This window comes from Chiloscyllium plagiosum, chromosome 31 (genome assembly GCF_004010195.1).
Source record: "Chiloscyllium plagiosum isolate BGI_BamShark_2017 chromosome 31, ASM401019v2, whole genome shotgun sequence".
Taxonomy (NCBI): domain Eukaryota; kingdom Metazoa; phylum Chordata; class Chondrichthyes; order Orectolobiformes; family Hemiscylliidae; genus Chiloscyllium; species Chiloscyllium plagiosum.
The window spans coordinates 19,315,882-19,460,060 of NC_057740.1; the positions used below are offsets into that span (position 1 = coordinate 19,315,882).

A 144,179-nucleotide genomic window follows, 5' to 3' on the forward strand; every position below is an offset into this window, starting at 1 on the left:
CTTAAGGCCATTGATGACTTGTATTTTTCACTTGTGAAATTTGTAGATAAGTTTGAGCTCATGGTAAATTGATATTTCTCAAATTTGCTTTTCACTGAGCACTGTTTTTGAGAGGCTGAGAGAAGGTGCAGGAAAGACAGAGCTAGACTAAAGTTCTGCTTTTACAAATCTAACATTCTTCTTTCTCTGCTCCACTCAAAAACCTGAAATATAATTGTTTATGTATTCTTGTAACTACCTTCATTGTTAACTCATTTTCTGATTTCTTGAAGTCCATCCATCATTTGAAGGTGCATTCAGGAGTGTGATGGAATACTCATCACTTACTTTGATGAATGAAGCATGAAAAACATTGATGATGCTCAAGAACAAGTTAGCACTAAATGTACTCGCCATTTACACCATACTTAGGTCCTCCCTTTCTCATATTACAACAGAGAACAGCCTTTTGCAGGGCAAAAAGAGGCAGGATGGGTGGTGAGATGTTGGATGTTCAGCTCCTCACCCACTCGAAAAGAGAAGATTGGGACTGCTTCTGTAGACATGCTGAAATTCCCATGTCCCATCAATCAGTTTTATTTCCACTGAACTCTCATGTTAAACCTGCTGCCCATTGATTGCATACCACTTCCAACCATTGGCAGTGACGCCTTTTCTCTTGTGATTTGTAGGCGTTAGCGGGTTGGTCATTACCATGACAGAGAAATAGTCTGATCTGCCAGGAATGACCCTCTCAACATCCAAAGATGGGAGTTCTGAGGCTTCAGAGGACGTATGGGCAAGGCTGCCTCCTGCACCCCCTGCCAGCTCAGATCCTGACACTTTGGTGGGAACTCCAGACATAGACTTTTTGGGAAAGCAAGCTGGTGAGCACCTCACTGCAACAGCTCTGAAGCCGACCAAGATAGAAATTCCTCAGGTCGCTGGCACATGAGGAATGCTAGAGACCACATATCTGCTCAGCTCCAGGCAGGAGGGGATCTGCAATCAGAGGCTTAGTAAAATGCACAAGGAGGCACAAGAGCAGCAGGCAGGCATGTGGGAGTCGATGGCTCTCATAATCCAGAGGCTGCAGTAGTGCAGCTATACTATGGGGATGGAGTTGCCTCAAGCATGCATTCTTCTGGCTACCTCTAATTATAGGTTGGTGGCTGCTGTGGAAAGCCAGGTCTATCTGAGTCTGCTATAAAAGTACACAGACCTATGCTTCCCCACTCTAGCCATTGTCCCTCATGGCCAAAGGCAAGGTGGCTGGAGGATGGGAAATCTGAGCCCACTCCAGGTTCCCCTTTCTCACATGGAGACAGGGTGGTAGCAGGAGGCACCCAGCCTAAGGAGGAACCATAACCAGCACTCCCCCCACCCATCCCCATTTCCATTGAGGAGACCTGACACCTCCACCCTGCTGCCCAACTCTGACTTGGAAGTTCAAACCTAGGACAGCCCACATGTTTTGGCCAGGAGACACTCAGCATGTCTGTGCTATTTAGACACTGATACCACTGGTGTCATCCAATCAAACCTCCAGGGATAATAAGATCCACAGTAAAGCAGGCTCCCTTCTGCCCAGGAAGGGAACCTGGCACTGCACTGATCCGAGGTGGGACAGATGGAAAAAAAGATAACCTTTTGAGGGCACAGTAGTGGCACAATGACATTCCTCTGTATATCAATGCCCACATCTCAAAAAACATTAATACTTTTTCACTATATCTATCTGTTGGAGTATCTGTCTATTCCTGAATATAACTGTGCCAACATGATGCCTAATGTGATGCCCTTACATGGATTGATGTTTATGTTTATCCAGGGGTGACAGAGTGGCTCAGTGGTTAGCAGTGCCAGGGTCCCAGGTTCAATTTCACCCTTGGGAGACTGTCTTTGTGGAGTTTGCACATTCTCCCTGTGTCTGTATGGGTTTTTTTCAGATGCTCCGGTTTCCTCCCACTGTCCAAAGATATGCAGGTTGGGTGGAGTGGCCATGCTAAATTGGCTCTAGTGTCCAGGGATGTGCAGGCTAAGTGAATTAGCCCTGGGAAATGGAGGGCGAGAGGGATATGGTAGGTGGGTGGGTTGGCTGCTCTTCAGAAGGTTGATGTGGAATTGATGGGCCGAATGGGCTGGTTTCACACAGTAGGGATTCCATGATAATCCCAGCAAATGAGGTGAGTGTGCAGCAGGCTTTCAAAGGCAATTGCCAGAGCATGGAGCAGTGTGGGGCTCTCAACTTCCTCAGCATCCCGCGAATAGATCAACGAGTTACCTTCGGCTCCTGAGGGATTGGCAATTATTAAGTGCCAATGTCGTTGAATAAGGGATACATGTGCTTTGTGCTGACAGGTCATGCTCTGAAACTATGCTGCATGGTGATGAACATGGAACATCTGCAGTTCTAAGAATTGGTCACTGGACTTGAAATAGATTAGAGTAGTATTGGAAAAGCACAGCAGGTCAGGCAGCATCCGAGGAGCAGGAAAATCAACATTTCGGACAAAAGCCCTTCATCAGGAATGGAGTCAGGGAGCCTCCAGAGTGAAGAGATAAATGGGGGCGGGGAGCTTGGGGGGGGGTAGCAAAGTGTACAATAGGTAAATGGGCGTGGGGGTGGAGGTGGTTGGCCAGAGAGGGGGGGGGGGGCTTTTCCAGCACCACTCTAATCTAAACTCTGGTTTCCAGCATCTGCAGTCCTCACTTTTGCCTACTGGACCTGAAATGTCAACTCTGATTTGTCTTCATAGATGCTGCCAGACCTGCTGATCTTCTCCAGCAATTTCTACTTTTGTTTATGATTTACAATATCCACAGTTCTTTCAGTTTTTCTGGAACCTCCGCAGTAGTGCCCAGCTGTAGTTGCCACATACCTGCTCTGACATCCAAGTCGAGAATTCTTAGCATCTTAGTTGCTCATAGCAGATAATGCAATCGACAGCTTCATACTGATGAGGTGAGATTTGCAGTTAATGAGGTGGTTAACAAGCAGTAAGCCCCTTAATAGGCAATTTACCACAGTCTAGCCCGAATCCTACCTCAAGGTCTGGAATGGTGCGGTAAGTTGTCCCTGGCATGAGATAGGCCTCACTGGGCTTCTCCCTCGATTCTACCACATGTTTTGCCATTGTCCATGTCGATAAAATGTGGAGCTGGAAAAAGCACAGCAGATCAAACAGCATCAGAGGAGCAGGAGAGTTGACATTTCAGGCAGGACCCAGGGGAGGGGGAAGGAGGCTGAGAAATAAATAGAAGGAGGAATGGGGGGCTTGTGGGGGAGCGTGGTGCGATGATGATAGGTGGATTCAAGTAGGAGGTGATTGAGACTGACCAATGGGAAGGGTAGAGTGAATAGGTGGGAAGGAAGATGGACAGGTAAGGTCAGGTCAAGGGAGCAGGGTGGAGAGGGAAGACTGGGACTGGGATGAGGTGGGGGATTGGGAGATTTGGAAGCTGGTGTATTCTATGTGGAAGCCATAACGTTTTAAGCTCCCAAGGTCGAAGACGAGGTGTCCTTCCCCCAGTTTGCGTGTAGCCTTATTTTGATGGTGGAGGAGGCCCAGGAAGGACACATCATTGGGGGAGTGGGAATGTGAGGGGAAGTTGAAGTGGCTGGAGGTGGGGAGATGGGGTTGATTGGAGCATGCAGACCACAGATGTTCCCTGAACCAGTTCCTGAGTTTGCACTCAGTCTCTCCAATATAAAGGAGATTACTTTGGGAGCAACAGATGCAATAAATCAGTTTGGAGGAAATGCAGATGAATCTCTGCTGGACGTGAAATGATTCTTTGGGGCAATTGGATGGAAGTGAAGGGGGAGGTGATGGGGCAGGTGTTGCACCTTCTGCTGCTGCAGGGAAAGGTGCCAGGTGTGGAGGAGGGGTTAGTGGGGAGTGTGGACTTAACGAGGGAGTTGTGGAGGGAATGATCTCTATGGAAAGCAGATAGGGGTGGGGAAGGAAGTGTGTTTTTGGTGGTGGGGTCAGCCTGCAGGTGGCGAAAATGGTGGCGGATGATGAGTTGGATTTGGAGATTAGTGCGGTGGAACGTGAGGATCAGGGGAAGTCTGTCCTTGAGATGGTTGGTGGGAAGGGTTTGAGGGCAGAGGTGTGGGAGACGGAGATGTGATTGAGGGCATTGTTGATCACTTGGGAGGGGAAATTACAGTCCTTGGTGCACTCTGACCTTTCTGAGGCCAGAGACCAATTTGCTGACACCTCCTCCTACTGCCCCCTCGATCACGACCCCACTTGCCATCTCCAAGACCATTGACATCCTCATCACTTTGGGAGATTTCCCATCCACCTTATTGTTCCCCAAACCTGCACAGTCTGTTTCTACCATCCTTCTCAACCTTTCCTATTCATGTACCTGCCCAAATATCTTTTAAATGTTGCAATTGCACCTGCCTCTACCACATCCCACTGACAGTTCATTCCACATACGAACCACCCTGTGTGACAAAGTTGCCCCTCAGGTCCCTGTTAAATCTTTTCCCTCTCACCTTGAAATTATGCCCTCGAGTTTTGAATTCTCCAACCCTGGGGAATACACCTTTACTGTTCACCTTATCGAGGCTCCTCCTAATTTTATAAATCTCTATAAGGTCACCTCACTAGCTCCTACACTCCAGTGAGAAAAGTCTCAGCTTATCCAGCCTCTCCTTGTAATGTAACCCCTCCAGTCTCAGTAATATCTTTGTGAATCTTTTCTGAACCCTCTCCAATGTAATAATATTCTTCTTAAAGCAGTGGAAGGCACCAGTGTCGTAAGCAACCTCCAGACCATCACAGAACAACAGAAATCTGTTCTTCGATGGATCTGTTCCCAAAAAACCCTATACAGGTTTGGATTTCTGTACTAGAATTCTTCTATTTCTTTGCCTGCTTCTGGTAATGTGTTACGCTTAATATATTGCAATCACAGTAAGAAAACAAAAACCCATTAACTTGAAGGCAACTGATGATCCCTTCAAATAGCAATAGGTGGGGTGTCTAGAGTATGAACTTGAGAACAGAGCTTCAAAATGGCAGTATTGGTTGACATCACAATCTGCCTCCTTTACATATGGCTCTCAGACCCTGCACCAATGCTGACACTCTCACAGGCATTATAATTGGCACAACTGACACCAAAAGCATGCAGATGAACTGAAAATGCAATTTTGGAAACAAACTGTAACGTGTAATGCCAAGGAAGTGAGTACGACTGATCCCAATTTTATACCCACAAAATTTAGTGTATTCTGGCACAGAATGTACAAAAGCTGAGTTTACAGTAATAAAATATACAGTAATAGATTATTCAATGCTATGCAAAATACATATCAGTAATGCAGATTACACAGATCCATTGTGAGAAGATTAACGTGGGACATTTATGGTATGCTTGCTGTCCACCTGTATTGTCTTAGATATGGTTAAAATGTAATTGCATCCTGAATTCCCACTCAAATCTCAGACTAGCATTGGAGAAAAGCAATGGATCTCAATAGGAGGGAGCTGAAAATGTGTTGCTGGAAAAGCGCAGCAGGTCAGGCAGCATCCAAGGAGCAGGAGAATCGACGTTTCAGGCATGAGCCCTTCTTCAGGAACCTGAAGAAGGGCTCATGCCCGAAATATCGATTCTCCTGCTCCTTGGATACTGCCTGACCTGCTGCACTTTTCCAGCAACACATTTTCAGCTCTGATCTCCAGCATCTGCAGTCCTCACTTTCTCCTCTCAATAGGAGGGACTCTCACTCTATTTTGCTTCAGGAGTTTGGTTTACATCTGTTTTACAGAAATGGTGCAAGTTGAAACCACTGCACAGGTGCTAAATTTTGAGCAGAAATACAGTCCATCCTGAGAAAAATCAATACCATCAATAAACGTGCAAAGAAAATTATAACCTTTTGGACACATTAAATAATAAACATCATGTTTAGTACTTTTGATAGTACTGCAGCAAGGAAGTAGGTCACAGTTCCGAGAAATAGATACTCCTTGAATCTGCCTACAAGTTCCGTCACGTAACCTCTGTACTTGCATATTAAAAGTTTGATCTTGCTGATTATGTCTGAATAAAGCTGCTTTAGTTGACAAATGCTTTTATTTGTCACAGTTGAAGGAATACTTTTCACAATACTTACAGGTTTTGGAAAGATTATCATTCCTTTGATTAAGAGACAAAGTGAGTGATGTACAGAGAAAATACTTCAAAGTTATAAATGACGTAGGATCTAACCGATTCAGGAGGTAAGCTTTATTGTATATTCAGATACATTGTGTATTTATATGTCCAGTACTTCTGATGATTTAAAAATTTATCTTTTTATGTGTTTTTAATGCCAGAAATATATTGTATGCCTGTTTTGAAATTATGATTTTCAATTATTTCCAAAGCAGCAACTATTGCTACTTAGCTAATATTATTTTCAGATTACAATGTTATTATTGCAAAGTTGAATCATTTGATATTTGCAATGTATTAAAACAGCAATAGTACACAGCTAGAAAAATCCTTAACATAAAATGTAATCCCTTTAAAATTATTCAATGGTAGGCAAAAATGTAACCTATAATTTGAAACGAGCTTAACTTTAAATTTCTGAGTATAGTAAAATTCCATGATTAAATCATAAAATTATTTTCATGAAAACCAAATATACAAGAAGACCTGACAACAATTTTTGGAATGGTTGATTTTGACATTTTGTTCAATAAAAAATAATGCTTTTCATAAGGGATGATCATATCATTCATGATGTTTTAAGAAAGTTGTGTCTCAGATCCATTTGAACATTGTATAACATGTCTGTCTGCCTTTCACCAATCATCAGAGTTATTTTTGTTTGCTTTGTTTTATTGCACAGAAATTCTAAAATTGGAGATCATCATTTTTGAAGTATTTTTACGAGATTTCAAAAGTAATATTGCAGAACTGTATCAGTTAAGTTGGTAAGATGAACATTCAAATAAGTATGAAACATCATTTTCTTTCTCCGGAGAATAGGCTAGTCACATTAACAATACTGTAATATAACACATGAATACATGTAATAAATTGAAGATGAATTATAACAACATTTAGCACACAACAATATATTTTTTTGAATACATATATGTAAGTACAAGTATCCTTTTCTTGGAATCTTTGATCTGAAACAAAGGCTTAAATGGCTTTACAAACAGCAACAGTCAGTGCAGCTGCCATGTTCTACACTCTCACACTCAGAGGTTGTACTTATGATGTGTTGTTCGGCACTTGTAAGAAATGTCATATTAATATATAACCAGCATGTAATATAGGAACAAAATAAATAAAGTTACTGGATATTAATTTACTTATTCTTGAACATAATGATGACAAAAAATAATTAGTGTGACACCGTTTGGAATTGATGCGAATATATGTAAAACAGCAGTCTAATTTAAAGCCAACCTTTCAGTCTTAAGAATTTGTGTGAATTGGATACGCTCTCCTTTTTAATAGTTAGTAGCAAGTTCAATCTTGCTGCTTGCTCTCTCAAATTATTAATAATGTTTCACCCAGGATTGGTTGTGCAAAGTATTTCATGCACATCATTATAATTGACAGTAAAATTTAGGCTTCTGGCTCCACCTCATACTATCAAAGTCCAAGGTTTATAACAAAGCAATATATTAAAACTATCGGTCCTGAAATTTGATGCAGATTGTCTCAAATTCCTCATGTAACTTCAGAGGGAGATAAGCTGAGGGCCTGAAGAAATGGCTGTTTCAACTGTAGGCATATTTTTTTCTTGATCTTGTGCCAAGGTTACCGTGAAAAAACTGTGAAATCCCGTGCAGTAACTGTTTGAAATTAGATTTCAGTGGTGAGTTACAATAGTTGACTGTTAGGTCTTAAACCTAAATTTTTAATGTCGTGTAAAAGTCCACACCTCACTAGGAGCATTCAGTCCAAATATCACACAATTTGGTACTGATTAGTATCAACAATTTGAAAGCAGTTACCAAATTTGAATGAAATAAACATAATTTTTATCTCTCGGTGTTTAAATATGTACTAATTGAATATAATCTTTGGAAGCCACCTTCAGAAACCAGAAGGCAGAAATCTATTTTATAAATAGGAAGAAAACAAGTCAGAAATAATTAATTTAAAGCAAAGAACTGATGAGGCTAGAAATCTGAAACCAAAACAGAAATTACTGCCAGATCTGTGGAGTTTCTCCTTTAAATTCAAGTTAAATAGTTCTATAACCAAGCGCTTTCTTCCATGACCTTTATCCACCCCACACTCCAGGTCTTGCCATGACATGGGCTACTTTTAGCACAGTCAACCCATTTCCAACTTAGAATGGTTCCCAAAATTAACGTTTCTTACTCCTGAGCATATTATTGTCCATCCCTTTGTCTCTCTAATTGTTGTCCTCTCTCTCTCTCTTTCTCTCTCTGGGCTCCATCTTTGCTATCTTGCAATCCTCCCCCATTCCATGGCCTACAATCCCTCCCTGTCTTCAGCATAAAAAATGCCTTTTCCTGGCTGCTATGGTTGTGAAGAAGGGTTACCAGATTCAAATGTTAACTGCTTTCTCACCACAAATGCTGCCAGACCTACAGAGTTTCGCTAGCAATTTCAGTTTTTGTTACAGAAATAATTAATTTGCAAGATATATCATCTTTTATTCCTTAAGGATAACTCAAAGTCATTCATAATCAATCATCTATGTCGAAATACAATTGCTTTGTATTTGTGGGTAAGCTTGGTAGCCACTACATATACTTCAAGTTGTATTTATAGCAAATGAAGTAAATAGCCATTTAGTTATTTTCTAGGCATTAATGGAGGTATAAATGTTGCTTAGGACTCTAGCTGAGATGTTAATTGAACAGTGTCATGCATTTTTCTTTACCTCACCTCGAACAGTGGACTGGCTTGGCCTAATGCCTCATCCAAAAGGTAACATTTTCAGGAAGCTAAGTCTTCCTCCGTCATGCATTGAAGCGTTAGCTTAGATTATGGATTCAATTTTTAGTTCTGGAAGTGAGTAGATTTGCATGAGTTAAAAATTTCACTTCATGCGTTTAAGTTCTGTCATGATAGGACTTTTTTAAATAAATTAAACTAGATTTAATTTCGTACAGAATTTCAATCGCTCTCCTGTATTCTGCTTATTGCATCTTGTGCAGTAATCAATTTCTATTATTAAATTTTACATCTTCCAGAAAGCCTTACAAATCCAGTGGAGCTCCATGCAAAATCACAGGGTCAATATATTGGAGAAAAGCAATGGATCTCAATAGGAGGGAGCTGAAAATGTGTTGCTGGAAAAGCGCAGCAGGTCAGGCAGCATCCAAGGAGCAGGAGAATCGACGTTTCAGGCATGAGCCCTTCTTCAGGAACCTGAAGAAGGGCTCATGCCCGAAATATCGATTCTCCTGCTCCTTGGATACTGCCTGACCTGCTGCACTTTTCCAGCAACACATTTTCAGCTCTGATCTCCAGCATCTGCAGTCCTCACTTTCTCCTCTCAATAGGAGGGACTCTCACTCTATTTTGCTTCAGGAGTTTGGTTTACATCTGTTTTACAGAAATGGTGCAAGTTGAAACCACTGCACAGGTGCTAAATTTTGAGCAGAAATACAGTCCATCCTGAGAAAAATCAATACCATCAATAAACGTGCAAAGAAAATTATAACCTTTTGGACACATTAAATAATAAACATCATGTTTAGTACTTTTGATAGTACTGCAGCAAGGAAGTAGGTCACAGTTCCGAGAAATAGATACTCCTTGAATCTGCCTACAAGTTCCGTCACGTAACCTCTGTACTTGCATATTAAAAGTTTGATCTTGCTGATTATGTCTGAATAAAGCTGCTTTAGTTGACAAATGCTTTTATTTGTCACAGTTGAAGGAATACTTTTCACAATACTTACAGGTTTTGGAAAGATTATCATTCCTTTGATTAAGAGACAAAGTGAGTGATGTACAGAGAAAATACTTCAAAGTTATAAATGACGTAGGATCTAACCGATTCAGGAGGTAAGCTTTATTGTATATTCAGATACATTGTGTATTTATATGTCCAGTACTTCTGATGATTTAAAAATTTATCTTTTTATGTGTTTTTAATGCCAGAAATATATTGTATGCCTGTTTTGAAATTATGATTTTCAATTATTTCCAAAGCAGCAACTATTGCTACTTAGCTAATATTATTTTCAGATTACAATGTTATTATTGCAAAGTTGAATCATTTGATATTTGCAATGTATTAAAACAGCAATAGTACACAGCTAGAAAAATCCTTAACATAAAATGTAATCCCTTTAAAATTATTCAATGGTAGGCAAAAATGTAACCTATAATTTGAAACGAGCTTAACTTTAAATTTCTGAGTATAGTAAAATTCCATGATTAAATCATAAAATTATTTTCATGAAAACCAAATATACAAGAAGACCTGACAACAATTTTTGGAATGGTTGATTTTGACATTTTGTTCAATAAAAAATAATGCTTTTCATAAGGGATGATCATATCATTCATGATGTTTTAAGAAAGTTGTGTCTCAGATCCATTTGAACATTGTATAACATGTCTGTCTGCCTTTCACCAATCATCAGAGTTATTTTTGTTTGCTTTGTTTTATTGCACAGAAATTCTAAAATTGGAGATCATCATTTTTGAAGTATTTTTACGAGATTTCAAAAGTAATATTGCAGAACTGTATCAGTTAAGTTGGTAAGATGAACATTCAAATAAGTATGAAACATCATTTTCTTTCTCCGGAGAATAGGCTAGTCACATTAACAATACTGTAATATAACACATGAATACATGTAATAAATTGAAGATGAATTATAACAACATTTAGCACACAACAATATATTTTTTTGAATACATATATGTAAGTACAAGTATCCTTTTCTTGGAATCTTTGATCTGAAACAAAGGCTTAAATGGCTTTACAAACAGCAACAGTCAGTGCAGCTGCCATGTTCTACACTCTCACACTCAGAGGTTGTACTTATGATGTGTTGTTCGGCACTTGTAAGAAATGTCATATTAATATATAACCAGCATGTAATATAGGAACAAAATAAATAAAGTTACTGGATATTAATTTACTTATTCTTGAACATAATGATGACAAAAAATAATTAGTGTGACACCGTTTGGAATTGATGCGAATATATGTAAAACAGCAGTCTAATTTAAAGCCAACCTTTCAGTCTTAAGAATTTGTGTGAATTGGATACGCTCTCCTTTTTAATAGTTAGTAGCAAGTTCAATCTTGCTGCTTGCTCTCTCAAATTATTAATAATGTTTCACCCAGGATTGGTTGTGCAAAGTATTTCATGCACATCATTATAATTGACAGTAAAATTTAGGCTTCTGGCTCCACCTCATACTATCAAAGTCCAAGGTTTATAACAAAGCAATATATTAAAACTATCGGTCCTGAAATTTGATGCAGATTGTCTCAAATTCCTCATGTAACTTCAGAGGGAGATAAGCTGAGGGCCTGAAGAAATGGCTGTTTCAACTGTAGGCATATTTTTTTCTTGATCTTGTGCCAAGGTTACCGTGAAAAAACTGTGAAATCCCGTGCAGTAACTGTTTGAAATTAGATTTCAGTGGTGAGTTACAATAGTTGACTGTTAGGTCTTAAACCTAAATTTTTAATGTCGTGTAAAAGTCCACACCTCACTAGGAGCATTCAGTCCAAATATCACACAATTTGGTACTGATTAGTATCAACAATTTGAAAGCAGTTACCAAATTTGAATGAAATAAACATAATTTTTATCTCTCGGTGTTTAAATATGTACTAATTGAATATAATCTTTGGAAGCCACCTTCAGAAACCAGAAGGCAGAAATCTATTTTATAAATAGGAAGAAAACAAGTCAGAAATAATTAATTTAAAGCAAAGAACTGATGAGGCTAGAAATCTGAAACCAAAACAGAAATTACTGCCAGATCTGTGGAGTTTCTCCTTTAAATTCAAGTTAAATAGTTCTATAACCAAGCGCTTTCTTCCATGACCTTTATCCACCCCACACTCCAGGTCTTGCCATGACATGGGCTACTTTTAGCACAGTCAACCCATTTCCAACTTAGAATGGTTCCCAAAATTAACGTTTCTTACTCCTGAGCATATTATTGTCCATCCCTTTGTCTCTCTAATTGTTGTCCTCTCTCTCTCTCTTTCTCTCTCTGGGCTCCATCTTTGCTATCTTGCAATCCTCCCCCATTCCATGGCCTACAATCCCTCCCTGTCTTCAGCATAAAAAATGCCTTTTCCTGGCTGCTATGGTTGTGAAGAAGGGTTACCAGATTCAAATGTTAACTGCTTTCTCACCACAAATGCTGCCAGACCTACAGAGTTTCGCTAGCAATTTCAGTTTTTGTTACAGAAATAATTAATTTGCAAGATATATCATCTTTTATTCCTTAAGGATAACTCAAAGTCATTCATAATCAATCATCTATGTCGAAATACAATTGCTTTGTATTTGTGGGTAAGCTTGGTAGCCACTACATATACTTCAAGTTGTATTTATAGCAAATGAAGTAAATAGCCATTTAGTTATTTTCTAGGCATTAATGGAGGTATAAATGTTGCTTAGGACTCTAGCTGAGATGTTAATTGAACAGTGTCATGCATTTTTCTTTACCTCACCTCGAACAGTGGACTGGCTTGGCCTAATGCCTCATCCAAAAGGTAACATTTTCAGGAAGCTAAGTCTTCCTCCGTCATGCATTGAAGCGTTAGCTTAGATTATGGATTCAATTTTTAGTTCTGGAAGTGAGTAGATTTGCATGAGTTAAAAATTTCACTTCATGCGTTTAAGTTCTGTCATGATAGGACTTTTTTAAATAAATTAAACTAGATTTAATTTCGTACAGAATTTCAATCGCTCTCCTGTATTCTGCTTATTGCATCTTGTGCAGTAATCAATTTCTATTATTAAATTTTACATCTTCCAGAAAGCCTTACAAATCCAGTGGAGCTCCATGCAAAATCACAGGGTCAATATATTTTAGTTTATGTTGATATGAGTGCTAGGAAGGAAAAAAAGTCACTAATCTGCTCGCTTTACACACTTGATGGGGTAGATTTTGAAATGGGCAAATGTTTAGTGCGAGAATATTGTGCAGCACATGCCCAGGTCAAGGACTCGAGGAGTGCACAGTCTTGGTCCTGACATTTACCTGAGCTGCTGGTCGGTAATTCACTTCCAGAGGGGGATTGCTTCATGATAAAAATCAACCTGGCACAATGAATTGGGCAGAGTCAAGAAGTGTGATGTTGGAAAAGCGCAAGGGGTCAGGCAGCATCTGAGGAGCAGAAGAGTCAACGTTTTGGGCATAAAGCCTTCAAGCGTCTGCAGTCTTCACTTTCACCACAATAAATTGGGCAGGCAATTGCCTTCAGGTAATTTATCCTAACCAGACTTCTAAAATTAATGGTTGAAGCAAATCACAAGAGTACATGTTTAGAAGGAACTTGACACAGTTTCTCTCATGTCCTTGCTCCAACTCCCACACACCAGGCCTTGTTATCATTCCTGTTGAAGGGCTGTTGCCCGAAACGTCGAGTTTCCTGTTCCTTGGATGCTGCCTGACCTGCTGTGCTTTTCCAGCACCACTCTAATCTAGACTTGTTATCACATGGTCTGCTATTACACACCACCCATTGTTAGCCCCTAACAGTCCCTATTAACAGCTATTCCCCACCTTCCCACCCCCCCAGCCTCAGCCAGATAGTTATCCATTCCTTTGTCTTTTGAATTGTCTTCTCTCTATTTGGCTTGTATCCCGACCTATCATTTACTCCTTATCTCCTCACACCTATCTTATCCTATCTTCTGCATAAAAAGCAACTTTTTCCTTGCTGCCATCAGTTTTGAGGGTCACCGGACCCAAACATTAATTCTGATTTCTTTCCAAAGATGCGGCCTAACCTGCTGAACTTTTCCAGCAATTTCTGTTTTTGTTTAGAGAAACTGTTGACCCAGGGGAGCACTTGTGTTCCTTATAGTTTCTCATTGAGGTTATTGTGTAAAAAGCAAATATTTCTTTGCTCTAGTTAGCGCAGACCCAGCCGCAGAACTGTGAATGAAGTAGGCCAGAAGATGATTGCTCCAGGAACAAATGTTACACAGGCATCCTTTATCTCTTTTGCAACTCTTTAATAGTTAAAAGTGGATAAAATCTGTTTAATTTTTTGCTGTGAATTTCTGAGGGCTAAAAGCCTGTCCATCAATACTCTGCACTCCCACCATTGTCACCTTACCAGGCACTATAAAGAGCTAGACAGAATGCAAAAACTATAATTCAGTGAAAAACAAGTGTTGACTTTCAATGACATCATTGCCCAGAAAGTAAAATCAGTTATTTGCAAATGTCAGATTCTGTTCTGGCAGGTATTTCTGCTTTAAAATGCAGCTCCAGTGCACCCAATTTGTTCACATTCAAGTATATCTGTTTTCCCCCTAGAAATAGAAAGTTTCACAGGTTAAATTGCAATTGCCTCAGAACCACTATACATACAGTATCTGGGTTCAATAATAAATGTATCAGGGATATTATGAGAATAGAAAGGGGAGATGGGGGAAGACAAAAAAGTAAAAACAAACAAACGCCCAGAAGAAATAGCATGAGGAGGCCACAAACATCTAGGAAACAGAAGGGCAAGAGGATGACCAGGAGGGATTTGATAAAAATGTGATGCAAGTCACCATTTAGAGATCAGCATTAACCAAGATAAATAACAGAATAATTTTAAAATCAAATGAATATTAGACAGCAGGGGAGAAATCGATCGAATTATGCTACAGTTGCTGAACTACTATTACTCCACTAAGGATAAGAGTGTGAATTTTCTGGATGAAGAAAAGGCAACATAAATAACAAGAGCTTGTATTTCTAATTTCTGTTTGCTTCTAAAAAAGAGATTGGAGCATTGCCTATCCTTGCAGGTGGGAGTCATGTTACATATTATTATGTAGTGTAAAAGCATAACATTGTGAATGCCAGAATTAGAAATAGGAGGGACTCAGTTACTTAGTCTAACTGCATCTGGATAGAGAGATAGAGCGAGAGAGAGAGAGAGTTCTTCAGTTGAAGGTTCACATTTGACTCAAACAGTTAACTCTGTTTCTCTCTCTGAAGATGTTCGAAACCTAATGAGTATTTTCAACCCTTTCTGTAATGTCTGATTCGTGAATATGCTACAACGTTTGATTTGGACATTATTGTTGTATCTTCATGGCATACCCCCTCAGAGTAAATCCAGAAGATGTTGAATCTGCTCAATCAGACTACTCTCAAATATCAGCAAATTCATAGCAGGTGCCATTGCTAATGCTATCAAGTAGCACTTACCCACCATTAAGTGTTCACCAATGTTCAATTTATTTTGCAAGAGTCATTCAGTCTGATTCTCATTACAACCTTTATCCAAACATTGACAAGACAATTGAATTCTAAAGGGGAGATAAGTGACTGATCTTGATATCATGGCAGCATTTGACCATGTGTGACATCAAGGAGGTGTAGCAAAATTGATGTCAGTAGGGATGAGTAAAACTCTGTGTGACTCCATATCAGGTATAACGGAAGATGACTCTGACTATTGGAGTCTAGGATATTGTTGCAAGAGGTCTTGCAGGGAGTTTTCTCAGCCCAACTATCTCCAGTTATATCCTCAATGACCAGCCCTCTAATCATTAGATGAGAAACTGGGATGATCACTGATGATTCCGTTGTGTTCAGTACCATTCACAATGCATCAACTACTGAAGGAGTTTGTACCTGCTTGCAGCATGACCAGGACAATAGTTAAGCTTGGACTACTCAGTGGCAAATAACATCTCCAACAAGAGAGAATCTAACCATTACCCCTTGATATCTAATAGTACTAACATTGTTGAATCTACACCACTCCTCCTAGCACCAATTTTGGGGCAGTATCATTGATCCGTATCAATGCTGTAACTACAACAGCAGGTCAGAGGCTGGAACTCTCTAGTGACAAACTCATCTCCTGATTCCTCAAAGCCTGTCCACCATCTACAAGGCACAAGCCTGGAATGTGATGGACTATGTTGCTGTTGCCTGATGCATACATCTCCAATAACATTCAAGGAGCCCAACACCACTTAGGACAAAGCAGCCCACTTGACTGGCACCCCACCCTTAAACATTCACTTCCTCCATTACTGAACACATAGTGGAATCTACAAGATATACTGTAGCCGCTTTGCAATGCCCCTTTGACAGCACATTCCACACCTATGAGCTCTACATAAGAGCAGTAGATACTTGAGAAACTGCAAGTTCCCTTCCAGGGCACACTGCATCCTAATTTGGAACTATATTGCTGTCCTTTTCCTGTCACTATATCAACATTTATTTGATTTCACAATGGGGAGCACTGCTCAATTGTCCTAAGTATGGTGTAATGGCTTTTTGGACAATACCTAAGAATCATGGGTGGTGCAGTGGATCTGTGGTTAGCACTGCTGTCTTATAGCTCCAGGGATTCGGGTTCGATTCCAGCTTCGGGCAACTGTCAGTGTGGAGTTTGCAGATTCTCCCTGTGTCTGCATGGGTTTCCTCCGAGTGCTCTGGCTTTCTCCACTGTCCAAAGATGTCCAGGTTAAGTGGACTGTCCATGGGGAATACAAGGTTACAGGGCAGGGGTGTGGGGTTCTCTTTGGAGTGTGAGTGTGAACTTGATGGGCTGAATGGCCTGTTTCCACATTGGAGGGATTCTGTGAAGTATGCTTCATATGGTAGGCTTATAGTGTGCTCAAGTAAGTATGAAATTACATAAAACAACTTTTCTGTCAGCCCTCAGCACAACCCATAATTTAATTTGAACATTTAAGTGAAACGCTTCAATTTGGGTTATTCTCAGTTCAAAAGTGAAATCAAAATGTAGGATCAAAGCACTGAATATTGCATACACTGCAGCTTGAGACTTCAGACAGAACCTTCCCAGCTCCGTAATGGTGTGTACTTTGATGGGACAGTCACACGAGATTGGCTGTGAGAAGTTTCCCACTATCACGAGCAAGTAGCGCCATTCTGCAACCAAGTGTTGAATGGTAAGACAAGATCCTCATTGAAGAGTGGCAAAAGACTGTTTTCATGTATGAGTATGTATGTTATTATATCATTGATATGCAGTTTCCCATTTTCCCATGCAAGAAACTTGGCAGCAACTATTCCCGAGAGTTGAGGCAGTAACCTGCTGACTCCAGCTCACTGCAAGTTCCTCGGGAACTTCTTCAGTCAGCAATATCTCAGGATATACTCCATGGGTAACAACTGCATGCCAACACTGCACCCCCACCATCCTGCAGATCCCCACTGGCAAAGTGGAGTGAAAATTACCTTCTGTTTGACCTATCCTGGGCAAATAAAGCAAATTGTTCAGGATAGCTGCAGACTGCCATCACTTGACTGGGTGCAAGGTAATGAGGCAGGTTTAGGAAGGTAGCGTGACAAAGCTTACTGATGAAGTGCCTGTACTTTACCTCCTCAGAACTGTATTATTCAAATATGTTCAAATTCTTAAACAAAACTTAACAGCTTTCATTTCTATTGATATATGGAACTGTGTTCTTACTTTTACTAATCATAGTCATAGAATCCCTGAAAGGTAATACATTTTAATTAATATTGTTGTGTTTTCTAGTTTTACAGGACAAATTATATTTCTTGCCATGCTTTACATAGTTTTAACTTTAAACAGGTGCTATGCCCTTGAACTATTTCAGTTGGGGAAAATATATTTTCCATTCAGCAACATCCTCCTTGTGACCACAACATTTCAAAAGTAGATATCTGTAAACCATTGGCACACATTTTGTGACATTTCCCTTAGATTATGCAATTTTATGTTATTTATTCAGCATTTCCTGGTATTTAGGTTGCCAGTTTAACCCACTAAATTGCACATTTCTTTATGGCTCATTATTGCATGAAAATATATTCCTTAGAGCTCCACGTCTTACTTATATTTCGCATGTCACTGCATCTCTAAAACCATTCAAATCTAATATCATTGAAGGATAATTGGTTTTAAGAAACCAGATTAAAAATTAAGGACAAATTTCCCCCCTTCTCTTTTTCATCACCCAGTGTTTCTCTGAAGGTCGGCACATGGGCCTTTATAAAGCTAGCCTGATGGTGATTTTAACTTGTTTTTGTCTCTCTCTGGATAATGGTACATTCCAGTGCCCTTCTTTTGTGAAAGAACTGAATTTTTAATTGGAAGCTTCCACTTAATGTCATGTGGGGAAAAATATTATTGTGTGGGTGCAGAAGATATGAAGCTGGTGTGATGTAATTGAGATAATCTCAGCTTTCCAACATGTGGCTGAAAGCTGATCTCAGTAAAATTAAATGTCACTTAAGATGTCCTTAAAGAAAACACAATTGCAATTCATTTACATAATTCCACTCGTAATGCTGTGCAATGTCTTGCTGATACAGTGAACCATATTGACATGTGGAACAGAGATGGGCAGAGGCTGAAAATTCGTGTGGCAACCCACTAGCAGATTTCCCACTCAACTGCAGTCATTTTTTGCGGAGCAAGTTTATGTCCAGCAGGTCCACCCAAACCCACAAGGATGGTGCTAATTAGCTTTGCAAAAAGCCTTGCTAAGCAGGCTGCAAAATCTTATTCAACATCCAGTTTCTCAATGCACTAGGAGCTAGGTGCGCAGTGAAGACATGCAGAAAATCATGAGGCTTAGCAATCCTCTCTATTAGAGGCAAAATATAGTGGAAATCTGAAATAAAAACAGAAAATGCTGGAGAGACTCGGCAGGTCTGGCAGGGTTAGTGGAGACAGAAACCAAGTTAACATTTCAAGTCTGATATGACTCTCTTTCAGAATTTATTTACCAAGAAATGCTAACTCTGTTCCTCCCCTGACAGATGCTGCCACAATCCTGTTGAGTTTTTCCAGCATGTTTTGTTTTCATATATTTCGTAGTCCTTTTCTGGGAGTGGCTGCATTATCCCCACCCTCCACTTCTACCCATTGTAGTGTTTCTGTTTTCAACTTCAACTTTCTAAAAGGTTGTTGAGAGGGTGCTGTCTTGTTGAAGCATTGTTTTTATGACTTATCCTCTACTGCAGCCTGCTACTCCTGTAATGGAGGCGTCTCTGGTTGGTTTTGCAACTACAAGAATGCACCTGATACTACCATTTTGACAGGGAGCCTATTGTGATGCAAAGTGATGGGAATGCCTTGGTGAAACTTCCAATGAGTAAGTCTCCCCCCAAAAATTGGTAGTCTCAATTCCACTTCCTATCCTAAATGAGAAAATCCAGCCCTGATTTCTCTAATTGTAAGATATTATGATCACAGTTGGTTTAATTCCCAGACAAGTCAGATCCTACACTGGAACATAGCTTGACAGATTATATTATGCTTTGTTGCTGCAGATTTTGCTTCAACTACAAGACAGAAGTGAAATAACCCTGCAGCAGTGGGTATCCCGTCACCAACTCACCCTTTATTTACAGTCGTTTACACTGATCCAGCTCCCTCAGAGCTAGCTCTCAGAGTGAACAGAATGCCTGACCGTCCTGTTTATATCTGTCAGCCAGGGCTCCCTGATTGAGCCAGATTAACAGTCCCAATCAGGGAACTCATATTCTATGAGGTCCACCTGGCTTATCTCACTACAATCACTACACAAACTTTATTACAAATGAAATAAAGATAAAATAGAATAATGCAAACTACATACCTTTAATATGAATTTAAAGGTTGTTAAACACATAGTAGAAATATAATCTCATTCAGCCGAAAAAACTCCTTTATAAATTGAAAGGAAACAAAACAGGTTTGTATAGCACCCAAAACATAATTCTGATATAGTACCCGAAACATCACTCTAATGTTCATACTAGACTTCCTGATTGTAGCACCTCAGTAGGTTTAAGTTCCTTGTGACTTCAACTTATAGATTTGAATAGTAGACAGCTCCTCCCTGGAGCCATCATACAACTGAGCTTCAATGTACTCAGCTTTAAGTAGCCTTTTCAGGTTTTATCCTAATATTTCTAGTATGGGACTAACACTAACTCCTAACTTGAAGGTAACTTAGTTCACTATATTTCCTTCCCTTCAATTACTAGGGGTCACGAGTTCAAAGTGAGAGGGGAAATGTTTAGGGGAGATATGCATGGAAAGTTCTTTCCACAGAGGGTGGTGGGTGCCAAGAACATGTTGCTAGTGGAGGTGGTAGAGGAGGGCATAATTGCATCATTTAAGATGTATCTAGACAGATACATGAATGGGCAGGGTGCAGAGGACACAGATCCTTAGAAAATAGGCCACAGATTTAAATAGAGGATCTAGGCTTGGAGGGCTGAAGGGCCTGCTCCTATGCTGTAATTTTCATTGTTCTTTGTTCTCAGGGGCACTCCTCTACACAGCCATCCTATGGCCACACGGGAGCTTGTGTGTCTTGTTCAGCACAAAACTCTACCAATCTACACAAGAACCCATTCATTCTGAAGCTATGCCTCAAATATGGAAATTAATCACCATATTTACAGAAATTCTAACAAGTTAAATATTAATTTCAGACATGCAGGAAACATACTTTAATAATTAATTCAAAAACCAGAAATCCAAACTTAAAATAAATGATATCAAAATAATTATACATCTCACAGCTTACTACCTTGAAAGCAGAAAAAGAGAGCAATCCACATTAAATTTAGTTATTCATGCAAGTGAAATAACTGAGCATCCACAGTATTCCCAGTAGAACTCATACTATATAACTCATGCTACATAAATATACCTGGATAGGATATTCTAGAGTTTTTATATTGTTAGTGAAATTGAACTATAATTACTATGTACTACTCTGGCACATTAACTTTGAAGTTCATGAACACAAGTTGTTGTTATATCTTTAATATTTGGGATCTGCACAATAAAATTACTCACCCAGTTGTGTGATTAGATTATCTACAGTGTGGAAACAGGCCATTCAGCCCAATAAGTCCACACCGACCCTCTTACGAGTAACCCACCCAGACCCATTTCCCTCTGACAAATGCATTTAACACTATGGGCAATTTAGCATGGCCAATTCCCCTGAACAGGATTGTGGGAGGAAACTCAAACACCCAGAGGAAACCCACACAGATATGGGGAGAATGTGCAAATGCCACACAGACAGTCACCTGAGGTGGGAATTGAGTCAGGGTTTTTGGCAGTGTGAGGCAGCAGTGCTAACCACTGAGCCATCGTGCTGTCCCTAGGATTGCCATGGTTGGAGTGTGATACAAACCAAAAGAACTATGGTTGCTGTAAATCAGAAACAAAAACAGAAATTAGTGGAAAAGCTCAGCAAGTCTGGCAGTATCTGTTGAGAGAAATAGAGTTAATGTTTCAGGTTGAGTGGGAAACCTACTGTGCTGCCTGACACAGCATTATATCTGCACAGTTACTGCCTTTGCTATTTGAGTCCAAGTATCTCAGGACATCAGAGCATGTCAAGGAAAAATTAACAAACAGCGAAATTCACAGCTGACCTTAGAGGAACCTGTGTGGGAGAGCTCACAGCACAGGAACAGATAAGTGCATAGTTTTTAAGTGTAACCTTGCTGTAAGTCTACAATAGTGAGCAAAATGGGTTCATTCTTGAATATATGTTTTATTGAGATTTGTCTCTTGATTAGATTTTAAAAATATAAACCATAAGTATTAAGTTAGGCTGGAGCAGTTTTTTAAAGAGTAATAAGTTGGTGTAATTTTCTGGGTCTGTAGATTGTGAAGGAGCAAAGATGGCCTTGAGCAGAGTGATGTGTTCTTCCTGTTGGATGTGGGAGTTTTGGGAGGGTTAGAAGAGAGTGAGATTCTGGAATCCTGATGAAGGGCTTATGTTCGAAAAATCGATTATCCTGCTCCTCAGATGCTGCCTGACCTGCTGTGCTTTTCCAGCAGCACACTCTTGACTTTCGGGAGGGTTTCCATGTTATTGATGATTATGTCCGCAGAAAGTGCCTTTGGTTGTGAATCCTATCAGATCGCATGGATCGGTTGGAGTGGCAGTTAGAGGCGCTAAGGAATTTACAGGAGCTAGGTGTTGTATTGGATGGCAGTTATAGGATGGGAGAAAAGCTGTAGATACAGTCAGGTAAATGGGTTAACTCCAGGAAAGGTAGGAGGGGTAGGCAGGTAGTGCAGAAGTCTTCTGTGGCTATCCTCATTTCAAACAAGTATGCTGTTTTGGAAAATGTAGGGGGTGATGGATTGTCAGGGGAATGTAGCACGAACAGCCAAGTTTCTGGTACCGAGAACTGCTCTAACGTAATGGGGGGGGTACGTTGGGTTCCAAGCGATCAATTGTGATAGGTGACTCTCTAGTTAGAGGCACAGACAGACATTTCTGTGGCCGACAGTGGAAAATCAGAATGGTAAGTTGCCTCGCTGGTGCCAGGATCAGAGAGGGTGTAGAATGTTCTCAAAGAGCAGAGGGACCAGCAGTAGGTTGCTGTATATATTAGAATGAATGACATAGGAAAGAAAAAAACATGAGACTCTGAAGGGAGAATATAGAAAGTTAGGCAGGAATTTAAAAAGGAGCTCCTCAAGGGGAGTAATATCTGGATTATTCCTGGTAGTACGAGCTAGTGAGGGTAGAAATAAGAGCACAGAGCAGATGAAAGCATAGCTGAGGAGCTGGTGCAGGGGAAAACATTCATATTTTTGGATAACTGGAATCTCTTCTGGGGGAGAAGTGACCTGTACAAGAAGGACAGATTGCGCCTAAATTGGCAAGGGACTAATATATTGGCAGGGAGATTTGTTGGATCTGCTTGGGAGGATTTAAACTAATAAGGTGGGGAGGCCCAGGGAAATGGTGACGAAAGAGATCAATCTGAAATTGGTACAGGTGGGAAACGGAGCAAGTCAAACAGTCAGGGCCGGCAGGAACTAAGTAAAGAACAAGGTAGGACTGATGAATTAAACTGCATTCATTTCAATGCAAGAGGCCTAACAGGTAAGGCAGATGAACTCAGAGCATGTTTACGAACATAGGACTAGGATATTACAGCAGTTACAGAAACGTGGCTCAGGGATGGACAGGACTGTCAGCTCAATGTTGCAGGATACAAATGCTACGGGAAGGATAGAAAGGGGAGCAAGAGTGGAGGGGGAGTGGCGTTTTTGATAAGGGATAGCATTATGTCTGTGCTGAGGGAGGATATTCCTGGGAATACATCCAGAGACATTATTTGGGTAGAACTGAGAAATAAGAAAGGGATGATCAACTTATTGGGATTATATTATAGACTCCCTAATAGTCAGCAGGAAAGTGAGAAACAAATTTGTAAGGAGATCTGAGTTATTTGTAAGAATAATAGGGTGGTTATGAAAGGGAATTTTCACTTTCCAAAAATAGACTGGGACTGCCATAGTGTTAAGGGTTTAGATTGAGGGAAATTGTTAGGTCAGTACAAGAAAAATTTCTGATTCAGTATGTTGATGTACCTACTAGAGACCTTCTCTTGGGAAATAAGGCAGGGCAAGCGACTGAGGTGCCAGTGGGGGAGCATTTTGGGGCCAGCAACCATAATTCTATTAGTCTTAAAATAGTGATGGAAAAGGATAGACCAGATCTAAAAGATGATGTTCTAAATTGGTGCAAGGCTAATTTTGATGGTGTTAGGCAAGAACTTTCGAAAGCTGATTGGGGGCAGATGATCGCAGGTAAAGGGATGGCTGGAAAATAAGAAGCCTTCAAAATTAGATAACGAGAGTCCAGCGACAGCTTATTCCTGTTAGGGTGAAAGACAAGGCTGGTAGGTGTAGTGAATGTTGGATGACTAGAGAAATTGAGGATTTGATTAAGACAGAGAAGGAAGCATGTCAGGTATAGACAGCAGGGATCGAGTGAATCCTTGGAAGCATATAAAGGCAGTAGGAGTATACTTAAGAGGGAAATCAGGAGGGCAAAAACGGGACATGAGATAGCTTTGACAAATAAGGTTAAGGAGAATCCAAAGGGACTTTATAAAGACATTAAGGATAAAAGGGTAACTCGGGAGAGAATAGGGCCTCTCAAAAATCAGCAAGGCAGCCTATGTGTGGAGTCACAGGAGATGGGGATGGGTATACCAAACGAGTACTTTACAGCAGTGTTTGCTGTAGAGAAGGACATAGAAAATATAGAATGTGGGGAAATAAATGGTGACATCTTAAAAAAATGTCCATATTACAGACAGAGAGGTGCTGGATGTCGTAAAACACCGAAAAGTGGATAAATCCCCAGGACCTGATCAGGTATACACTACAATTCTGTGAAAAGGTAGGGAAGTGATTGCTGGGCCCCTTGCTGAGATATTTGTATCATTGATAGTCACAGGTGAGGTGCCGGAAGATAGGAGGTAGGCCAACGTGGTGCCACGGTTTAAGAAATTTGTTAAGGAAAAGCCAGGGAACTATCGACCGATGAGACTGACGTTAATGGTGGTTAAGTTATTTTTAATCCATTTTTGGGACTTGGGCGTCGCTGGTTGGCCAGCATTGATAGCCTATCCCTATTTGTCCCTGAGAAGGAGATGGTGAGCTGCCTTCTTGAATTGATGAAGTCCACTTGCTGTGGGCTGACCTACAATGCCGGTGGGGAGGAAATTTCAGGATTTTGACCCAATGACTGTGAAGGAACGGCGGTATATTTCCAAGTCAGGGCGGTGAGTGGCTTGGAGGGGAACTTGCAGATGGTGGTATTCCCAAATACCTGCTGCCCTTGTCCTTCTAAATGGAAGTGGTTGTGGGTTTCGAAAGTGCTGTCCAACTATCTTTGGTGAATTTTTGCAGTGCATCTTGTAGATAGTACACACTGCTGCTACTAAGTGCCGATGTTGATGGGGTTATACATTTGTAGATGTGGTGTAATCAAGTGGGTTGATTTGTCCTGGATGGTGTCAAGCTTATTGAGTGTTGTTGGAGCTGTACCCATCCAGGCAAGTACGGAGTATTCCATCACACTCCTGACTTGTGCCTTGTAGCTGATGGATAGACTTTGGGGTGTTAGGAGGTGAATTACTCATCGCAGTATCCCCAGTCTCTGGCCTGCTCTTGTAGCCACTGTGTTTATGTGGAGAGTCCAGGTGAGTTTCTGGCCAATTGTAACCTCAAGGATGTTGACAGTGGGGGATTCAGTGATGGTAATACTGTTGAATGTCAAGGGGCGATGGTTAGAGTGTCTCTTATTGGTGATGATCATTGTTTGGCATTTGTACGGCACGAATGTTACTTGCCACTTGTCAGCCTAAGCCTGGATATTGTCCAGATCTTGTTTCATTTGAGCACGGACTACTTCAGAATCTGAGGAGTTGCGAATGGTGCTGAACACTGTGCAATTATTGGTGAATGTCCCCACTTCTGACCTTATAACAGAGTTGTTGGAGGGAATCCTGAGGTACAGGATTTACATGCATTTGGAAAGGCATGGACTGTTTAGGGATAATCAAAAGGGCTTTGTGCGTGGAAAATCATGTCTCATGAACTTGATTGAGTTTTTTGAAGAAGTAATGAAGAGGATTGATGAGGGCAGAGTGGTGGATGTGATCTTTATGGACTTAAGTAAGGCATTTGACAAGTTTCCTCATGGTAAACCGATTAACAAGGTTAGACCTCATGGAATACAGGGAGAACTAACCATTTGGATATAGAACTGGCTTGAAGCTTGAAGATGGTGGTGGAAGGTTGTTTTTCAGTCTGGAGACCTGTGACCATTGGAGTGCCACAAGGATCAGTACTGGGTCCACTGCTTTTCATCATTTATATAAGTGATTTGGATGTGAACATAGGAGGTATATTTAGTAAATTTGCAGATGGCACCAAAATTGGAGGTGTAGTGGACAGCGAAGAGGGTTACCACAGAGTACAACAGGCTCTTGATCATATGGGCCAATGGGCTGAGGTGTGGCAGATAGAGTTTAATTTAGATAAATGCGAGTTGCTGCATTTTGGAAAGACAATTCAGAGCAGGACTTATACACTTAATGGTGAAGTCCTGGGGAGTGTCGCTGAACAAAATGACCTTGGAATGAAGGTTCATAGTTCCTTGAAAGTGGAGTCGCAGGTAGACAGGATAGTGAAAAAGGCGTTTGGTATGCTTTCCATTATTGGTAAGAACATAGAGTACAGGAGTTGGGAGGTCATGTTGTGTCTGTACAGGACATTGGTTAGGTCACTTTTGGAATATTGCATGCAATTCTGGTCTCCTTCATATTGGTAGGATGTTGTAAAACTTGAAAGAGTCCAGAAAATATTTAGAAGGATGTTGCCAGGGTTGGAAGATTTGAGTGATAAGGAGGGGCTGAATAGGCTGGGGCTGTTTTCCCTAGAGCATCAGAGGCTGAGGGGTGACCTTATAGAAGTTTATGAAATCATGAGGGGCATGGATAGGGTAAACAGACAAGGTCTTTTCCCTGGAACAGGAGAGTTCAGACAAGAGGGCATAGGTTTAGGGTGAGGGGGGAAAATTTTAAAAGGGACCTAAGGAGAAACTTTTGCATGCAAAGAGTGGTATGTGTATGGAATGAGTTGCCAGAGGAAGTGGTGGAGGCTGGTATAGTTGTAACAGTTAAAAGGCACCTGGATGGATATATGAATAGGAAGGGTTTAGAATGATATGGGCCAAGTGCTGTCAAGTGGTACTAGGTTAGGTTAGGATACCTCGTCGGCATGGATGAGTTAGAGGGTCTGTTTCTGTGTTGTATATATATATGACCCTATGACCGTTCCTCAGAAGGTGTTCTGTGTATGTGTGTGCACGCGTGCGTGTCTGCATATGTGTGTCAGAGTGCGATACAGTTAGGATTAGGGTTACCTCTTAGTTTATTGAATGAGAAATAAAAGGCAATATTCCCAAGAAATAGAAATGATCAGCATGTGGATCTACAATCAGACAGGCAGCGCTTTGATTAAGCATAGTGGTGCACAAAAATTTGAAAAAAACGCTATGGAAATCACAAGTAACATTGATATTGGTGGACCTGGAGTCACCATGCAACTGCATTTTAGTGTGTAACTCTACGGCATGCATTAAGTGAAAAATTCTATTTAAGCTGGTCTTTTCTCATGGAGCTGGAGTAATGTATTTGAACAGGAAACTTATCTAAAAGGTCAGTCATATCCCAAAAGTGGTGTTGATGGTTGAGCGACGGTTGAAGAAATGTGCATGTAACAATTTTTTTTTGTGTAAAACGGCTGTTAGTTAATTATGTGTAAATATCCTTGGAAGAAATAACTTAATGCAACTCCTATCCTGGTTACACCAAAATTTTCCAGGAAAGGTACACTTCCTGTCACACTACTTGCTGTGTCTGTCAGCAATAATGTTTGAATAGCCAAGATAAGATTAGTGGAGTTATGGTAAATTCAATTGTAATAATAATAATGAAGCTACCACTCTAGGAGTAAGGGTTCAATCTCCCTGTACTGGTGGAATTTAAATTCAACTGAAATACCAAGTAGTAATTGTGGACACCTGAGCTATAAAAATTGACTTTCAGCTTTGGTATGACTGATGATATTTTGATATAAATACAACTTTCATGCTGCCATACACCAAAGCTAGGGAGAGATATCATTAGCTCTTGTGCTTTTCCTGTTACTCAAGTCCCCTGTACACTCTCCCTCCAACCCCATCCTTTGGACACCCAGAATTGACGTTGAAATGTTGTACACAGATTTTGTAAAAGTCCTTGTCTTTTGAAATCAAAGCCTCTTTGTAAAGTCCGAAGCAGCTCAGGTTTCATTATGATACTCATTAAAACCACTGCTTTGTCAGACAATTACAAACAACTTGGCAGTTCATATTATGCAACCATTTCCTCTTCTTTGAACCTGGTCATTTGCAATATGTGGACAGCAACACCCAAAAGACTTTGGCTCAATACATCATGTTTCTATTGGAGCAAAAATAACCAATTTTGCCAGCCCTCCGAAAAGCAGTCAGACTTTCTTATCGTCCCCCATTCACTTTCAGCAAGAAATCCAGCCTGATATTTGGCTTGGCGCAAAAATAAACATGAATTTCAGAAAAAGCGAGTGTTTGGGAAACAAATCAGCTCAGCAAGAGAAAAGTCAGTGTTAAAGCAATAAATTGATGTGGAGGATGTCTAGGGAGGTGGAGGGAGAGGTGTGGAGGAGAAGGGAAAAGGTGGAAGATAGAAAACAGGAACAACAGTAGGCCATTCAGCCATGGCTGATCATCTAACTCAGTACCCTCTTTCTGATTTCACCCCATTCCCTTTGATCTTGACAACAATATTTATCTCTGTCTTGAAAACATTCATTGTTTTAACCTCACAGAAATAGCAGAGAGTTGCATAGGCTCACCACTCTATGGGTGAAGATATTTCTCCTTATCTTGGCCTAAATGGTCTACTTTTTATCCTTAGACTGTAACCCTGGATCCCCAGTTCTCTACTTCCTAGTTATGTGAACACCCTTCCTGAATTTACGTGTTTAGTCCTGTTAGAATTTTATAGGTTTCTGAGAGAGCCTCCCCTCATTCTTCTAAACTCCAGTGAATATAGTCCTAAGCAATCCAGTCTTTCTTCATATGTCAGTCCTGCCATCCCAACAATCAATCTGGTAGACATTTGTAGCACTCCCTCCATAGCCCAAATATCCTTCCTCAAATAAGGAGATCAAAACTCTACCCTGGGTGTGGTCTCACCAAGGCCCTGTACAAGAGCAGCAAGACATACCTGCTCCTGTATTTAAATTCTCTTTTGCTATGAAGGCCAACATACCATTTGTCTTCTTCACTGCCTGCTGCATGTTTATTTTCAGTAACTGGTGGACAAAGACACCCTGATCTCATGTATCTGCTCCTTTCCCAATCTATTGCTATTCTCTGCCTTTCTGTTTTTGGTATCAATGAGGACAGCCTCATACTTATCCACATTATATTGCATTTGCCATATATTTTCCAATTCACTCATTTTATCCAAATCACACTGAAACATCTTCTCATTTTCCATACAGTTCACCCTCCTACCCAGCTTTTTGTTGTCTGCAAACTTGGAGATATTACACTTTGAATTTTTATTTAAATCATGAATATATATTATAACTAACTGGGGCCCAAGCACCGATTCTTGTCTTAACTGCACTAGTCACTGGCAGCCACTTATAAAATAACCTCTTCACTCCCACTCTTTATTTTCTGTCTTACAGCCAATTCTCTATCCATATTAGTACACTACCTCCAATCCCATGCGCTTTCATTTTACAGACTAATTGCTTATGTGGGACATTGTTGAAAGTCTTCTGAAAGTTCAAATAAATTACACCCACTGGTTCCCCTTTTCAACTGAAAAAATTCCAGTTTATTTGTCATTTCCCTTTCGTAAATCCATGCTGACTCTTTCTGATCCTGCCACTGTTTTCCAAGTGCTAAAGGTGAAGTGACAAAACAGAATAGCTTTATGAAGCTGGGAGAAGACAACTGATACATTCCCAATTCTGGATAGGCCATCTGCTATCACTTTATTGAACCATGGCCCCACTGGACAAAACTATAACTGTCCGGTCAGCAATCTAAATGCACCTTATCTCCTCTCTGTCACAGACCATCACAATGTCTTCTTGGTGACAATGCTAAAACAAAGACGATCACAAAATAATAGTTTCAAGTCAAATTTTCAAGCAATATTCAATATTCTGTAGAAAAACCATCAAATTACTCTTGTGCAATTCCCTAGCGCTTGACTTAAGGTGCTTTTCTGGCTTGTAGCTGTCATGTAGCGTTACTCAGTCAGTGTAGCAGATGTACTTGTTATGCTGTCAGCTAGAGAGATTGCAACTAGGTTTGCTTGCAACATGCCCACAAGCAATTCTGGGCTGAGTTGGCCTGGCTTTGAGCAGTGACACCAGTTGATTTGACTGAGAAGCTATGATGGTTGGTTGGTGTCTGGTTTACTAGTTTTGGACGAGATAGTATTCATGTTACATTGGCTCCACATATCTGATTGTCGTCACACACACTGCATTGGTGAAGACAAGGACTGCTACCCTAGCTTTTAGAGGGAGCAAATGAATCTGTCCATCCCTAAATGTGACCAAATGTACTTATTGATAACATGAAATAAACCTACTTGTTATTTCTCAACAATGCTTCTTCTGTAGATATTCAATGATGGAATATCTCTACTGCTATTCATAAGAGGGGCCCAAAGCAAAGTAAATAAAAAGAATGATTAGTGGCAGTGAATGATCTCGAACAACCCTTACCCTGTACCTTATACTGATAGAGGTAACAAATACCATCACATGCCAACAATGATCATTTGGGAAAATACCACAATTATAAGATGAATACAGTTATCCAGAAGCAGGTTTGTGCTCCAAAGAGCCACTAGTTTCCCAGCATGGCGCTTCTGCAATCCTAGCCATTGGGGGAAGACAGGTTACTACTGAGAAAACTGTAAACTTTATTTGCTTAGTGGTAACTGCAGCCATGATGGTAACAATCTGAGTCTGTCTGGAGCACATTGACCTTTCACAACAAGCTGAAATTGCATTACCTCTGCCTCTACTCCAACATTCAGACATTAGGTGGCTTCTGTTTATGCTGCAATGGAGTCATTGGAAACTGAACATTGTGTATTCCATGAAATTGGCTGACAATTCAAGAATAGAAAGGAGGGTCTTCACTTCTTGACAATAGCAACAATCTTTCTGAAAGGCCTCACGATACAGGATACAACAAAAATTTTGTGATGTGTGCTCATCAACTATTTTCTGCATGCTACTCTATCAGACTTCACCCGAGATCTCTGCTGCAGCACTCTTATGCATCCTCATTCTGGCTGGCACCTGCATGACCCTTGACCTCTAGCCTTACTGAGGCCCTCGCTTACCAGATGAAGGTCCTGCTTAATACTGCCCACAAAAATATGCCTGATGCCCATATTTAAGCAGACCTTTGGATCCAAGGACAGAGTTTCATCATCATCAATATCCTTTTCAGTTCATGGAAAGTGCAATGTTAGAAGATGGTTCAGGTGGGAGCACATTGTCATGTTGCATAATCTCACCTCGCCATTGGTCACAGCCTCTGTCATAGTCAAGTCCAATGGTGACCAGCACCATTTACTCCCTGGAGGTAAGGACATCTTTAGTTAGGATTTAGCTGTCTATTGTTATGTAGGCAGAGGTGAGTACTGACTAGTGAAGGGCTTTTGCCCAAAACCTCGATTTTCCTGCTCCTCGGATGCTGCCTGACCTGCTGTGCTTTTCCAGCACCACTCTAACCCTATCTATGGTTATGTGCCTACTTAACCTTCTCTTCTTCTGTCCAGACAGAAACATGTTGGTGAACATAGTGTAACTTGCTTCAGTGAAGTACAGATCATAGTTGAATAACTAGCAGGGTACAAGCTGAGAGGCATAGGTCAAGCCCTGCAGTAATTCTAGTTATGGTGTGGGTATGGTGAAGTTACAGGTACTAGGAATGTATTAAGGCAAATTACTGCAGATGTTGGAATCAAGAAGACATTGCGATGGTCTGTGACAGAGAGGAGATAAGGTGTATGTATATTGCTGACTGGACAGTTATGGCTTTGTTCAGTGGTGCCATGGTTCAATAAGGTGATAAAGCCTATTGGCCTATCCAGAATTGGGAATGTATCAGTTGTCTTCTCCCAGGAATGTATTATGCTGGTAGATATTGTTAGTAGTTGCAATTAACACTATATCATGAATAGAGGAGTGTGTGAGGTTAATGGCTCCATAGTGAAAATATGGTTTGTGAAAATACATTCACTGTTCTTGACCATTTGTATAATGTCATTTAGCATATTCATGTTCTCCATCTTGTTCCTTGGAGCTAGACTTTATGTACTAGCAGCAATGGCTGTCTACTTCCATTGGCTGTCTACTTTCACTGTTATGTCTGTGACTAGTTAGAAGGTCTCCTGCCAGGAAGGAAAGTCCCTTGTCTATCGTCTGCATTAGATCTCCAGGACTGTGTCAGTGAACCACTGCTCTACTTTCTATCTTCACTGTGCTTCCTGAAAATGTGACAGTTTTGTCCAAAAATAGAATGCAAGAATAAGGCTACTGTAGACCAATCAGTTTTATATCAGTGATTGGGAAATTTCTGGAGACAATAAGTTGAAACAAAATTAATATGCAAGTGAAAAATGTGAGTTACACATAGAAATCCAGTATGAATTTCTTATTAAAAAATTATGTTTACTTAACTTGGGATTTTTTGAAGGGGTAACTGAAAGGGTTGATCAGGACAATGTTGTTGATCCGGTACATGAACCTCCAGAAGGCCTATGATACAGTGCCACATAGCAGACTTCTGAGCAAAATTAGAGCTCAGAATAAGAAAGGCAGTTGCAACATCAATACAAAATTGGCTGAGTGACAGGAAAAGAATAATGATTAATGGATGTTCTTTGGACTTTGGGAAAATTGCTTTTCCTGATACAAATTACAGGTCTATATCTTCAATTTCAAGATGTGTAGATGATTTGGAAAAGTGAAAACAGCAGCATTGAACTTCAAGAAGATAAAGAGAAGTTGGTAGTATGAGTGTATAGTCAGATGAAGTTCAACTTGAAGTGTGGTGTGATAGCTTTTGGTAGGAAGAACATGGAGAAACAATATAAAGTTAATTGTATAATTTTAAAGCCACTCATGAACAGAGGAACCTGAGCATATATAAGCCATGTGTATTAAAATGTATCCATAAAGCATTCATAACTCTTTGCTTTATGAATACAGCAATAAGTGCAAGAACATGGAGGCTATGCTGAACTCATATATAATGCACTCATTCAGTCTGAGCTGGAGTATTGTATCCAGATTTTCATACTACTCTCCAAGAAGGAAGTATTTGCATCCAAGGGAGTGCAGAAGAGGTTTATGAGAAAGGTTTCAGGGATGATGAATTTTAATTATGGAAATAAAGGAGTTGGGACCCTTTCCCCGGAGAAGAGAAAGCTAAGATGAAATATAGTTGAAATATTTAAAATCCTGAAAGGTCTGGACAGAGGAAAAAGAGAGAACATTTTCCATCTTGGGAAAGGATTGAGAATGAGATGCACAGAATTAAAATAATTAACAAAGGAAGCAAAAGTGATACAAGCATTCATGCAGGTTCAATAAGGGTATTCAAAAGGGAACTAGATGACGAAGAAAGTGCAGCGTCTGGGGGAGAATGCTGGAGAATGTATTAGGTGCAATGCTCATTTGAAGAAGTGGTGCAGACACAATGGTTCAAAAGACCTCCCTCTGTGCTATTATAACGTTGTGATTCTATGAAAGTTCTTGCGTTGAAATAGAAAGTTCCAGATTGGACAACTGTGATGAAAATTCAGATGTGAGTCTAAGTTAGTTTGTCTTTTGGGATGAAAGAACTTTCAATCTTTCAACACCTTTTTATCTAACGATATCGGGCTATTTTGTTCCGAGCTGCCCTTTCTAGGACGAAGATTAAAGTGGTGAGTGGAAAATTCACAGCAAATATTAAGAAGAACATTTGCACATTGAAAATTATCAAAACTTCCAGCATTAATTGCTGAAATTGTCCTTTCTGATATCAGTTCGAAATTGTCCTGTCACTAGTCTATTCCTTCTTACTCTATTGTGTGGAAGCAGCCCCCTTTCTTGTATTTCCAGGGTAACATTCATTGGGTGTAATGGAAAGATGGAAATGTTAAAAGATTCCGCCTTGGTTCATGAAATGCATATCAGAAATGAAAAGACTGCTGTGAACTCACAATTTGGTATATGGTTGCATTCCATTTTTGTTAGGTCTCACCACATTTTTTGCCATATTTTCAATCTTCAGACCTTCAATTTCAACACATGCACACAGACACGCATGCACACGCACAAACACACATCCCAATTAAATTCCTCGATGGCTATTTAATTAAAACTTGTTTGTGAAACAGATTGGGATATTCTTTAATTTTAAAGATGTTATATAAATTAAAGTTATTTTTAGGAATTAAATTCTGTTGCATTACTATTTGAAGACAGATGTGAAGTCTTATAATGGACAAAGAAACATTCAAAGAGATTGAGGGACGTAGTGAGATTAGATTAGATTACAGTGTGGAAACAGGCCCTTCGGCCCAACAAGTCCACACCGACCCGCCGAAGCACAACCCACCCATACCCCTACATTTACCCCTTACCCAACACTACGGGCAATTTAGCATGGCCAATTCACCTGACCTGCACATCTTTGGACTGTGGGAGGAAACCGGAGCACCCGGAGGAAACCCACGCAGACACGGGGAGAACGTGCAAACTCCACACAGTCAGTCGCCTGAGGCGGGAATTGAACTCGGGTCTCTGACGCTGTGAGGCAGCAGTGCTAACTGCTGTGCCACCGTGCCGCCCATGGTGTTGATATTGATCCTTGAATAAAGAACAGATTTGTTGGACTGTGTTTCCTTCCTATGTTTCTACATGCGTATGAAGTATTATATGAAACTTGATATGTATTTTAACATAGATTCCTTACAGTGTGGAAACAGGTCCTTCGGCCCAACCAGTCCACACCGACCCTCCGAAGAGTAACCCACCCAGACCCATTTCCCTCTAACAAATGCACCTAACACTATGGGCAATTTAGCATGGCCAATTCACCTGACTTACACACCTTTGGACTGTGGGAGGAAACCGGAGCACCCGGAGGAAACCCACGCAGACACAGGGAAAATGTGCAAACTCCACACAGTCGCCCAAGATTGGAATCGAACCTGGGATCCTGGTGCTGTGAGGCAGCAGTGCTAACCACTGAGCCACCGTGTTGCCCCTAAAAATACACCTATATATTTAAATGCAGAATCCTTACAGTGTGCAAACAGGCCATTTGGCCCAACAAGTCCAGACTGGCCCTCCAAAGAGTATCCCACACAGCCCCATTCCCCCTGACTAATGCACCTAACCTACTCACCATGGGCAATTTAGCTTGGCCAATTCACCTAACCTGCACATCTTTGGACTGTGGGAAGTAACCAGACCAAACCCACACTGACACAGGGAAAATATGCAAACACCACATAGACAGTCACCCAAGGCTGGAATCGAACCTGGTCCCTAGTGCTGCAAAGCATCAGTGCTAACCACCAAGCCACTGTGCCACCCCAAAGGTTTTCTAGCTGTTAATAGTTTGCTAAACTTCCTCTTTTATCAGGAAGAATTATCGAAGTGAGGCAGACCTTGATCCAGTTAAGGTTCCTTGATGACCCCAAAATTCATTTCACTGTCCCGACCTTTTCTTACAGCCCTGAATCTTCTAAGCCGTGAATTATTTGCCTTTCCTTAAGATGCAATTGAAATCCAGGTCTTTGTGCTTCTTCACCTAATTCAGGATCTTTCCATTGAATTCGCATTCCCATTCTTTACCACCTGCTTCAGGTAGTGGAATGCTTTTGAGATAGTTAGGATGCCAATTGCAATTATTAATGAGTGGGGTGTGATATTCTTCAGGTGCCTGTGATGGTACAATATCCTCCAACAAACCATACATTTCATGTTTCCCTCTTTAAAATCTTTGTAGACCATTATTAATGGCAACACTTTCAGTCACCATCCAAATCTATGTCTGATGCAGTGACTATGTTCGTGCATATTTGTCCCATTTATGAAGCATCTTGTATTTTTACTGCAAAAATATCCTATGCAAACAGAAGTTATTAAAACCTTGAATATAGTTCATTTACTACAACAAAAGGAATATTTTGCCATTAATATATATGTATTATTATATTTAATTATGGTGTGTTGAGTTTAAAACTTAGTTTTAATTAGATGAAACCAAGCTTTTAAACATAGAATCGCTACAGTTTGGAAGTGGACAGACAGACCATTGAGTTCTCACCAACCCTCCGAAGAACCAACCCTCTCCTCTATCCCTGTAACCCTGCATTTCCCATGGCTAAGACACCTCGCCATCACATCCCTGGACACTATACGCAATTTAGCATGGCTAATTCACTTACCCCATACATCTTTGGACTGCGGGAGGAAGCTGGAACACCCAGAATAAACCCACACAGACATTCAAAGAACGTAAAAACTCCACACAGCCAGTCACCTGAGGCTAGAATTCAACCGAGGTCCCTGGTGTTGAGAAGCAGCAGTGCTAACCACTGATCCACATAATCAGGTTGATAATCAGGTGATTGGCAATAAAAATTAACTGCACACCTTCTTGTCACAGCCAATGGAATAATTTTCAGAGATGGACAATTTATTATCTGTTCATTTGTTGCATTTCAGAGGATGAGGTATAGTCCCTAAAGTGCTTACAGTTTAAATGGTAGTTTCAATGAGCAGTCTTAACAAAAACATACAAGTGAAATCTTGAAGTAGCTCTAGTTCTACCAGTAGAAAATAGTGCATTGTCATTTCCTGAATGGAGTGAAGTTCGAATGCTACTTTTTCAGGAACAGGTCTTTTGTTCCCAGATGTTGAGAAAAATGGAATAAAATGCGATTTAAAAACCTCTTTTTCATTCATTTGGGGGGCATGAGCATTACTGGTAGCCAGTACTGATAGCCCATTCCTAGGTGCCCTTGAGAAGGCGCTGGTGAGCTGCCTTCTGGAACTGCTGCAGTCCATGTGCTGTAGGTAGACCCACCATGCCATCAGGCAGTGAGTTCTAAAATTTGATCCAATGACAGTGAAGGAATGACGATATATTTTCAAGTCAGGATGGTGAATGGCTGGGAGCAGACCCTGCAGTTGGTGGTAACTTGCTGCCCTTCCCTGTAGTAATTCTAATGAGGTCAGCCAGGTGGATTCATAGAATAAGACTTGTTAATCTGGTCCAATCAGGGAACCCTGGCTAACAGATAAAAAAAGGAGTGTTTTCCCCCTCCAATTATATTTTGATTTAATCCCTGCACTCCACTTCACTGTTTGATCACACAGCATTGCCCTTTGATGTGAAGGGCACTGCTTGTCACTGGCCACTCGGGTGTCTTCCTATCTTCCTGGTGGTGGAAATTTGAATAAAGATTCGTGCAACTTGTGTTTTTCACTGTGTCTCACACCTGCACACACACAACATGGGTGCTGGGGAAAAAAATAAGCACTACTGCAGTTATGCGGTAGTGTGGGGGGATAAAAACAAAAAAAAGTTAAAAAAAACAAAAAAAACAAAAAAATGAGTAATAAAAACCAAAAAAAAACCAGGAGTAAAAAAAAAACAGAAGATTCAAAGCTTTTGTTCACTCTGAGAGCTGGCTAAAAAAAAATAAAAAAAATAAATAAACTGTTCACTCTGAGAACTGGCTATAAGGGAGCTGGATCAGTGTCAAGGAATCTCCATGTGAAAATGAATGTTGACTTGTGACAGGATATCGGCCTCTGTGAAATTATTATATAAAAAAGGAGTGTCGAACATCCTGTTCACTCTGAGAGCTGGCTCGGAAGGAGCTGGGTCAGTGTCAAGGGCTCTGCACATGCAAATAATGAGTGGCTTGATGATGAAATACTGGACTCTGTGGAGTGATTTTGGGTGTGCAGCTCCAACAACACTCAAGAAGCTTGACTCCATAAAAGAATAAACAGGAGTGTCAGAGGTTCTGCTCACTCTGAGAGCCGGCTCTGAGGAAGCTGGATTCAGTGTGTGAAGGACTTTCTATTAAACAAAAAAACGAAAAAAAAACAGGAGTGTCGAACACCCTGTTCACTCTGAGAGCTGGCTCTGAGGGAGCTGTGTCAATGTCAAGGGCTCTCCACATGTAAATAAAAGGTGACTTGGTGATGGAATACCAGCCTCTATGGTATTATTTCATTGCACTTCTCGATGGAAGTGGTTATGTGTTTGGAAGGTGATGTCTGAGTATCTTTGTTAAATTTCTGCAGGGAATTTTGTAGCTAGCTCACGCTGCTGCTACTGAGTGTTAGTGGTAGGAGTGGTTGTCTGTGGATCAATCAAGTGGCTGCTTTATCCTGTGTATTGCCAAACGTCTTGAGTATTTTTGGAGCTGCACTCATCCAGGCATTTGGGAAGTACTTCTTCAGACTCCTGACTTATGCCTTGTAGATGTTGAACAGGTTCTGGGGAGTCAGAAGGTGAGTTACTCACCACAGCACGTCTAGCCTCTGACCTGATCTTGTAGTCACTGTATTTATGTGGCGAGTCCACTTGGTTTTGGTCAATGGTAACCACAAACATGTTGATTGTATGTATTATAGCAAAGTTACATTGTACAGCTGGTTGTGTTGGCAGCAAATAGTTCTGCATTGCTGTTGAAGTAAAATATAAGGCAATTTGGATATGAAGTGATCTGACTTGTAGTTAGGAATGAAGCACAAAGGACATTTGCAGAGTTTATTGTTGTGAATGTGGGCTTTGATGTTCAAAATCTTAAAATATTGTATCATGGTGCTCGGATTGCTTCTTTCTACGTAGTTTCCTTCTCTTTCTTGGACTTCATACATCATGTAAACATACAAAATAGGAGCAGGAGTAGCCCATTCAGCCCTTCAAGCCTGGTCTGCCATTGAATATGAGCATAGCTGACCATCCAACTCAGTACCCTGTTCCAGCTTTCTCTCCATACCCTTTGACCTCTTTAGCTCTAACAACTATATCTAACTCCATCTTGAAAACATTCACTGTTCTATCCTTCACCGATTTTTGAGGTGGAGAATTTCACAGGTTCACCACACTGAGGGTGAAGGAATTTCTCTTCTCCTTTTCCCTAAATAGCCTAACCCATATCTGGAGACTGTGACCCTTGGTTCTTGATCTGCCAGTCTTTGTGAATATCCTTCCATTAGCTGAATTAATCAATGCTTTAAGCCTTTGTCGGTGCCTCTGTGAACAGCCTGGCATTAGGGGTTATGCAACAGATAGTTGAAAATGATTTTTTTGCATATGTTTCTGACTGGTTACTCAGTACTTTGTAGGCAAAACCTGTCTTGCTTCATGATACCTTTGGTGAAGATGTAATATAAAAAATTTGCAAGCAGGCCGACCTTACTTTCACTAAAGTATCATGTATGACCAGAAAACAGAAAATATTGGATGCCAATTCTTCAGTCTCTGGGATGGAGATGATAAACAGCCAGATTTGCCCATCGCCCTTCACGAATATAGAGAAGAACATTGTTGTACTTGTTATCTGGCATCCTATTCCTAGCTCATCTCAACTAACCCTCACCAGCATCCCAGTCCCTGCAAGAACACATGAGTAGCGTTCACTGTAATTTGCATTGAGAAATCAGTATTCTTTGCATATTAACTGTAAAAGGAACCATTTAACTTCCAAGCAAGATCATTGTTTTCTACTCAAATTGATTACGTTAATCTAATAAAGGTATGGAGCTTTTCTGAAAGACTTAAAGGGACTCAGACATACTGTGAATTGTTTTGTGTTTCATTTGTGCCTTTTAATAGCCTGGAGATGGCAATTCCCTGGGAACCCTCAGGAACTTACCCAACAAATCTACTTAATGTAAGGGATAGACTTAATATTAATCTGTGCCCCCACCAGAATTTAAAGGGCCCAAGACAGCTCCCGGAAAGAGAAAGCGCACTATTTCAGCCTCAGGAATTTCAGTGTCTCTCCACTGCTGAGGAACACTCTGATGTTTGACCAAGCACGATCAAAATTAAAATGTAAATAAATGTTGGAACTTCTCCAATTTTGCTGAAATCCATGTTTGAAGAATTTGATCTGAGTCATGGGACATATTAGTTGACCGCAATGATTCTGCCTAAGAAATCCATCAATTATAATATATTATCCTTGCTGTCTCATTATGAATGGAATTGATTTATAGACTGATTTTCTGGTGTTAATTGTCCCTATTTCAATGTGTAATAACATGTTACAATGTTTTTAAAGGCTGCTAGATATAGTTCTCATGGCTAAGTGGAAAAGGCAAGGAGTTAAACAATTAGCCATCATCAAGTTGATTGGTGGAGCAGGCTTAAAGGACCGAATGACCTGCTCCTGTTCACATCTGCTACGTTTCTCTGTTTCTACTTCTGAAATGTGCACAGTTTTAATCAGAATGACCAGAGAAGCAGTACCTAACTCAATTCAAGTTCCATAATGTTTTGGTCAATATATTGAATATGTGGTAAAACTATATTACGGAAATATTGCTCTGCGTTAATAGACTGAGTGCAACTAAAATAAACTCAAATGTATTTTGTAGTGAAGCATGATATATCAGAAAAACAAGCTGTCTTTTGGCAACCTGCAGGAAACCAAAACACAGGAAGTAGCAAGAGGCTTCCCCGTCTCAGAAACGTGTGGTTGATCTAATGTGATGTGTGAAATGCAGGTGCAACACTTGTTACTGGGTTTTAACAGAAACATTCCATTTGTAAGCAAAATGTTTGCATTTCTTAGTAGAACACTGAAGGAACTTAGCTTGAAGAAAAGTTTTGATGCTGTAATATTTGTTAAGAACAAAAAGCAAAACATTCAATTGCCCTTGTAATCCTATACAAGGGTTGCAATATGTGATTAATTTATACCAAGCACAAACTTGGCCAGCTGACTATAATCATAGTGGTGCACAGCCAAAAGTGGAGGTACTGTTCTATGGTTACATGCTTCTTCTGAGGGCTCGGTAGGCTAGCACTAATTAAAACTAGTGTGCCCTATTTATGCATGATGAATTCTGGCTTCTGAAGGAGATGTAAGTGATGGGATAATGCAGAAACAAGCTTAAAGAATGGCGTCAGTGAACAGAGAATGCTCTCTAATATCTTCAATTCAGAACTGAAGAATATATTTTTTTCTTCAGGGAGCGAGGATCTCTTCCACTTGCTGGGAAGATATTGACAGCAAATAGTCCTCATAGTCAGTGGGGAAGTAATGAGAGCAGGTATCTCTCATAACCAATGAGAAGGTAGCTGTCATAACCAATGAGAAGCTAATGAAAGCAGATAGCCCTCATAGTCAGTGGGACGTTAATGAGAGCAGGTATCTCTCATAATCAATGAGAAGATAATGAGAGCAGGTAGCTCTCATAGTCAGTGGGGCGTTAATGAGAGTAGGTAGACCTCATAGTCAGTGGGGTGTTAATGAAAGCAGATAGCCCTCATAGTCAGTGGGGTGTTAATGAGAGCAGGTAGGCCTCATAGTCAGTGGGCCGTTAATGAGAGCAGGTAGGCCTCATAGTCAATGCCAGCTGTTGCACTGCAGGGATGCATAAGGTTCAATGGTTTCCCATGACAAGTCAAAATCTGTAATTACATTTTTAAATTCCTCAACAACTCTACTATATACCTGACACAAAGCTGGATTTTCTCAGCTGCCAACAATTTCTATCTAACACCATTTATACCCCAGATTCATAACATCATCTCATGCTCAGACATTTCACATGACTGCAAACTGTACCCTCATATCTCACAGCTAGCACACCCTGCCAGCTACTAAACTGTGACAGGCACATCATCCAAATACAATGCATCATACTCACTGGCAACCTTGCCCACTCATGTTGGAAATGGTAATCCATAATTTAAAGCAGCAGCATCTAACCAACAGGGCCAGGCATTGCTGCGTATGCTCCTTTACATAGAAACAATTCTAGAGTCATCAGTAAGGCCATTACTTATGGAAGGGGTGAAACTATTGGGAATGGTGGCACATTCCCACCTTCTTCTCTTTCTGGCTATCCAAAAGGCAGGCTGGAGGCTGGAAGAACACAACAAGCAAGGCAGCATCAGGAGGTGGAGCAGTCAATGTTTTGGGTGTAATTCTTCCTATCCAAAAGACAGGCCATCTATCCTCAATGGCATCCTGTAAGATTATAAGCAGTCTCTTTCACTGAAAGTCACCAGTCATACTGCAGTCCCAGGAGTAAAACACGAGGCCAATGAAAAAAACAGCTACTAAGAGAAGGGAAATTAGTTGAGTTTTGTAAGCATTAGGAGAGATGATGGTTCATGGTTAGCACTGCTGCCTCTTAGCACCAGGGACTCAAGCTCGATTCCATCCTCAGGTGATCGGCTGTGTAGAGTTTGCAGCATGGGTTTCTTTTGTGTGCTCCCATTTCCTTCCATAGACCAAAGATGTTTGGTGTCGGTGCATTGGCCATGCTAAATTCCCCATAATGTCCAGGGATGTGCAGGCTAAGTAGGTTAGTCAAGGGAAATGCAGTGTTACAGGGATGGGAGTGGTGGAGTCTGGGTGGAATGCTCTTCACAGGATCAGTGTGGACTTGATGGGCCAAATGGCCTGCTTCCACACTGTAGGGATTCTAAGATTTTCTTATTCCATTCTTCCAATGGTCACAGCAAAGTTTGAATTTGAACAGGGTGGTGATATTGCAATTATATATCTAAATGATTCTGGCTTAGTATCAGAAACAAATTGGCCAGCTTCCTTTGATCAACAAGTAATGTGAGTACCGGCGACCTCCGTATCCATGGAATAGTTTTCCATGGTTTCTGGCGGTTTCCCGCAGCCCAAACATATTACAGGGAACATCCCAGAACTGGGGATGAGGGGGTTACCAAGAAGCTAAATTTCCCATTTAAGTGAATGGGTTCGCTCCTATCTGCGGTTTCAGGCTTCTCTGGTAGGTCTTGGAAAGTATCTCCCATGGGTACGGGGGAAATAACTGTAATCCTGAAAAAAAATCACATTTTATCGAAGCTTTTCATCGAGAACTTAATATGAAAATTCAAATGAAATACTAAAGTTAAAGGAAAACCACATTTATACTGCTTGAAAAGAAAGTGCTATTGGCAAGTGGACTGTGATTGGAAGAGGCATTGCCATAAAGAATGCACCAGTCAATGATGACTGACAGTTAGCTGCTAAGCTTTGTTGATATTTTAAACCTGACATGACTGGACCATATCAAATACCATCCGGTCCTGCTCTCCACTGACCAAACTGCTCACTATTCCAGAAGTTTTTTGGAATCCAACAGTAACTCTTAGCTTCTCCTCTCCACTGAAATTCATTTCAATGATTTTTTTTCTCCCTATCTCCTCCACCCTTCCCTCCAACAACAAGTGTGAGAATCTCATGGATTTCTTTCTCACTAAGATTGAGACCATCTATTCACCTGTTTCTGCTGCATCCCTCCCTTCCTCTAACCCCAAGGTAAACTGCCTCAAAGGTTGTTGGCTGCCTGAGCAGTTAATATATATATCTCCCTTCAGTTGCTCTCCTAACCCAATAATGTCCTCTCCTTCCATGTTCAATTCCATCACATTATACAGGGGAACCTCACTTATCCGAACGTGATGGGCGGGCACTGCTTTGTTCGGATAATTGATTACTCGGTTAATCGATTAAATGCTTTTCCTCTGGGGCTCGGAGGTTCTTAAGTCTGCTCCTTGTTCAGGAGACTGCAGCAGCACACAGCGCACGAGGCCCCACCCCCAACACTACCTCCCCGCCCTCGACCCTGTCCGTATCCTCCCCCCGCACCACACACCACCCCTGCTCCAACCCGTGTAGCACCTCGCCCGCCCCCAACACCTCCGCTGCCCCACCGCTCTCCGGGGTAGCCCAACTGGACACTAACAATAAGACTGCTGCCTTCGTGGGTTAAGTCTCCAAATAGCACACACACACAGACAGCTTTTTACTGCAGCTTTTTGACAGGTTCTACGTTTGCCCTGTACAGGACAATGTGTTGGAGAGTTTATCTGGGGAACGGGTGTGTGGTGGGGGGGGGGGCGCATTGTTAGGATGCACTCCTCTGTAGATCTTCAGGGAAAGTGTGAGGAGAGAGAAAGGGCGGGAGGTCAGTCATTTGGAGACGGTGCCTGTTTAATCACTGTAAACAAAAGACGCAATCACTGCTGGAAAGACGTCTTTCTTGTAATGTTTCTCAGGGGACCTCAAGATCACCGTCAGATAATCCGATTTTCGGATAATTGGTATTTGGATAATTGAGGTTCCTCTGTAGATCTCTACGTACCTGTTACAGTCCAATTTCTGATGTTTACCTCATCCAAATCTTTGTTACTCTCTATGTGACTATTCCAAATCTCCCCTGGCTAACCTCCAATTATTCCACCCTGCATAAACTTGAACTCATCCAAACCTCTGCTGCTTGTATCCTAGCCCACACCAATTCTTGTTTACCTATCGTTTTTGGACTCACTGATATGCATTGGCTTCCAGTCCAAAAACAATTAAATTTTAATATTTTCATAATTGCTTTCAAATCAATCCATATTTTCATTCTTTCCTTTTCTCTATAGTTACCTCCATCCTCGGGACCCTTCAAGATCTATTCTAATGTTCTGTCCACAAAAGTGACCCTGATCTTCTGTGTTCTTCTGACTCTGGCATCTTGTATATCCACAACTTAAATCACTCCATCTTTGACAACTCTGGAATTCACATGCCTAAAGAGACACACCTCTATCTCTCTTTCTTCCTCTGAGCACTTCTTAAAACTTAGCCCCTTGGCAAAGCTTTTGAACATCTGCTTCCATATCTCCTGTGCTCAGTACTATTGTAAGCAGTAAGGTCAGCTGAATTTCTTCCTGTCTTTTGAACCTCCTTCATTGGCTGCAACAAAACGTTTTGTCCTGTTTAGAATGAGGCTACACTTCTCTCCAATTAAAATGAGGTTAACTAATTTCTACCATGTCAGCAGGAAGCCAACTACAGCATTTTGTGAGTGAAGGAAAGGCCAGAGTTATTAGCTGTTGACCCTGCAAAGAATATTACGAGAAAAAGATAAGATAGCAAGCTTTTGGGTTTTCATGTTCTCAGGTACAAAAGGAAGATGAAAGGAATAGACAGTCTAAAGTCCTTCGAGTGTCCCTGAGATATAGGGTTTTAACCTGAGACCACGGTTGTTTAGTTTGTGCTGTTGGAGTGGTCTAAGTCTACGAGGTAAGAAGACTCTGAGAGCACCGGGAATTCAGCAGGAACTGTGGTTTATTCAATGAACAATCAATTGCAGTAATGAGAGGAATTCAAGATCATCACACAGGACAATTGAGTTCACTCTGCAGAATACCCATGCAACATTACCTTTATACACTTTTACATGGAAATCACATGAGTCTACAAGCTAACCATTAACTATGTGGCTAATTACATCAAATCTATTGTACAGTTAATTTCATCAAATCGCTGTACATTACACACTTACTAATCAGTTTCCAGCACGTGGTGTCTGTTCGCTTATGTGGTCACCCGTTCATGTGTTATCCTTTGTTCCCAAACACTCTCTGGTCTGCTGCTGTTCTGCTCTGTTTACTCATATCAGTTGGAAACTCACTATGCTACTGTGGTTTGGATAGGGTGTCTTTATCAAGGCAGCGAGCTAATCACCCCTAACATCTCATTCCAATTCCCCGACACCTGAAGCAACACCACTCAGCCGGAACATCCGCACAACACACCATACGGACCTCTGCTTAGCCAGGAACTGAAAAGACCATCCCATTCCCTGTCCTCTCTCTTCACTCCACTGTCCTCCTATCCCTGCTTCAGTGGAGGACCACTGTCCCACATCTGAGACGATCCCAGCAACCACCGAATACCCTAATTCCCCTACTTCAGTGCCCTGGAACATCAGCAATAGTGAATATTGCAATTATCCTTCTATTTCTCAGTACTCTAATTGTTTTAAAATCCACATAGTCTCCAGAAACCGTTTCTTCTTGGACGATAGAGTGAGTGAGAGAGAGAGGCATCTCCACTTAGTTCAGTCAAAAAGATCCTCTCCCTTCTGTTGCAAGCGAATTGAAATAGAAGCAATTGAAATGGTGTTTCCATCTAAATTCATTGCCTCAAAACTTGATAATTTTTGAAACAAAAACAGAAATTACATGATAAACTTAGCAAGTCTGCCATCATCTGTGGACAGAAAACAGAGGTAACAGTTTGAGTCCACTGACTGTCAATTCTGATTTTTTCAGAACTGATTATAGCGAGGAAAAGGTTGGTATATATGCTGAAGACAGAGCTGTGGGTGGTAAAAGAGTGAACAGATATATGGAGATGGGACCCTGACCGAGAGAATGGTGGTTAGGTAGACAAAGGGATGGATGTTAGAATGTCAGGATAAAGGAACGTTCATAATAGAGATCATTTGTAGGTGCAAAAGTGTTGACTGTTCTGAAAGCAGTCCATGTTGTGACAGGGCCTGTGGTGTGGCGTTGGGTATAGGACGTGGAAGAACGTGTCCAGGCTCTAAAATTATTAAACTTAATATTAAGTCTTGAAGGCTGCAGGGTGCCCAAGAGGAAAGTGAGATGCTGTTCTTCCAACTTGCACTGACCCTCACTGGAGTACTGAAGCAGGGCTGATACAGAAATGTTGACCAGGGAACAGGGTGGTGTGTTAAAGTGAGAAACAGGGTAATTTTTGCAGACAGAACATAAGTGTCCTGCAAAGTGTTTTGTCCCTAGTCGTGTTTTGTCACCCCAATTTAGACAGACCATTTCGTGAGCAACAAATACAATAGACTAGATTGAGTGAAGTGCAGGTAAATTGCTGGTCACCTGGAAAGTGTGCTGGGGCCTTGGATAGTTAGGAGGGAGGAGGCAAATGGGTAAATGGTGACTGCATAGAAAAGTGCCGTGAGGCTGCAGGGAGACTTTGGAAGTGGAAGAGGCGTGGACCAGGGTGCCCTGAAGGGAATGGTCCCTGTAGAATGTTGTCAAGGAAGGGAAGGGAAATATGTGTCTGGTGGTGGCATCCCTGATATCTGTCCTAAATCTATCACCCCTCAATTTAAAGCTATGTCCCCTCCCGTTAGCCTTCATCATCCAAGGAAAAAGACTCTCACTGTATACCCTATCTAACCTTCTGATTATCTTATACGTATCAATTAAGTCACCTATCAGTCTTCTTCTCTTCAATGAAAACAGCCTCAGTTCCCTCAGTCTTTCCTTGTAAGACCTTCCTTCCATACCAGACAACATCCTAGTAAATCTCTGAACCTTTTCCAAAGCTTCCACTTCCTTCATATAATACAATGACCAGAACTGTACGCAGTACTCCAGGTGCGGCCTTACCAGTGTCTTGTACAGCTGAAACATGACCTCATGGCTCCGAAGCTTAATCCCCCTACAATTAACACCAACACACTATACGCCTTCTTAACACCCTCTCAACCTGGGTGGCAACTTTTAGGGATTTATATACCTGGACACCGAGATCTCTCTGTTCATCTACTTTGCCAAGAATTTTACTATTAGCCCAGTACTCTGCATTCCTGTTACTTCTTCCGAAGTGAACTATCTCACACATTACCGCATTAAACTCCATTTGCCACTTCTCAGCCCAGCTCTGCATCTTATCTATGTCCCTCTGTAACTCATGACATCCTTTGGCACTATCCACAACTCTGCCTACCTTAGTGTCATCCGCAAATTTCCTAATCCATCCTTCTACGCCCACATCCAGATCATTTATAAAAATGACAAACACCAGTGTCCCCAAAACAGATCCTTGCGGCACACCACTGGCAACTAAGCTCCAAGATGAACATTTCCCATCAACCACCACACTCTGTCTTCTTTCAGTTAGCTAATTTCTGATCCAAACCGCTAAATCACATTAAATCCCGAAACTCTGTATTTTGTGTAATAGTCTACCGTGTGGAACCTTATCAACTGCCTTACTGAAATCCACATACACCACATCAACCACTTTTCCTTCATCCACCTGTTTTGTCACCTTCTTGAAGGTTAATAAGGTAATTGAGGCATGACATACCCTTCACAAAACCATGTTGACTATCCCCAATCAAATTATTCCTTTCCAGATGATTATAAATCCTATCTCTTATAACCTTTTCCAACACTTTACCCATAACCGAAGTAAGGCTCACTGGCCTATAATTACCAGGTTGTCCCAACTCCCCTTCATGAACAAGGGAACATTTGCTATCCTCCAGTCTTCTGGCACTAATCCTGTCAACAATGATGACATAAAGATCAAAACCAAAGGCTCTGCATCTCCTCCTTGGCTTCCCAGAGAATCTGAGGATAAATCCAATCTGGCCCAGGGGTCTTATCTATTTTCAGATATTCCAAAATTGCTAACACCTCCTCTTTGTCAACCGCAATCCCCTTTAATCCACTAGCCTGTATCTCTGTATTCTCACTAACATTGCCCTTTTCCAATGTGAATATTGATGAACAGTATTCATTAAGCGCTTCTCCTATGTCCTCGGATTCCACACACAACTTCCTACTACTATCTTTGATTGGCCTTAATCTTACTCTAGTCATTCTTTTGTTCCTGATATACCTATAGAAGGCCTTAGGGTTTTCATGATCCTATCTGCCAACAACTTCTCATGTCCACTCCTGGCTCTTCTTAGCCCTCCCTTTAGATCTTTTTTGGCTAATGTATAACTCTCAAGCCCCCTAACTGCACCTTCATGCCTCATCCTCACATAAGACTTCTTAATCCTCTTGATAAGAGCTTCCACTTTTTTAGTAAACCATGGCTCCCTCTCTCAACAACTGCCTCCCTGCCTGATCGGCATTCACTTAACAAAGACCCACAGTACCTGTTCTTTGAATAAGCTCCACATTTCAAGTGTGTCCATCACCTGCAGTTTCTTTCCCCATTCTATCCATCCTAAATCTTGCCTAATTGCACCATAATTGCCTTTCCCCCAGTTATGCCTCTTCCCCTGCATTATATACCTATCTTTGTCTATTGCTATTATAAGCATAACTGAATTGTGCTCACTATCACCAAAGTGCTCACCTACCTCCAAATCTAATACCTGGCAGGGTTAATTCCCCAGTACCAAATCCAATATGGCATTGCCTCTTGTTAGCCTGCCTACATACTGTATCAGAAAACCCTCCTGCACACATTGAACAAAAACTGACCCATCTAAACTACTTGAAATATAGTATTCCCAGTCAATACTGGGGAAGTTAAAGTCCCCCATAACAACTACCCTGTTACTCTCGCTCTTATCGAGAATCATCTTTGCTATCCTTTTCTCTACATCCCTGGAGAATTTGGAGGCCTATAGAAAACTCTCAACAGAGTGACCGCTCCTTTCCTGTTTCTAACCTCAGTGGATGAGTCCTTAAATGTTATCTCAACTGCTGTAATACTATACTTGATTAACAATGCCACCCACCCCTCCTTTTTTACCATCTTCTCTGTTCTTACTGAAACATCTAAATCCTGGAATCTGCAACAACCATTCCTGTCCCTCCTCTAGTTTTAGTAGACAGTCACACCTAAATTAATGCATATCAGGCATAGTATATTTGATCCTAATTTGTCTGTCTGCGGCAAAGGATTTTGGAGCAGGAGTAGACCATTCAATGCCCTGAGTCTGCACTGCTACTCAAATAGGACATAACTTTTTTTACCTCAACTCCTTTATCCTTGGATATCTCTAAATATGCTGATGTAATAAAAGTCTATCATGACTGGTGTTAAAAAATTTCAAGAGTCCACAGCACTTCAGAGAAATTAGTTCCAATATTCCATTACCCTTTTTGTGAAAACAATGCTTCTGTTTTCACTGCAAAATAGTTTAGCTGTAATTTTAAAATTCTGTTCTCCTCTTCGAGATCTCCCATCAGAGGAAATAGTTCCGCTTTATTAATTGTGTAAAATCCTTTAACACCTTGGTTAAATTATGCTTTTACATTTCTAAATTTAAGAGATAACAAAGCAACATCAGGTGAACTGTACTCATAATTTAAAGTTTTGAGTCCTTCTATGGTATTGGTGAATTAATGTAAATCAAAGACATTTATCTTTTCTGGGATTTGTTGCTTGAAACTTGGTGTATATCATCTTTCAGATAAGACCTGATCAAGTCACTGTCATGAACTGAAAACTTTTCTGACCTTTGAGTTCAAGGTTATTGAGATAAAGGCTGACGTTTTCATCAATTATTTTGATTACCTGTGTCTGATCACCGGCTTTTAGTGGTTTGTGTATATGGACACCTAAATTCCTCTGCTCCTTTCACAGCTCCTAATTTCATATAACTGAAGACAAAATATAATTGGTTGTTCTCAAATCCAAAGTGGTTGAGGTCACACTTCTTCACATTGAACTTCAACTCTCAGAGTTCTGTCTATTCATTGAGTCTATGTTCTTTTGTTTCAATCTACACAATTTACTATTCCTTTTAACTGATCATTATCAGCAAATAAGCACATAATCACTCCCTATTTCTTTGTCTAAGCTTCTCAGTATCTAAGTATTCCCGCACTGTCTGAGGTTACTGTGAAGGACTCTCCTTCTCAATGTTTCCTCTCACCTCAGTTGTGGTGACTCTCAGGTTAATGAGAGAGCAGCCCTATGTTCTGGTAGGATCATGGCAACTTTAACTTTTCATTTAAGTCATTGCTGAGGTTCCAGTACAGACCTCTCAGGAAACCAATTGTCACATTCTAACTATCAAAGATCAGTTCTTTTCTTGGTTTCCTGCTGACACGTGGTAATGTTATCCCCACTTATAAGCACTTTCACATGTGCTGATAAGCTCTAATGAAGAACCTTCTGATTTGGAAATACGTTAATTAAAAAGTATGTTTGTCCCAATGAAGATTGCATGATTGCTGAAAGTCACCACTTTGTGCAGCTATCAGGATACTGTTACACATGACGACATCAAATCGACCTACCACGCTAGTTCGTACTTTCTCTTCATCTTAAAAAGATCAATTAATGGAATTATTTATTCTTGTAAATACCAGGAATAGTAAGAAAGAATCTAATAAATAATCTTCCAAAGGTAAAGGTGTTTCATTTCTTTGCATATATATCCTTGACACTAAATTGTGAGACACATTAATGGTAATCATTGACAAATCATCTCAATCCTCCAAACTGAAAGTGTGGATATAAACATTTACTACAATTTTGAGAAGAAATATAAGGTACAGAAAATAATTATGTCCAGAAAACAACACTTGTAAAAGGGGAGGATTAATAGAAATAAAACAGAAAATGCTGAACACATTTAACAGGTCAGGCATCTTCTGTGGAGAGAGAAAAACAGAGAAACATTTCAGTTTTGATGAAAGATCAATGAAAGCTGTCTGACCTGCTAAACATTTTCAGCATTTTCTGTTTTTTTTTTTCAGATTTCCAGCAGCTGCAATATTCTGCTTTTTGATTAAAGAACAGAGGTTGTAATGACTGTTCATATTAGTAATGTGTATTTTGGAAAAAGTAAGGATGACATTTTCCTTTGTCCTTCCGACCTTGGTTGATACAGAGCTAGATTATTTAGAGAGAACCATCATCAAAACAGAAGTGATTACTTTTGGATGTAGGTTTGCTCACTGAGCTGGAAGGTTCATTTCCAGACATTTCGTTACCCTACTTGGTAACAATGCTGAAAATGCCTGCTTTCTATTTATACTATGATTACTTCATTGGTGCCCTGGAGGCTAGTTAATGGCAATTTAAATTGTACATGTGAATACAAATTCATTTAAGAGTACATTACATTACAAATGTAATTACAACTGGAGTGTCAATGCAAAGAGGTTCACTTTGTAACATAATTACAGTGGTTTTGGCAGTCAGTTAGCTCATTTGGCTGGATGGCTGGTTTATGATGCAAGCTGACATCAACAGTCCAGGTTCATTTCCTGTCACTGAGAAAGTCCCACCTCTCAACTTTGCTCCTTGCCTGAGTTGTGGTGACCCTCAGTTTCAATTTGCCTCCAGCTGTATTTTTTCAATGAGTGAGCAGACAACAGCTGCTTTCACTTTTTTCTGTAGTCTAACTACAATCTGAATCCCATGTTTTTGTTTCCGAGATTCCAGCCCATTTCCCAAGGTCAGGGACAATTAAATATTTTAACTGCACACTGACACCATTAGTATTGTAGTTCAACTACTTGTCTAACTTGGAGAAATGGAAGATATAAATATGAGACTGACCTCGGAGGTGAATTTAGTTCAGTTGCAATGTGATGGTCCAAATGTTTCTGAGTAAATGAGCAGGCTATGTGAATGAGCATGTGTTCAGGCATGCTGTCATACCTATTTCTGCCAAATGGTAGTCTTGGCAAAGTGAAATGTCCTTATGTCAGTTGGATCAAGGCTTTCTGTGTACCTTTCCCAATGCTGTTTAAGAGAGTTTGGAGTCTATTGGTAATGTCACAGGAGTAATAATCCTGAGTCTCAGGTTAATGCTGTGATGATATGGGTTCAAATCTCACACATGACAGCTGGTAGAATTTAAATTAAAGAAAAAACATTTGGAACTGAAACATTGCATTAAAACTGATGATCATGAATCAATTATTCTTAAAAAGAAACCCATCTGGTTCACTGATATCCTTCTAGGAAGAAAATCTACTGTTCTCACCTGGCCTACATGTAACAGCAGATCCACAGAAATGTAGTTGATTATCTGCCCTTCCCATTTAATGCAATTAAGATTAGACTGTAACAATTGCTGTCTTTACCAGCAACGTCCTACATTGCATAAACGAGAAAGAAAGAGGATCCACCTGTTATATTCCAGTCTTCAGGATTTGGTGGAAGGGTCTACAGTGACTCAATATTAAAACATAGAGTTCCCTCAAAGCATGGACTGGAGCACCAGACAAAACATATCTCAAAAAATACAAATATTCTGCAGGAAGTTAAGTGACTGCCTTCCTCCCTCTGTCTTAGCTTCTATTCATTTTCCAACAGCTGACACAGTCCAGTTGCAAGCTTGCTCTGGTGCAGTTGGATTTGGAAGTTGGATGTTAAGTTTTAGGCCCAGCTCAGATTGGAGCATCTGAGTAGAGCGGAAATCAAGGCGCAGCGGCTCTGAAAAAGTTTGACTTATGCCTTTCAGGCCTTCAACCAAGGTTTGGGGCTGGAGTTGTTATTGTCAAAGACCTTCAGGTGGAGTTGGATTTCTGTCCTTGATTCTGCGCGTGTCTGGGGAACTTATAGAGTCATTTAACATGGAAACAGACCCTTCAGACCAACTCACCCATTCCAACCAGACATCCTAATCTGAACTAGTGCCATTTGCCAGCATTTGGCCCATAACCCTCTAACCCTTCCTCTTCATATACACATCCAGATGCCTTTTAAACATTGTAATTATACAGTTGACTTTGGATAACTGCATTTGTATGTCTGGTACTGTGATATCATTGTTGTGGCCAACCATGAGGGGGAACTAATTCAACTCTCTTCACTTTATAACAAAGTAAAATCACAACAGATGGAAATATATCTTGAACAATAAAATTTTGAAAAAAAGTGTTCCATTTTATGAGCACAACAGACCGAAATGCCAACTAAACAAATGTACATTTCTGAAGGAAAATACTAAACAAGGCCCAGCTAGTTCCCTGAAGAGATTGTCAAAATCAGAAATTCATGACTCACTTGGTCAGGGTTGTATGACCTAAGTAGAGATTATTCATTATCTCAACCGAATTCATCAGGGGTAGACGAAGATTTAAAGTAATGTACTTCTCTCTGAACAAAAACAAATAAATTTAAGCAAGTTATTTATAAAACTGAAGTGGCATAATTGGTTCAAACACAATTTAATTCACTTTCTGGATATCACAACATATCGATACACTCTTCATACGAAAATGTTTAATCTCAGTAATCTGTCCATTATTTGTCAAGTCTACCCAAAAACTGAGCCGACACAATAATTATCTTGGGTTCCCTCCCTTGATTATCAATTCATGACCCTAGCAGTGTGAGTACAAGCTTGGAAGTGATCAGCCCCTTGTCAAACAGCCCACAGAGCTCTCAATGTTTAAACTCATTGACGTAAAATGGCTGGTTACTTGTATCAAGAACCCAATGGTTGTCAGATTTCAACACAAGTTTTTAATAGATTTGAAATGAAGGATCTGAAAGAGCAAAGCGCATGGGTAATGTCAAAAAATTGAAACTTGCAAGGAAGCCACCGTTTACTCAGCATAATGATCGCCCCAGAGTGATGGCCTGAACCACAGTAATTTAGGCAATCTTGTAAGGTGAAGCTTACTTCAGCAACGTCTGGCTAATATTAGTCAAGAAAGGATTCAGGCAGAGGGTGAGGTTGAAAAGAGGAAATGATCTCTTTATTATGTTAAAATGATGGCAGTCAATGGCCACTTCCAAAAGTTTTGAAATCTACTTTTGCTTTTTAATTACCTTAAAATGGTTCTCATTCTTGCATTGTTTATAATGTTATTCGAAATTCAGATGTCGAAATCTATCTAAAATAAATCTAAATTGTGTTCTGCTGAACTTTTCCTTTGCATACTGATCCTATTTTTTTTCAGGTACAAGAGGTCCAGAGACAGAGAAGCGCTGAACTAAAGCAAGAAAACCTCGTGACCATGCGTGACGTTGCTTGCAACCTGCCATTTTTTTATGGCAGCATATCCCGTTCTGAAGCTGATGAATACCTAAAGATGGGAGGGATGTCTAATGGTCTCTTCCTGTTGCGCCTATGCCTGCGAAATCTTGGAGGTTATGTTTTATCAGTTGTCTATGAAATGAAGGTCTTTCATTACTCAATTGAACGTCAGCTAAATGGAACTTATGCCATTGCTGGTGGTAAATCTCACTGTGGCCCTGAAGAGCTCTGTGCATATTACTCTCGAGATGCGGATGGACTTTGCTGTGTACTTCTGAAACCCTGCCTTCGACCAACTGGTGTTGAGCCTAAGCCTGGAGTTTTTGACAGCATTAGAGAACACATGCTTCGAGAGTATGCTCGCCAGACTTGGAATCTTGAGGTAATTATTGAAGTAGAATTTACAGATTCTATTAGGTTTGAACTGTTCTCACTTTCAGGCTATAACTTGGATTAAGAATGACTAATGGAAAGAATGTGCAATGCAATAAATAAGTTAAATGCGCAGCAAGTAAACACAAGAAATGAAAGCCAGAACTTGAAAATCCACAAATTATGCAAAATGATAATCAGATTCTGGTTGTAAGCTACCGTTAAGACTGACCCGGAAGCTAGTCAGGACAACATCCACAACATTGATCAAATTTCAAAGTGCCTGATACAAAAGGTGAGAAGTTGATGCAGTGTTCAAGCCTTGTGTGTTCATGTAACAAACTAACTGTCAGAGCGTGAGAACATAAGAATGAGGAACAGGAGTAGGCCGTCTTGCCTCTTGAGCCTTCTCCATCATTCAATAAGATCATGACTGATCTTTCCGTGGCCTCAGCTCCACTTATCCGCCCATTCACTGTGACCCTTAATTCCTTTACTGTTCAAAACATTATCTCTCTTAACTTTAAAACCAATTACTGAAGTAGCGTCAACTACTTCATTGGGCAGGGAATTCCAGAGAACCCTCTGGTGAAGAGGTTCCTTCTCAATTCAGTCCTAAATCTGCTCCCCCTAATTTTGAGGCTATGCCCTCTTGTCCTAGTTTCACCTGCCAGTGGAAACAGCTTCCCAGCATCTATCTTATCTATTCCCTTCATAATTTTATATGTTTTTATAAGATCACCCCTCATTTTTCTTAAATCCAATGAATATAATCCCAGTCTACTCAGTCTCTCCTCATCTCCGGAATCAATCTAATGAACCTCCTCTGTACCCCCTCTCATGCCAGTACATCACTTCTTAAGTAAGGAGACCAAAACTGCAAGTTGTACTCCAGGTGTGACCTCACCAGCATCCTATACAGCTGCAACATAACGTCTCTGCTTTTAAACTCAAACCCTTTAGCAATTCTATTTGCCACCCCAATTACCTGTTGTACCTGCAAACCAACCTTCTGCGATTCATACACAAAGACACTCAGGTCCCTCTGCATAACAGCATGCTGCCAATTTTTGCCATTCAAATAATAGTCCTTTTTACTGTTAATGCGACCAAAATAGCTGACTTCACATTCATTAACATTGTATTCCATCTGCCAGACCTTTGCCCACTCACTTAAAGTATCTATGTTCCTCTGCAAAGTTTTACAGTCCTCTGCACACTTTGCTCTGTCACTTATCTAAGCGTTATGTGCAAACTTTGACATACTACACGTGATCCCCAGCTCCAAATCCTCCATGTAAATTGTGAATAATATTGTTCCTGAGGCACACCACTAGTTACTGAGTGTTAGCCAGAATAACACTCATCTAGCCCCATTCTTTGCTTCCTGTTAGTCAACCAATCTGCTATCCATGCTAATACTTTACCTGTAACACCATGCAACTTCATCTTATGCAGCAGCCTCTTGTGCAGCACCTTGTCGAAGGCCTTTTGGAAATCTAGGTGTACCACATCTACTAGGTGCCTGTTGTCCACCTCACTCATAATGTCTTCAGAGAATTCCAAAAGATCAGTTAAGCATTACCTGCCCTTCGTGAACCCACACTGCATCTGCCCAGTGGGCCAATTTCTAGCTATATACCTTGCTATTTCTTCCTTGATAATACACTCAAGCATCTTCCCCACTATAGAAGTTGAGCTAACTGGTCTATAATTTCCCCATCTTTTGTCTGCTGCCCTTTTTAAACAATGGCATCACATTTGCTGTTTTCCAATCTGCTAGAACTGCCCCAAAGTCCAGTGAATAGTGAAAAATTACCACAAGTCCATTTGCTATTTCTCCCGCCATCTCTTTTAGGATCCTGGGATGCAATCCATCTGGGTCCAGAAACTTGACTATCCTTAGCTCCATTACCTTGCCCAACACTACCTCTTCCGTAATGATGATTGTTTCCAGGTCCTCACCTACCTTCAGCTCTTTATTAATTACTGACATGTTATTAGTGTCCTCCACTGTGAAGACTTACACAAAATACCTATTCAATGTCTTGGCTATTTCATCATATCCCATGACCAAATGCCCCTCCTCATGCTCTAAAGAATCAATTTTTACTTTAGCCATGTTTTTTTGTTTCATATATTTACAGAAACTTTTGCTACCTGTCTTTATATTCTGTACTAGTGTTTTCTCATGTTTTATCTTATTTCTCTTTTGTGGCTTTCTGTTGACCTTTAAAGCTTTTCCAGTCTTTTAGATTCCTGCTGATCTTGGCCACTTTGTATGCCTTCTCTTCCAATTTAATTGTCTCTCTTATTTCCTGAGACACCCATGGCAGATTACCCCTTTACTTAAAGTTCTTCCTTTTCACTGGAATATACTTTTGATGAGCACTTTGAAAAATTGATTTGAAAGTCCTCCACTGTTTGTCAACTGTTCCACCATAAAGTCTTTGTTTCCAGTCTACTTTAGCCAAGTCCTCCCTCATCCTATTGTAGTTTTCTTGTTTAAGCAGAGGACCCTATTATTGGATTTTATCTTCACACTCTCCTTCTGTATTCTGAATTCAACCATATTGCTATCGCTCCTTCCAAGAGGAACCCTAACAATGAGGTCATTACTTATTCCTGTCTCATTCCACAGGACCAGATCTAGGATAGCTAGCTCTCTCCCTCGTTGGTTCCATTTCATACTGTTCAAGAAAACTATTGCAGATACACTCAATGAACTCCTCCTCAAGGCTACTTTAAGTGAGCAGGTTTGACCAATTGACATGTAGATTAAAATCCCCCTATGTTAATTGCCATACCATATTTAAAGGCATTAGTTATTTCTTTGTTTATTGTCCACCCCGATGTTATGTTATTATTTGGTGGCCAATAGTCTATGCCTATCAGTGACATTTCTTCTTAGAATTTCTAATTTCCACCCAACAGATGCTCTATCCAACTTGCATCATCTCTTAGCAACCCACCCCCCAAATGTCATCCTTGAATATCAGAGCTACACCACCTCCCTTTCCTTCCTGTCTGTCCTTCTGAATAGTCTGATACCACTGGATATTTAACTCCAGTCATGACCTCCTGTAACCATGTCTCCGTAACGGCTACTAAAGCATATTTGTTCGTGATGATTTGTGCCATTAACTGATCGACCTTGTTACGAATGCTACGAGCATTCAGGTAAAGTGCCCTTATGCTAGCTTTCATATCTTCATGATTTCCAACATCTCTATTAATATCTTCTGAGTTATCTTTCCTTTTTACTTCTTTCACAGTCTGCCTTGTAGTCAAACCTCCTGCACACATGCTAACCTACTACTTACCCTTTTATTTACTATCATACTTCCCGTTGTTTTCTCCTTCCCTTTCCCCTGACTCACTAGTTTAAAGTCCTAGTGGCCACCTTATTTATCCTTTTCTTTATAACATTGGTTCCAGATTGCTCAAGTGGAGACCATCCCATCAGTACAGATCCCTCCTGTTGCAAAACTGATGCCAATGCCCCACACCACTCCCTAAGCCACGTGTTTAATTCCCTAATTTTCTTATCCCTAAATCACTTCACATGTGGCTCGGGTAGTAATCCAGCGATTATAACCCTTGAGGACCTGCTCCTTAATTTCATTCCTAGTGCTTGATAATCCTCAAACAGGTCCTCCTTCATAGTTCAACTTGGACCACAACATCTGTATCCTTCCCCTCCTGCTCCAATATTCTTTCAAGCCGGTCAGAGATGTCCTGTACCCTGGCACCGGGCAGGCAACACGCCATGCAGGGCTCCCGATCCGGCTTGCAAAGGATACTATCTATCCCCCTAATTAGAGAATTACCACTTGTCTTTTTACTCCCCATTCTTGAATGGCTTCCTGCACCATGGTGCCGTGGTGAGCTGGTTCATCCTCCCCACAGCCTTTTCCTCATCCACACAGGGAGCAAGTGTCTCATATCTGTTGGACAAGATCAAGAGCTGAGACTCATCCATTCCTGAACTCAGGATATCCCTACTTGCCTCACTTGCAATCACACCCTGCTGTCCCTGATGACTGACTGAAGCAAACACAGAGTTGTGCAATTTGAAATTTCAAAAATAGGATTTTAAAGTAAATGATAGCTCAGTTTTAAGACCCAATTTTAATAGTGTGTTAAGTGTGTAAGTGCACCAAGGAAGGAGGTGAAGCAAGAACTAAATTATCCAGCTGCACGGAGGGATTATTCATTTATGGGATGTGCGCATCACAGCTGGGCCAGTATTTACTACCCATCCCTAGATGTTCTTGGGAAATGGTGGTGACTGCCTTCTTAAGCCATTGTGGTCCATATCCCATCTGATTCTTACATGGAGGCATTGACGTGCAGACCAATCAACAGATAGGAACAAGAAGTGGTTTGGCTGAGACACAAAGAGGTGGTCACTAGCTGTCATACAAGTGGATTGAGAAGGTAAAAGGTTGGGGTTTATATTTCCTTTAAGTTTAAAGAGAAGGGGATGTTGTAAATCGTGGCCATGGGTGTAGGAAGACGAGAGCATAGGAGAGTCCAATGTTTCCTCATGGTGCTTGGGGGGAGTATACCTGCTGCTCAAGGCTAAGAAGGAAACTATAGATTAAAAAAAAACTTATCACCCCAATCCTCCACAAGGTTTGCTGCTGAGTGGTGCAAGTTTCCTGGTGAGATCAATATTTCTGCATGTGTTTTGTATATCACTAGGTGTCTTGTCTCCAGGGACAAAAGCTCATTTGCCAAAACTTACCTGTAAAAATGGTGAATAGTGCACAGTTTAAATAGACATAGTGCAATATAATGCTCCAATTTTAAAGCTCTGCATGTCCCCTTCCTCCCTGATATTTGTTAAAAGTAGACCATTAGCAATTATTGTACACTATGAAAATTTATTAGTCATACTTCATAATCATTAAGCTTTAGATGTTCTATTCGTAATCATTTTCATTTTCTTAGTCTGTGGGCAGAACAATGTGAAATACCACAAGTGTCTCTTTTCACAGTTTAATGTTTATTTGTAATTGCGATGCTCAGTGTTGCATATTGCTAAATGTTCATGCATTACTGCAACAACAACTGCAAACATGTACCGGGTCCGACTGGTATTGTACCTGGAAAGGTCTTTCACATCAGGATGAAGAAGGAAGACAACTCTTGATCAGAGAGGGGAGGAGAGTCTGAGAGTCTTTTCAACTCTCATCGCAATATAAATGCAACTGTCGTATTCTAATTGAAACTGGTTGGTTTACAAGATTTGTTGCAAAGAGGGAAAGAAGAAGTATGCTACTGTGAAGTAAAAATGAAGGACTTTCATTTGTATAGCAACCTTTCATGACCACTGGAAATTTCAAAGCTCTTTACCGCCAATCAGGTACCTTCAGCAAATGCCCACAAACAGCAGTATGTTAATGATCATAAAAGTTGTTTCTTACAATATTGAGTAAAGCATAAATACTGACTTTGTTGGGGACAATTTCCCTGCTCACCTTTGATATAGTGCATGGAATTATTTACATTCACCCAGGAAAACAATTAGACCACATTTTAATGTCACATCCAAAAGACAATAGCTCTAACAGTGCAGTGCTGCACTGTAATTTCACCTGGCTTTTCGAACACAAGGCCTAGGAACAGTACTTGAGTCAAGAACCCTTTGACTCTGAGGTAAAATTGCTACCAACAGAGCCAACAGACACACAGCACTAAACAAGGCTTTAAATAATACTGAAGATGTACCTCCAGCCAAGTTGTTCCAGTCCATTTACAACACTGCCATGTACCCGGCAATGTGGAAAATTGCCCAAGTACATCCTGTACACAAAATGCAGGACAAATCCAATCTACCATCCCATCAGTCTACCCTTAATTATCAGTAAAGTGATGAAAGGTGTCATTAACAGTGCTATCATGCAACACCTGCTCAGTAATAACTTGCTCAGTGACACCCAGTTTGGGTTCTGTCAGGGCCACTGAGCTCCTGACTTCATTATAACCTTGGTTCAATTGTAGACAAAAGAGCAAAATTTCAGAGGTGAGCTGAGAGTGACAGTCCTTGACGTTAAGGCCGCATTTGATCGAGTGTGGCACCAAGGAGCCCTAGCAAAACTGGAATCTATAGGAATCAAGGGGGCAAACTCACTGCTGGTTGGAGTCATACCTGACATAGAAGAAGATGGTTGTGATTGTTGGAGGTTGATCAGCTCAGCTCCAGGTTATCACTGCTAGAGCTCGTCAGGGTAGTGTCCTAGGCCTAACCATCTTCAGTTGCTTCATCAATGACCTTCCCTCTATCATTAGGTTAGAAATGGGATGCTCACTCTTGATTGCACAATGCTCAGCATCATTTTCAACTCCTCAGATACTGAAGACTATCTGATATCTAGATGCAGCAAGATGTAGGACAATATCCAGGCTTGGGCTGAAAAATGGCAAGCAACATTTGTGCCACACAAATGCCAGGCAATGACCACTGGCAATAAGAAACAATTTAACCACTGTCCTTTGACATGAAATGGTGTTACCATTACTGAATCCTCCACTAACAACATCCTGATCAGAAACTGAACTGGATTAGTCATATAAATACACTGGATACAAGAGCAGGAATAGTGCAGTGAGTAACTCACTTCCTGTTTACCCAAAGCTTGTTCACCATCTTCAAGATATATGTGAGGAGTATCTTGGAATACTTTCCACTTCCTTGGATGGATACTCAAGAAGTATCTAGGACACCAAATGATTGGCAGCGTATCCACAAACATTCAGTCCCTCCACTAATGACATTCAGTAGCAGCAGTGTGTATACCTACAAAATGCATGCAAAATTCCTCAAGGATCCTTACATTCCAAACACACAACCACTTCCATCTAGAAGGACAATGGAAACAGATACATGGATACACCACCACCTGCAAGTGCCACTCTAAGTTCTGACTTAAACCTATATTGCTGTTGCTTCACTGTCATGGGGTCAAAATCCTGAAGTTCCTTGCCAAAGGATTTGTGGGTCAAACTACAACACATGGACTCCAGTGATTCAATTTTCCATCAATTAAGACTCTTACGTGGCCAATTATCAGCCACATAAGGGCTTCACCCAACCACAGCCTGAGGTTCTGAGGAAGGGTCACCAGATCTGAAATATTAACTCTGATTTGTCTCCATAGATTGCTGCCAGACCTGATGAGCTTTTTCCAGCAATTTCCATTTTTGTTTCTGATTTCCAACACCTGCAGCTCTTTTGGTTTTTGATTACCTGCCTTCCTGGTGGGTAAGAAAAGTGGCTGGTTTGCCGAGTGCCTGCCTGGTTCAGGGAAACCTACATTTGCGCCAATCTGGGGCAAATCAGGGACAGGAAAGAGGGGCAGGGCTGTGGCTTTCAATAGCAACGCTCCTCACCCTTTTCTCTGACCCCTGATTCCCTCTCCCTGAAACTCCAACTGCATGAGAATGAAAGAAAAGGCCGTACTTTCTTGCTGTCGGACTCTGTGAAGGTCAAGCCTCTGATGAAACAGGATTTCGTCACATAGAGCTATGAATCATGGTTGTGGATATGTTCGCCAAACTGGGAAGTTGATTTGTAGAAGTTTCATCCCCTGTCAGTGTGAAATCCTCAATGCTTTGGAGCCTCCTGGGAAGCGCTGCTGTATTGTGACTTCTGGAATTTATCTTGCTCCATTTCTGCTGCTTCCAGTTACCGGTTGCGGTTGTTCGTTTTAGTGGCCGGTGTATTGGGTCCAGGTCTATGTGCTTGTTGATAGAGTCCATGGATGAGTGCCATGCTTCTAGGAATTGTTTGACTGTCCTCTGTTTATCTTGTCCTATGATCGTTGCATTGTCTCAGTCGAATTTGTGGTCCCTATCATCTATGTATATGGCTACTAGGGACAGCTGGTCGTGGCATTTACTGGTTAGTTGGTGCTTGTGGATGCGGATTTCTAGTTGTCTGCCTGTTTGTCCTACATATTGGTTTATGCAGTCTTTGCATGGAATCTTGTAAATTACGTTAGTTTTGCACATGATGGGTATCAGGTCTTTTGTCCTGGTAAGTTGTTATCTGAGCATGGCTGTCGGTTAATGGGCTGTCATGAATCCCACTGGTCAGAGGACTCTGGCTGTCGGATCTGAGACTCTTTTATACAAAATAGCATGGCTAGTGAGTTAGGTCGTGGCATGTCCTTGTCACGTTGTTTGTCTGTTAGGCATCTGAGGATGAAGTTGCAGAGATATCTGTTCTTGGTGAAGATTCTGTAGAGGTGTTCTTCTTTTTCCCTTTGCAGGTCGGGAGTGCTGCAGTGTGTTGTAGCCATTTTGAACAGGGTCCTAATGCAGCTTCTCTTGTGTGTATTGGGTGGTTGCTGTTGTAATTCTAGCTGCGTTTGCTGGGAAGCTCTGTTAACTCTGAACAAACTGATTGGAACTCAATACGGTGGGGTTTCTCAATGGTGAAGGGCAGTGAGTCAGTTGTCAGCAAATATGCCCATGCCCACACTAGGACTATAAATCAGAGAACATCTCTTAAGCATCTTTAGATGTTGGTAATAACGAACAAGCCTTTACTGGAGCAAGCCAGCATCATCTTCTGAATCATTCACACCATCAGCTACCAGGCTTATTTTTCTCTTCATAAGAACATTCCTTGATGTTGAATTGTTTACACATTGCTGCAATATAATGAATTTAATTCAATTTGCTCATTTTAATAAGCCAGTCATTATTCATAAGAACATAAGAACGAGGAGCAGGAGTAGGCCGTCTGGCCATTCGAGCCTGCTCCGCCATTCAATAAGATCCTGGCTGACCTTTTCATGGAGTCAGCTCCACTTAACTATCCTCTCACCATAACCCCTAATTCTTTTACTGTTCAAAACAAAATCTACCTTAGCTTTAAAAACATTTCCTGAGGAAACCTCAACTACTTCACTGGGCAGGGAATTTCATAGATTCACGACCCTCTGGGTGAAGTTTCTTCTCAATTCAGTCCTAATTTAGAGGCTATGCCCTCTGGTCCGAGTTTCACCTGCCAGTGGAAACATCCTCTCTATTTCTATCTTATCTATTCCCTTCATAATTTTATATGTTTCTATAAGATACCACCTCATTCTTCTAAATTCCAGTGAATATAATCCCAGTTTACTCAGTCTCTCCTCAACTCCAGAATCAACCTGGTGAACCTCCTCTGTGCCCCCCCAAATGCCAGTATATTCTTTCTCAAGTAAGGAGATCAAAACTGTACGCAGTACTCCAAATGTGGCCTCACCAGCACCCGAGACAGCTGCAACATTACCTCTCTGCTTTTAACTCAATCCCTTTAGTAATGAAGGACAAAATTCCATTTGTCTTCTTAATTATCTGCTACACCTACAGACCAACCTTCTGTGATTCATGCACAAGAACACCCAGGTCCCTCTGCAAAGCAGTATGCTGCATTTTTTTTCCATGCAAATAATAGCCTTTTTTACTATTAGTCCTACCAAAATGGATGGCTTCATAATTATTAACATTGTATTTCACCTGCTAGACTTTTGTCCACTCACTTAAACTATCTACGTCCCTTTGAAAAATTTCACAGTCCTCTGCACACTTTGCTCTGCCACTCATCTTAGCATCAATTGTAAACTTTGACACAGTACACATGGTCTCCAACTCCAAATCATCTATGTCAATTGTGAATAATTTCAGTCCCAATACTGATCCCTGAGGCACACAATTAGTCACTGATCACCAACCAAAAAAGCAGTCATTTATCCCCACTCTCTGCTTCCTGTTAGTTATCCAATCCTCTATTCATACCAATATATTGCCCATAACACCTTGCATCTTTATTTTATGCAGCAGCCTTTTGTGTAGCACTTTGTTGAATACTTTTTGGAAATCTAGATACACCACATTTACAGTGTCTCTATTGTTTACCATGCTCATTATGTCTTCATACAAGTCCAGTAGATTAGTTAAGTATGACCTGCCCTTCATAAACACATGCTGCGCCTGCCCAATGGGAGAATATCTATCTATATGCCTCACTATTTCTTCATTGATAATAGACTCAAGTATTTTCCCCACTGTAGATTTTAAGCTAACGAGTCCATAATTCCCCATCTGTTGTCTACCTCCTTTTTAAAACAGTGACGTCACATTTGCTGTTTTCCAATCTGCAAGAACTGCCCCCGAGTCCAGTGACTATTGGAAGATTACCACAAGTCCATTTTCTATTTCTCCTACCATCTCTTTTATTACCCTGGGATACATTCCATCAGGGCCAGGAGAGTTGTCTATCCTTAGCTCCATTAGCTTACCCAACACTACCTCTTTTGTGAAAATGATTGTTTCCAGGTCCTCACCTACTTTCGTCTCTTTGTTATTTTAGGAAATTTGTTTAGGAAATTAATAACTGGCAAGTTATTTGTGTTCTCCACTGTGAAGACTTACACAAGATACCTATTCAATGCCTTGGCCATTTCATCATCTCCCATAACTAAATGCCCCTTCTCATCCTTTGATGGACCAATGTTTACTTTATCTACCATTTTTCATTTTATATATTTCTGGAAACTTTTGCTATCTATCTTTATATCCTGATCTAGTTTATTCTCATAGTCTATACTACTTTTCTTTATAGTTTTTTTTGTGGCTTTCTGTTGACCTTTAAAGCTTTCCAATCTTCTAGTTTCCCGCTGATCTTGGCCACTTTATGTGCCTTCTCTTTCAGTTTGATAGCCTCCCTTATTGCCTTAGGCACCCATGGCAGATTATCCCTTTTCTTACAGTCCTTCCTTCTCATATGTATATACTTTTGATGAGCACTTTAAAAAATTGATTTGAAAGTCCTCCAATGTTCGTCAACTGTCCCACCATAAAGTCTTTGTTTCCAGTCTACTTTAGCCAAGTCCTCCCTCATCCTATTGTAGTCTCCTTTGTTTTAGCACAGGACCCTGGTATTGGATTTTATCTTCAAACTCTCCAGCTGTATTCTAAATTCAACCATACTGTTTCTTCCAAGAGGATCCCTAACTCTGAGGTTATTAATTATTCTTGTCTCATTACACGGGAGCAGATCTAGGATAGCTTGCTACCTCGTCGGTTTTGTACACATTACTTAAAAAGAATGTTTCACACTTAATTGGTTGATATTATGTGCATACAAATTTACAAACTATCTCTGAGAACAGAAGGACGTTATCAACTGATTTAACCATTTGAGATCGACCATGAAGATCTTGTACCCTTGAGGGCAGGATCTTGTGATTACCTTATGTCGGTGCGCCCCCTGGAGAGTTATCTTTGCAACAATTCAGATGTGAATAGAAAGAGATCATTGTGACAGAAATGAAACTGACTTACTGAATCTTAGTTTTGTGATAGTTGCCTCATTAAGTTATGTTGCGGTTTTCCAAATCTTGAGGAAGCCACATTAAAATTAATAGATACTGAATTACTGAATATTTTTGAACTAGAGTTTTTTTTTCAAATTTAACAGAATCTAGACACAGTTAATTTACATGGGCTCAATTGTTCAAATGAAGTTAGGTAAAAGATAGAATATTTGGATAATGAACCCTTAAACTGGCTAGTTCTAATTAAGTGAAAAGGCTTCCTAATATATAAAACATCTAAAATTATGAAGGGAATAGATAAGATAGAAGTAGAGAGGATGTTTCCACTGGCAGGTGAAAGTAGGACAAGAGGACATAGCCTCAAAATTAGGGGGAGCAGATTTAGGACTGAATTGAGAAGGAACATCTTCACCCAGAGGGTTGTAAATCTATGGAATTCCCTGCCCAGGGAAGTAGTTGATGCTACTTCAGTCAATGTTTTTGAAGCTAGAATAGATTTTTTTGGACAATAAAGGAATTAAGGGATATGGTGAGATGGTGGGCAATTGGAGATGAGTCCATAAAAAGATCAGCCATGGTTGTATTGAATGGCGGAGCAGGCTCAAAGGGCCAGATGGCCGACTCCTGCTCCTAGTTCTTATGTTCTGAATAAAAGAATGCTACATGGAAGGTGAAGTTTGATGGAGTTTCAGTGACGTAAGCTAAGGGGACATGTGGCAGAATTGAGTGATGAAACCTAGCTCAATGTGGAGATCATCATGCTCCATCTTTTATGCTTTTTATAAGTAGCAAAACATGTTGCAGCAAGATGCCAATTAATGGGGATTACACTTGTTCACATGAGAACTAGACGCAGGCAATTCAGCTTCTCCGCCATTTAATTTCTTCCCCTAAGCCATATGGTCACACTCTATTCCGCTTGCAATTTTTGGATGAGTTTTTGAATTGCTGTTAAAACAATATTTTATTATTAATCATTCATTGTTACATTGTAATTTGTCCATCAACGTGCCTATTGTCTTCAATTACTGTGCTGTCTTGCATGTTTTGCACTTTTCTATGCACTTTATCGTGCCCTGTGTATGACTGTACTCTCGTGTAGTATGTGTGTTCATAGAGCACCTTGGTCCTGGAGGAAGGCTGTCTCGTTTTTATTGGACCAGTTGTATATGGTAGAAACGACAAATAAAGTTCCTCTACTCTACATAATACGATAATGGCTGATCTCATCTTGGTCACAACTCTACTCTCCCACTCTCCATAACTTTTCAACCCATCACTAATTAAAAATCTGTCCATCGCCTCCTTAAAGTTACTCAATGTCCTGGGATCCACCATACTCTGGGATTGTGCATTCCACAGATTCATGAAAGAAGTAATTTTTCCTCATCTCTATTTTAAACCTGCTCCTCCTTATCCTAAAACTAGGACCTCTCATTCTAGATTGCCCCAGATGAGGAAGCAGCCTTTCTGCACTTACTTTGTCAATCCCCTCTAACATTTTACATACCTCAATTAGACTCCCCTCTCACTCTTCTAAACTCCAGACAGTATAGGTTTAAACTGCTTACTCTCTCTTCATAAGGCAAACCCTCATCTGTGAAATCAATCTCGTGAACTTTGTCTGAACTGCCTGCAATGCAAATATATCCCTCTTCCATCTAAATCCAACTACTATCGTCTTTTAAACTATTCCTTGTGAGAGTAAGTCCACCCATCTAATCGCTTTGCATGGAAATAGTTTCTTTTGAATTTCTTACTTGATTTCTTAGTGACTGCCTTATATTGAAGTGAAACTGTTTTCTACGTGTATCAGATACTTTCATGATCTGAAATCACCAGATTGTATTTTTAATGCCCAGAGAGAACAGCATTAAACTGTTTAGTCCTTCTTTATAGATATAATTTTTTCAATACGGTATCATTCTTCTAAATTATACATTTCTCTTCAGTGTGCACCATTATCCTCTTTTCTCATGTGAAGACCAGAAATTTTACAGGACTCTAAGTGTGCTCTAACCGAGATCATAAAAGTAAGGTTTTATATAATTTTAACAAATCTTCTCTGTCATTCAATATTATTCCCCTGAAAATGAAGCCTATTGCAATATTTGCTTTCTGAATGGCCTTATCAACTTGTGTTGCGACTTTTTAATGATTTGTTTATCTACGTCTCTAGATCATTTTGCTCCTCTACCCCATGCAGAATTTGGTTTGTCAGAGAGTATGTAATCTCCTTATTCATCGCATGTTAACTCATCATCATGAATCCATATTGTTGTCCATTGCCAATTACACACCCATTCTGCAATCTTATGTTTTTTTATTTCTCTAATTTGAGTATTTCACCTCTAACTTCAATGGTATGTTGGTTGAATAGTTGACTGTCGTGGGAACCTGATTGAGTAAGTAGTTAAGGCTATGTGTCTTATATTTTATCTACTATACAACATTAAAATCAGATCAGGTCAGTCAGTCATAGAGTCATAGAGATGCACAACATGGAAACAGACACTTTGGCATTGAGAAAGAATGTTGTTAGCCATCTGGGAATGTTTGCTGACCGTACAAATACACAGTTTCCTGCCCTTTTGGGGTGCTTACCACTCACTCAAGTGGATTCGAGCACAGGAACAGGAATGCCTTGCTGCAGTTTGTACAGGGTCTTTGTGAGACCACTCCTGCAGTATGGCATGCAGTATTCATCTCATTATCTGAGGAAGGATGTTCTGGTTTTGGAGTGAGTGCAATCAAGGTTTACCAGGCTGATTCTAGGGATGGCAGGACTGATGTATGAAGAAAGACTGGATCTCTTTGGACTATATTCACTAGAGCTTAGAAAAATGAAAGGAGAATCTTATAGAAACCTCTAAAATTCTAACAGGACTACACACAGATGTTCCTGATGATGATGGAGTCCAGAACCAGCATTCACACAGTTTAAAGACACATCAATAGACCATCCAGGACTGAGGAGAAATTTCTTCACCTCGGGAATGGTGAGCCCATGGAATTCTCTGCTACAGAAACAGGTTATAACCAAAACATTGAATATTTTTAAGAAGGAATAAGATATAGTTCTTAGGGCTAAAGGGATTAAAGGGCTTGGGAGAAAGTAGGAACTCTTGCTCCTTTACCCATGTTCCCATTTAGATAAAAGCCAACAAGATCTCTCGATCACTGTGCAGTTTTGGCATTATTCCTTTGAGCCCTCTTGTAAAAGGCAGGAATTCTCCATGGTGACAATCCAAAGCACAACATCAGGAAGGTTTCTCTTCTCTCCCCCACTTCCTATCAACATTCTGAAGTTCAAAAACTTTCTGGTGATGCTAAAATCCAACCGGCTGTTCAAGAACTGTGATTTAAACCCCATTACTTTAAACTATCCCTTGACAATAGGACATATTGCTTCCCATTGCCTCCTAGAATAATGAAAAGTTTAAATGAACTCTCCAAAATCTGAGCTACAGCCTCAAGACAACCCTTCCTCAGGCTGATCACATAAAGTTGCTCCAGGGCTCTCAATACCTCCAGACCACTGTTATCCTGGTCATCTACATAAAGAGTCTCCTGCATCCTCCAAGAACAACCTGGTAAAATGTAAAAAGGTCATGACAATCTATCTGTTCATTCCTATTCCTAACCTTCATGCTGTTTAGCATTGTTTCTGCAGGAGTTTGAGACAAAGATCCAAACAGAACAGTGTGGAGAATGGGAAGATAATTTATGCCTTTGCAGAGGTCATTCTTATGACCTTGATCGAGATTAGTAAGCTTTTTATTGGAATTTGAAAACCGAGGTATTTACGATTGGATAAAGATACGAGGTTCACTGTAACAAGGGAAATTTATTGTAAAAAACAGATTGAAGAACTTGCCAGCACATACTTTGACAGCCACTGGGATAAGGTGACAACCCACCCTTTGGATTGAAAGTCCTGCTCCAACAGACGACAGAGTTCTGTTACAAAGTCCTGGAACTCCTCTGCATGCAGTGCCTTGCTCATCCAGTGGAAATGATATTGAAGGCAATAGACTCTTGCCTTCCTGTTACTTGTTCCTCATCATTAGAGAATTCCTTTTACAACTTCGTCATGTGAAGGTTGTTTGCAGCTGCTGGAGTTTCCTGCTGGACCCAGGCTTGCTGGCACTTCTGTTCCTCCTCAGTTTGTCTCCACCTTTGCTGACCAGCAGCCACAGTGATGGTAAGTCCTTCTGTGGCTGCATCCATTGATCATGGTTCCAGTGAACCTGTGTGGGAAATATCGCAAGAACTCAGGAATTAGGGTAGGCCATTCAGCCCATCAAGTCCACTCGCCCATTCAAATCAATTGTGGCTGATGGAATGCTTCAATATTTTTTACTCACCCCATCCCAATAACCCTGTATGCCACAGGTTATCAGAAATTCACCAATCACTACCTTGAACATTCTCAAAGACTGAACCTGCACAAACCTTCTGTGGTAGAGAATTCCAAAGGGTCACAACTCTCAGAGTAAGATAACTCTTCTTTCTCTCTGACTTAAGTGGCACCCCCCTAATTTTTAACCTGTGCACCCTTGTTTTAGACTCCTCAGCCAGGGGAACCATCTCACCTGCATCTACCTTGTCTATCCATTTTAAATATTCATAGGTTTGAACAAGATCACCTATCATTCTTCAAAAACTCTCGTGAACACATGCCTAGTTTATCCAATCTCTCTTCATTGGACAGTCCTGCTATCCTGGGACTAAGTCTAGTGGAGCAGGACATGTTTTCAGCAATATGAGCAGTCAGCATTCACATCACAGCCAAGTGATAGGTTACCATAATCCTCCATACAATGGAACATGTAGTACTCAGATAAGAAGGCCATGGATTGTCTCTACACAGCCCTCATTATTTCCATATATTTCTCATTATTTGGAAAAACAGAAATGTTACTTTAATAAGCTGAAGAGGAAAAGAGAATCTCCTTTCATTGCATGGCCAGTAATAATGCTTTTTAACTTTAAAATTGTCACTAAGGCCCTCAGTAAGGTTAGAAGAATTTCTTTGTTCAGCACTTGGAGTATTTAGCCTCATGGACCATATGAAGAACTTCTGTTGTATACATTTAAAGCAAAAGAGGATGCAGAGTTATGGTGAGAGTCTGGGGCAGTGGATTAATCTTGGAATGCTGCGGGAATCAATGGTTAGAGATACAATGAGCTGAACCAGTTCCTTCTGGGGTTACATTTCTCTGGCTTTTGTCACTCCACCTCAGTCACCTCTATCTTCCACCAGGAGAGGGAGCCATTGTTTACTTTGAGCATCTGCAGCAAATTTTTCAAATTTCTGTATTGACCTGATTAGAATTGTCAAACCAATAGAAATGGTGCTTCTGGTGAGCTAACAAGTAAATCCCAGTGTTCACATTGAGCTACAGTTCAAATTAAAAAGTAGTTGTAATTTTATGTTTGATAATTTTACTGTTTAAGATTGAGCATGCAGGAATAAATAGAAGATAAATTCAATTGTGCTTCTTTCACACTCTAATTCCCATCTTGATTTATTAAAATTGTTTTCTTTCAAAATATTCGCCTAACCAGTCAGAGCTCCCCAATATTCATAAAGAGGACTTGAAATGACCGAATCGGCGAAAAGTTAGGCTCTGCGGAAAATTGGTGACCTGTGTGAAATTATCCCGAGCATACTAATTGTTTCTTGTCTTGTGCAGAAATAGAGTACAAATATTATAATCTTTAAGTCCCATGGTTATTTTAACTTATTTTTGATTCCTATGACACGCTTCTGGGGCAGGTGGGGGCTTGAACCCAGGCATCCTGGTTCAACGTAGTGACACTATCACTGCACCACAATAGTTCCCTTTAAGTCATGTACCTTGAGGTTTGCATTTTCATTTGTGTTTGTCCATATTCTATGAAATGATTCACTGCCTAAACTTACTAAACATGTCCAGATCTATTTTCCACTTGGGCAGCTGACTGGCAGAGCTTGTAGGTTGGCTCCCTGTTTCAATGATAGGTGTCTGCACGATTTTGAGGCTGTCCAGTGGAACTGAAAAGTTCATATTAAAGCTCCCAGTGCAGCTTGAAAAAATAAAGCTTCAAGGTCACTGATGAGGGAAGTTGGGGAGACTTAACCCACGCTGGTAAGAGCAGACACAGATAATCAAAATCAACATCAGATTACTTATTTTGTCAGTGCTGTCAGGGATTTTCCACGCAGGTGAAGAGAAGAGAAAGTGAGAGACAGTCAGTTTGCAATAATTAAACGCATTAGAACCAAGTTGTGGGCTGTAAGCTGGAAACTTCCCTACCATTTTATCCTTTAACGTGTTTAAGATATAGTGGAAGACATTTCACAATGGCAGTTATTCTGCTGCCGTATGATTTAAAGAACTCGCAATAATCATTCTTCTGCAAAAACAATATTCAAGACAATCTAATCAGAATCATCTAATTTTCCTGAGGTGATGGTCTTTTATTGATGAAGGTGCTCAGTAAACTGATAACAAGGTTGTAAACAGAAGAATATTAGGTGACTCCATAATCAGAGAGAGATTTTCCTTGTAGTTCTCAATTATGTCATTTTAAAAAATTTCCACCCCTAGTTTCAGCATGTGATCTATCTCATCATCGTTACAGACCCCAAATCCTTGCTCATTTACCTAAACTAGTTCCTGTTCAGAAGTAATGCTCACTGTTTTTAAGCATCTGGAAACAATCCCAAAGCAGATTTAATCTCTTTTGGGAAGTATCTGCAAATAATTTTCCACATGGTGGAATGTCAAAGGGGACGATGGTGGGAGAAAGAGAGCCCAATGTCCCTGGCCACATATTCCTGCAGGTAGGATTGGCGACAAGAAATGATGGAACACAGATCATCTGTAAAATCCTACAGCGAAAAGTTAAATCATGTGCAGCAGCAAAAACAATAAAATGCTGCCACTTCTGGGAATTTGAAGTCAGCATCTAAAATGCTCAGCAGATCAGGCAGGATCTTTGATAACTGGTTAATTTCTGTTCTGGTAAAAGTTCATCAACTTGAATAATTAACCTATCTCTTGCTCCCTACAGATGGTGTCAGACCTACTGGATATTTCCAGCATTTGTTATTTCACTTTAAATTATGAGGACAGGTAGCATAAGCACTGCTTGCATTCCCTTACATTCAGAGGAACATGAGGCGATCTAACTGGGGTGTTTAAAGTGACAAAGGGAGAATCCAGAACAAAAGGACATATTCTTAACAATAATGCTAGAGCATTTTCACATTAAGGGTAGTGGAAAAATGAAACTATTGCTTTCAAAAGGCTGAGGGTCCTGATTGAATTCAAACTTTGAAGACTGAAATTGATATATTTCTGTTACAATGAGATGTCATCTCTTCCTACTCAACTTCTAGTTTGTAGAGGAACTCTGCCCCTCTATTCACCATAGAATCTCTGCAGTGTGGAAGCAGGCCATTTGGCCCATCGAGTACACGCCTACCCTCTAAAAAGCATCCCCGACCCACACCCCTCCCCTATCCCTGCAATCCTGCATTTTCCACGGCTAATTCACCTAAGTAACACATCTTTGGACTGTGGGAGGGTAATGGAGCACCTGGAGGAAACCCATGCAGACATGGGGAGAACGCACAAACTCCACGCAATCACCCACGGGTGGAAATGAACCTTGGTCCCTGGTGCTGTGAGACTGTAGTGCCACCATCTCTCCCCGTAACTCCCCCAACTCCCTAAAATTCACAGAAACATTCTACCCCCTTGTTGTGAGACGTATCTTGCCTTATTCCCCAGTAAACATCACCCCTAATCCAAACTCCTCCTTTTTCTTAATCGCAGTAACCATGAAGTTCATTATCTGAGTTTCCTGATCATCCAGAACCATGTGACAACTGTAGCATAACGGCTTCCCCGTGGTTAAAGACTTTGCATGCAGAATCCTGCCATGCGCATATCCTCACTGCTGTACACCCATGCACAAACTTTCTTTTCACTGCTCTAAGTCCCGAATGCAGCTTCAATCTGACACTGTAATTTCACCTGGGTTCAGCCTTTGGGTTGCAGACAAGTATCTATCAAAAGAACCAGGATATCCACTTGCAACACAGCCAAAGCAGTATTTATATTTTAACTATTTCCAAAATGGAATTCAGTTTTGTCAAAAGCCTGGTCTTCATTCTATGTTTGAGTCGCTCAGGTACAGGCAATGAAATGATATCAGGAATCAAAGCATCGATAATCTCTCAGTCCTATCTGGCAGCGCAACTTTTCAAATCTTATGTGAATATCTTGTTCATGCACAGAGTTTACAAAGCTTACAGAGAGACTCAGGAATTCCTCCAAGGTCACAGATCCCCAAAAATGAGAAACCCTATTTGGTTCAATATATGAAATGAAGGAGCATTTTAACATTGAATATCTTTGATTTTCTTTGAAGCTTGTACCTGCAGAGATATGGATTAAATTTAAATTTGATACACATGATTACTCTAGTGAGGGAATCTTTACTGGCTGCCAAAGGAGCCTTCATCCCTCATCAATGACATCTGTAGAACCAAATGTCCCCAGTTGTTTCATTGATGAGTTACTATGATGCAACCAGATCGTCAGATTCAACCTTGTTATGTTGTCTGTGTGAAATTTGCACATTTTGCCTGTGTTTGCATGGGTTTTCTCTGGATGTTCCAGTTTCTACCCACAGTCCAAAGATGTGCAGGTTAGGTGAATTAACCAGGCTAAATTGCCTGTAGTGTCAAGGCATGTGCAAGCTAGGTGAATTTGCCATGGGAAATGCAGAGTTGGGTGGGTCTGGTGGCTCTTCAGAGGGTTGGTGTGGATTCAATGGACCCAATTTTCTTCTTCCACACTGTATGATACCTAACTTTTAGAATCGAACTCTTGGGGCCATCTTTATGTTTTCTTTGGCTAACAGTTGGCAGGCTCTGGGATTTGCTGGTGGAAATCCAAAGTTCGCCTGCCATGTATATGCCCTCCCAGCTGCCCTGCCCAGTGGGCACTGACAGACACAATTATGACCCAGTTACTGGGCTCATGGCTCATGGACTTTCAGTCCACATATGTTCTGCTCTGAACTTATTTTTGGCTTTATGGAAGGAATACATCACAACCAAACAGAGGTTTTCCAGTATTTTACACTGCACGGTAACACTCAAAAACCTCAATGATTTTGATAAAGAAGTTGGTTTTTAAACATTTTAATAAAGGAAGTGAAGCCAATCTTTTTTCTTTGCCCTCAAATGTTTTCATCGTATGTTTTCTTATTTTGTCCTGTGTTAGCTAACATCCTAACATCACTTCCAATTTGAAGTGAGGTGCAAGTTTTATTTGGAAAGTTTTGATGGCCATTTCTAGCTCATGTAGAAAACTCCTGGCCTCACTTAGAGCTATGTTGTTAGAAGTCAGAAGTCAGTAAAAAGAGGTGCAAATTCACATGGCCCAGAGAATATCTATGAAGAGCAGGTCTGCATGACCCCAAAAGGAAATTCATAAAAATAAACAAATCAGCATTTTGGGGTCTCTTTTGTCTCCATATTTGATCCTTGGTGGGTTGGTCTGGCTGGAATCTCAATGTAATTTGTCACTCGTGGATGCTAATGTTAAATGGCAATTGCATGAGAGGTGGTCCCATTGATGATGATTTCAGCAGAAAGTGGCTGGGGCAAGGATTCAACAATCACCAATGTATCCTGATCTCATGGAGAGGGGTTAATCCCGATGGTGAGCTGGTGGGAAGCAGGTGGTGATTGGGCAGGGGGGATCTCAGTGAATGGTCAGGAAGTGGAAATCAAATGGTGGTTGGAAGTTTTAACAGGGGTCATTGGCGATGTGTTTACCTAACACTACCTCACCATTCTGCCTCGCTCCCTACCCATTACCCTTCCCCCCCTTCTCTTTATCTGCAGCTCCCCCTACCCCACCTCCATTCCTGAAGAAAGATTATACCCAAAAAAGTTAACTTCTTCATCTCCTGATGCTGTCTGGCTTGATGTGCTCTTCCAGCCTCCCCTGCTTGTCTACTTTCCTTCATTTGTTACATTCCAGAACTGGGAAACCAGGCCAAAACGAATTGGAAATAGAGGTACTTGTTAAAATATTTGAACAACAGCCTCATTTCCAATTATACACTGAGCATCCTCTCACATAAACAGAAATTTTCACAAAAACAGGAACGTCCACTCCTTGTCCCAACTGTATTATTGAATTGAATGAACTTTATTGTCACATGCATTCGAATGAATACAGTGAAAGGTTTGCAATGTCACCACTTATGGTGCCATTTTAGGTACGAGATACCTAGGCACAGATACTTAAGCATTTTGTATAAAATTGAAAAATAACAAATAAAAAAAATCCAGCATAAAAATAAAAAGAAAATAAAAGTACTCAATTTACAATCCTTCCACTGCAGTTCGTGCTTTTAAAGGTAAGTCAGCAGATTGTGTTCCTGTTTCAGATTTGTAATCACTGAAAAGACTATCGCGCCCTCATTCAGGGGAATTTAAATGGACCCTGAGATAATTATTTATGCTTATCTTACCGACATCCCCACCAAGCCCTTTGTGTTTTACCCCATCTTCTGTCATCATTCTGCTTTTAAAATCACATCATGCCATTATATTTTAACATATCTAATCTTCTATCCTATTCTTCCAAACTCATTGAACTTGGTCAGTGACCTGCCCCTTTCTTCAAGTTTTTAAAAGATACAGTGGAGGTGGGTCGAGTGCATACAGTCATAATTTTTACCCTGGTAATATTCCTGTGGGCACCTAATGGTTAGCACTGCTGCCTCATAGCGCCAGGGACCTGGTTCTATTTCAACCATGGGTAACTGTCTGTGTGGAATTTGCACACTCTCTCCGTATCTGCGTGGATTTTCACTGGGTGCTCTGGTTTCCTCCCACAGTACAATGATGTGTAGGTCAGGTGCATTGGCCACTCTAAGTCACCCATAGTGTTCAAGGAAGTATAGGTAAGGTGTGTTCACCAGGGGAAATGCAGGGATAGGGTAGGGGGATGGGTCTGGGTGGGATACTGGGTTGGTGTGGACTTGTTGGGCTGAGTTGCCTGTTTCCACACTGTGGGGATTCTATTAAAAAGGTACAAGTTTAAGCTCCTTAAACAGGTCTTCCCATTTTCATTTTCATACAGTCAGTGGAATTGCAGTCAGTCGAAGTGGTTAATGTCTGACCAACCCATAATTGCATATTTTACACAAACTAATTAGATTAGATTAGACTACTTACAGTGTGGAAACAGGCCCTTCGACCCAACAAGTCCACATCGACCTGCTGAAGCGCACCCACCCAGACCCATTCCCCTATATTTACCCTTGCACCTAACACTACGGGCAATTTAGTATGGCCAATTCATCTAAGCTGTACATTTTTGGACTGTGGGAGGAAACCGGAGCACCCGGAGGAAACCCACACAAACAAGGGGAGAATGTGCAAACTCCACACAGTCAGTCACCTGTGGCGGGAATTGAACCCGTGTCTCTGGCACTGTGAGGCAGCAGTGCTAACCACTATGCCACTGTGCCGCCCACCAATGCTGCAATCATTGAGGAAAAAGCAGAGAATAATACACTTAAATGAAAAGTTTCAAGATGTTAAATTGAAGAAGATTGCCTGACTTAGCTTTTTGATAAAATTTTCCTCGGCACTTTTCTTTGCACAGCATTTACTCAGAAACATTCTTCTCTGAATCTAAATTGAAATTTAGTACTGTATTGGGAGAGATTCTCAGCATGCCTTCACTTCTTTAGTTTCAGAATGCTTCCCTACCGTCTGGGGAGAAGTGCACATTCTTCCAAAACTGCTGCTACTCCCACTTACTTTGCACTGACAAGGATCAGGAGCTGGTGGGAGGGGAAAATCACAGGTATAATGAGACGATGCAAGCTTGCTATCTGCAGTGTGAGCACAAATGGCAACCTCAAATTTCATCCTGTTTAATAATACAGCAATTTCAGCAAACCTTTAGGGGGAATTTTAAGACGATACGGGTGGGTGAGTTTCTGTGGGAGTGGCATGTTTGAAAGGCTGAATCCATGTGCATATCTGGAGCTGCTCAGGGTCTGCATGGATCTTCAGTGTATGTCAACCAGGGTTAACTGAATGTTACTGGACTGCTGTGACTTGCACAACCCTGCACAGCAACGATTCCTGGAGCTTCAGAAACAGGAAACAGATGAGTCTTCTGCACCCTGCAAGGACGAACACCAGTGGCCAAACACATCACTGCCAGGGATGGCTGAGAAAGCAAGATTCAGGTTTGGTTAAAGTGCAAAATCTAGTTGCATTGAGTGCTACATCCAAGCACGTCATCCTCCACCAACCCAGCAGAAAGCAGACCTACACAGTCTACAATTCATCCCCCTCACTCATTATCTTCAACCTTTTGTTTTTCTCATGATTCATATGACTAAAAACTACTTTGCGAGATACCAGACAAAAAAAAACAAGAGGGAACGATAAAATAAATTTTACTGTGGAGGATCCTAAATGAGAAATGTGACAGTGTAACTAGAAATCCTTTCCCTTCTGTGATACTGCCCATGTGTTTTCAACAAAGCGTGGGGCAGACTGCTTGAATTCTAAGTCTGACTGCCTTATGTGTTCTTGGCCAGCTGATGCCCTTTGGGATTGGGGTGCAGAAAAGGTTGCTCTGTTTTCACCTGTGCAGGTGTAGCCATCAGGACAGGAGGAAGCATTTGTAACTTGCACTGTTTGTGGGAGGTATGCAAGAAGTTGAGGTATTTTGAGCATTTTCCAATTCCATGCTCTCATTCTCCATCTTCAATGGCTCACTTGCATTTCCTATGGAGTAAGAGTCAGGGAATTACTCTGCTGCCCTCCAAACGGGCTCTGAAGTATTTAGGTAATTTTGTTTTTGTCGATTAGGTGGCATTTTAATCATGCAAGTTATTGCTGAAGACAATCAGGTACTTGGTGAACTGCTTCATTGGCTGCTGCATGCTGTTGACTAGTCTTTGTCTCAAAGTAAACATCAATGTAAGGGACTGAGACATCTTGGCATTGATAGATGAGATAGATACCTCCGTTCTCCCTCCAATCTGAAGGATAAATAGAACTCACATTTTTGCTGCTGCTCCAGAATGCTGCCTTCTTCAACATACACTCCAGAACTTGCAGGGTCAAGCGTCCATTGCAGGAACTTAGACAGATTGCTGTATCTGTCCCCAAAAATGTGCCCCTTTGCTTCTTGAACTGGATTGGATATACGCTTGATGCAGGCTCCTTGCACCTTGCATAAGAAATTATACAGACAGGCTGCCTCCACTTGGCCTCCACTCCACTTTAACTTTTTAAACAACAATCCAAGATGGACTTCTATGCAGCCCCAGCAAGACCTTACTCTCAAAGATTCCTGACCAGACAGATCTTGGAGTGTCTGAACAATGGCAGCACTAAGCAGGAGTGCTGGCTATTGCTTGCACTGCTGGTAAGTCAAAGAGGTGGCAGTCAGTGACAAAACTGAGTGTTTGGTCTGAAATCTCGTACGAACCAGGCCAATAGGCCCTTCTGAGGGACAGGAAGAGAATTCTGGACAGTGAAGGACAAAAGATGACAAATTGCATCGGTGGCTCCCCAGTTGACACGGGGGATCCCGGTGGGAAACCTATTGGATTGGATAAATGTTGAGATGCGATCCTTAATTGCCAACTTTAGGGCCTCAACTGAGCCATGGGTGGGCTGTGGGCCCATCAACTCCCCTATCTACTGCCCATAAAATCCTGGAGGGACTGATGGGTGGACTGGTGATGGGCACTCAGCCAAGGTTATGTGCCTGTGGTGTCTGGTTCACTAAATAGCTGCCTGTCTCAGGAGCTCCATTGAGCTTCATGTGATTGAGCAGTTGGAGGTGGTGCTTACTCAGAGTGAGTCACCCCCTCACATCAGTCATCGTCCTCCATCAATAGCACCTCCTGAATGCTATCTCTAAGACTTGTAGCAGATTCAAGATATAATTTGCAGCAAACAAGTCAATTCAAGTCAGGCCACTTTAAGTATCATACAGCCCCCATAACTTAATTTGCTCAGCAGTTAGTTGGGAAGCCAGCACCTTTGTGCTATCAAGGTCAGGCATGCTAAGACCCAGACTTTCTCCTGCATCTCTTCCCAATGGATGAAACGATCTTTCTCAATTGATGAACAGTTTTTAGTGCTTGCTGGTTATTTGGGATTGAATTTTAATGGAGTTTTATTCTGTTTCTCTTTTCAGGGTGAAGCATTGGAACAGGCAATTATCAGTCAAGCTCCACAATTACAGAAGCTGATTGCAAGCACTGCACATGAGAAGATGGCCTGGTACCATGGTCCCATTAGTCGTGGAGATGCAGAACGACGCCTATACTTTGGTGCACAGCCAGATGGGAAATTTCTGTAAGTTTTGCCTTTCTTCCTTATACTTTCAAAGTTCTTCTTAAATGACAGCATTAATCATGTGATGGGTTAGATTCTGAGGGATTAGTGCTATGACACTTTTGCTGTAGTGCAGGACACCTCTACACCATCTCATACACCAGACAGAACAGTTCCATCAAAACTGCATGATCCATACAATTCACAGGCTGATCAGAATAGTGCTAATGATGTCTGGACACAACAGATAGAATTGAAGTGTACCAATGTACCAAAGTCCCGAGTGTTACTATCATGTGATGGATATTGGAACTGCACAACTGACGTTATGGAGGGAAGCCAGGTGGCGTCAAACAAGCAGCACAACCACCATCTATTGTAAGGCCCCTAAAATTACCTTCATTACTATCCGTGTCTAACTTTAAACTCCTTTCACAGGTCATTGGGCCAACATGTATGAGCTTTTTCCAGTGCTAAAACAAGTATTCAGGTCACTCTGAGTGCACAGACACTATGCTCAAATGTGGTTTCCAATGAAAACCGGATGCTTAAAGACACTTTTAATAGACCACGCAAAATATTGGGGCCAGTATTTCCGAACCTTGTTATGTGAAGTGACAAATAACGAAAAAGCCAGGAGGGAACTTAGTGACATTTAGTTTAAAGAATGGGGAAGATTGCAGAGGAAGATTGTAGTAAATATTCCAATATTCTTCCTCATTTACTGAACTTCCACAAATAGAAATATACCAAAGTCCAAAAATTGCCAGTAAAGTTACTGGCTTCAGTTTGCTCTGGTGAAGCAGCAGAAGTGCAATGTCAGGACACAGCAAGAGGAACTTCAAAATGGTATACAGCTTCAAAGAGCAGTTGAAATTTACAAGGGAATAGGAACAAAGGAAGCTCCCTGAATGTGTAAGGCAAGCACCTGGAAAACAGGGAAAGATATTAACATACAGTTTTGTAGAGTGTGGCTAAACAAAACTGGAAACATAAAAAAGGGGAACAAACTTTTATAGGGGCAACAGCAAAAAAAAAGTCAAGAAAATACCCCTTAACCATAAAAAGAAAGATTGCAAGCTGACAGTCTGAAAGAAACAAATAACAATCATTCTTGATTGCTGAAGAGAAGGAATTCAAGCATTTCAAACAAAAATATGGAGAACCTCATTGAGATATTGGGTGATCCATCATCCAGATATCAAAGGATCCTTCCGAGATTGATCCAACTCTGTTTACACTCTTTTGTAGCTTAAAGACTAGTGCCATATGCAAATTTCCGATAGTTTTCAAACTAGGAATACTGAATGAAGTTTGAGAGAAAAGAGAAGGGACTCTGACCAAAGTCTTCACATCATCTTAAATTACAGAACTTTCTTGGACTACTAGGATGGTTTCAATATAGCAGGTTCACCCAAAATAGGAATCAATGATAAGCCAAGTATCTATAACTAGATCAGATTTAAGCTCCGCAGTCCTGCCACATCCAGTCTTATTTAATTGGTGGACAATTAAATAAGAAGGAGGTTCCGCAAATATTCCCATCCTCAATGGGAAGAGCCCAATGCATCAGTGCAAAAGAGAAGGCTGAAGCATTCACAATAATCTTTAGCCAGAAGTGCTAAGTAGATGATCCACCTCGACGTCCTCCAGTGGTGCTCTGCATCACACATATCAGTCTTCATTCCATATGATATGAATACATGGTCAGAGACATTGGATACTGCAAAGGCTATGGGCCCTAGCAACATTCTGGCAATAGTACTTGTTCTCCAGCACTTGCTGCTCCCCTGGCCAAGCTCTTCCAATACAGTTATAGCACTGCAAGCTATCCGAAAATGTCCAGTATATAGAAACCAGGATAAGTCCAACCCAGCTAATTACTGCACCATCAGTCTACTGTCAATCATCAATAAAGTGATGGAAGGTGTTTCCAACAGTGCTAACAGTGCAATAACTTGCTCAGTGATGCCCAGTTTGGGTTCCACTAGTGCCATTCAGCTCATGACCTCAAACATGGATGAAAGAGTTAAATTCCAGATGTGAGGTGGAAGTGATAGCCCTTGACATCAAAGCTATATTCGAGTATAGCATCAAGAAGCCCTAATAAAACTGGAATCAATGGTATCAGGGGGCAAACTCTACACTGGTTAGAGTCATACCTGACACTTAGGAAGATGGCCGTTGTTGTCGGAGGTCAGTCATCTCAGCTCCAGGACATTTCCGCAAGAGTTCCTCAGAGTAGTGTCCTAGGTCCAACCATCTTCAGCTGCTTCATCAATGACCTTCTCTCCATCATAAGGTTAGAAGTGGGGAAGTTCGCCGATGATTGCACAATGTTGAGCACCATTTGCAATTCCTCAGACAGTGACACAAACAATGTCCAAATGCACCAAGATCTGGGCAATATTCAGGCTTGGGCTGACAAGTGGCAAGAAACATTCATGCCAATGAATGCCAGGCTACAACCATCACCAAAAAAAGACCCTTGACATTCAATGGTGTTGCCATCACTGAATCCCCCATTATCAACACCCTGGGGGTTACCATTGACCAGAAACTCAACTGGACTCACCACATGAACACAGTGGCTGCAAGAGCAAAGTCAGAAGTCACATGACACCAGGCTATAGTCCAACAGGCTTACTTGAAATCACAAGCTTTTGGAGCACTCCTCCTTTGTCATGTTCACTCCTCCACCACTGATGTTCAGTAGCAGCAGTGTGTTAATATTGACAAGATGCACTGAGGAATTTACCAAGTTCCTCATACAACACTTTCCAAACCCATGACCACTTTCACCTAGAAGGACGAGGGCAGCAGATGTATGGAAACACCGCCACCTTCAAGTTCCTCTCCAAGCCATCCTGACTTGGAAATGTATTGTCGTTCCTTCACTGTTGCTGGGTCAAAATCCTGGAATTCCCTCCCTTTGGATCAACCCACAGCAGATGGACTGCAACTATTCAAGAAAGCAGCTCACCACCACCCTCTCAAGGGCAACTAGGGACAGGCAATAAGTGCTGGCCAGCCATGACACCTACATCCCACAAAATGAATAAATAAAAAATCCTAGCCTTGCATCATTTCTAGAAGGTGTAAAATGAGATAAAATTAATATTCGTTTAGGCAAATAAAGTCCAGTAAAGGAAAGCCAACAAGAATTTGTAAACAAAAAATCCAAATCTGACAAATTGAGGAGAACTTCAGGTATTAATGAAGTTCATCAGTAAAATAAATGGATGGGAAATGCCTCTGTAAATTTTCAGAAGGTATTAATGATAAAATAAAGGCACAGGATATTAAAGTAAATAGCTCCATGTCCAAACTGTCGGTCGGATATGTAAGTCTGTGTTGAAGACAAGGGGAATTTAAGGATTGGTGCAATACTAAGGCCTCATCATTACTGCCAGGAAACAGGGTGAGACACAATTATTTGCAACCTGAGGTCACAGATGAGTTGATCATTCAGGGATTCAAATTCCTCCACTTACAAAATATTGTTGTTTCTTGAATGAGGTAATGTAAAACAAAACATGTGTGCAGTCACTTACTCTTGGGAAAATCCAAGTTCCAGATAGGTCTGGCACCTCACTTCACTCCTGATCTGTAGTTTGTGTGAGCTGGTGATGTAATTCGGAAGATAAAATATGAATTCAGGCCCTTTAACTTTGAAACCTTCAGTCTTACTTTCTTGTCAATGGCAAACAGTTTATCTCCACCTTTCCTAAATGATATTAAACATTTAAAAATAACTGTTTAATTAATTTCTAAGATTTTATTCTTATGTTCTAGGGTGAGACAGCGCAAAGAGGCTGGAGGATATGCTCTTTCTGTATTATATGGAAAATCAGCCTACCATTACATTGTAGACTTAGACAAATCTGGAAAGTTTGCCATTCCTGATGGATCAAAGTTTGATACTCTTTGGCAGGTATACAATAATTACTCTGAACTCATTGGGTATGGAAATCCCTTGCATGATGCTGTGTTAGTGAAGTTCCCTGTGTTACTGGCCTTTGCCTGCCTTATGCATCAGGAAGTTTTAAGTTAACATTATCCGGATGCCATACTATCCAAGTGGTAAATGCATTGCTAGACTACACAAGACCAGACAATACAGTCACAGATTACTCTGCAAACAACAAACATCAGACATGCTAGATGGGCCCTGGCACTGATATGACTTAAAGTTACAAGCACCCAAGTTGCAGATAAAATGATTTTCAGAAAATTCTGCTGTTGCAATGTGTCTGGAGGGTTTTTGGTGGAGTTGTGGTGAGCTTGTGGACTTGCCAGAGAGTGTTGCTGCATTAATGAGGTAGAGAAGTAATTGTCCTGTGCTCACAAAAGCTTCAACACATATGGCAGCTCTAGTGGCAGCATCTCTGAATCAGCAGCACAATAGAGTAGAGGCTGCAGGAAGGGCATAATGCCCTCTGCCAACCTGGCAACAGACTTCCCTACATGCCTTGACAGTCACAGGATGCTGTTTGACAGAGCAGCACCTTGTATGCCCATCTCCTGAATGTCACCCCCATTAAGTTCCTTATCTGAGTTCACAACAGCAGAACTCCTCAGTATTAGGCTTCCTGGTGAGCTGGCAAATGACCTTTGCCCATGCCTTGACTGGAGCCTTTCATGCTTGGCGATGTGTTGAGCCAAAACCCATATTTGCTCCTAGTATCAGTATCTAAGCTGGTGACTCCAGTGTCAAGACTAGTGGAGGGGCCTCTTCATCAGTGCTTTGTTATTCTCTCTCTCTCTCTCTGTCTCTGTCTCTCTCTCTCTCTCTTTCTGTCTTCTGGGCTACTGTGACCAGGCAGGAGGGTGTAAGGGGACATTGGGGGGCAAGAAGGGCCTGGTCCATCATATCATGGAGAGTGACTTGAACCTGGAGCTTCTGGTTAAGAGGCAGTATCACTACCCACTACACATCCACAAACTTAAACTTGGTGAAACCATTCCCTGTATTCACTGTCATTTTCATGGAAGGTTTTCCTTTAAAGTGAATATTAGGTTTATGTAGTCAGAGGAAACATGTTAAAAATATGAGATTTACATTACTTAAAATACAGAAGTAGTATTCATGGCCTTAGAACTATTTTAGAGTTCTTCAAAAAGACAAAATCTGTGGCTTTAGATCTTCATATATAAGAGTTTCTCCTTACCTTGGTTTTACTGTCTAATTTTTCAAGTTATTTCTACAGTTCCCCAGTTCTTGTCCTCTTGACTAGTAAAAACAGCCTGCTTCTTTCTGTGTTAATCTTTTACATTTCTACCATAACCCATTATAATTGATTGTCAAGAAGCATCAAACTAAATTTGTCACAAAGTGGCTAAACTTGGAGCTGCGGTTTTCAATCAATTGAAAAGTTGATTTAGTTGTACATACTTGTTCAATGCCACCAAGCTATGTATTTTTGTTTTAAAGCTGGTGGAATATTTAAAGCTCAAGTCTGATGGGGTGATACACGTATTACGTGAAGCTTGCAATAATCCAAGTCAACCTGCTGGTAAGTCAAAACATGGTATTCATATGTTGATGAAGCAACTTCAGTTCACCTTCACTAATTAAATAAACAAGATACCAGGGGTGCAGATGTATTAAAAATAAATACAATAACTGATTTTGTTCTCAGCCGCAGAGAAAAAGAAAGATCTTGTTCTGTGCTGAGTTAATTTGTCTGAACTGGGACTGACATGCAGGGGGTCTTGAAAAAAACATTTAGGTGGATAAATCACCTGATCAAGTAACGCAAGACACTATAGTAAGTTAAGGAAGAAATTGCGTGCCCCCAAGGAGAGATATTTGTATCATCTAGAGCCATGGGTGAGGTGGCAGAGGACTGGAGGGTGGCTAATGTTGTGACTTTATTTAAGAAAGGCTGTGAGGAGTAGCCTGAGAACATAGATGGGTGAGTCTGATGTCAGTGGTGGGTAAGACGTTGGAGGGGATTCTGAGAGATAGGAATTACATGCATTTGGAAAGGCAAGGACGGATTAGGAATCGCTTTGTATGTGGGAAATCATGTCTTACAAACTTGGTTGAGTTTTTTGAGGAGGTAACCAAGAAGATAAATGAGGGCAGAGTGGTAGACAGTGTCTACATGGACTTTAGTGAAGCCTTTGTCAAGGTTCCACTTGGTAGACTGGTTAGTAAAGTTAGATCACTTGAGATTCAGGGAGACCTTGCCAGTTGGATACAAAATTGGCCTGACGGTAGGATGATCTATCTCAATGATGAGAGGAAGAAAGCATATGTGATGGAAGGAGAGGATAATACTCCTAATGCATATGGAGGAGAGTGGTCTGTTGCCCTTGCAGATTATATAACCACTGACTATTTGAAAGATTTTCATATTTGAGGAATGGAGACCTGTACAAACATCTCTTGCGTTAAAGCTAATTATTGTACACAAGTTGTAAAATATTAAAGTTGTTTATCTTTACTGGCTTTTTTGCATTTAATTAGGATATTGAAATCATAAGGTCCTGGTTGTTCTTTGACTGTTTATAACAACAGTAGTTTATGTGAGAAGTGGTGGATGAATTCTGAGGATAGCAATGCATGACATGCCATATTCCCATTGTTTATCCATTACAGAAGAACCACTGCTGGCGGTAGTTTCTGACTTTGTTGCCTGGATAGTATTGTGGCAAGATAGATTGACCATCTGTCATAGGAGTCGTCACTTTTACTTCTGTTAGAAAAATAAAGTAATGATCAACAGTAATGTTAGAGTACAAATCGGCCATATAATTTGTAAAATGAACAAATATTGTAAAGAGTTCATGAAGCATGGATGTCATGTGGCTGTCACACTGACCTAGAAGGCTGGATTTTCTTACCAATACTGAAGAATGTTGTCAGATGGTACAATGCAGTGTATTCTTTGAAAGTGTAACTGTAACCTTTTCTGATCTGGCAAGGCCAGTAAACATTTTCCAATGTTGGATAACTGTATGTGGCGCAGTTGAGTTGACACAAATTGCCCTAAACATCTTTTCCAGCAGCCCACATTCTTACCCGAACAAAATCTCCCTCCACAAGAGGGAGCACCTCCACATCAGAATTTGCAAAGTGGAAAGACAGTGGATCCTCTGTATGTAATTGCTGGAAAATATTGGCTCTGTGCATTAGAAAATACAGTGAGGAAGCCTATCTCTTCAGGCTGCTGAGCAATTTAAACCTTGCTGCATCGTTGTTGACTGTTCAGCTATTTTCCACACCAAATGGTAACACTGGCAGTGAGAACTCTAGAGTTTCATCGGAACATTCATTTGAGACTAAGTTGGTTAGTTCAGTTGGCTGGATAGCTGGTTTGTGATGCAGAGTGATGCTAGAATATTGGTTCAGTTCCCACTCTGGCTCATATTATCATCAAGAGCCTGCCCTCTCAATCTCTCCCTTATCTGAGATATGGTGATCCTCATGTTAAGCCACCACCAGTCACCTCTCTTTATTGAGAGAGCAACCAGTAGGACTATGGCAACTTCACTTTTGCCTAATTTCTGGAAGCACTCCAGACAGAATGAAGCAATTAACAAGGCTACTGACATACACCTAGCAACCTTACTATTGATGTGGTCTGAGAAAATGCATGACATGCCATCAGATTTATGTCTTTCCTTTGCCTTCAATGAGGAAATCTGCCCTGAAGTCAATCCTTATCATCCCCCAATCCCCCAGAAAAAAGCACTGGGTTTGTGAAGAGGAAACCACATTTCAGGAATCTGTGATAAACTGTTAGAAATCTAGAGGTTGCATTATTCCATTACCTTCCTCTCATTTGTCATCAAATTCTTTTCCTTTTTTGTCATCGGTGGGTCTGACGTGTAAAAGCATATCACAATGCACAAAAGTTGCAAAACCAAGTCACTGAAAAGCCCACCACACAGACTCAGATTTTGCATGCCTTTTTTGGAGTACAAATTTTATGTTGGACATTGCTCCCCTTAGTGCAGAGAAATATCGGATTTCTAATAAATCGGCCAGGCTGTTCATTTAAACAAGTAGATATGCCTGGTCTTATGTGTTACATTGTTAATGTTCTGACAGAGAATCAACTCAGTTCTGAACTTCCTTAACTAGACATATTTTCTTTGAATTATCTCCTCTCAAGTAGGACAAAGACTACTCAGGTTATGAAATAACTTGCTTCTCTAAGATATAAACACCCGCAGTTATTACCTGGAAGTCAGGTAATGTCATTCCATGGTATGCATTTACAGTAGCTATATGAAGTACATTAACTTTTGCATTATGTTGGAAAGATGCAGGGGATGATATATAATGATGTTTCCATGTTAGTTCATAAAGGATTTAAAATGAAGAGAAATGGTATGAGTTCCTGATGACTTGCCAATAACCCTATGAATTTAATTAACTTTTGCTGAGTATGGATCAGTTGTGAACAACACTCACTTGACTGAAGATTTGAAGGATTTAATAGAATTAAAGACTATTGAGGAGTTGTCAGCTTTTGAGAGGAAGGGAGGGGGAGAAAAGGAAGAAAAAAGAACTTTTTCCAATTGGATTTTCTAGTATGACAACTTTGCAAAGGCAAGTTTGAGGAAACATACAACAGAAAAATCTCATAAAAGATGTCAGCTTTATTCATTTTAACTCATTTATACCTTACAGAACCAGTGAGACCACCTTCACTTCCTCCTAATGTAAGTACAAGTTCAATATAATAGTAAAATGTTCAACCTTTGTGCTTTGAGATCATACAACTTGACAGAACCAATAAATCGTCGCATTGTTGACTTTTTGAAAACAATCCTCATTTAATGGCAATTCCTAATTTTGAAAAAGAATTTCAATAATTATCAACATCTTTTCATAAATACTATTATGCATCTTGTTTCAACCACTGTTCCAGGTGGAGAAATCTGTGACAAGCAACTTTTCCTTCATTATATTGGTGATGACCTTATGTTTATTCCTGTTAGTTTCTGGTAATGACTGAAGTAAATAGATTTTTCTCAGTTTGACTTACTGCTCCAGTCCTGAATGGGTTACATTTTGCCCTTGCCAATAGAATTTTTTTTGTAACGGGATTCCACATTGGAATTTGCAATATTTGGAAAGCGTTTTTTGCCAAGTGTCCCCTGAGATGTTGGACCTGTGTAAGGAAGGCAAGCACCTGAGTACGTCCTTCACTAATCATTTCAAATCGTTTTTAAGCACAGAGTGGAGATTGGACCAGGAATTGCCAGTTACAACATTCATTGCTATATATAATCAGGAGAGAAAATAAAATTAAAGGCGAAGACAAAATACTGGATTAAAAGGGAATTTTACAAAAAATGTAAACTTTCCACAGTAATCAAAATCTGAAGGGAATAAAGTCTGGATTTGTAAAAATGAATCCTCATTTGGAGTAACATTGCTTGGCATTAATTAAGAGTTATTTGCCTTGAATGAACATACACCATCTAAATTATCACAAATTTAAGAGATTTAGAGTATTATTTATTTTCAGCCTCATGTTCAATTTTCCAGCTATCACAGTACTTCATTCCTAAGTAAAGAATAGGATGAAAATGGATAAGACAGCCATAGCCTCACAGCTGTACTTGAGACCACAAACTAACTGTGAATAAGGCCACAGGAGGTCATCTAGCCCTTCATAAGTAATGTTGATGACTTTGCTTAAACTTGATAATATCTGTCCTTCATTTTCAGCGACAAAGTGCAATCAGCCTTGCTTGTAACCCAGATGGATACACGCCAGAACCAATTGGAGGTGAGTTCAGAGTAGCTCTGTATTAAGTTGGTTATAATAGAGTTATGAAGTTAAATGGCAGATCTTTGACTGCTGGTGTTCTTTGTGGTCACATTTTGTAAAGTAATAATTAGAGAATGCAGCTTTAGGAGTCAGTCTTATGGGTTTTGGCAAAGTGTCAGTTTTACTGAGTTTCCTGGAGGGTTTTATCTCCACAGGTCCTAGAGGGTTCTGACACCAGAATTATAGCAAACCAGCCTCATTAACTCAAACAAAAACAGAGGTTACTGGAAAAGCTCAGCAGTCTGGCAGTATCTGTGAAGAGAAATCAAAGTTAACGTTTCAGGTCCAGTGACCTTTTCTCAGAATGGCCTCATTAACTACCAATCCTACCCCTATGGCACCATTCACATCTGATTCTAGCCCCATTCTACCACCTACTGTTGCTGGAACATGGCTGGAATATGCCGGAATTGACCAGCGTCCCTGCTGCCACCTTTATCTTTACCAGGTTGTTGTACACCTGGAAAAGTACTGCTAGTTTGGAGCTGTCCTGCACATTTGCTGCAATTTGTCCCAGACATGGCAGAGAAAGGAGAATTGGCATCTGGATGGGTATATGAATAGGAAGGGATTGGAGGGATACAAGCCAAGTGCTGGCAAAATGGATTAGATTAGGTTAGGATATCTGGTCAGCATGGATGAGTTGGACCGAAGGGTCTGTTTCTGTGCTGTACATCTCTATGACTCTATGGTGCCTCACTTTGTAGCCAGGGAGTTGAAGGTCTTTGTGGATGGGATGATACAGAGGTGGGAGACCCTGTTCCCCCCAGACCAGTGGAGGAGGTCACAACTTGAGATCATGCCAGCCTGGGCTAAGGTTGCTGCCAGGGTCAGTGCCATCTTAGCTCTCTGGAGGAATGCACAGCATTGTAAGGAGATCAATAACCCTCTCCACTCCTCTAGTATAAATGCCATTCTCTCCTCTCTGATACATCACGTTCATTCTGTCTCTGCTACTGCAAGAACCTCCCACCAAGGCTCATGCTACATCACTCTCACTACTATTTGCAACATCATCCCTCGCTCACTTTCACCAACCCCAGCCCCCAACATCACTAACCCTTCATAGCCCCAGCACTACTTTTGCACTTTCTGAGGATACCTCTCCACCTGCTACCACAGGAACAGCTGTACTACGCACTTCCTAATATCTTAATACCAGCCTCTACCTCATTTCAGAAATGAAAACAGGCCACAATAGACCAAAGAGTCAATACAGACCTTAAGACTATAAGAAATACAACAATAGTAAGCTATTTGGTCCCGTGACCCTCTTCCACCTCTCAATAGGATCATGGCTGATCATGGTTCCTCCTATCCACTTTACTGTCTTTTCCCCATTTCCTTTATTCCTCTACTGACCAGCAATCTATCAATTTCACCGTTAAATATATCCAAACACTCTGCCCTGATAACTATCTGTGACAAAGAGTTGCAAAGACTTAAAACCCTCTGAGACAAGAAATTCTTCCTTGTCTCAGTGTTAAGTTGGTGCTCTTCAATTCTGAGACAATGCCTTCTGGTCCTAAACTCTCCCATGAGGAGAACCACCCTCTCAGCATTTACCCTGTCAAGTCCCTTAAGAATCCTGTATATCTCAATGCGATCAGCATCCATTCTTCTAAATTCTATTGAATACAGTCAACATGAGGCATTTGCTCATTAGAACATACCAGAGATCATCCTTGTGAACCTTTTCTAAATGGCATCCTAAGAAATTATACCTTTCCCAAATTAAGGGGACTATTATGGTGACACATTGGATCGGTGGCTAGCACTACTGCCTCACAGCCTCAGGTGACTGTCTGAGTGGAGTTTGCACATTCTCCCTGTGCCTGCGTGCGCTTCCTCTGGATGCCTGGCTTCCTTCCACAGTTCAAAGATGTGCTGGTTAGGTGGATTGACCATGCTAAATTGCCCAATGTGACCAGGGATGTGCAGGATTGGTGGGTTAGTCATGTGAAATGCAATGTTATAGGGAAAGAGTAGCAGCGTGGGTCTAGGTGAGATGCTCTTTGGAGGGTTGGTGGACTTGATGGGCTGAATGGTCTGATTCCATACTGCCAGGATTCTACGAAAACTGCTCTCAGCACTGTAGATGTGGTCTCACCAGCACAGATGCAGTAAGACTTCACTTTTATACTCCAAACCCTTTGAAATCAGGGCCAGCATTCAATTAGCCTTCCTGTGTGCTCACTTTCTGTGTTTTGTGCACAAGTACCCCCAAGTCTCTTTGTGCTTCAGCTTTCTGAAGTTTTTCTCTGTTTAAATAATACTATATTTTGTTCTCTGTTCCAAAATGAACAATTTCGCATTTTTTCACATTGTGCTCCATTTGCCAACTTGTTGCCCACTTATTTAACTGACCGCGGTGGTGGGCTACCTGACATTTGGCTGCTCATCCTTTATGAGGAGAGGATCCTGACACCTCAAGTGGCTAACTGACCTGTCCAAGCCCCTGGACTCATGTCAGAGGCTGCCCAGCTTAATGTCCCAGGACCTCCGATTGAGGGCTCAGTGCATTTGCTTGCCTTCATTGATCAGTGCATTCTGTTCAGGAGATGGGACGTCATGTTACAGCTCTACAGGACATTGGTGAGGTCACTTTCAGAATATTGCATTCAGTTCTGGTCTCCTTGCTATCGGAAAGATGTTGTTAAACTTGAAAGAGTTCAGAAAAGATTCACAAGGATGCTGCTGGGATTGGAGGATTTGAGCAATAGTGAGAGGATGAGCAGGCTGAGATCTTTTCTTTGGAGCATCGGAGGCTGAGGGGTGACCTATCGAGGTTTATAAAACCATGAGCAGGATGGATAGAGTAAATAGCCAAGATCTTTTTCCCAGTGTAAGGAAGAACAAATCTAGAGGGCATAGGCTTATGGTGAGAGGAGAAAGATTTAAAAGGGCACGAGAAGCAACCTTTTCTCACAGAGGGTGGTGGAGTATAGAATGAGCCAGAGGAAGAGGTGGAGGCGCGTACAATTGCAATGTTAAAAGGCATCAGCATGGGTGCCTGAATAGGAAATGATTAGAGGGATATGGGCCAAATGCTGGTAAATGAAACTTGGTCAATTTAGAATATCTGGTCAGAACGGACAAGTGGACCAAAGGGTCTGTTTCCATGCTGTATAAGTCTATGACTCTGATTTGACTGACGATTGCTGATAACCATGTCATGCTTCTGGGTTTGTATCTGTACTATGTGGCATAGTAGTACAGCAGTACTGTGAACCTGGTATCTCTGGCTGAGGAGTAAGATACAAAAAGGCAAGGTAAGGCAGGGATGCTAGAAGTACCCAGGCAGGCTCAGAGTGGGTGTGCGCTATGAAAGCGAGAGAAAAACTCGGGGATACAATGTGATCTGCTCCATGAGCTGGGTGTATACCCCTGAGTATGCAGTATCCTTGCTGCAGCATTATAATGATAGTTTCCTTTGCACCCTGAGGTGCAGCATTGAAGTACAGAAGCAAAATGTAAGTGGATCAGAGATGTGCTATATGGGTTCTTGAAGTTGGCACTTGTTGGCTGCCAGTGTCTGTGGAAGTGGGCTGTGGGTAGCTAGTGCCATTTGAGCATGTCCTGAGATGCTGTTGCATGGTGACCAACATAGAAGCTCATCACATCCAGCAGCTAATTATAGTCACCAGGTACCCATTCTGATTTCCTTATCAAGCACTCCTGTCATCTAGATTGCTCATGGTGAATGATAAACTAGAAAGCTGCATATTAATGACATGAAATCTGCAGTTCATTGAGTCATAGCGACATACAGCACAGAAACAGACCCTTCAGTCCAACTCGTCCATGCCAACCAGATATCCCAACCTAATCTCATTGCCAGCACTTGGCCCATATCCCTCCAAACCATTCCTATTTATATACCCATTCAGATGCCTTTTAAATGTTGCAATTGTACCAGCCTCCACCACTTCCTCTGGCAGCTCATTCCATACACGTACCACCCTCTGTGTGAAAACGTTGCCCCTTAGGTCCCTTTTATATCTTGCCCCTCTCACCCTAAACCTATGCCCTCTAGTTCTGGACTTCCCCACCCCATAGAAAAGACCTTGTCTATTTATCCTATCCATGCCCCTCATGATTTTATAAACCCCCATGTGGTCATCCCTCAGTCTGCGATGCTCCAGGGAAAACAGCTCTAGCCGATTCAGCATCTGCCTTTAGCTCAAATCCTCCAACCCTGGAACATCCTTGTAAATCTTTTCTGAACCCTTTCAAGTTTCACAACATCATTCCAATAGGAAGGAGACCAGAATTGCATGCAATATTCCAACAGTGGCCTAACCATTGTCCTGTACAGCTACAACATGACCTCCCAACTCCTATACTCAATGCTCTGATCAATAAAGGAAAGCATACCAAATGCCTTCTTCACTATCCTATCTACCTGCGACTCCACTTTCAAGGAGCTATGAACCTGCACTTAAGATCTCTTTGTTCAGCAACACTCCCTGGGACCTTACCATTCAGTATATAAGTCCTGCTAAGTTTTGCTTTTCCAAAGTGCAGCACCTTGCATTAAATTAAACTCCATCTGCCACTCCTCAGCCCATTGGCCCATCTGATCAAGATCCTGTTGTAATCTGAGGTAATCTTCTCCGCTGTCCACTACACCTCCAATTTTGGTGTCATCTGCAAACTTATAATTAGCAACAAATAATCCGCATTAACTGGCAACCCGCCACTGCCAAGTGACAATCACACCTTAACGCCTACATCATTATCAAAACATGTAAGGTGTTGTTCTCAACGTTGCAATAAGCCTTGCTAAATGTCTGACGCAATTCAGACACATTCCATGTGACAGCCCATTTTGTTCAGGCACCTATAACATTCTGCACTGGCTTTACAGCCTCGGTATTAGACAAAGTCACAGAAAAAGAGTTTTCAGTGTTTTGAAGAAAATGGTTTAGATGTCTATGCACATTTATACAGGATTACTTAGAATCATCATGGAATCTCTACAGTGTGGAAGCAGACCATTCAGCCCATTGAGTCCACACTGATGTTCCAGAGAGCATCCTACTCCCTGCCCTATCCCAGTAACCCTGCATTTTCCTTGAATAATCCACCAAGCCTACACATCCCTGGATACTACAGGGTAATTTAGCATGGCCAATTAACCTAACCTGCACATCTTTGACTATGGGAGGAAACCAGAGCACCTGGAGGAAACCCACGCAGACACAGGGAGAATGTGCAAACTCCACACAGACAGTGGTGAAATAATGCGGCAAAGTACTGATATGCTTCATCATTCTTTTTAAAAACATCTTTTATTTTGCCAATTATCTCCCTTTCTTTCTTCTTCTGACTGAACTGGTTCCATCCTCCCCACGGGATTGCTTATGGTTTCCACAAGACTTCTCATCCAAATTACCACTATTTCTTTGAGTTGAAATGTATCAGCATCCTACTTAACTAATGTTAGTAAGCTAGTTAGTAATTTTAAAGATTGCAACAGGTTTTGTAAAAATATTTAGAAAGTAAGTGAAGGTCAAGAGTGGACATTGGACCACTGGAAAATGAAGCTGGAGAAGTAGTAATGATTAGATTCCCGACAGTATGGAATCGAAGAAAAGATTGCAGAATACTTGTAAGTGTGTGGTAAAATTGGCTGAGTCAGCATGGCTTCACCAAGGGAGGTCATGCCTGACAAAACTGTTCAAATTCTTTGAAGAGGTAATGAGCATGTTAGACAAAGGAGAGCCAGTGGACATGATCTATTTGATTTCCAGAAGGCCTTTGACGAGGTGCTGCACAGAAGTCTGCTAAATAAGATGAGAGCCCATGGTGTTCGGGCAAGGTACTGGCATGGATAGAGGATTTTCTGACTGGCAGAAGCAGAGAGTAGGGATAACAGGCTCTTTTTCAGGATGGCAGCCAGTGAGTAGTGGAGTCCTGCAGGGGTCAGTGTTGGAACCACAACTATTCACATTATACATTAATGATCTGGGCAAAGGGCAGTGTTACTAAGTTGCCAGATGACACAAAGGTCGAGGGACCGATAGTGTTGAGGAATGGGGGAGACTGCAGAAGGATTTGGACAAGCTAGGAGAATGGGCAAAGAAATGGCAGGTGGAATATAATGTGGGAAAATGTGAGCAATCCCTTGGGGAGGATGGAACCAGTTCAGTCAGAAGAAGAAAGAAAGGGAGATAATTGGCAAAATAAAAGATGTTTTTAAAAAGAATACTCGTATTTGTCCTAAAGACAGAGGGTAGACTAACTGACATATTGTTACCTCCTTGAAGAAAAGTACAACATTTGTGGTTTTGCAATTCTGTGGAACTTGCCCCCAAAACCAATGGAATTTTGGAAAATTACGAGCTATACATGTCCTATTTCTGAGGCTGGAAAAAGAAACATGTGCAACCCTTTCATTTTTTGCATTATCAGGGATCTTGAGGAGGTATAGCTCTCCATTGCAGTCACTTTGCTAGAGTCGACCTGTCAACAGGCAACACCCTTATCTCCTGAATATAAATTATTTTGATCATTTGAAACTTTGCATTCTTGCATTTGCTCTGATGAATACAACCTGAAAATTTTAGGCAACATGCCTTTCTTTCCAGCAATATTCATGTTTTGTATAACCACATTACCGTTCGAGTGTTTAATCAATCCAAAAACTTTCCAGATACTGGACGACGAGTTCTTCCTATGGATGCAGAGTCATTTGTAAGCCCCTACAGTGACCCTGAAGAGTTAAAAGATAAGACATTGTACCTGAAGAGAGAATGCCTACTAATAGATGAAGTGGAGCTAGGATCTGGCAACTTTGGCTGTGTGAAGAAAGGAGTGTATAGGATGAGAAAGTAAGTAATTTAACTATATAATTTACATATATAAGCCTTGAAAAGTAGCTTGAGGATTCAGTTAATAACCTTAACAATTTCGCCATTCACAGCATCTGTCATGGCCGTCAAGGTAGATGTAACAATCGGCAGAAAACTAAATGATCAAAGAGGTGACAGACTGTCTAGTAAACAGCATAACAGCAGATCAAGGTAGATACAAAGTAAATTAGGAGAAAAAAAAAATTAGAGAAAGTGGTACTAAGGAAAAACAAAACAATAAAACTTATTAGAAAGACAAATTGTTGTTGTCAATCTGGTTAAAAGAAAGAAACCAGAAGTGACTAAGACAATAAAAGATTTCCAATCTTATACATGTGCATTTTTCTTGAGCTTGTTCAATTCCTATTTACTGTTTTTATTTTTTTATTCAGGAAACAGATCGATGTCGCTATTAAAGTACTGAAAAATGATAATGAGAAATCTTTAAAGGAAGAATTAATGAAAGAGGCAGAATTTATGCAGAAACTGGACAATCCTTACATTGTGCGAATGATTGGAGTGTGTCAAGCAGAAAATCTGATGTTGGTGATGGAGATGGCTTCGGGAGGTCCCCTCAACAAATTTTTGTCTTCCAAAAAGTGAGCATTTGAGCTAACAGTAAATTTTTGGCTTTAAGTACACAGATTCCTCATTGAGATACATCCTGCACTCTTAAGAATAGAGAGCTCAGTCAAAGTCTGGCAAAAGTTAAAAGCCTCCTCCATGATAAACCATAAGAATGCAATTGGAGTTTAACAGACACGAATAAGCTGCCATTGCTTGTCCATACAGGACCCAGTTAGTGTTTTATCACCAGGCAAATTTATTGTTGAGGTGCATATTTGTCACTTTGAGTTGATACTGTGGACACTTGATTACGGATACGGAGAATCATTGAGTCATAGAGTATAGAGCATGGAAACAGACCATTCGGATCAACTTGTATATGCCAACCAGGTTTCCAAAACTGAACTTGTCTCACTTGTCTGCATTTGGCCCATATCCTGCTAAATTTTTCCTATTCATGTATCTGTTCAAATGTCTTTGAAATATTGTAATTGTACCCACCTTTACCACTTCGTCTGGCAGCTCGCTCCAAATATGCACTACCCTCTGTGTGACAAAAGTTGCCTCTCAGGTCCCTTTTAATTCTTTCCCCTCTCAGCTTAAACCTCTAGCTTTGGTCTCCCCTATGCTGGGGAAAATAACTTGGTTATTCACCTTATCTCTACCCCTCATGATTTTCTAAACATCTATCAGGTCACCCCTCAGCCTCCTGTGCTCCAGGGAATAAAGTCCCAGCCTATCCAACCTCTTCCTATAACTCAAACCTTCTAGTTTTGGTAGCATCCTTGTAAATCTTTTTTTACACTTTTTCCAGTTCAGGGATATTCTTCCAATAATAACATCCTTCCAATATTGGGGCAACTGGAATTGTATGCTGTACTCCATACCTCTGTAGATTTTATTTAGTCAACCAGTTCAGATGTGTTATGATAAACCTTTGGAATAGATGGACTTGAACCTGTGCCTTCTGGCTCAAGTAGAGATACTACTACTGTGCCACAAGAGCCCCATGATACTGCCATGTGTTTGTTTAGATTAGCTACACTGCCTGATAAAAACATCAGTCAGAAGGAGCATAGCAGAGATTCCAAGTAAATTATTGATCCAATCTGGATTTAGCCTCCTGATGCAGAGAAGAGACCATCGTGAGCCCCAAAACAATATATTGGAAGAACTTTGGTTTCAGGAATGTAATGCTATAAATACATCTCATTTGAAAACTCGGAGCTTTTGCAGGTTTCAAAACAAAAATAATAAAAGCAGCCATTTATAATCAGTCTCAATCTTGTCTGAAACACTAGAATTAATTGGCCAATATCCTCCAGTATCAGCAAATGACTAGATATTTTGGAAAGGCCCTTTTTTGAGTAGCATTTGTGTCTAACGTCAAATTTCAAAGTATGTTTGTCACTGATTAGTAAATCAACTTTCGAATTATGTTGTAAAACTTACAAATGAGTCAGTTTCAGTGGTTTACTGAAAATTAAACCACAAATGATCTGAATAGCTGGTTTGCCCTTTTGTTTAATCAGTTTAATACGTCTAATCTTTGTGACACTGTCAACATGTTTGTCTACCCTTAAGTTTCAAGCTAGATCAAATCTTTTTTGGGCTGCCAAGATCTTATTGGTATTCCTGCTTTATTGATTTTCAATTATTACAACATCTCCATATTGTTTTTACTGTGTTCCTGTAATAACGTTGCACTTTAAAATATAAATTTTTAATGTTAGCCTGGCCTATCATTTGCTACATAATGATGACACACATACTAACATTGTCTGTAGCTTAGAAACCCAGAAAAGTTAAAATAATTACTGGGGTGAGTTCTGTTGTGGTGAGTCCTGCAAATGTTCTAGACCAAAGTCAAACTGTCTATGTCTTTTCATGGTTTTACAGTGAATATTTGATTTTGTATATTGTCCATTCTCAATATCTTACAACTGGAAAAATACAATTGAGAATTAAATATTGTTTCGTCAAAGGTAACTTTCAAATACTTGCCAATGGCAGAAAATACTTCTAGCAGATTATTTAAAAAGAAGCCTTTCCTAATCTATTTTTTCATTAGAGAAAAGGTCAACATAGACAATGTTGTCGAATTACTCCATCAAGTGTCAATGGGAATGAAGTATCTGGAGGAAAATCATTTTGTGCACAGGGATCTTGCTGCCAGAAATGTCCTGCTGGTCAATCAACATTATGCCAAGATTAGTGATTTTGGATTGTCCAAAGCAATAGGTGCTGATGACAGCTACTACAAGGTAAACCTCATGGTAATCCAGTCAAAGTAATCACTGAGTGTCTGGGGCTGAATAACTAGACATTATTTTGTGGAATGTAGTTCTGGAAACTTCACTAGGTGCAATGCAGAGGTCCCTTCATTCTTGTCAGTGTGTATTCAGAAAATATTATGAATCCAAAGGTATGAATATTTACAAAATAAAATGGCTAATTCTGTGGCTATTGTATCCTGTTGTCTGAGGATAAACTGATCCGTTTGCCCAAATGTCACAGAGGTTTCTTCTTCAATGTCCAGTCTGCTGAAGGTAAAGACATTAAGACCATGAAAAAGCTTTTCTAACAATACTCTTGGCTCCTGTCTTGGAACTTTTCAGTTGTTTAGATTGGATAGATCCTTGGACAGTGGTTGTTTAAATGTTAACCTGATGATTTGTTCATTTGTTAATATGGTACTTATTATTCAAACATGATCGTATACAACAATTGTCCTCATGTGCCATAAGCATAGATCCACACAAACTGGGATCACTGGATTGTAAAGGAAATGAGAGCCTGGCCAATTTGCACCTTCTAATATGACAAGCAACTTGCATGCATATAATGCTTTTAATATGGAATAAGTTCGCTTGCAGAGGAAGAATAGATGTTTACCCTTTACAGGGCCCCAGATCCCACTTAACCACCCTCTAACTCTGAGGCTGCAGGTTGTCTGAAGGGTCCTTCCTGATTCCAGTCTTGACCTGCAAAAAAAGTCAACTATTTGGGTAAAATGCAGCCCTTTTTTTTCAGATTGATGTCCATTCATCAGATTTTTGTCATATTAACTCAATTATGTTCTTCAAAGACACTGCTGGACATACTGAGTGTATCTGAATTGTTTTGCATTTGTTACAAATTTTCAGAATCTCTGATATTTTGCATGTGGATGAAAGGGAAATATATTGGGAAATTACGTATCATCTCAATATTCTTTACTGAGCAGCAAAGTGGGCAAAAGAAAGTTCAGATGGGCGAGTCAATAAATATCACATCCAATTTCACCTATTTGTTCAGTATCATGTTACCTTGATTAAAACTGGCACTATTCTGTCACACATAATTCAGTAACTCCCAAAATACTGAAATCACACTGTCTCACAAAGGAATCACTTGGGAAATAACTTTCGAATTAGACTTTTTACTTCTGATTCGTCCTAGGCTCGAACTGCTGGGAAATGGCCAGTCAAGTGGTATGCACCAGAGTGTATAAATTTCCGAAAATTTTCAAGCAAGGCTGATGTCTGGAGCTTTGGTATTACTATGTGGGAAGCATTGACTTATGGACAAAAACCATATAAGGTAAATCCTGTTTGTGTGGTCTTGTGAGTGAAATTTGTTTCACCTCAGATCATGCTCAATGCAGTTGAATTCTTTTCCAATGGAACAACTTTCAATTTGCACAAACAGTTATATTTATCTAAATGACTGACTAGAAAGTAATTATCTAAATGTAATTCTGGGATGAAGAAAATCTATTCAGATCTCAAAGCATCGGTCATTGTGCACATTATCAGATCATTTCAAGCTCTTTCAGGTGACTGTAACTATTTATGTACTAATTTTTGTTAAATTTATCTTGTTACTGTTTTTAAAGCAAATATTCGTTTAGCTTTCTTTCCGTTGCCACCATGCCACAACCACACTCACCCTGACCTTATATCTTTCAGTTCCATTAATTTATGAGTATTATTTGTCTGTCTGGTGATAACCTTATTTATAGCAACTATCAGATTTTTAATTTAAGCCAAAGAACAATAAAGCTGAGAAAACATCATCGAACTAGTCAATGCTCGTGCAATCCGTTAGATACAGGGTTCAATCGCTCACATCATCTTAAGCAGCCATATGGAGGCAGAGCAAAATGAAATGGAGGCCAATGTTAGAAAATAAAACTACTGAAAAATTTCCCCAACTCCTTAAGACAATCTCCAGGCAAGTTGATGCATTTAGATTACTTACAGTGTGGAAACAGGCCCTTCGGCCCAACAAGTCCACAGCAACCCACCGACGCGTAACCCACCCAGACCCATTCCCCCCTATATTTACCCCTTCATCTAACAGTACGGGCAATTTAGCATGGCCAATTCACCTAACCTGCACATTTTTGGACTGTGGGAGGAAACCGGAGCACCCGGAGAAAACCCACGCAGACACGGGGAGAATGTGCAAACTCCACACAGAGAGTCGCCAGAGGCGGGAATTGAACCCAGGTCTCTGGCACTGTGAGGCAGCAGTGCTAACCACTGTGCCACCATGCCGCCCAAGCACAGTGCATTCCTAAGCATTGTATCTTCCTTCCCATTCAAAATCCTTCAGGACTGGAAAATACCATTTCTATGCATCAAGTGATCTTGTAACAATCTTCCTCCTCCATTTTATTTTCACGAAGAGCGAAAAGTTGAATAGGAATACGAGTGAGCCATTCAAGACTGTTGCACCTCCTCTGTCATTTAGTACAATCATGGCTGGCCCAACACTTCAATATCTTTTACCCACACTATCGCTATACATTTTCAAGACATTGATAAAATTTTATCAACCTCTACTTTTAAAATATTCAAAGTCTGAGCTCCTACAACTTTCTGGGGTACAGAATCCAAAGGTTTATCACTCTCTGAGTAAAAACATTTCTCCTCATCTCCATCCTAAATGGAATCCTCTTATTTTTAAATTATGTCCCCAGCTCTAAGTTCCCAAACAGGGAAAACACACTCCCTGCATCTGCTCTAATTGTTCCTTTAAGAATTTTGTAGATTTCAATGAGGCCACCTCTTTGATGCTCTAGAGAACACAAGCTCTCTTCATCAGCCTGTCCTGCCAACCCAAGTCTGATGAACTTTTGTTGCACTTTCTCTTTGGCAATAATGTCTTTCCTGAACTAAAGAAACCAAAACTGCACAAGGTCTACATTTTGTGTAGTCTAACCAAGCTCCTATTCAATTTAGGAAAGACTTCACTACTTCTGAACAGAAATCCTCCTTGCAATCAAAGCTAACATTCCATAATATTCTAACATACCTAACAGCTAGCTGCATCTTTATTTTAGGCTTCAGTGTCTTATTGACAAGGGCACCCAAGTACCTTGACACATCTAACACTTTCTAATTCCTCACCATGATGTGGAGATGCTGGTGTTGGACTGGGTTGGACAAGGTTAAAAATCACACAACACCAGGCTATTGTCCAATGCTTTTGGAGCACTGCTCCTTCATCAGGTAGATAGTGGAGTAGGATCATAAGACACAGAATTTATAGCAAAAGATCAATATCATACACTGATGCGATATAGTAAACAAACCTAGATTGCTGTTAGGTGGGAACCCATTGCTGAAAAATATTTAGAATATACTGTAAAAGTCCTGGTTATAAATTAATCAGATTTTCAATTTTTAAGTCATTTTCTGCAGGCAGTAAATCTGAATCTTTTTTTGCAGAAAATGAAAGGCCCAGAAGTTGTTAGTTTTATTGAGCAAGGAGGCCGATTGGACCGTCCTCCTGAGTGCCCAGATGAAATGCATGAATTGATGCAGAAGTGTTGGATTTACAAGTAAGTTTGAATCGATTTTCATCTTCAGATTAATAAGTGAATGATAGTTGTATGAATCTCTCAGAACAGGTATTCAGTCATTAATCATCAAGGACCATTTGGATAGGATAGAGTTACACTAGTTATATTTTATGAGGAAGGAGTTCTGGTGCATATATGTTTGTTTTCTATTTTTCATTAATGTAATGTGGAGATCACTGACTTTATGTAAACATGTTATATTATCAACTTTCTCGGCTGGCCATTCTGTTTCTGATCTGATGCAGGTCCTTATGCAGGCACGACTTGCTGAATGGCCTGATGTCCCAAGCAAGGCAGCTCCTTCTCTATCTTTCTTACAAACTGCAGCAGTCCAGATACTGTGGACACTCCAAATTCTTTTTCTATCTAAATTCAGAAAATAAATATCGGAATATGTGCGATAGAACGCTAGCAGCTTGTTATCTGCAACACTGCCTCTTTACGTATTTCGCAGAATTGTAACAATATAACAGAATGTAATCTTGATTTCACTGGCCACAGGTAATCAGCAATAAATCTCTTTTGTGATAAGTATGAGACTCAGAAGTTGCAAATTGCACAACAAGGCCATCATCTTCTGTTCAAATAAAATCAATGCTGCACTACTTGTAGTAATAAAAGTGTTCAGAGATTCCAATTTTTTTACTGAATTAAGCAGAATCTGGAGCCCAAAGAACTATGCTGTTGGACGGCAATTGAGGTAAAGTCATGAAAACCAATGTTATCAATGTCTCTTAGACTTTGAACTCATCCATAACCATGACAGAAAATGAGAAGGTTAGACAGAAAAGGCTATTCATTCAATCTTATATGAGTCACTATATCGTCTTGATCCTGCACAGGTCTTGACTTAGCTTGTTTACAAAAAACATTTACATTCCTATAAAAGTAATTATTTCTATGCAGATTACAGTTACACATTTTTCATGTTTCACATCCAAATGAGGTGTTAGTAAATGTGTGACAGTGGAGTATGTTGGTGTGGAATGTGCCTTATCTCTAATATGTGGCTAAATGCATACATACATTCAAGAATCGCATGGCAGTGCTGTTCTTGACTATATGCGTCTCTTGATAATTATTTTTAGAAGTGGTTTTGTGGCAGCAGAGATGCTAAGCTTGTAATATTTTAAGAGGTCTTTACAAAATGGTTTTCAATAAAGTATGTTAAACTCTATGTCAAAAGTTATAACATGCGATAATTTGCTCAATTATCATATATTCTTATATTTGTCTAAATACAGTCCAAAATGACAGTCAATGTGGAAATTAATTTCTCAATAGGTCTATTGCACTTGGCACAAACATCTGTTCTAGCTAAAACAGGAAACTGCACAATCTTTAATAACTGGATTAACTTGAGAAAAATAGAGAAACACACCAGTGCTTGGTTATGTGCAACTTGGCACAAAAGAACCAGGAAATTAGATTGATTTAAAATCTCTCTTTATTCAGCTAGCACCTATACTTTTAGAAGAATAGCCTTCTGAGTGATCAGTGCTATCTCCAATAGTGCAGTTCTTTCAACAGCTTCATTAAAAGGAAGTGTTCTCCACATGTTATTGTGAATAGCACTGAAACTTCACTGTTGTCGCCACAATATCATTTTTATGATGAACTGCGATGCCCTATTCTACTTTAAATTTCTTCTTCCAGAGAGCTATATATCAAAATCCATGTCAAGCAAACCACATATATAGGTGGTATAATGAATAAAAGAGATGTTAATATTAATTTAGTCGTGGTAGGAGGTCTTTTACTAATGGGCCCAAAGTTGGCTGAAGTATTGGGTCTCCATTTCAGCGGTCAGTAGGACTTACAGGTCACTCTGCTATAACACAGATTTCATTAGCAAGAATGACTATAACACAATTGACAAATTGTGGGCATAGTTTGGATAACACAAACTTTCTACTGAACGGGTATAATGATTTTCTATTAGCAATTGTCTACAGCACGATCTTCTACAGCGGTTTTCTACAGTACAAGGTTGCGGAGGAACACAACTGTTATGCTTTATAGCAGAACACACTGTCTCAGTGGTTAGCACTGCTGCCTCACAGCACCAGGGTCATAGGTTTGAATCCAGCCTTGGATGACTGTCTGTGTGGAGTTTGCACATTCTCCCTGTGTCTGCATGGGTTTCCTCTGGGTGCTCCAGTTTCCTCCCGCAGGCCAGGTGAATTGGCCATGCTAAATTGCCCATAGTGTTCGATGCATTAGTCAGAGGAGAAATGGGTCTGGGTGGGTTACTCTTCAGAGGGTCTTTGTGGACTGGTTGGGCCGAAGGGCCTGTTTCCACACTGTAGGGAATCTAATTTAACAACGAATAAGTGTTGGTTCGCTGACAAATGATTCTAACCTTTAAATCATGGGTTGCTGTCTCTTCAAAGAACCTGTGAACATAACTTGGATAGGGTTTCCCTTCTTTGTAGAAGAATGGTAGTGCTTGAGCCTTCTATACACCCCTCCAACCTAGTCGCATTCTCCTGGTTCAGAGATTGCTAAACACAGAGGGCAAGACTTCTCAATGAGAGGTTGAAAGGAACATAAACAAATGATCAAGGTAGTTGTCCTGAACCTCTTTGTATGTGAGAGCTTCAGAGCAACATGTTATCTCTGATCATCCAGTTTGTTTAAAGTACACCTTTTACATGTCCACACTGCTATTTTTGGACGTCACAACTCTGTTGTGCTACTTTACCACAATAAAAGGCTGTTTAGCAGAGGGGAATTGCGTGCAGTGGTTTGAACAGACTCTTCCTGAAACGCTACAGTTTGTGCCATGCATGCAACACTCAATGGCAATATGCAAAATAAATACATTTGGCTTAACTTTTCTCCTGCTGCCAAAACTAGGGAATTAATGTTAACTAATTTCATGGGAGACAATTTTTAATAATCATTATTTGGAGCAGACATTTGAAGGTAAACAGGGATTGACTGTAAGGATGTTTTGGAAGAATATCACCTAAAGCGTAAATTTTTAAACCAGGGATCCACATGGGATGGGGCAATTTGTATTTAACCACTATTCAATTTAGAGAAATTAGAGTTTGACAGCGACAATATTCTTTGAAAACATTTGTGAATTCTTGAAAGTCTACAGGCAATACCAGGCTTTATATTTGAGGCTGATGGGCACTATATGAGAGTGAAAGAAGCTATTGGCATCCTCTTTTCACAAAGATCGATGTTTAATTTTACTTCTGGCAGTTAAAGCCTTGGTTGATGTAAACAACAAATAATTGTCCAATTTCCAGAATTATTAATACATTTCCTATTGAGGTTGTCAAGAAAGATGGTCAAAGGAGCTTTTTTTAAAGGAGTTGGCATTTATGAAACAGAGCTTTAGTCTCTCTTCAAGCAAATTCTTGTTCAGAAAAATTATTTTTCTGTCCAATTCAGATAGGTGATTGTTACTGAGATAAGGAGGAAGTTCTTCCCAATTAGGGTGGTGATGCTTCGGCATTTTCTACCCTGGAGTGTTGTGGATGTTCGATTATTGAGGTTATTCAAAACAAAGATGGACACATTTAAAGATTGATAAGCATACAAATTAGCAGCAGAATTGGCCATTTAGAAACGAAGTGGGTTGGATTACTGTCACTCATTTAGACACAGGGTCATCCCTGCCTAAAAATATTCAAATACCCCTGAATATACCATCTTCAGGCAGAAAGTTCAAAGTCAAACAACACCTTGAGAGAAAAAAAACTAATTTTGTTCCTGAAACAGCAACTCCTGGACTTGGATTAACCTATGAAATTCTCAGGTCCACCTTGTCAAGAACATTCAGGGTCTTATAGACTTCATTCAAGTCACCCCTTACTTTTCTAAACTCTAGTGGAAACAAACTCAGTCTGAAAAATTCTTTCTCATAAGATAACCCTCTCATTCAGATATCAATTTAGTAAACCTCCTTTGACCTGCTTCCAATAAATTTGCATCCTTAAATAAGGAGACCAAAACTGCAGACAGTATTCAAGATAGTAAAGCTATTGAGAGGTATAGGGATAGTGTGAGAGAATGACCTAGAGGTCTGTGTGGAGTTTGCACATTCTCCTCGTGTTTGCGTTGGTTTCCTCCGGGTGCTCCGGTTTCCTCCCACAGTCCATAGATGAGCAGGTTAGGTGAATTGACCGTGCTAAATTGCCCATTGTGTTCAGGGATGTGTAGGTTAAGTGTATTAGTCAGGGGAAATATAGAATAATAGGGTAGGGGAATGGGTCTGGGTGGACTTGTTGGGTAAAATGACCTGTTTCCACACTGTAGAGGTTCTATGATTCTATGAATGATCAGTCATGATCTCATTGAATGTTGGTGCAGACTTTAGGGAATGAATACTATAGCTGCTATTTCCTATGTTTTCTAATTTCCTTGGGAAGGTTTTACCTCAGCACTCAATTCAGGAAATGTTTTCATATGATTACCACCACTGTGGCTTTTAGTTTTGAGGAAACAAAGTAGGACATAAGTTCTGTTTCTATACCTTGATGTGTCTGCACCTTTCATAGATTAATCCAGGTCCAGGAGTTGCTGTTTCAGGAGAAGAGTAAAGATGAGTGGTGCTGGAAAAGCACAGCAGGTCAGGCAGCATTCGATGAAGGGCTTTTGCCTGAAATGTCGATTTGCCTGCTCCTCGGATGCTGCCTGACCTGCTGTGCTTTTCCAGTACCACTCATCTTGACTCTAATCTCCAGCATCTGCAATACCCACTTCTGCAACGGGAGAAGGTAGATTCTAATAATCTTTGTGACTCCCTGACTTGGGCTTCCCTCAAAATGATAGTGTAGTACATTCAGGCCAGAAAACAAAACCCCTCGAAGTTTGGACAGCCCTTTCAGGACAGTCTACACTTCACAAGAAATGCGCAGATCATGACGAATTGGTTGTGCCACAGGGGCCTTCCTGATCTTTTTTTAATTCATTCATTGGGATTTGGATGTTGTTGGCTGAGCCAAAAACATTTATTATCCATCCCTAATTGCCCTTGAAGAGGTGGTGGAAAACTGCCTTATTGAATTGCTACAATTCATTTGCTGTAGGCAATGCTGTTACAGACAGAGTTCCAGGATTTTGACCCAGCAACACTGAAGGATTAGCAATATATTTCCAAGTGAAGATAGTGAGTGGCTTTGATTTGCACTTGTAGATTGTGGTTTTCTAATGTATCGTTGCCCTTGTCTTTCTGAATAATTCTAGTTGTGTGTTTGGAAGGTGCTATATAAAGAGCCTTGGGGAAGTTTTGCAGTGCATCCTGTAAATGGAACACAATACTGATGCTGAGGATCAGTGGTGGAGGGAGTAGGTGTTTGTGGATGTGATGCCAATAAAGAGGGTTACTTTGTTCTGGATGGTGTCAAGCTTCTTGAGTGTTGTTGGACCTACACTCATCTAGGCAATTCCTTCACATTCCTGACTTGTGTGGATATACTTTAGGGACTCAGGAGACAAGTTCCTTGCTGTGGAATTCCTAGCCTCCAACCAGCTGTTGTAACCACGGTATTTATATGGTCCAGTACGGTTCTGGTCAATGGTAGCCTCCAAGATACTTATTGTTTGGAATTCAGCTGTCAATTCAGGAAATATTTTCATATGATTGCCCCCACTGTGGCTTTTAGCTTTTAAAAAAATTTAAGACATAAGATGGTAATTCCAGTGACTGTCAAGGGGCAATGGTTAGATTCTTGTTGGATATGGTCAATGCTTGGCACTTCTGTGGTGTGAATGTTGTTTGCCACTTGTTAGTCAAAAACCATATATTATCCAGATCTTGATGTATTTGAACACAAACTATTTCGGAATCTGAGGACGCAATAATCAGCAAACATCCCCACCTCTGACTTTATAAAGAAGTGAAAGACATTGATGAAGATGGTAGGGCTTAGGATACCACCCTGAGGAACTTCTCCTGAAATGTCTTGGAGCTAAGCATCCAACAACTACAATCACCTTCCTTTGTAACAGACCACAAGCCAGTGAATTCATTAATGTGCTAATTTTAAAGCTGTGACTAGTAGACTCATCTGTGTCCCTTCTTGAACAACAAGCCTCCTTCCACTCCTAACCAATGCTCGCACCCCTGAATCATCAAATCAATAGATTGAGAATCGAAAATGTTGGTCCTGTCATCAATAGGTTTCTGCTACTGCTACTTCCTCCTGAAATGCATATCATGAATTACTCAGTGGCTGAGTGACTGAATGAATCAATGAATGAGTAAGGGTGATGATATTCCAGGATCACACAAAGAGAAACTGCTTCTGGGTAACTAATGGCTATGTAAGTGCTTAAAACACAATCTACATTGTGTGAGTTCCCAATGTTTTATAATATTCATTATGGACCCCACGAAAAAATTGAAAAAAATTGCCTTTTGCTTGATGGAAGTCATTGGCTTCACACTTTCTCCTGCTCTTATGCTTCTTTAGCTAGTCAGGTGTCAGTATGATTTTCTTAAGGTTGTGAAATTTCTGTTCCCTTATTGATTCCCAGCTTTGGAATATTGAATTTTCACATCAGAATATTTAATTGTAATTGCAAAATCAACAATTTATGTTCCATTATGTTTGCTTTTAAAGGTGTGAAGATCGACCTGGGTTTGAAGAAGTTGAGAGCACAATGTGTAATTACCACTATCAGATAACACAGAAGGTATCAACAGATAAAGTTCAATAAAATACCCAGGATTATATTACATAAACATTGACATTTCCAATATGTTGCTGTTTCTGTTATCCTTGAGAGTTCTTGTAGGCAGTAGCTATAAAAGCTTCAAGTAATTATAAACCTGGATATTTAGTGTAACTTTTAGTTAATCATTTGATATAACTTCAAACAAATCGTTTTACTTTTTAAATAGTTGATCTACTTTTGTCCTTCTTAAAACTGAAATGATAAGCATCTACTAATATGACATTTTTGATGTTCGCATTATTCAGGACATTTGTCTGGTTGTTCCAAAGCAATGCTGCAAAATATAACATTTTAACCAGTTAAAATTATCACGTGTTGCATCGATAAAATTATTTGACAATGTTGTATTATATTAATTTTGAAATCATGCAAGAGATCAAAACTTACAATTTGCCCTGTCAATAAATAGTTTGCATAGTTTCTTATGGTGAAATATTCTGAACTTCTAAGATCAATATTTTCACTCAGAATGAAAAATAAAGGAACGTTAAAATCATTGAAAAGAAAATGGTGAATTTGAACCTTGAAGGAAGTGTCCTCTCCAACTGTTCTTGGCAGAAAGGGTAATGATATACTTTTGGCAATTTCTCATCTTGGAAAAGAAGTCTGTGAATAGCAAAGATAGACAGAATGTTATACAGTAAACAGGTGAAATGCCAACACCAGCATATTGGCTTCAACCAGACAGAAAACTGCCAACTAGGGTAGATTATTATGCACTCTATCATGGCAGAAGGAAAGAATGTTTCCAGGGATTCTGTTTCAACTTGTATTTCAACAGTCCCTCTTCCCAGCTGCTAACTGCAAAATGCTTCAGGTGAAGGCCAAGGAGCTATTCTGTGTTATGACCAAGACAGGAAGAATGCACTGTCGCTAGTCCGACAAGTCCACAGCTCTCAACATAAATTTGTTTGAATCAGATCCTGATATGGCTAGTTGTGCTCTTTTTCTGTATTAGAGAGAATATCTCTGCATTAAAAAAGATCCATTAACCAGGTATCTTTAATAAAAATAACATTGTTGATTAATTTTGAAATGAAACATGTTCTACAAAGATGCAGACTTGGTTAACATGCAAGTTGTAATAAGACAATATTAATGTTTACTTCTCTAACAACTCAACACATGCATAGACATGCACACAGAGTTGGCAAAAAGAAAAGAAAGCTGATTTAAGACGACAGGAACAGAATAGTTGTCGAACTTATTCCATTATTTGATACGACTATAGTCATCAAACTATACTGATCAAACACATTGATGACTTTTACTCTCTGCTGATTCACTTTAAACTGAAGCACTTTCTCCAATCCATCTTAGTTCTTGAAGGTAAAGGATACATTCTGTGATTTTCAGATAGCTGTCAGTCTGACATTCTGATGCAAATGACGGAAGTCACTGAACACGTGTTTGTAACTGAGGACTTTTGCAAACACAATCATTCAGGAAATATTAAAAAACTCTTTCAGTGACTTTGCATGTGACAGTACTGGACCAGGGCTCCAGGTACAACACTGGACCCACAGCAAGAATGCATTTCCAGGAAAAATAAAAAGCTGAACTGCAATTTTTTTCTTTAAGTACTGATTTCTCTAATTATTCTGAACAATAACAATAGCAGAAGCTGGAACCTGATAGTAAACCCAGATAGATGGTCTCTAGTAAACAAACAGTTTGCATTAAATATTTGACTACAAGCAAATGCCTTATCCAAAATAATTGAGTATCTTTCACTGATCTTTGAAAAAGTCCAAATATCCAAAGTTCTTTAAACTCAAATATTTGTGTATGTGAAGGCTAATAACACTGGGGTCAGCCAACAACCTTAACCAGAATTCAAGAGCCAAAGCTTCCTGTGAGTCAAAAGAAAAAAATAATCAATTCTTTAATGAAGTCTCTTGATTGATCCGTCCTTCAGGTACAGCTCCAGCAGTGGCCACCATGATACTGACACTGCTAAGGCTTTCAAACCAGTAGTTCTAATTGGTCAGTAGCTCTTAAGGATAGACAGAGTGGTCATTCTGGTGGCAATAAACTTATCGCCTGCTTCTGATCAATTAGACCTACAGGTTGTTGTTTAGATTAGATTCCCTACAGTGTGGAAACAGGCCCTTCGGCCCAACCAGTCCACAAAGACCCTCCGAAGAGTAACCCACCCGGACCCATTTCCCCTCTGACTAATGCACGTACACTATGGGCAATTTAGCATGGCCAATTCACCTGGCCTGCGGGAGGAAACTGGAGCATCCAGAGGAAACCCATGCAGACACAGGGAGAATGTGCAAACTCCACACAGACAGTCATCCAAGGCTGGATTCAAACCTATGACCCTGGTGCTGTGAGGCAGCAGTGCTAACCACTGAGCCACTGTGTTCTGCTATAAAGCATAACAGTTGTGTTCCTCCGCAACCTTGTACTGTAGAAAACCGCTGTAGAAGATCGTGCTGTAGACAATTGCTAATAGAAAATCATTATACCCGTTCAGTAGAAAGTTTGTGTTATCCAAACTATGCCCACAATTTGTCAATTGTGTTATAGTCATTCTGGCTAATGAAATCTGTGTTATAGCAGAGTGACCTGTAAGTCCTACTGACCGCTGAAATGGAGACCCAATACTTCAGCCAACTTTGGGCCCATCAGTAAAAGACCTCCTACCACGACTAAATTAATATTAACATCTCTTTTATTCATTATACCACCTATATATGTGGTTTGCTTGACATGGATTTTGATATATAGCTCTCTGGAAGAAGAAATTTAAAGTAGAATAGGGCATCGCAGTTCATCATAAAAATGATATTGTGGCGACAACAGTGAAGTTTCAGTGCTATTCACAATAACATGTGGAGAACACTTCCTTTTAATGAAGCTGTTGAAAGAACTGCACTATTGGAGATAGCACTGATCACTCAGAAGGCTATTCTTCTAAAAGTATAGGTGCTAGCTGAATAAAGAGAGATTTTAAATCAATCTAATTTCCTGATTCTTTTGTGCCAAGTTGCACATAACCAAGCACTGGTGTGCTTCTCAATTTTTCACAGGAGTCCTTGTGGAATGTAAGAAATATGGCACCACCTCATGAGCTACTGTGGTTCAAGAAAGAGGCTCACCACCAATTTCTGAACGGCAATTAAGTTCTGGCTGAGCTTGTATTGCCCACGTCCTGTGAATGAACATAAAAAAAAGTTGCATTTTTCCAGACTCCTTGAACAAATATTGAATATCCATTGTGAACATCCATTGTGCTTTTGTACACACTCTCTAAATATGATAAAACTGCATGGAAGTGTTCACAGTGAATGTATGCTCCTCCTTTTTCAATGGATTAACAGCTTTAGATCAGCAATATTCTTCTAAAAACTATCCGTCCAGTATTTATCTTCCTTAGCAAATATTGTGGAGTATCACATAATGGAAGCATCAGTGCTCATGTCTGAACAATGAATATCACCATGTATGTTATTGTGATCAAAAACTTATCAAACTTCCTGTTCACTCCCAATGAAAGTCAGGCAAGGTTACAACAGAATATTCTGTAAACAGAATAACGAACAGGAATTGTTGGGTCTTAGCCTATACTAAGGAATGACTAAGGGGAGTGACCTTAAAGCTTATCTCAGGCTTTAGGGTTTCCCAAAGTTAGAATCGTGATAATCTTAAGAATTGGCATACAGCCTACTCCAAAGACAGCTGGGCAGAAGGGGACGAGGTGGTGAAGGGACAAGTTCAAGTGACAGACTTTATCCTGTGGGATCGTGTTCAATTAAGGAATGGAATCGGTGAGTAGCGAAAATAGCCTCTTTCATTCAGCAATCACGGCACAAGTTCAAGATGGCAATAGGATCCCGAAATACAGGTTATACAAGAGCCCCTTCATACGCAGTTCTTACATATATTAAAATTCCTTTACTATGTTGTTACATTTTTTTATCTCCAGTACCCAAAGGTTTGATGGGCTTCTGTCCTGGGAGACAGCAGATGGACTAAAATATGTGCTAAGTGCTAACTGCTACTTCTGATGGGACGTCTGTCCGGTGTGCTTGCATAATTAGGAGGTGTTAGTCCTTTTGTCTTTTAAATTAGTAAATATTAGTACTAATTCTATACCCTCTAAATAAGTTAGAAATTGCACCTGTACTTAATAAAAGAATAAGGGATATTAAACTAATTACTGGACGGCACGGTGGCATAGTGGTTAGCACTGCTGCCTCACAGTGCCAGAGACCCGGGTTCAGTTCCTGCCTCAGGCAACAGTCTGTGTGGAGTTTGCACGTTATCCCCGTGTCTACGTGGGTTTCCTACGGGTGCTCCGGTTTCCTCCCACAGTCCAAAAAATATGCAGGTTAGGTGAATTGTCCATGCTAAATTGCCCGTAGTGTTAGGTGAAGGGGTAAATTTAGGGGGGTGGGTTGCTCTTCGGAGGGTCAGTGTGGACTTGTTGGACCGAAGGCCTGTTTCCACACTGTAAGTAAAGTAATCTAATCTACTGCGGTGGATTGTGAGATTTATGCAAGGTTGCATGAAACCATGTTATAGCAAATAACGGGTTAGTAAAGAGTTATGAATGAATGAATGGGAACCTGGTATTAATGGATCTAGCGAACTGGTGAATGACTTAATAAAGATAGCCTATAACACAATATTTCACAGTCCCTCCTTTTGATTCTACTGAGACCTCTCGAAGAGAATCACACAATCCTTATCCAAGCTTACAGACTTTTAATAGTTTGGCACTACACTTTACAAATAGAAAACATGTACAGTTGAAATAACAATGACAAGCATCATGGTGCTTAGTCAATCTCTGGTCCTGCCGTATTGTGAGATGCCCATTTGATGTGGGGGGCATGAATCCAGGCCTCCATTCCTTCGACCTTAACAGCATTGGAATGGTCCTTCCCACTTCACACCTAAGGCTTCCGTGTGGACCTTTTTCACAAGAATCCAGTTGCCTTGTGAGGAAGCAGACTTTACAGCATCGGTTAATACCTAACAGTAAGATAATAAGATGACAGTCTGCAGCATAGCGGGAGTCTGTGTAAAAGTTGGCAGACTGATCCTCTGCTGTTCTGCAGGCTTCAATCAGAGCCTGTAAATTTGTTGGCTGTGCAGATCCTCCGATGTCATGACAGGGCTGGATGTCTTGACAATCCACAGATTTTCCTGTGCTCTGTCATTAATATCCATTCCCCACTTGCCTTTCGCACAGGCCACATCAGCCTGTTCAAGGTACTGTGGCTTTTCATCAAAGTCCCTTTTTCCTGTTTTGTGCAAGGTAGAGATGTTCTTGTAAAAGTGGCAGGTTCCAGTTTTAGTAACCGACAGTCATCCTTGTTTTTAGTCTAGATGGGATGATCTTTTAATTCTTCACCTTGTAGGGTTCTGATACACCACATTACTTGTGCATCACCAAACTGTAAAGAGGAATTCAGCTGGGTGAGGATATCCATTCCGAGGAGTGGTTGGGCTACAGGTTCTACCCGCGTATAGGGTTATCAACTCGTTGGGCCTGATTTCAAGGTGTATGGGTTTGGTCCGTTTAATTTCAATCTGTCAGCTCCCGCTCCATAAGCTGTCCTCACTGTCCTGTCTAGCGGAAGTTTGGTCTCATACTTCTGGGGCAGGCACATCAACTCTGCTCCTGTGTCTAAAAGGACTCAATGTCCAGGTCACTCGCCCTCATGTTCACTTATAGGCTGACTCCCCACTGCTGACATCATGCCAATAGGAGTGTAGAGTGGCACGGGGTGGGTTCATTCAGTTTTTTGTCAACCTTAACAGCACATGCTGCTGCTGGGTGATTAGTTTATTTTTAAATCTAGGAGATGGGTGTTACTCACAGCTTCCAGGGTCTCCTCCTCCTCATTGCTTATTGGGCAATTTGTCCCTTTTCCTTTTTGCCAGCATCCCCTGGCCCAATAGCCTTCCTCTCCACAAACATAACATTTCCCTGGGCGTTTGTCTTGGGTCTTCCCAGGGTTATTGAGGGTCTGTCCCATTTGTTCGATCTGTCGGGCTTGCCCATATCTCTAGGAGAAAGTGAGGACTGCAGATGCTGGAGATCAGAGCTTAAAAATGTGTTGCTGGAAAAGCGCAGCAGGTCAGGCAGCATCAAAGGAGAAAGAGCATCGACGTTTCGTGCATAAGCCCTTCTTCAGGAAGGCAATTTGATTCCTGAAGAAAGGCTTTTGCCCGAGACGTCGATTCTCCTTCTCCCTTGATGCTGCCTGACCTGCTGCGCTTTTCCAGCAACACATTTTTAAGTTATTGCCCATATCTCTGTTGAGCTGGCGGGCTCGGTTCACCAATTCATAGTAATTATTCCCCCCCCCCCCCCTCCCGGTCACAGTCTGGTTTGGTGAGCTTTAACATTTTAGTGAGCTCAGGTTTACGTCCGGCCACAAAAGCAGACTTCAGTGGGCTATAATCACAACCCCCAAAATCCCTGTCATCCTGCACACTTGGAACTCCTACATATTCTTTCTAGGTTTTCCTAAATCTTTCCTTGTATTCTGCGACTCCTTCTTCTGTGGGTTTTTGACAGCAAGCTGTTACTTTTGTCCAGTCAGTCTTATGCGGACTGTACCCCTGTAACCAATGTTTTATTGCTGTCCAGCCAGCTTGCAGCTCCTGCTTGTACTCTCCAAAAGCATCTTTGATTGCCTCATGGAGGTTATTCTCTTTTAGTTACAATAATGTTCAGAATTTGTACCCCATCCCAGGGATGGAGCATAGGTACTCTTATCTAGCCTAGGCTTTCCCATGTCTCCATTGGCCCCTTCTGGTGAGGTATTTCTTTAGACCCACCTGTCTAAATTCTCAGCAGTCGCAGGTCCATGCACAGTGTGCATTTCCGTGTGTAGTAACAGAACATCCACCTCCGTGCCATCCTCTAATCTCTGTCTGACCATTTTTCAATCATTACTTTCCTGGTTTAAATGGGGCTGTAAGAATGCTATCGGGGATATACAGTCCTCATCGCTTTCTCTGCTAGAGTCCCTGTGTTTCTCAAGGGCAATAGCTTTGTTTTTCTGAATCGCTTCCTGGATGTCTCGGATGGTCGGGTACAAATTTTGCGTGGGCTTGGGAACTGGGGAAGAATATGACAGGACTGTTATCTCATCCTTCACTTTCTTGTTCTCTTTTCCAAGCTCCTGCCTTTTAAGATGAGCTGTTTCCTGTTTGGATCTTTCTGCAGCTGCTCATGCATTACTTTTAATTGCTCTTTAAGTTGAGTTACTTCACGGTCATGGGCTGATGGGGACATGACTTCATTTCTCTGGCGAATTTGTCCCATTAATGCAAGAGACTATTTTATTCTGTTTTTGTTTTTCTATTGGGTGGTTTTTGCCCAGACGCACCTCATGTCTTCTCGGGTCCACTGTCCTTGGGGGCATATTATACTTCTGCCCAATTTTGGTTAAGATCTTCCCTAATGAGAACTGTACCTCAAGGTAGTTCTGTAGCTGCTGCAGCATTTCTTCCTCAGTTATGTCAGGAGGGATTAGCCCACCTCTGGATGTTGTATGCAGTTTCCCGGGGTCACTTGTGATCACTCTAATTCACGCGACCTGGACAATTCCCTGCTGTCGCCTCTGTTAATTGATCTGAGGTCTGGACGCGGGGGATTCGAAATTAAATAGCCAACGCACGAATGGTTGGGGATTGTGTTCAGGGACTAGATCACGACTCTAAGAAAGAAGCTTCTTGCCCTTAAAGTACTGTCAGTGACTGGTCAGGTTAGCTGGTGTCCCCAGCGATCCTGCCCGACTACGCCAAGTTGTGGGATCATGTTCAACTAATGATCGGAATCGGTGAGTAGCAAAAATAGCCACGTTTATTCAGCAATCACAGCACAAGTTCGAGGTGGCAATAAAATCCCAAAATATAGTTCTTACATATATTAAAATTCCTTGACTGTGGTGTTACATTTTTTATCTCGAGAACACAAAGGTTTGAAGGCAGGGGATGGATTAAAACATGTGCTAGGTGCTACTTCTTATGGGACGTCTGTCCAGTCAGCTTGCATAATTAAGTGGCGTTAGTCCTTTTGTCTTTTAAGTTAGTAAAGATTAGTAAAAATTGTAGACCTATATGGCTCCAAATAAGTTAAAATTGTACCTATACTTAATAAAAGAATAAAGGATATTAAACTGATTACTGCAACTGGGTTGTGAGATTCATTTACTATTTACTGGTATGAATTTCATTCGTTCATGCAATTTCATGGCTATAGAACGTGGTTTTATAAATGAATGAATGAAACCGTGTTATAGCAAATAAAGGGGTTAGTAAAGGGTTATGAATGAATGAACAGGAACTCGGTATTAATGAATCTAGCGAGCTGGTGAGAGAGTTAATAAAGATAGCTTTCAACACAATATCTCATAACACAATATTTCACAATCCCTAGACCCAATAGAGAAACTTAAGTTGCAGCCATATTGGTGCAGGTGCCCAAAACCCAAACAGCATCACGGAGACCAGGTCAGCATTGGAGGCCAGCTTGACAAGGGACCAGAGATGTACTATCTTCTTAAATAGCAGAAATTGACATAATTGAGCAGGAGAATCAAGATCAGAGAATCAACCTGGAGTCCCCAACAACCTATTGAATACAAGGGTAGGACTATGCAATCTATTGGCCTGGAACTAAAATCAAAACATGAAAAATGGGCACTCAGAATTTCAATTCCCATGACAATCCATTTTGTGCCCTTATAGTCATTGCATGATGATATGAACCCAAAAGCAACAATAAGAAAATTAGTTATTAATAACTTCTAGTGGGATTCATCGAGCGAAATGTTGATGAGTATAATAGAGAATGTTCCTCCTCATCTGTACCTATGCTAAGGGATTTTCTAAATTCTCTTGAACATGGAAATGGTGACCTGATTTAATACCTTATCTGAAAAAGTGCAGTGGCAATGATGCAGTACATTCCTTGTGCTGTACTGAAATGTCAGCTTGCATGAAGACCCAGGATGAGGTTTAATCCAATACCCCTTTCAATATGAAGTGAGTGAGCTAAGCTGAAAGCAATACCTTAATAGAGAAACAAATAAGGTAAGTAACAGCTTTTATGAGCACCTTTCATATCTTTAGGAAGTTTCAATGCCATTCCCCGCCAGTGCAATTATTACTGTTGTATGGGTAACCAACTCACATACAGCAAGAGTCAACAAGTAACAAGTGAACAACTGACCAGTTAATGAGGTAGGTCTTCATAAAGACCTTAATGTGACCTTAATGTATAAATTAGCCTTTGCATGGGATAAGTTAACCAACTTAATAACCAGACATTAAGAGTGTGAGGAGGGCCTGAATCGCTCCACTTCTCATTTAGCTGCAAAGGTTACTGTTAAAGGGTATACTTGCCAATTGAGTATTTACCTATTTAATACTGAGTTATTAAACCACGCACACACAGGATTCCAAGTAAGTTTCTGAAAAGAGAATGAATTTTATTGTATTTAACCTCGACCAAACAATAGATTGTCAATGGTTGTACGGCTGACATAGCCAAAGTAAATCTTAGCAAGAAGGCTTAAGGATCCTTCATTCAATTGTACTCACACCTCAACAAATGATGTAGCATCAGGAAAAGAAAAACACAGCCTCAGATGGATACACATAAAGTGGCAATTCCCTTCCCTGCGACCCACATGCCACCATTACTTGCCTCTGGTCTTGGGTTTGTTTTCATTGTAATGAGGTCAGCGAGCTAATGAGATAATGAATTCTTTGATTGGGACTGTTAATCTTGTCCAATCAGGGAGCCCTGGCTGACAAATAAAGGTTGAGTGTTGCACACACACAAAAAAAGAAAAAAGAAAAAGAGAAAAAGAAAGGTTGAGTGTTCACTGTTGGATCACACAGCATTGCCCTTTGATGTGAAGGGCATTCCTTGTCACCGGTCACTTGGGTGTTTCCTTTCTTCCTGGTGGTGGAAACTGAATAAAGATTCGTGCACCTTGTGCCTTTCACTGTGTCTCACACCTGCACACACACAACACGGTGCTGGGGGAAAATATAAGCAGAAAAAAAATAAACAGGAACATCAGAGTCTCTGTTCAATCTGAGACCTGGCTCTGAGGGAGCTGCATCAGTGCGAGTGAAGGACTCTGCTCTTTTTTTCTTAGATTAAAAAAAAAACAGGATTCTCTGACACAAAAAAAGGGAAAAAAATGTTGAGTGTTGGAACACTGATGCTGTGGTGCCTGACTCTCCATGAGGCAATATTATAGTCAAGGGCGCTTCATATGGAAATGAAGGGTGATGGGATAATAGCCTCTGTAGTGTTATTTCAGGATCCAGTGACACTTCTGGGCTTTGTGTGGGTGCTGCATTGGTAATAGCCAGTGACACTGCCATTCAATGAAGCTGCCAGCCGTGATTGGATGACAGCTCTCAGCGCATGGTTTCTCTGCCACCCCACTCCAACTTCTGAGGTTTTGATCCTGGGGAAGGTCTACCATTGACCAGTTAAGTGCCTGAGCGCCACTTAATTCAGCAGTCCTTCCCTAAAATAGATGATGCAGGCCTATTGCCATCACTCTCACTAATGGATGAGACACTCATTGCCTCCAATAAATCCAGTGCCATGAGTTGGCTGCACTTATTCTTCTAGGTTTTGAAGTTTGCAAATTTGAAAGGTGCTTATTTTTTATTTATATTTATTCACAGGATGTGGACATCACTGGCTAGGCCAACATTTATTGTTCATCCTTAGGTGCCTTTGTGAAAGCACTGGTGCAATCCATGGGAGTTAGGTACACCCATTATGCTGTTAGGGAAGGGGCTCTCCCAGGGATTTTGACCCAGTGGCAGTGAAGGAATAGTGATACAATATCCAGTCTTAATGGTGTGGTTTGGAAGGAGGACATACAAATGTTGGCGTGGCCATGCTTGTGCTACCTTTTGTCTTTCTAGACAGTAGATTTAATGGGTTTAAAAAGTGCTGCCTAAACAGACTTGTCACAGTGTGCCAGAAGTCCACACTGACCCGCCAAAGCGTAACCCACCCAGACCCATTCCCCTACATTTACCCCTGCACCTAACACTACGGGCAATTTAGCATGGCCAATTCACCGAACCTGCACATCTTTGGACTGTGGGAGGAAACCGGAGTACACCCACGCAGACACGGGGAGAATGTGCAAACTCCACACAGTCAGTCACCTGAGGTGGGAATTGAACCCAGGTCTCTGGCACTGTGAGGCAGCAGTGCTAACCACTGTGCTGCCCTGAGTTGTTAGACAGATGCCAATCAAATGAGCTACGTTGTCATGGATGATGTCAAGCTTCTTCAATGTGCCAAGTCGTACACCATCCTGACCTGGAACAAAATCTCTGCTTCACCATCACCAGAGACTACCTTCCTAACAGTGCTATAGGTGCACCTGCGCTACGTGCACTGCTGTGGTTCACAAAGACTGCTCATCAACCACCACCTTCTCAAGGTGTAAGTAGGCACGGACAACACCAGCAACGCTCAAATCTCAAACAAGCAAAGAAAAAGCTTCCTGTTCTCCTTAAATACATACTTAAAATGTCCCCAGTAACCAATCAATCACCCCTTCGACTATATGCCTCTTCATTTGAGTGTCCATTCTTTCCTGCATTTTCTGATAGAAAGGACTGGACATTTGACCTCTGTAAGGATTGGAAGTTTAGGAATATGATCTTAAACCAGAAAGGAAAGCATCCTATTTATAGACAAAGCAACTGCTAAGGGTTATGGACTGTATGTGAAAAAACACAGTGAGAGCATACATTCAGAAAGAATCATAAAGTAGAGAAAGTTAGAAAAGTGAAGAATAATAGAGATTGAAGTTCAACTAACACAAGCTGAGCTCCCTCTTTCTTTATTCAAAATAATTTTGTTTGTAAAATGGAGTCTATTCCATTGAAGTGAATCATCTTACTAGCTTCAAATGAATTATTTGCATCAAATGAATTGATGCTCCATAAATACCTCTGCGCAAATAACACAATGTAGTATTTTTAATACTCAAATAGTCATTTGAAACAAAAAAGTGATATTCTAAAGTTAACCAAAAATGTTCAAAAACATTTATCAAACAAATCAAAAAGAAACAGGAAATGCCCAATACATGCCTAGGACAAGTCTTATAGCTTACTGCACCCACCCTTCACCCTCTCACCATTCAGCAGAGACAAGATACCTTGGCAAACTCTTGCTTTCACAAGAAGGGGTAACATCAATAGCAATCACCTTTCAGAAGCAGAAAAGCAAGACCAAAGTGGTTTCTCTCCTGCTGCAAACTAAGTTATGACCTTAGATGTGAAAGTTTGGCTTGCAGCCAGGGAAGTCTAATACATTCCTTAGTCATACAAAGAACAACATGAGTCAATTATTTACAATGAAGACTTTGACATTAAAGTTTTAATAGAAAGACAGGCTGTATTTCAAGATGTTTAAAATATTATAGAAAACTGTAATCTTGAGCTTTCATTTTCTTAAAGTTCAGAAAAAGGCTCAAATTGGACTCGGTTTTCTGATGTTTTTGAAGGGCAGCTGGGCATTTTAATTGGGTGGGGGCAAAAATTCAGTTTCTCAACAGGGGGTTAATGTTTGTTATTAAATTCTCAGAGCCTTTTAAATGGTTGGCTTGCCTGTTTGTTTTAATTAGCACTTCATGAATACTTATGAACATTCCAATGTGTTGGAATTATATTCATGGGCACAATCGTGTTAGCCAGAAAATGGGAAACATGTATGTTCACAAAGCTGATTATATATGTGGGCATGTAATGAGTGGGGTAGATATCTTCCTTCAAACCCCAGTGAATACAGACACCTTCAGTAACTTGCCTCTTTCATAACTAAGTGGTTTCTTTCAGCAAATGTTTGAAGTGTTAGTTTTGTTTCTCTAAGTTAATCAGTTCATGAGAAGACATAGTCATTTGCAGATCATCTTATGCTTGTTAAATGCTTATAGTGTCAGTGGTGAGGCCTAACCATGCCTAAAAGCCTGCTCAAGTTAAGGAGCCAAACTGACTAATGCCAGCAAATCTGACCATGACAGAAGTATGGAGCTTACTCAAAATTGATTGAATTCAATAGACCATTTTTTGTTACTGTGACTTTACTCATTCAAGTCTTTGGCGAAACGCCATAGGATTTGTACATTTTCCTGGTTAGGATGAAAGGTCAGTGAGCAAATGGTGACTGGGCTGCTGAGTGCCATGGCTCCTTTTATATTTTAAGTATGAACCCTGGCAGATGTTTGAGAGGCAGTACCAAACTGCTGCCATTAGTGCGACATTGACAGCTGCAACAAAGTGACAGATATTGATTGCACATGGGGCATCAGGAAATGCCTGACACAAAACGAGGTTAATAGTCCTCAAGTGGCAACCTGAAATAGTATTCAGTGGGACATAACCTGGCAGAACACAGGAGATCATTCCCTCTGTCCAGGTTGTCTTCATCAGTTGAGATGGTCTGCTGTTGCCAGCCACAGGGAAAAGAACTTTTGTTCTCTCCTGGACAATCTTCGAGAGAGTATCTACAGGGGTATTGCTGAAATGTGGTATCACTTTTTGGGTGGATGAGGGGTGATGAGCAGAGGTCGGAATAGTGCTCCTGGGCCGGAGAGAGTCCGGTGATGTCTGGATACCCCAAAATTAAAACCTACAAGATCCTGGTAGGGAGGCAGAATTCCCTGCCAATGCAACCACTAAATTTGGCATTTTACCCACACTTTAATGTGTATTGAGCTGAGTTGAACATGTATGTAAACTGATCCACTCCCAAACAGTAATTTCTTGGACTTTTACACTTGCTTCCACACTTAGTCTTGAAAAATGAAAATTCCAGATCCTACCTGGCTTGTTAGTTTCTGTTCCTGTTCATTTCATTTTACTAATATTTATAATTATTTCTTTACTTGAGATTTATTTTCTTGTAAAATCAAATTACGTCAGCAACACCCTTACATGTGGTATATATTAGTAATTACTTTGGTTAACATGTACACCAAAATCAAAAACCCTTCAATTGTGCCTCATGGAGTAAATTTGTTGCTACCTTGTTTCAGGTCTGGAGAAGGTGATGACCCACAATATGCTCAAATACTGTGATGCCCAATGTCGGACTTGAGTTGGGTATTGTGCCTCAGTAGCATTAATTGGCGATTCCATTGGTATCTATCACATTTCCACAGACAGCTCACAGATTTGAAGGAAATAATTTCAAGACGCTTGCCTTGGCAGTAGTTGTCCAAAAACCATCACGTACTGCAATGGGTTGTCTTGGGATGAGAGAGTGGGGATTTGATGTTTCCAATTAGGATAGAATGAAAAAAATGGAAATAGCTGGAGAAACTCAGCAGGTCTGGCAGCATGTTGAATGAAAACAGTCGATTGACCCAAAATGTTGTCTCCAATTGTGCTTTCTCTCCACAGAGAGAATTGTGCTTTCTCTCCACCTTCTGAGTTTTTCCAGCTATTTCTGTTTTTGGTTCAGATTCCCAGCATCTGCAGTTCTTTGTTTTTTTTTGTTTAGTATATAATGAAGTGGGGAGAGTATTTATCACTGCCTCCATAGCAATAACTTTAAAAAATGTATCTTTTCATAAATGGGATAGATCTGCTTGGTTTCAATAATACAAAGCTCAAGACAACCACCTGATGAAGAAGCAGCACTTCAAAAGCTAGTGATTCCAAATAAACCTGTTGGACGATAACCTGGTATTGTGTGATTTTTAACTACGCTCAAGAAATAGCACTTAAGAACAACAGCAAGTCCATAAACTAGATGCAACAAGTTGGCTGTTGTGAGCGGCACAGTGGCATAGTGGTTAGCACTGCTGCCTCACAGCGCCAGAGACCCAGGTTCAATTTCCACCTCAGGCAACTATCTGTGTGGAGTTTGCCCATTCTCCTCGTGTCTGCGTGGATTTCCTTTGGGTGCTCTGGTTTCTTCCCACAGTCCAGAAATGTGCAGGCTAGGTGAATTGGCCATGCTAAATTGCCCGTAGTGTTAGGTGAAGAGGTAAATAAGGGGAATGGGTCTGGGTGGGTTGCTCTTTGGAGGGTCGGTGTGGACTTGTTGGGCCGAAGGGCCTGTTTCCACACTGTAGGTAATCTAATTCTCAATCTAATCTAATTCAACTTCCAATTTCTAGCCCTGTCAAAATGTTTCTGTATGACAATCGGAATAATTCTTTCACTATATCAATCTTAAGGGTGGTTTCACTTTTAGCTTACACAGTGGCTTCATCATCATGACTGGAAGTAATAACAACTCATTGAGATGGTAAGAACAGCTGCAGCATTTAACTTTCAAATGTTTCATAAAATGACCAAATCAAACTGACTTCAGCTCATCTTATTTAGTAGGCAAGAGACACAACTAAGAGAGCAAAGTCATAGCAATTTGAGAAAAGGTTCAACAGCGTTTGACTTAACTGGCTCGAAAGAATTTTGGAAGCTGGATATTACAGGATGCCTTTTCCACTCAATTCCCAGGTAACTGTTCTGGTGATGTGGATTGGGTTGGGAGAATAAGTTAAGGTTCTGCATTATGTGGCTCTCTCTTCACCAGGGATAAATGGCTGCCTGCAGTGGAATGGGGTTCTGAAGTGATTATTAATTGGCTACTTATATAGAAACATAGAAAAAATACAGCACAGTACAGGCCCTTTGGCCCTCGATGTTGCTCCGATCCAAGCCCACCTAACCTACACTAGCCCATTATCCTCCATATGCCTATCCAATGCCCGTTTAAATGCCCATAAAGAGGGAGAATCCACCACTGCTACTGGCAGGCCATTCCATGAACTCACGACTCGCTGAGTAAAGAATCTACCCCTAACATCTGTCTTATACCTACCACCCCTTAACTTAAAGCTATGCCCCCTCATAATAGCTGACTCCATACGTGGAAAAAGGTTCTCATGGTCAACCCGATCTAAACCCCTAATCATCTTGTACACCTCGATCAAGTCACCCCTAAAACTTCTTTTTTTCCAATGAAAACATTGGAAGTGCCTCAGCCTTTCCTCATACGATCTTCCTTAAGCACTTAAGCACTAACTGCGATGAGCATGCCTAAGGCCACAGTGAGAGAGCAACTTAGGATCTTAAAGGAGTAATATGTACCACCTGGTTTTTCTTCATGGTCTTTGTAACAATATCTATTAAATCAACATAAATTGTACATAGTTGTTAATGTGTAATATCCATTATATTTTAAAGCTTCTTCTCATTAGACTACAAGTGACTTTCCTCCTATAATACAAGGAGAAAGTGAGGTCTGCAGATGCTGGAGCTCAGAGCTGAAAATGTGTTGCTGGAACAGGGCAGCAGGTCAGGCAGCATCCAGGGAACAGGAGAATCGACGTTTCGGGCATAAGCCCTTCTTCAGGAATGAGGAAAGTGTGTCCAGCAGGCTAAGATAAAAGGTAGGGAGGAGGGACTTGGGGGAGGGGCGTTGGAAATGCGATAGGTGGAAAGAGGTCAAGGTGAGGGTGATAGGTCAGAGTGGGGTGGGAGCGGAGAGGTCAGGAAGAAGATTGCAGGTTAGGAAGGCGGTGCTGAGTGCGAGGGATTTGACTGAGACAAAGTGGGGGGAGGGGAAATGAGGAAACTAGAGGACTCACCGGCCTATAGTTGCTAGGGTTATCCCTACTCCCCTTCTTGAACAAGGGAACCACATTTGCTAGCCTCCAATCTTCTGGCACTTCTCCTGTAGACAACGAGGACATAAACATCAAGGCCAATGGCTCTGCAATCTCCTTCCTTGCTTCCCAGAGAATCCTAGGATAAATGCTATCAGGCCCAGGGGACTTATCTATTTTCACCCTTTCCAGAATTTCCAACACCTCTTCTCTACATACCTCAAAGCCATTCATTCTACTTAATTGTGACTCAATATTCACATCGGCAACAATGTCCTGTTCCTGTGTGAATACTGACGAAAAGTATTCATTCAGTGTCTCCCCAATCTCTTCAGCCTCCACACGCAACTTCCCACTACTATCCTTGACTGGACCTATTCCTACCGTAGTCATTCTTTTATTCCTGACATACCTATAGAAAGCCTTTGGGTTTTCCCTAATCCTGGGTGAAAATGTGTTGCTGGAAAAGCGCAGCAGGTCAGGCAGCATCCAAGGAACAGGAGAATCGACGTTTCGGGCATAAGCCCTTCTTCAGGAATCAGGCTTATGCCCGAAACGTCGATTCTCCTGCTCCTTGGATGCTGCCTGACCTGCTGCGCTTTTCCAGCAACACATTTTCAGCTCTGATCTCCAGCATCTGCAGTCCTCACTTTCTCCTTTTCCCTAATCCTACCAACTAAGGACTTTTCATGTCCCCTCCTTGCTGCTCTTAGCTCTCTCTTCAGATCCTCTCCTGCACGCTTTTATAGGGAAAAAAAACCTACCCAGGTAAGGTTGTGCTACACCAGCTTCCGGGTCCGCTCCGCGCTTTTTTTAAAAAAAACTTTCAAATTTAATTTTAAAAAAAAACTTTCAAATTCAATATAGCCTCAATAGGCTGTCCAATGCCTCTCCAATTTTCAGTAAAGTTTTAGAGTGAGTAGGAAGGTGGTAGAAAAACCTCCCATTGAATATTATGTCCTCCCCAACAAAATCATTACTATCTTTATTCTCCGCCAAGATTTTAGCTTAGAGCTTTGAGTGTACATTCAGTTTTCTCCTGGAACCAAACCACTGGACATTTTAACTCCTAGGGATTCTCATTAGTTACCCAGTCTGGCATTGAGATTTCCAGGCCTCTCCTTCTCTGAAAGGATGTTATTGCTAATCTCTTCCATCAGCTTCACCAAGTCAATGTAGCAATCTACAGCTTCTCATAAATGTGGACTTTCATTCTGAGCATGGACTCCACTTGTAATCTCTGTATATGTCCCACATAAATACCCTGTTTCTGATACTGTTGTGTCCAGCTTCTAGATTGTATCCAGGCTAATTGCTTCACAGACAATGAAAATAGTAGAGATACATGAAAACAAAACAACTATCTTAGAAACATAGGAGATACAGGAGAACGCCATTTGGTCTATCGAGTCTTCTCCTCCATTCAGTATGGTCATGGGTGATCATTCACTACCCTGTTTCTGCTTTCACCCCAGGCCTTTGGTACCTTTAGCCTCAGCTAAATCTAACTCCTTCTTGGAAACATTGAATGTTTTGCCCCCAATTGCTATTGATGGCAAAGAATTGCAAGGCTCACCATCTCGAGGTGAAGAAAGATCTTTTCTCTTCATCCATCTCAGATAAGACATTATCAGATAGAAATGCAAATTATTTGACTTTAATGTTAAACCCTTCCTTTGCTGGTAAACAGCAGACATTTTCTGATCAACCTGTTCATAGATGTTATTACACACTTCTGGACCAGGTAAGACTTGAACTCAGCGTTCCTGTTTCAGAGGTAGGGACACTGCCACTGCACAACAAGAGTCCTTCAACTAGCATGGCTGCTGGCTATATGGATACTTTAAAGCATATTCTTATTGAGCAGTGGCCATCAAAACCTCTCTAATCCAGGAAAACCACATGACAGCTCTCACTAGCTTACACCTTAACTTTAAGCTGTACTGTGAGATCACAGATGGAAGAGATATTCAGTGAGACCACTATAATCCTCAGTCTGAATATCTCTCACCAGCATCCTAGCTACATAATAGGACTTATTCTTTGATCTGTTAATTCAGGCCTCTTTGAGAAGCCTCTCAGACTAGGTATCTATAACTTTTCCTACATATGACAATTACACTTTCCTACCTAAAAATAATTTTATAATATAGACACTTGGAACACTTTATTGTTCAACTACCTTATCTTTAAGATCTTAGTGACAGGAAGTTAGTGACAGCCAGTCGATTCATGGGCGTACCTAGTGGCAGTGCAGTATTGGTGAAGGGTCTGTAGATTGTGATTTCTACAACAAATACAACTGCTTCCAAACACACAATCAATATTAGCTGATTTGATGCTTTGCCATCATTGTTTCTTTCTATTTTTGACCATTTTAATTTGATGTCAGTGAATTCTATGCAGGCCTAGAGGCACAGGCAACATAGGTCTTCTCGTTAGAACAATGGGGGAAAATTTATTTTTAAATAATTTTGATCTGAATTTGCAATGTTCAAATACAAATATGAAACAGAACTGTAATGCAATTTAATTCAATTTTTGACATTTCAGATCGAGTTTAAAATGATTTTTGAATTATAGAATCATAAAATTTTACAGCATTGAGGAGAGCAACAGTTCCATTTTGTTTGTGCTAGCTTCGATAGTTTAGTAACATTCACTTACTGTTCCCCACATCCTTTCATTTTTTTTACTTTCTTCTTTCAGCTGTTACTGTTATTTCTAGTTGGGCATTTAACATACTTTCTACATTTCTTGTCCTCTGCCTTCATTCTCTCTTTATGATTGTTACAAATTTATGTCCCTTGGGGATAGTATGTCTATATTACCGCATTAAAACCCTTCAGAATTTCAAACATTTCTTTCAGATTTCTTTCCTGTTCTCTGTTCAATCCACAGCAAGGGTGCTCTGGTTTCCTCCCACAGTCCACAGATGTGCAATTTAGGTGGATTGGCTATGCAAACCTGTCTGTAATGTGCAGGCTATTTGCATTAGCCATGGGAAATATGGGATTGTGGGGATAAGGTGGTGGGTTGTGTTTGGTTAAGATGTTCTTTGAAGGGTTAGTGCACACTCAATGGGCCGAATGCCCACTTTCCACACTATAGACATTCTACGATTCTACCTATGCAGAGAAAATTTTGATGGGTACTCTACAGAAATCCTGGAGTCAAAAATGGCCACACTTTCTTAATATATTAATGCACATGTTTTGACAAAGTTAAATCTTTGTTCAGAAATGCATTACATTTCATATCTAAATATGCTCAGTGCACAGTTTGCCTATAATTTTAATGAATCATGGATAGGAAATATGGATGATATCCATATTCAAATGTTAAATTGCCATCTAGACTTCTGTCACAAGTCAAGAGCCTATCTATTCTATGAAAATTACATTTTCTAAAAACATTATCTCAATTTTTAATGCCCGCAGTTCAGACTTGATTTCATTTGAGTTATTTATTGTCATGTGTATCTTGTTACGAAATGCAGTGAAAAGTGTATAATGCCAGCACTTTCTGGCGCCATCTTAAAAACACAGGAAAATAAACCGAAATACAGATTATGAAGGCAGAAAAATGGAGAAATAAAGTGTCCAACTTTACAGTCCTTCTTGTTAAGTGTTCCATCATTGGCCATGGGCCTGGTGGAAGTCCTTTTCACCATATTGCCGCCGCTTGAACAAAAGTCACCACACGCTGGCGCCATCTCACCTCCACTGACACTTTCGCCACTGAGTCATCGCTGAACCTTACCATTGCAGATGCCACTGGTACCACCAGAAACTGCATCGGCCCAGACTCTACTCCGTTGCCACCAAGAATCTGCTTCAGGCCCACCTCATTGATGCTGCTGACGCCACCGGGTCTTGTACTGGAACCAAATTCACCTCCGCTGCCATCTCCATGAATTTGCGCTGGATGTAGATGCCACCGGGAAGCCAAACACGCCTCCGCTGCTGCCACAGGTCTGCACTGCTGGGCCTATTCAAGTTTTTGCTGCTGGGCCTACTCAAGTTCTTATTTTAGGACCTACTCAAGTCCTCGCTGCTGGGCCCACTTGTCACTACCAATCCGGTCACTGCTATTGTAAAACGTGGTGCTAATGATCAATTATTGATCAACTTGAAATACCTATATAACTGCATGGTGAATCCAAAATTGTGCGTACTAATTGCGCATTTATTGACACATTAAAAGTTGCAAGGATGCAAAGTAGACAGTTGAAACACATGCAACCTGAGCAAATGCACATCCAATGGAAACTTCACCCATTAAAAGTTCATAATGCAACTTGGGGAGAAGTTTGTGGAGGCTCAAAACATTAAAATGACGCAAACTGCTAGGAATATCAATAGGCCAGATCTCCCACTCTGTCTCAAACCACATCCCTCAAATTCAGGCAAATAGAACCCAACAAAGATCTGAACAGTCTAAGTTGCAAAAACAAAACCACAAGAAAGCTAAGGGAAGCCAATAAAAGGCATAAGATTTTTTTTAAAATAGCCTTTTTAGCCCACAGTAAAATATGGAATTATATAAATAAAATTTGTCTGAACTTTATAGGATTAAAAATGATAAATAAACTTCTGAATTACTCATCTTCCAAGTCTGATGGTCAAAATTAATCATGGCAGTACGCCAATACTTGTACAACGTCACAAACCTACTGCCACATTTTGAACGATTATGAATAAGCTACCACAGTGTTGCCTACACAGTTCCTGAGCACAAATCCAATGTGTCTCATGTTTTGTACATGAGTTAAAAGCCTATTATTCTGATGTGTTTAGAATATGTTGCCACTGTATTGTTAAAACTCTTAGATTCTGAAATGCTTTAAAAGTTGTTGCATTTTACGCAACGTATAAAATTATAGCTTATCAGATGGGAGGGTTGTCCTCGGTCAGCCAAGCTGCTATGTTATACATAGTTCCCTCTCCTCAGCCACTGCTGCTTTTTCTTTAAAAACATAACTTCTTCTCAAGAATACCTGCCATTGACTTCACTGTCCATATGAACAAAACCTGTTCCTTCTCTAGAATAAATGCAAAATACTGTGGCTGTTAAAAATTCAAAATTAAGCAAACAAATGCTGGAAATGATCAGCAGATCAGGCAGCACCTGTAGAGAGAAAAAAGAATGTCGATTCAAGTTAGTGAGATTCTGATGCAAAGTCTTGATGAGAAATATGAACTGCATTACTCTCTCTATCGAGTTAAAAATATCACAACACCAGGTTGTAGTCCAACAGGTTTATTTGGAATCACTAGCTTTGTCTGTGTCTTGTGTTTCTGCTCCACGACCACCTGATGAAGAAGCAGTGCTTCGAAAGCTAGTGATTCCAAATAAACCTATTGGACTATAACCTGGCGTTGTGTGATTTTTAACTTTGTCCACCCCAGTCCAACACCAGCATCTCCACATCATCTCTCCATAGAGGTGAACTGGCCTGCAGTATATCCAACAACTTCCATTTTTAAATGACCGCATATCAAACTTCTTTTTCCAAGCCAAAGTTTCTGATGGGCTGTCAGCTTCCAAATCCATTCCCTGCAATTTCATGATTAAACCACTCCAGTCAGATTTCTGCCCTGGAAACAATACAGAAAAAGAACTAATCAGATACCATGCCTCCATAACTGATCAAAGTGTGTACATTTTGTTTATTCTTTCACGGGATGTGGGTTCTTTGTCAAAGCCAGCAATTATCGCCGTCTCTAATTGCCCTCAAAATGATGGTGATAGCTGCCATCTTGAAGCACTACATTTCAGATGATGTTGGTATACCTATAATAAAATGAGAGGCTTTTGCTCTAGTGAATGTGAAGGGATGTCAATCTAATCCCAAATCTGAATGGTATATGGCTTTAGGAGAGCAAATTGAACATGCAGCCGAGAAAGAAAAGTTTATTTGTTGGCAGATGGGAAGGTTCTGTTCATGGTGTACTAGTAGAGGAATTGCCATCAAGGGCAGGGAGTGGACATTAAATTCACACCTATAGTCTGTTAGTCTAAAAGTAATAGTGGGCAAGGTGATAGTATACGCAACATGGTAATATGATACTGTAAAAAAATCATTATATGATTAGCCAGAATTGCTAGAGTTTTATGAAAGTTGTGTCTGACAATTCTATTAGAGTTTCTTAATGTGTACCACACAGGTGATATAAAGTGAAATCAATCAATGTAGTATACTTGGGTTTTTAAAAGTTATTCAATAACATGCCACACTAGAAGTTGTTACATAAGATTTGGAATCAAGAAAATCAGGAAAATGTGTTAGTTTAGATTGGGGATTGCTTAACAAACTGAAATTAGTGTTGAAATTAATGGGGCATTTTCAGGATGATAGCTTGTAATTAGTGGGATACTGCAAGGAAGAAGGATGCTGAGTGAGCCTCAGTTACTTACAGTATACATTGATGACTCAGATGAGGGAAGCAAGTGCAATGATTCCAAGTTTGCGGGTAGTACATATTTGGTGAGAAAGTAACCTGTGAGAAGTCAATACAGTTGCTGTAACTGGAGAGAGAATTCGTTCAGTGAGTGGGTGACAATGTGGTCAATAAAACATAATTTGGAAAAAAATGAAGTTATCCACTTTGGCAGAAACATAAGATCAGGAGTAGACTATTTAACTACCTGAACCTGTTTCACTGTTCAATGAGATCATGGCTGATCTGCGACCTAATTCTATTGATCCATCTTTTTTCCATATCCCTGAAGATTAATATATTTTTGTAGAGCAAACAATCTCAGTTTTAAAATTTGCAAGTGATTTAGCTTAAAGTACCATTTGTGGAAGAGAGTGAACTTCAGCCACCCTTTGTGTGAAGTAATATTTTCTGAAAGTCACTCCTGAAGGTCTGGCTCTAATTTTTAGACTAAGCTCACTCACTGATGTCAGATGCTCCAGTTAGGGTGTAATGATTGGAATGATGTCAGCCAGATGGATCTCACAGAAGATAGGTCCCTGAATGGGGCTGTTAATCTTCACCAATCAGAGAGCGTGGCTGATAGATATAAACAGACTGTCTTGAATAAAGATTCGTGCACCTTGTGTCTCTCACTGTGTCTCACACCTGCACACACACACCATGGGTGCTGGGGATAAAATAAGCACTACCGCACTTAGGTGGTAGTGTGGGGGTTAAAAAAAAAAAGAAAAAGGGAAAAAAAAGAGAAAAAAAAAGAAAAAGAAAAAATAAACAGACTGTCTGTTCACTCTAAGGGTTGGCTCTGTGCCAATAAAGGGTGTAAATAAAGATGACTTGGTGACAGGATACCAGCTTTCGTGGAGTTACTTCAATGGTGATGAGAGAAAAACATGCCCCTGAAGAAATTTGCTTGCAACAGTCATCTTTGAATTAGGGTAAGCATTCTGACATCATGTCAATCTTTGAGAAGCTTGACACATTTGATCCTACCACTAAAGACTGGACCCAGTGTATGGAATGAATGCGTGATATTTTTTCTGGGCAAATTACACGGGGGCAGACAAAAAGCAACAAGTAATTCTCGTGACAGTGTGTGGACCCACAGCTTTTTGATTATTATGAGCCTAACTTTCCCGCAGCCACCAGATACTAAAACCTTTCAAGAGTTGACAGATTTAGCTAAGGAATATTACGCAAGCTTCCTCTAATTCTGAGATGCAATCAGTTTTATTAGATAGTTCATGAACCAGGGGAATCCATATTGGGATTTTTGACGAGGTTAAGATGACTGGCAGAGGCATGTGATTTTGGTTCAACTCCAAGTAAGATACTGAGAGACCATTTGGTATATGGGAATAATGATGTGACCACACAAAAGCCTATAAGCTGAAGCTCAGCTGAACTTCAAACAGCACTACAACAGGCTTTGTCATTAGAAAATGCAGCAAGTGGATCTTATGAGTTACAAGGTGTGCCATTGGAAGTGGACGCCTCGCCAGGCCGACTGAACTTGGGGAACACCACTTGAGTGAAAGCAATTACTTAACCACTATCAGGACATATCCTGAACAGAGGAACTCCAGGTCAGCCCACAGCAAAACCCCAAAACAAAGCCAAGCCTCGGTCAAATGGTTAAAACATTATCAATGATCCAGGGCGGCAGACCAGGGTAGTTGCTCCTGGTATGTGGACTTGAGACAGCAAAAGAGTCCCATTAGGGACTGAATTGTGAAAGGGAACTCATAGGCCGGTATCCAGGAGAGTGCACTCCCTGGAAATTCCACCTACCTCTGGTTTGGAACAGTTAAATTGCTTAGCAACATCTAAACCAGAACCAATCAAATTAACATCTCGTTAACTGGTCACCCAATTCTTACAGAGATCAATACCAGTGCAGTTTATCAGTGATTGCAGACAAATCTTTACGAAAATTCACTCTGGACTCCAATCCTTAAGTATGCATAAGACCTCGGCTAGACAGAGAACCTATACCGGGAAATCTTTCCAGATTAAGGATAAACTCAGTTCCGGTCTCTTTTGAGAAGCAGCTAGTTCAGTTATCACGAAGTGTAGTAAAAGACTTGGGCCCAAGCTTGATGGAGTGAAATTGGTTGAGAACGATTCTACTTGATTGGCTCAACAGTTTTAAATCAGAAAATGGCTAACTGAGTGAATTCCGAATTAAATACCAAGATGTTTTTCAGGAAAGTCTAGGGACTAAGAAAGGGGCCAAGACCCCTTGCAAGTTAACCAGGAAGCAATTCTATGATTCTGCAAGGTTTGCCCAGTACCATTTGCTCATGCTGCAAACATGGAGGCAGAAATCAGGAGGCTGGAAAGTGAAGCAATCATCAAACCAGTCCAGTTGGCGAATGGGCAGCACCCATCAGACCAATTGTGATGCCCAATAGGTTGGTTTGCCTGTGTGGGAATTTAAAAAAAAAACAGTAAAGTGTTTCTTGCAGCTAGTTAAATACCCATTCCCTTGCACAGAAGATTTATACTCAAATTTGGTTGGAGAGGAGCTCGACATGAGCCATGTGTGCCTGCAATGGCAATTGGATTCCCAGAAGTATGCTACATTTAATGCCCGTAAGGGTTTGTATGAATATATGAATCTGCTTTTCGGGCTATCATCAGCCTGTGGCATTTTCCAGAGGATGATGGAGAACATTTTACAAGGTCTACCCCAGGTTGCCATTTATCTGGATAACATGCTAATAATCATGAAGATCAATAAAGAGAATTTAAGGAACTTGGACATAGTGCTTAATATTTCTCCAAGGCAGGGGTACGCATTATGAGGGAAATATGTGTTTTCCAGATACCCCAAATAACCTACAGAGTCAACAAGACTGGGTTACACCCATTGGAAGATAAAGTGAAGGTGATCAAAGGTTCCTGCTCCCACATCTGTACCAGAGCTTAGGTCTTTCCTTGGGTTGGTGAATTATTATAGACAATTCATATGTAATCTGTCCTCCATTCTGGTACCCTCATGCTTACTGCTGAAAAACAGTCAGCCTTGGAAATGGTTTCATAGCCAAGATGTACTCTTTAAGGAAGTAAAGAAGCAGCTATCATCATCTAAGGTAATGGCACACTACAGTCCCAAGTAAGATGTGATGTTGTCATGTGACGTTTTCCCGTACTGTATGAAGATAGTGTTAGGTCACCGGTGGCCCAGCAGAGAGGAACACAGATAGCGTATGTTTCCTGGACTTTGGCTGATGCCAAATGAAGATATGTCCAGATAGAGAAGGAAGGTTTGGTGATCATCTTTGGTATGAGGAAGTTCCACCAACACATTTATGGATGTAAATTTGTAATAGTAACAGATTACAAACCCATATTAGGTCTATTCAAAGAGGACATAACCTTGCCACCTGTAGCTTCAGGTCAAATTCAGCAGTGGGCCCTTATTCTGATTGCATATAATAGCAATTTGGAAAACCATCCAGGAGACCAAGGGGCAAATATAGATGCCTTGAGCCACCTCCCACTGGCGGATTCCCCACCGACAATGTTGCGACTGGAAAAGTTCATTCTGGTTTTAATCGTTCTGGACATCCTGCCATTCCCCGCTGACAATATCTGACTGTGGACACAACAAGATCCAATCCTGGCAAAACTGAAACAGCCGGTGGTGATGGGGAAAACAAAAGGGCCATCACAACCAGAACAGACATTTTTCTGTACCCAGCAAGATTAGATCACCTTGAGGACAGCATTTTATTATGGGGAGCAAGAGTAATTGTCCTGAACAAAGGTCCCCGCCAGATACTGGCTGAACTCCACCAAGGGCATCTAGGAGTTTCCAAAATGAAGATGTTGGCAAGAAGTTAGGTCCGATGGCCAAGATTGAATGCTGACATAGTTGCATTAATGGGGCATTGACCACAACTCCAACATGGACACAATTACCGCCAGCAGCTTCCCCACATTTATGGGAATGGCCAACTAAACCCTGGACTTGGTAACACGTCGACTATGTCAGTCCTTTCATGGTCTCTATGTTCTTAGTCATTGTGGACACCCATTCAAAGTGATTGGATGTGCAAAGAGTCAATTCATCAAACACGATTGAAAATTTGCGAACATCTTTTGCAATACACAGATTCCCAGAGGTGTCGATCACAGATAATGGGATGTCATTTACCAGCGGTGAGTTTGAGTATTTCCTAATGTCGAATGGCATTTGCCATGTAAGGACAGCTCCATACCATCCATCATGCAATGGTCAGGCAGAAAGAGTTGTCCAAACTTTGATGGCAGACTTCAAGAAATGGCCTACAGCTTCACTCATTAACAAACTGTCCCAGTTCCCGTTTGAATATATGACCACACCTCAGGCAACATCAGGACAGCTCCAGTAGAGTTGCTGTTAGGGAGAAGACTCTGACCAGGTTAAACCTGATCTTCATGACCAGGGAAGGGAGGAAGGTGAAACGGCATTAGGAACGACAATGCTGGACACCAAATTCCTCTAGGCGAGAGAGACAGTTTACTTCAGGGGACGAAGTTTGGTGTCGAAACGATGGTCCTGTATGGGCAAGAGTCATGGTTGACGCGAGGGCAGGTCCTGTGATGTACAAAGTTTGGGTAGGAGAAGCGGTCCTGAACAAGCACATGGATCACAAGCAACCTCACAAACTGGGCAGGAGCAAAACACAGCTAGCCCCTCAGAACATCTGGCAAAGCTGTCAGAACCCATGGGTTCTCCCCCTCTGCCTAGCTCAAAGAAACGTCTGAGGATGAGATAGACACGGTAGATGTCCCAGTCCCTACATAGTTACCACCTGAAGAAGAGGAGGAATTTCATCCAAGATTATCTGGGTGCAAGAGGTATGCACAGCGGAGTCACAGGAACCAGATGAAAATGGTGCGAAAATGCCCCAGGAGTAGCTACAGGATAAAGAACAGGCCTGCATGTAGGGATGTAGTATTTATGGAGTAATTTCATAGGAAAATTAATTTCTGTCATTTGACCCTATCTGCTCCCTTTAACATCTTGAAAACTTTGATGAAATCACACTTTAAACTATTAAATTCAAGATATCCAATTCAATAAATCCCTCTTTCGATGGAAACCTTGGAGTCCAAGTATTATTCTAATATATATATGTAATACAGTTCTTTCAAGGTGAACGTATTTTTTTCAAATTGTCTTTCTTAGCACTGCTCCCAGTAGACCAGGTCTGGCCTGATCAACTAAATATTACTGAATCATAACTTTCATCTTCTTGAATTCTGCTCGCCAAGATATAAAGGTTAGCATTCTATTACGATTTTAGATTATTTTCTGTACCTGTTCATAATATTTTTATGAATACACTCAGACAAGTGTATTTTTGTTTATTTTATGTCTTTGAATCTCCATTCTTTTGAAGTTTTTAACTATACAGACCTTGCCCTGTTTGACCTGTTTTAAGTCCTAAATCTCCTGACCTCACATTTGTCTGCATGAAATCAATTTGCCAGTTTTGCTCATTCATTTAATTTGTCATTTTGAATTTTACATGTTCATCTATGTTACCTTCAAATCCACATTTCTGTGTAACCAATCAGCAAAGTTAAATATACAGCTTTCAAGCTATTATCTGAGCCGTTGATGAATGCAGTGGTTAATTGAGATATAATGCAGACCTTTGTGAAGTCTTGCTAACTAGAAAACCCGGTGCGTTATCAGCCTTATCAGCCTTGGTCTTATTGTATTGTAAATTGACTTGGGCTTATCTGATCCAGTCTTACTCCCATTTCTTAACTTCATATGTTCTAAATGACAGAATTAAATGAACACATTTCATATAGACTTGTTTGTTACAGCTAAAGACCATCACGACACTGAACATTTACATCTCACTTGGCTAGGAATCCCACTCATGTGGCATAAATGTAACCTTTGTTGAAATATCACTCCAGTTGAATGATTGCCATACTTAATTAGCAATTCATTTTTTTCTGAATCTACTGTAGATGCTTTCAATCTACCTGTTCTGTTATGTTTTAACATACTTCTGAAGCAAATCTAAACCCAATCTCCCAGCTCAGAGACAAGAACAGTACCACTTCACTATAAGAGCCCTCCAAGTGGGTTGTATACATGTAGAGTGACAGGTTCTAGTTACGTGCAGAATTTGGCTTCTTGAAACATTCACATTTTTGCCAGATTTAATTCTGCTACCCAAACCCATACCCTCCAGTATATTAAAAGTCCATCATTAAGTTCAACATTATCTGGGATTCAAATTTGTCAAATACCAGGTATTCATTCATGAAGAATCAGGTTGTCTCTGTTAGTGTAGAGAAAGAGTCTGGTTGCTGCTTGAAGCAGGAATGTATTCATTTTTCTAGCCATATTTAGCACGTCAGAAGTTTTCACAGGATAAAAATAGAAATTGCTGCCTGAAAGCAAAACTAAGAGAACCATACAAGAGTAAAGCCGAATCATGCAAAGAGAAAGGAAACAAAATGGGAAATGATTGAATTCAACGTTGAATCCAAAAGGCTTAAGGTACCTAATCAAAAGGCGAGATGCCAAATTTGAGATTATCTTGGGTTTAATTAAAGCAATGTAGGGTTCTGAGGACAGAAGGGTGAGCACAAGGTCAAAGTGGAGAATCAAAGTAAGTAGTGAAGTGTTAATATTGGTTTGTATTAGAAGTTTCATGCTCTGCAAAGCTTAAACCCACCTCTGAGAAAACCAACTTGCACTGGTGTAGGTTCACACTTCTCAAACTGGAAGTAGACTTCTACAAGTGAAAGAAAACCATGAAGGGAATAAGTACATTAGATTTCTAGAATGTTCGCTGGAAGAAGTTAAATATATGCCTGCCAAACTGATATATTATTTGAAGACTTTGCACATATCCATCAAGCATGTGTCTTAAAATTACAAAGAATAGATATTTCAATAAAAATAATATACATTATCAACTTGTACTTTATATTTACTAGGCCCTGGGTTAAAACGTTCTTAAAACAGAAATGCTGGTTGGATGTAATATTAGGTCTTACAAAAGAAGACAGATTGCAACTAGGATTGAGATAATGTTTTAAACAAGAGCACAGGCAAATCCATCAAATTCTGAAATTTAAAAAAAGGCAGAACATACTAAGCGAGTCAGACAGTACTGGCTCGGGAAGAGAGAGAGAAACACATCAAGATGATGGCCTTTCATTGGAATTGGAAGGTTCTGGAAATGAACAGCTTTTAAACTGGGAAAAAGCCTTGTCTGGGAATAAAAGAGAAGAGAAAGGGGGAATGATTATGTGGTGGATAAAGGAAATTAAATGATACAAGTATTGATGCCGGAAGGAAAAAGTGGTTGAGAGATATAGAAACAACATCTGGACATAAAGGAGATAGAAGGGGCAGCTTTAGATTTTAATCCCTTTCTCTCAGAAGCAGATAAGACACCAGAGATACTTGTCCACAAGGCCAGCTTGGTGTTCGGGCAAGAATGCCATCCACCATCCTCCCAGCACAGACTTCATCTGCATAGATCTGGGAAGATGGCTGGGTTCCCAGTTACCTTCCTGCCTGATTAGATGCCAATCTGCTATTAAGTTTGCCATCAGAGAGCACAAGATTCTGCCATCACTGTATTTTCCACAACCTAATCTTTCCCTACTGCCCATTTTCTTGGGCAAAGTATTTACCTCATGTATACATTCCAGTATCTTTAAGATCTTCAAATACATTCCTTCATTTATGTTCACTGGTCTCTCAGTTATCATATAATCATTGTAAGAATTCTTTAACCTGTCTATATAAAGACTTAGACCACCTTAATCACATTTGCAGGTCTTTTATGACTGTTGCTGTGGCAGGTTATCTTTCTTACCTTCCTGAACCTCAGCAGAAGAAAGCCTCTGCCCTCCTCCCATTCCTTTTGTCTATGACTTACAGACTGGAACCTCCCCATTTATTCTCAGTTCTTCTCCTCTGCAGTAGCAGGAGAAGCTGGACTAATCTTCTAATCACCGTGGGGCGGCACGGTGGCACAGTGGTTAGCACTGCTGCCTCACAACGCCAGAGACCCGGGTTCAATACCCGCCTCAGACTGTGTGGAGTTTGCACATTCTCCCCGTGTCTGCGTGGGTTTCCTCCGGGTGCTCCGGTTTCCTCCCACAGTCCAAAGATGTGCAGGTCAGGTGAATTGGCCATGCTAAATTGCCCGTAGTGTTAAGTAAGGGGTAAATGTAGGGGTATGGGTGGGTTGCGCTTCGGCGGGTCGGTGTGGACTTGTTGGGCCGAAGGGCCTGTTTCCACACTGTAAGTAATCTAATCTAATCTAATCTAATCTTGGCATGCTCAGCTTTTAAGTGCTCTCATTACTAAGACTTAGGTCTTCCTTTTCTTCTTATTTATATTTTGCCTCTCAGAATCACCGTCCATAAGCACGGGTCCAACAGCTTTGTACACGTTGATGAATTTCAGAGCAAGGAATTCCTCATTTAATCCAGATATGAGGTGGAATTTCTTCCCTCAGAGAGTACTGAATCTTTACTGAAGAGGGCAGTCAGTCAAGCCTGGGCTGTTAATGGTTAAGATAGACAGATTTGTTTAGGGGTTATGGGGAAAAGTCAGGAAAATAAAGTTGGGGATTATTAGATCAGCAAATCATACAAATTGTATACGATAGTAGAAGAGAGTGAAGAATACAATGTTAAGGCTGCAAAGAAGGTGCACAGAGAGTGAGATCAACATTACATTTAAAATTTGAAAAATCCATTCAGAAGTCTATTAACAGCAGGAAAGAAGCTACTCTTGAATCTATTCGAATGATGGTTCTTTTTAAAATGCATTCATGGTATCATTTTTTGCCCTGGTTGCCTTTGAGAAGATGCTGGTGAGCTGCCTCCTTGAACTGCTGCAGTCCTTGTGCTGTAGGTAGACTCAGAATGTTGTCGGGGAGGGAGTTTCACTGTCTTGACCAGAGGAATCAGCATCAGCATTGCATTTTCGAGTTAGAATGGTGAGTGGCTTAGATGGGGTCTTTGATCTGATTGCCTTGTCCATCTAGATGGAAGTGGTCATAGGTGAGGTACTGTCTAAAAAGCCTTGGTGAATTTCTGCACTGTATCTTGTAGGAGAAAGTGAGGACTGCAGATGCTGGAGATCAGAGTTGAGAGTGTGGTGCTGGAAAAGCATATCAGGTCAGGCAGCATCTGAGGGGCAGGAGAATCAATGTTTCAGGCATAAGCCCTTCATCAGGAACCTTGTATCTTGTAGATAGTACACACTGTTGCTATTGAACATCAATGTTGGATATTTATGGATGACATGCCAGTCAAGTGGGCTGCTTTGTCCTGGATGGTGTCAGGATGAACTCATCCAGGTAAATGGGGAATATTCCATTACACCCTTGATTTGAACCTTCTAAGTAGTAGAAAGGCTTTGAAGAGCCAGCAGGTGAATTACTCACTGCAGGATTTTGAGTCTCTGACCTCCTGTTGTACCAGGTGAAAGTGAGGACTCCAGATGTTGGAGATTAGAGTTGAGTGTGTGGTGCTGGAAAAGCATAGCAGGTCAGGCAGCATTCCTGATGAAGGGCTTTTGCCTGAAGCATCGATTTTCTCCTCCTCTTCCACCCCTGTATTTATATGGTGAGTCTAGTTAGTTTCTGGTGAATGTTAAACTCCAGGATGTTAATAGGAGTTAAATCAACACCATTGAAAGTCAAGCAGCAATAGTTAGATTCTCCCTTGTTAGAGATAGTCATTGCTCGACACAAATGGGTGGCACTCTGGCTCAGTGGTTAGCACTGCTGCTTCACAGCACCAGGAACTTGGGTTCAATTTTACCCTTGGGCAACTGTCTGTGTGGAACTTGTACATTCTCCATGTCTGCGTGGGTTTTTTCCGAATGCTCCAGTTTCCTCCGAAAGTCCAAAGATGAGCAAGTTAGGTGGATTGGCCATGTTAAATTGCCCATTGTGTCCAAGAATGTGCAGACTAGGTGAATGAACCATGGGAAATGAAGGGTTACAGGGATAGGGTGGGGGAGGGGTGGGGGGGGGAGGGGTGGTGGAGGTGGTGGGTCTGATTGAGATGTTCTTTGGAGGGTCAGTGTGGACTTGATGGGCCTAATGGCCTGCTTCCACACTTATGATTCTGTGATATATTTCTTGTCACTTGTGAGCTATGAAGCCTGGATATTGTCCAGATCTTGCTGCAATTGGAGAAAAACTGCTTCAGTATCTGAGGAGATGCAAATCATACTGAATTTTGTGCAATTATCAGCAACATCCCCACTTCCAGCACTAAAATAATTGGTAAAGTTGCTGAAGATGGTTGGGCTCAGGACACTATTCTAAGGAAGCCCTACAGAGATGGCCTGGAGTTCAGATAACAGGCCTCCAACAACCAGTACTATTTGTGTCAGGTATTATTTCAAACAGTGAAGAGCTTCCTCCCTGATTCCCATTAACTCCAGTTTTGTTAGCGTTCCTTGATACAAGGAACTGTCACTCTCACCTCAACATTGGAATGCAGCATTTTTGTCCATGTTTAAACCAAGGTTGTAATGAGGTCAGGAGCTGAGTGGCCCTGGCAGAACTAAAACTGAGCTGGGTGGTCTACGCCTGTTCCAACATGCTATAGGCTTATGGATTACATCTTTGTAACAAGGCCAGCCTGGTGGGCCTCATCGAATCTGAGTTCCCTGATTAGAGCTGTTAACCTGATCCAATCAGGGAGCCTTAGCTGACAGATAAGAACAGGAGTGTCAGACATCCTGTTCATTCTGAGAGCTGGTTCTGAGGGAGCTGGATCAGTGTCAAGTACAATGCATGTGCAAATAAAGAGTGACTTAGTGACAGGGGATTGGCATCTGTGGAGTTATTTCAATCTCCATTACCTTATATTGTGTGACCTGCCTTTATTTCGA

The 144,179-nt window shown here is 40.7% G+C and overlaps 1 protein-coding gene across 2 annotated transcripts; it reads left to right on the forward strand.

The window, feature by feature from the left end:
- Window positions 1–9,793: 9,793 nt before the first annotated feature.
- On the forward strand, window positions 9,794–110,340 carry LOC122565297 (tyrosine-protein kinase ZAP-70). 2 transcript variants are annotated; one of them, XM_043721106.1, is made up of 14 exons: window positions 9,794–9,999; window positions 10,617–10,701; window positions 54,237–54,695; window positions 80,277–80,437; window positions 84,212–84,350; window positions 85,851–85,932; window positions 89,064–89,095; window positions 90,111–90,171; window positions 96,872–97,049; window positions 97,463–97,669; window positions 99,709–99,901; window positions 101,079–101,219; window positions 103,355–103,467; window positions 110,073–110,340. In XM_043721106.1, exons 3-14 carry the CDS (start codon window positions 54,294–54,296, stop codon window positions 110,167–110,169), a joined length of 1,806 nt encoding a protein of 601 aa, XP_043577041.1. In that variant the 5' UTR covers window positions 9,794–9,999; window positions 10,617–10,701; window positions 54,237–54,293; the 3' UTR covers window positions 110,170–110,340. The 2 variants fall into 2 exon arrangements, with proteins under 2 accessions (XP_043577041.1, XP_043577040.1); XM_043721105.1 differs by lacking the exon at window positions 10,617–10,701.
- Window positions 110,341–144,179: the final 33,839 nt, after the last annotated feature.

Bases quoted from the DNA above. Each gene is read 5' to 3' on its own strand.
- LOC122565297 (XM_043721106.1), top strand. From the start codon at position 54,294: ATGCGTGACGTTGCTTGCAACCTGCCATTTTTTTATGGCAGCATATCC. The intron at 97,670-99,708 runs GTGAGCATTTGA...TTTTTTCATTAG, and splicing joins AAATTTTTGTCTTCCAAAAA to AGAAAAGGTCAACATAGACA. The intron at 99,902-101,078 runs GTAAACCTCATG...GATTCGTCCTAG, and splicing joins CTGATGACAGCTACTACAAG to GCTCGAACTGCTGGGAAATG.